Source organism: Eptesicus fuscus, chromosome 14 (assembly GCF_027574615.1).
Source record: "Eptesicus fuscus isolate TK198812 chromosome 14, DD_ASM_mEF_20220401, whole genome shotgun sequence".
In the NCBI taxonomy this organism is placed as follows: domain Eukaryota; kingdom Metazoa; phylum Chordata; class Mammalia; order Chiroptera; family Vespertilionidae; genus Eptesicus; species Eptesicus fuscus.
In genome coordinates this window covers 699315-836885 of record NC_072486.1, presented here as the reverse complement: position 1 = coordinate 836885, position 137571 = coordinate 699315, and the positions used below count along the sequence as shown (strand labels likewise).

Sequence of the window (137571 nt, the reverse complement as noted above, 5' to 3'; positions counted from 1 at the left end):
GCCCATCTGATCGGGGAGAGAAGGGGAGGCCCTGGTGGGAGTGCGCCTGCCCTTGGGCAGAGGCTGAAGGACAGCCATCTGTCTCCGCTTTAAACACCAGAGCAGTGATCAAAGGGCCGCAGGCCTGGCCTTCCTCACCCGCAGAGAGGTGAGTGGAAATAGGCTCAGGTTTATTCTCCGGCCTCCCTGCCAGGGTGGCTCAGGGAGACACACCTTGTTGCTGTTGGGGGTCAGAGGTCACAGGGCTGCTCCAGGCCACACAGTGAGAGGCTGTTTCCATGGGATTCCTTTCACCTGTGTCAGCACCCAAAGCCCCAGGACACGGCAAGTGGCCGAGGGGCCCCTGCGATCATCCTGCCTCTCAGGACAGAGGACAGGCAGGAGGCGGGCGCCTGTGCCCGGAGGACCCGCCCCTCTGTCCACACTCTGCCGGCCCAGGGCTGGGCCTTCAACATCAGGATTTTAGGGACACAGCTCAGCCCAGAATGATTGCAAATTGCTCTTTAGAGACAAAGGCAGTCAGCCCCTCGTAGCAGTGCACCGGGTCAGCGCCTGCCTCGCCCTGGCACTGCCTCGCGCGTGCCTCGCCCTGGCTGCTGTCTCTCTCTAAAACTCTCATTGGTGGGTCTCCCACGAGGACTCCCTCTTCAGTAACCCAGCGCGGGAGCGGGCTGTGGGCCTTTCGCAAACAGTTCTTCCCCTGTGGGCAGGACCCGACAGGGCGCCATCGAGGGGACCACTAGGTCCCTGCAAGCTGCGGGTCCCTCCCCACGGAAGCTCCTTCCAGAAGTGACGCCCAGCCTGGCGCTTTCTCATCGGCATCCCCAGCCTGAGGCCTCGTCTTCTCTGAGGAACAGCAGAGACAGTTGCCCTGGGAGGGTGCGGGGCGCGTGGGACAGCTCTCAGGTCTGCCTGAAGAGCGAGCTGGCCACATGTTCCTCAGAGCAGATGCCCAGCACCAGGCTGTTCCCGTGGATGCCGGTGTCTGCGTGGAAGGGCAGGCCTGTGCTGTCTCGTGGCTGGGTCTGTGGGTCAGAATTGAATCACAGCGAGCGTGCAAGGACCCAAATTCAATCACCGGTCATGTTCCTCATTCAACCGCTTCCTCCTGTCCTGGGCAAATTCAATTTCCCTCCTTCTGATGAAGCTCTGGGAAATGGAATCACAGCCTCATTTTCATCCCAGGGATTAAGCTGTGATGGACGAGCACAGAGGACCTGGTTTGTGGAAGGGGCCGAAGTGAGCGAACAGTGCGGGGCTGGCCTTTCCGACTGTCCCATGACGGGGGCCCCACTCCCCCTGACGTCACATCAGCTGTGACCCCGTGGACCAGACTTGAAAGAACACCAACCATCCTTCCATTTTCTCAGAAACACAGGACAACTGGAGCCCATTCACAGCCGCCCGTGGTCTGTCCCAGAGGGCAGGGGACTGTTTATAGACTCGGTCCCAGAGTGACTCTGTCCGCAGGGAATGGGATCTGACTTCCTGTGCAGAGGGCGTCTGAGTTCACCGGGCACTGCCCCGCTGCGTGTGTGGGTCCTGGCCACGGATGGCAGGGGGCAGGGCGGCCAGAATTGGAGCCCAGGAGCTGGGGTTTGTGTTTTTTTAATTCTCAACAGAATTAACCAGCTCTTACATTAGTTACTCTCTTTTAAATTTTTAAAAATATATTTATATCCCCCGCACTCATTTATTTTATCCTCCCACTCCTTCCTCTGCAACCATCAATCTGCTCTCTGTGTCTGTGCGCTTGGGTTGTGTTTGTTTGGTTGGTTTTTTAAAGATTCCACATATGAGAGAGAGCATATGCTGTTTGTCTTCTCTGTCTTTTCTCACTTAATATAATGCCCTTTAGGTCCATCCAAGTTGTCACAAATGGCAAGATTTCCTTCCTTCTTATGGCTGGATAGTATTCCTGTGTGTGTGTGTGTGTGTGTGTGTGTGTGTGTGTGTGTGTGTGTGTGTCGCAGTTTCAGTACCATTCCTCCATCCATGGACACTTAGGTTGCTTCCATATCTTGGCTATTGTAAGTAATGCTGCAGTGAACATGGGGTGCAGATATCTTTTCCAGTTAGTGATTTCATTTCCTTCAGATAAATATCCCACAGTGGAATTGCTGGGTCATATGCTAGTTCTCTTTTATTTTGTTGAAGAACCTCCGTGCTGTTTTCCCTGGTGCCTGTACCAATTCACACCCCACCACAGGTTCCCTCTTCTCCATGTCCTCACCCACACGCACTGTTTCTGCGGCAGCGGCCATCCTGACAGGTGTGAGGGGACAGCGATGGTTCTGATGTGCATTTCCCTGATGATTCCTGATGTTGAGCATCTTCTCATGCACCCGATGGCAATCTGCGTGTCTTCTCTGGAAAACGTCTATTCCTATCTTCTTCCCATTTTTAATGGAACACTTGGACTTTTGTTTGTTGGGAAGTTTTTGATTACTGATCCAATCTCCTTACTAGTCACCAGGCTATTCAGATTTCTGCTTAATACTGATTTAGTCTTGATAGGTTAATGTTTATAGGAATTTAATAATTTCTTCCAGGTTGTCCAGTTTGTTGACATATCATTCATTGTTCATTATAGTCTCTTATACTCCTTTGTATTTCTGTGATATTTTATAACATTGCCTCTTTCATTCCTGACTTTATTTGAGTCTAATATCTTTTTTCTTATTGAGTCTCACTATGGGTTTGTCCATTTTGTTTATCTTTTCAAAGAACCAGCTCTTAGCTCTTTTGTTCTTCTCTGTTGCCCTTTAAGCCTGTGTTTCATTGATTTCTTCTCTGATCTTTATTTATTATTTCCCTCCTTCTACTGATTTGGGGCGTTATTTGTTCTTCCTTTTCTAGCTCCTTGAGGTGCAACGCTGGGTTGTTTGAGTCGTTTCTGTGTCGACGTTGATCTCTATGATCTCACAGCTGCTGTGGGGCAGCCCCACATTTTGGCATGCCATGTTTCCATCTTTGCTTGTCTCAAGGTGCTTTTCCATTTCTCTTTTGAGTTCTTCTTTGACCTCAATAGCATGTTGGTTATTCAATAGCATGTTGTTTAATCTTCACATATTTGTGAAATTTCCAGTTTTCTTCTTGTAGTTAATTTTTGGTCTCATACTGTTAGATTCAAAAAGTTGGTTCATATGAGTTCAGTCTTCTTGAATTGATTAAGACTTGTTTTGTGTCCGAGCAAATGGTTTATCCTGGAAGAGGAGCTCTGTGCCCTTGAGAAGCCATGTGTGCTCTGTTGCTTTGGGATGGAATGTCCTGTATGTAAGTCCATGTGGTCTGAGGTCCTTCGAGGCTGACGGCTCCTTGTGGATTTTCTGCCTGATGATCTGTCCATTGATGTGAGTGGGGTGGGTATTAAAACCCCCACTATTATTGTATTGCTGTCTGTTTCTCCTTTCAGGTCTGTTAATATTTACTTCATATATTTAGGTGCTCCTATGTTGGGTGTGTACATATTTACAAACTAGAGGCCTATGCACGAAATTCGTGGGAGAGTAGACCTTCCTTCCCCTGGCACCCGGGACCTGGGCTTCCCTCGCAGCCCTGGCTTCGTCCGGAAGGTTGTCCAGAAGGACGTCCAGAAGGACATCTGGTCTAATTAGCATATTATGCTTTTATTATTTTAGATTATTTTAGATGTTAGGTCCTCTTGTTGGATTGACCCCTGTATCACTCTATAACTCCCGTCTTTGTCTCTCATTACAGTTTTGTTTTAAAATCTAATTTTTCTGATATGCATGCAGCTGCTCCAACTTCCTTTTGATTTCCATTCACATCCCTTCCCTTCAGGCTGTGTGTCCTCACACCTGAAATGAGTCGCCTGCAGGCAGCGTGTAGGTGGACATTGTTCTTCTACTCATCAGCCACTCTGTCTTTGATCGGAGAATTAGTCCATTTACATGTAAAGGGTTGACTGATGGGTGTGCACCTGCTCCAGTCAGGTCCCTCACTGTTCCTGCAGGCTTGACCTTCCTCTCTTGTCCTCCCTCCCGCTGTCCTCCTTGCTTCAGTGGTGCTTGTCGTTCCTCCTTTGGGTGCTTGTGCTTCAGTTGTGGGGCCTGTTAGTTCCCAGGTAACAGCCCAATTCTATTTTAAGTGGATAACAACTTGTTTCATCCCATTCCCAGGCCACAGCACGCCCCTGCCGGCCCGTAGCTTATGGGTTTGACATCACTGTCCTACTTCGGTCACTTTTCCTACTTGTGCCTTTAACCTTCTCACTACCTCTATCGGTGACTGATCTACCACTGCTGCTATACACTGAGTGGCCAGGTTATTATGATCTCTGAACGCATAGTAATCTGGCCACTCAGTGTATATCCTATATAATAAAAGGCTAATATGCAAATTGTCCCCTCGACCAGGAGTTCGACCAGCAGGCAGGCCGACCAACCACCCATGTCCCCTCACCCTGGCCTGGCTGGCCGGACCCCACCCATGCACAAATTCATGCACTGGGCCTCTAATATATATATATAATATATATATATGTATATATATATACACACACACACACACACACATACATACACATACACTGAGTGGCCAGATTATTATGTGTTCAGAGATCATCATCATCTGGCCACTCAGTGTATACTTACCTTTCCAGTGAGGTTATTCTCTCAAGTCTTCTCTTGTGACCAGCCAGTGCCCCTGCTGTCCAGCTCGGTGCAGTCCCTCCGCATCTCCTGGGGGTGGGTCGTGGGGGAGGGCTCCTTTGGCCTTTGCCTGTCTGGAATCTGAACACGGTCCTCCCACTGAGGCCCGGATGTGAACATGCCCTGAGCCCAGCGTCTCCAGGGGCTCCTCCACGGAGCCGCTGCTGGGCAAGCCTGCTGACCCTCCGCACTGGGACTCAGCACAGCCAGAGGGTAGGAGGATTCACCGCCACTCAGAATGGCATGCAATCTAAAATGTATGAGTTATTTATTTCTGGAATTTTCTATTTAATATTTTCAGACTGTGGTTGACCATGGGCAACTGAAACCACGGAAGGCAAAACCGCGGATGGGGGTGGGGCACTGTATACAAGACTGAGCGGGACTGAGCGATGACACTAGAGGTCAGCACAGCAGTGACCTTGGGAGAAGGAGAGGGGGGTGGGGACGAGTCACGCAAGGACTCGGGTGGGGGGATGCTGGGGACACGGGGCGTCCATAGTCGGTGAGCATGCCTCAGACGTGTGGTCACGATGCTGTGCTGACGAGAACTAGTCCCTAAACTGGAGTCTCCGTGCTCAGGGTGGGCAGTAGATAACGCAGGCCTGGCGCTGCGGCTAGGCCTGAACACAGCCGGAAGCTGCCGCGCCGCCTCCCCACGCCAGCCCCCTGTGAATGGGTGTCTGCCCGGGGAGTGGGAACCTTTCTAGTTCAAATGGTCGGATTCCCATCTGAGCTACACACATCGCACAGAAGACGATGAGTTATTTGGGCAGGAACATTTTTAGTCTTAACATTTTTTTAAACATGAGCCCGTCTGGGTCTTCTAACTGTAAACAATCCTCGTGAAAGGTCTTTGAAAGCCTCTCCCCGGTGGGCGGCACCGGCTCTCTGTGGACGCGGACATTTGGGGAGAAGATGTGGAGCTAAAGCTCTTAGCGTCTCTCCGGATGTGATTGTTTTTATAGCCTTGTAATTCTCTCTCCTGGTTCTTGGATCCTCTGAGCATTAGAAGAAAGTACACATGTGGCCCACATTACATGTCTCCTACGTAATCAGATGTATAAAAAGGAAATGGTAGAAATAACAACCAAAAAGTAATGGGAGCGGAGAGGGTGTCCCCAGATCAAGGGGCTGCCTGGCTGTGTCTGGTGTGTCGGTCATCGCCTCCGCCTGCGTGTCTCCGATTTCACGGCCTTCCCACTGCGCCCGGGAGATGCCGAGGGGCCGCGCCTACCTCGAGGCACCCTGTTCCGTCTGGCACGCAGAGGGGAAAGGGCAGCTTCCGCCTCAGGTCGCAGGGTCAGCACCCACATCGTCTTCCCCTTGGTTGTTCCTGGGAAAGCACCGAAAGCTCAGGAAACGGGCATTTCCAGGGACCCTCAGAATGAAGGAGAATCGGGTGACGCCCGGATGGTCTAAGCCAGTGGTCGGCAAACTCATTAGTCCACAGAGCCAAATACCAACAGGACAACGATTGACATTTCTTTGGAGAGCCACATTTTTTAAACTTAAACTTCTAACGCCACTTCTTCAAAATAGACTCGCCCAGGCCTGTGGTATTTTGTGGAAGAGCCACACTCAAGGGGCCAAAGAGCCACATGTGGCTCGCGAGCCGCAGTTTGCCGACCACTGGTCTAAGAGAACACACAGCGACCAGCACCCTAGCTCCGCAGGGGCACCTGACGCAGGTTCCCACCCAGGTCCCGCCTTTCCTCTCCGCTGTCCCCTCTCGCACCCCAGGACGGAGCCTGCAGTGCCTCCCGGGGATTGTCCCCCAGCCGTACCCAACCTCACGAAATTCCTCAGTGAAATAGCTCTACGACACGAGTGCTTTCCAGCGCCGGCACGTGCGGGGGGAGAGGCGGCAGCAGGAGGAGAGCGGGAAGAGACAGGGATCTCACCAGGACCCGTCGTTCTGGGGCATCTTTGTCACGTTCTAGTCAATGACAGAGCGAGTGGCCGCCGTCGCTGCCCGTGGAGCATGAGAGGAACCCGCACCCCTCGCTCTCTAACAAGATTTCCTGTTGCTCCCCTGAGACCAGAGCCGGAGCCCATTTCCCCCTGACGGACGTGATGGGTGGACCCTGCTGAGCTCTGACCTGGCCCGGCTGCCCATCGAGAACGCCGGGTGCAGATCCTGTTCCACGGCCTCTGCTAATGGGGACATTACATCTTCCCTAACCGGCATCGCCGTGCGGTAATCGGCTTAGCCCTTCGCCATCCGGCCAGACCGCCTCCACCTGGCTCCAAGCGAGCGCCTGGCTGATGTTCAAGTGGGCAGGGGGGGCTCGGCCTGGTTGAGCTCGGCGCTGGCTTCCTGGGAAAGCAGCAGGGTGTCCTGGTGAAACACAGAGCCGGGCAGCAGCTGGGTGCCAGCCGGTCTGGGGGGGAAGCCCTAGCACCCGGGGGTCATGCTTCCTGCTGCCCCAGTCCCCGCTGGGTCTGACGGACCTCCCGCCGACACCCTCAGAGGGGCCGGCATCCGTGGTCCCTGGCTCTGAGGGCCATTCCACCTCCCCACCTCCTCTGGTCATTTAGCATGCTAACCAGCACAAAGTAGGCAGGACTGTCTGGTCGCCGTGAGGAAACCGAGGCAGACCCACCAGGAAACGTGCCGAGGGGACGTCTGGTTTTGTCTGGCACCAAAATCCCCCCACTTTACCGGTGGGCAACTCTGTGCTGTAACGCTTCCTCTCTATTCGAGTCTTCATTTTATTGTTTTTTTTTTTAGAGAGAGAGAGAGAAACATCAACGATTGATCAGCTGCCTCCTGCACGCCCCACACTGGGGATCGTGCCCTCAAGCCGGGCATGTGCCCTGATGGGGAATCGAACTGTGACCTCTAGGTTCATAGGTCAATGCTCAACCAAATGAGCCATATCAGCCGGGCATCTTTATTTGATTCTGGATTACACATCCCTCAAAGCCCACTGTTGGCATAATGCCCACGTGTAACCCGGTAACAGAGAATGTTCCACGAGGGCCCAAGTCAGTGCACGCAATGCGGCTTCCTGCCTGCAGTGTAATCCATGCCTGAGGTGACGTCAGGAGAATGTTCGTGCCGCCTCCGGGAACGGGCACATGGGGGTGCGCAGCACAGCCTCTACGGGGTGCTCGGTGTGGGCCTGGGTCTCCTGTGCGGTGTGTTTCGTGGACTGAGGGCAGGTCCACAGCAGTTCCGCCGTCCAGGAGGGGCACGTCGGTGTCCTGCAGACACGGCCGTGGCCAGGGGAGGCCTGTCCTGTCTGCGCACTGATTTCTGAACAAAACGGTTCTGTGTCAGCTCACATGGTATGTATGAGCTGAGCTATCGGGTCCTCAGAGAAACGGAACCAGTGGGGCAGAGAGGGGAGAGAGGGATTACTCGGGGACTGGCTCACACAGGTGTGGAGTGTGAGCAGGCAGACACACAGCTGCAGGCTGGAGACCCAGGGCAGTCAGTGTCTGCAGGCTCTGAGCCGGCACCCTCCTGCTCAGGGGAGGCCAGCCTTTCCCGGAAGCCCTTGGACTGGTTAGGTGAGGCCCACACACTGTGGAGCATAATCTGCTTTATTTACTAAAAGTCCACTGACCTCATCTTAATCTCGCCTAAATCCAACCTCCAAGCAACAGCCAGGATCGTGTTTAAGGAATGCCTGGTACCCTGGCCCAGGAGATGAGCCATCATAACTTACTCACAGACAAACGTGTCCCCATAATGACATCGGGTGTCCAGCCCCAAAGGAGTCAGGCCTTTGGGCTCCTTCAAGGTCAACCCTATTCTGAAAGTTCCTCGATTGGGTCCTTCTTTGGGGCAGTTTGTGGCCAGTATTCAGAGCTGGACAGGAGGGTGTGCCAGCACACGGCCTCGCAGGGCTCATCTGCCTCGGAGGGGGTTACCCAGCGCCCGTGAGCATCGCAGGGGCTGTGCCCCCCGCCTGCCTGGAGAATGGCCCTCCGGTCTCTCCCAGCCATCCTCCCCCTTCTTCCCAGCTTGAATCTCAGAGCCAGAGGGTCTGGACAGGTCAGACTCGAGGGTCATGGTCAGGACTCCAGCCGCTCTGAGCTGACCAGGGCCGTCCATGGGGCCCTGACCACCTGCGTCGGTGCCAACCTCCCCCTCTGACGGGTACGCGGGATTCCTGTCGGCCTCACTCTGCAGCTGGGCACTGGAGTGGGCCCTCTGGCTGATCCTAGAGTCACCACGGGCACCTGGGTCCTATCTCCCATCCTGTCCACAGGCTGACTCAGCCCTTGGCCGCTAGATCAAAGAGGGGCAGGCAGGAAGGTTTGGGTTCTATCCATGGGCAGAGACTTGCTGTGTCCAAGTTCCAGGTTCCAGGAGGAGTCCTGATGACCTCACCCCCACCGCTGGCGGGGCCCTGGGGCAGGGCCTTGTGGGCTTGGCTTTCTGCTGGGCTTCCCAGCTGCACTGAGTTTGGGGTGCTGTGGGAAGTGGAAGGACCCAGGAACTGCCCGCAGACACACAGTGGCCCCCTCATCTCCAGGCCCCTGACGCAGACACACAGCGACCCTCTGTTCCCCAGGCCCCTGGCAGCTGGGGGGTGGGTCCTGAGTGCGCCCAGAAGAGCAGAGCCATCCTGGGCAGCTGCTGGAATGTGTGTGCATGGGTGGGGGTGGGGGGGTGTCCATGAACTTGTCTGCCCTGTGGGAAGGCACAGGCCACCTCCGTGGAGATGGCGAGCAGGATGCAGGAGCAGCCCAAGGGCTGGGAACACGCAGGCATGGCTGCCCTGCACAGCCACGGGCCACCCGGGACCCTGCCTGCATGGAAAACAATGTTTGCAGCAAACCCTGAGTTTCGGGGATGTTTGTTACAGCAGCAGAGCCCGGCCTGACTGACCCACATGCCTGTGGAGACCGGGATCGTGACTCACGCCCAGGCTCCCAGGTTCCTTCTCTGGCTGTGAGGATGGAGGTGACGCCGTGGGGAGCTCAGCTTGGCCCCGACCCAGGGTAACACTGTTGTGTTAGCCTCTACTTCCCAAAGCCTAGCTCTGGGCCTGCATCTCCAGGGGAGCCTTCCCCACAGCTGGCGTCCTGGCTGCCGTTCCCACCTGCATGCAGGGAGGACGGACAGGAATGCGTGGTTCAGGGGGGCCAGGCTGCGGGGGAGCGTGGGAAGGAGGCGCCGTGCTAAGTCGGGGCCGCCCTGAGCTCTGTGTGTGTGGCCAGGGTGGTCGGCCATCGTCCTGCTTCCCATAAACGCTGCGCGCTGACAAAGAATCCCACATCCTCGGAGCAGCATCCAATTATCCTGATTGATGAACTCTCTGTGCCCCGAGCAGCCTGGACCTGACGTCCTTCAGTCCCCAGTGAGTCTGGGGTCTGGCCGGCCTCCTGCCGCCGCCGCCACGGTTTTTTTCATTATGATCATTCTGAGTGTTTACAGTGGCCTGGCCACTGGGGAGAGGCCCTCACTGTGAGTTCACAGCAAGGTCAAAGGCGGGCCAGAGCCGTGGGCAGCGACGGAATGTCTGCGTGGAAGACGCCTGGGGCCTCGGGGCGGCGGCCACCCCGCCTTGCCGCCCCCGGCCCCCAGTGCTCACGTTGCCTCCAGGAGATAAGGAAGGAGGCGAGACCTACAGGTGAGAGGCCCTTCCTTAACGACCAGGTGAGCGTGCCCTTGGCTGTGGCAGGAGCCCACGTCGTCCTGTCAGGCGGCAAGTCTGTCGTTCCTCAGACCCTCCCCTCGGGGTGCTAAGCAGCCGTTTCCTGCGATGGGCAGGGCTTCTCCTCTCAGCTGGGCCCGCCGTGGCCCCTCACCGTCTGCTCCATCGGGGCCTCACTCGATGCCGAGTTGGGGTGGCGAGCTCGGCTGCAGCACAAACCTGACCCCGTTTCAGAGGCAGCTGGAGCCTCCGCCATTTCCTCCACCGTGCTTAGAGCCTTTAGGTGCGTGTGGCTCTGAGTACTTCCCACTCATAGCAAAGCCCAGGCTTGACACAGCAGTTCTCTTCCCTGGGTCAGTAATGTACATGCATGCATGCAGGCATGCGTACATGTACATGTGTAATTACACGCACATGTGTGCACACACTGTGTACGGGTGCATGTGTGCACTCACGTGTGTTCATGCATGCGGGCATTCATATGTGCACACGTAAGAACCCTCACTTGTCAGAGCTGACCCACCGTGTGAGTCTCAGGAAGATCGCACTGGGGGTGATTTGGGAGCTGGGTTGGCAGAAGAAAGTCGGGGTGCCAAGGAGACAAAAGGAAGGGTGACGTTCTCCCAGCCCGAGAGTATGAGGTCTGAACAAGATGGAAACAGCGGCATGGAGCAGGCACAACAGAGACTATGCTCCTTCTCTCATGGGAAGTGAAGTTGCAACTTGGTACTAACATGAGGGAGGACCAGGAGGTAACAGGATACAAAGCCGCGGCCCCTGCTGAGGGCTGAGGGAGCCCCAGCCCTCCTCGCACCCGAGGAGTCTCTGAGGTTGTTAGGGAACAAACAAGCCAGCTGTTGTCGGGGGTGCAGGGGGAACGCGCCCCGAGGAACAGGGGCCGTGGCCTCAGAGCAGAGCCGCCAGTTACGGTTCTCGCTGACGAATCTGGCCCCCGGTTCCTGCTCCTCAGCAGAGGAGACCCCACGTACGCAGACCTGAAGCTCTGACAACAAAAAGCAGGCGCCTCTGACGGTGGAGACCAAGCATTTCCTGGAACACAACCCGAGGGGGATTTATTGCTCCTTATGGTCGGCGAGCATTCCACACGGTTTTACAAGACTCACTGTGAACTTTTCAGTGCAGAACTCCAGATGGCAGGGATGTGCCTGCGACTCAACCCAGTGGTGTCTGCGAGAGAATTCTCACCAGAACCTTCTCTGGAATCCCAACCCCGAGGATAACCTTGGAGCCCAAGGCGCTGGGGTAATGTGTCCCCACAGAGCATCCGAGACCAGCTCCCCCCATGGGAAGGACCGAGCCCGTTCAGGGCGCTTCCTAAGAAATGTGGGCTAGCCTGGCTGGCATGGGTCAGTGGTTGAGTGTCAATGGTTCGATTCCCAGGTTGCGAGCTCGATCCCCAATATGGGGCGTGCAGGAGGCAGCCGATGGATGATTCTCTCATTGATGTTTCTCTCTCTCCCTTTCCTTTTTCATCTCTCTGAAATCAACTAAAATATATTTTAAAGATGCGGCTGGAGATAGCCGGACCAGCTGAACTAAGGCATGTGGCGGAACAGAGAAGATGGAGGGTTTAGAAAGAAATCTAGGACATGAAATCAACAGAACAAGACTCATGGCTAATGGAGGGGTCACAGACACCCAGAAGGCAAGCAGACAGATCGCTCTAGCCTAGCCCGCTGGGAAGACAGGGCCTGCGGGGACGCAGAGTGCGTGAGGAGCAGTGGGTCCGAGCCAGGGCACTGGGTGGGTCCCTGAGGATCTGGGTGAAGGTGCCTCGGGGACTGAAGTTCAGGAAGAGCCTGGGCTGGGGGTACCCTTTGGGGTACACATGGCCGATAGGTGACAGTTGAAGCCTCGAGAGTGGATGAGGTCATCTGGGGCGTGTGGGGCGGCGTTGGCAGCAGATGGCCAGCACAGGCACCTCTCAGGCGGCTGGCGTAGGGCGCCAAGCAGATCAGCGGCCCAGAGGGAGCAGACACATCCTGACGGTTCAGACGGAGGGGGCGGTGTGTCCTCACCAGTGCAGTGCCCAGTGGGTTCCCCATGTGCCCAGTGGGCCTTCAGGAATTCCACCAGGGCTCTCCCCTCCAGCCACGGCTTCCAGAACGTTCCAGCCCCTCCCAGCTGAGCTTTTCAACCTGCCACGCCTCACCGTTCCAGGTTCCCTCGCTCACTCTGCCACAGGCGGGGAGCAAATATCGAAGACGTAAATTTTTAATGATTTAATGGAGAACTAATATTATGCAATGTTAAAACCATCACAAATGAGAGAGAAAATCATAGTCTAAGACTCCAGGACAAGGTTCTGCTTTTCTACTTACAAGCTTTCTGTATCGAAACCGCCAAGAACAGCAACTCGGGAAGCACACGCCACCCCCACACCGCACCTGCTCTTTTTAAATAACGACCAGCGCTGTGGATTTTCTGAAAGTCATAAACTATTCTGATATTTTTGGCAATGCAAAAGCCACATGTTTAACACAAGTGAAAGATGATTTAAAAATTTATGGGTTGCTCTTGGAAAAAGTCAAATTTTCTACTTGTATATAATATAAACCAGTCTATCTTTTAAGGTAAGATCCAAAACAGCCCTAGGTAACTGTTCAAAACTCTGTATAAAAGATATAGGTAAATAATGACGCCATTTGTCTTAACAACAATTCGTGTTTTAATCGCTCTGTGTGCAGCGGGCCGGGTGCAGGCTGAGCCTCGGCCTCGGCATGTGAAGGCGGCGTGAGCGCCGAGTGCTTAGGCAGCCCACGCGGTCTGCGTCCGGGCTGAGCCCCGGGGTCCGGTCCATGAGGGCTCACATTTGAACACTCGGCCTCCCCGAACGTCAGTGTGAGGGAAGACCAACGAGGAATGGGTTGTTGACACGTAAGAAGAAAAACGGCTCTGAAGGGAGACCCACGGGGCCAGGCCAGTGGTGCCTTCTCCCATGAGAACGGGGTTTGGACTGGACTCTGTGACCCCCTGGGCTGTGACCCCCTGGAGCCGGGAACGCCCCCACCCAGCGTCTAAACAACCAGGAAACGGGGGCAGCCCTTCCAGCGGCGCCCACAGTCACTGTGGGAGGGAGGACGTGAACATTCCTCACACTTCACCGTGGGCCAGAGACTTGCAGGATGGAACGGCGCGCGGAGTTAAAGCCGGCACTCCGTCTGTGCTGGTTAAAACGCTTTACTCACCTACAGCAGCGCGTCATGGAGCCGGCGTGTGTAACGGACACTCGGTGAATCTAGCGAATCCCAAGTAGGCCGGTGTGGTTCAGTGTGTGGGCGGCTGGCGTGTGGCTGGCCTGTGAGTGACTGTGTAACCACATCACAGTGCGCAGAGGTCGGGACCTCGCAGGCCTCTGCCCCTTCTCCTCCCACAGTCCCCTCCAGTGTCGCTGACGTCCACCGCGTGCACTGCTGCCCGTGTCACTGCTGCTAACGTCACTGTGACTTTCCCTCTGTCCTGTGTCCGGGGCCTCCAAGTTCCCCCCAGGGAGCCGTGAGGCACAGGGACTGGAGAGGTGGTCCCTGGGCATGATGGGCCGGCCTGGTGGGGCTGGCTGGGCCCCGGGGGAGGGGCAGTGGCGTTGGGGGGAGGAGTTGATGGCTCTGCCCCCACGAATCAGCCTGCCGTAACTTGCTCCTGGCAGGACCACCCAGTGCTGGGAGCTGAGGGCTCCGGTCACAGCCGTCAGGCCTCACGGACTCAGGGTGGCTGCTGACTCCACCCTGAGCCGCTCGCACAGACCTTCTCCACGCGGTGTCTCTGCCCGGGGTGCGTCCATCACCCCCGCTCCTGCTCGGAGGGACCAGGAGGTGGTCCCTGCGTGGGCACTCCCTGCCCTTCACACCTTCCCAGTGACCTCCCTCCTGGGCCCTCCCCGGTGGGGACGGCCCCCCCGGCCCCCGCTCCCTGGCCTCTGTAACCGGCCCCTCTGACGTGCCAGTCGAGTTGTTTAAACAGCGGACGGAGCCTCGCAGCGGCAGCCCCAGGCCGGCGGGGTGGCCTCGCTCTTCACGCGGACGTGTTGAGAGCCCTGTCAAGCTCCGGACAGTGAGCTCCATGGCTTGTCACTCAGCACAGATGTGGCCCTGGGGACGGGGACGGGGGCGGGGGTGGCGGGGCGGCTGCTCCTGGTGGCTCTGCACTTCCCTGTGTCCCTCCTCACACCCTGGGTCTCCCCGCAATGATGCTGCGCCTCTGAGCGTTCTCCAGGGAGCGTAGGCCCTCCTGGCAGGTGTGACGCGGCTGCTGGAGGGCCAGCAGAGTCCCTGGGGGAGGAGGGGAAGCAGTAACTGGGTTTATAACCCTCTGCAGCCGCCGCTGACTGCTTTGTCACCTTTACCTGTCACGTGGGGACAGTGACCCGGACCAGGGCCCTGGGGAGCGGTGCAGGGCAAAGCCGCGTGTCACAGGCCTGGGAAGGCACAGGCAGGAGGCTCAGCGCTGGCCCTGCTGACCGGCCGGCTGTCCTGTGCCCGGCTGTGGCAGCCCTGCTTTGCATGTTGCTGACGGGAAGCGTCGGGGCCAGGCTAAGAATAGCAACACCGAGAAAGAGAGCGGGAACCGCTGCAGGTGGGCTGCGCCCGGCAGGTGGCCGCCTGCTGTGACCCGCCTCGGGCCTGCCGCTCCTACACGATCTGTTTTGGGGGAGAAACTTTGGGGTGCTGCTGGCTCAACACAATGGAGGCTGAAGCCCGTCCAGTAAGGAGGAGAGGGCTTCCAGCCAGCGTCCCGGCCCCTCCCTAAGGGCCGGGGAGTGAGCGCTCAGGGCTCTGCCCCGCGCTCGGCCCTGGTTCAGGAGGCCCAAGGCGGGGGTGGGAGTGGGGGCGGGGGAATGGGTGGCCCCACCTCCCACCCTGTGGATGTCAGCGGGATGCAATGCTGCTGCTGCGGCCGCTGTGCACACAGCGTGAGGTTCCTCAAAAATTAAAAATAGAACCACCACTCGACCCCGCGATTCCTTCTGGGTGTATATCGGAAGGAAAGAAAACACGGACTCAAACAATGCACGCGCCCCCACATCTGCACCCCCACTGTGGCGCTCCTCACAGTGGCCAAGACGTGGAAACGGCGCGGTATCCACCCACGGGTGATGGGCTCGTGTATGTCCAATGGAACGGGACTCGGCCGGAGAGCGAAACCTCGCCGTGTGCAGCCGCGTGGAGGGACCCGAGGGCGTCACGCTCAGGGAGCAGCCAGCAGAGAAAGACGCACTGCGTGGCCTCTCACGGAGACCTTAGGAAGCACACCCACACCCAGCACCAACCCACAGACCCGGGAGCAGGTCCGTGGCCGCAAGAGGAACGGGTGGGCGGGCCACATGGGGGGAGGGGCCGAGGGCACCACCGGACCCGAGATGAATGCGTCGGGGACGCAGTGGGCGGTGACCCTGGCGACCTTGGTGACACGCTCAGGTACAGAACGTGGCCGTAGAGGAAATGCTAAGTTCTCGCCACAAGAACAAAGAATATATATATTTTTTTTTTTCTTTTTCTTTTTCTCCCGCCAGCTGGGACGATGGGAGCTCTGAGCTTATGTGGTCACACCTCACGATGCACGTGAGTCGGGTCACCACGCCCTACACCTCACCCTGCGCGGATCCCGTAACCTGGTCGGTTACGTCTAATGAAACTGGGGGAAAACCCCCAAAATTGCTTATACATTTTTTTGAAAGTTTGTTTTTCCCCTGGCTTTCCACATAGTCAACGTTCGATGAAATTAGAGTCAGTGTCGTCACCGTTAACGGATTTCCCGCCTCTCTCCTCCCTCCCGGGTGCTTCCCGGGAACACTCAGCAAAGGGCTCCCACGCCCAGTGAATGTGGACGCACCCACGTAACTGCCTCCCAGGCCCCCTGTGGCCCTCCAGTGCCCACCGCTGCCCCCACAAACAGCCACTGTCCGACCACGACAGCCGCCTCCCAGAGCCGCCTCCCAGAGCCGCCTTGCTCTGCCATCCTGCTGCCAATCTCAAGGCCTGAGAGGCAGGCAAGGCTAGGAGTTCACAGCCCACCCCGCACCCCGCACCCCGCACCCTGCACCCCGCACCTCAGGCAGGGCCTGCTGGGCGCACAGCTTGGGTTTTCCCTGGGGCCCGGGACTGGGCACCCCCTGATCCTCCCGAACATGGGGGAGCAGGCCTGGCCGTGGGAACCTCGGCCTTCCTTGGGTCCCACAGGCGTCCTATAATTTCCAGTCTATTTTAGAGGCCTGGCTCCCGCGAGCGTCTGCAATGTTGCCATTTCATTCCTGGTGTCTCCCTGGCGGATGGGAGTGGGGGTGCGCACTGGGGTGAGGGTGTATTTTTGGTTTAAAATGATTAACAGCATGAATGCCCCTCGTACGCCTTCACATTGATTTTCATTCTCTTTCCACCAAAAGAAAATGTACTTGTTAACAGTTCGTTGGGGAGTGAGACGAAGGGAAAAATCGTTTCAATGGTCTGTGTAATGGGACGGCAGAGGTCATTTCAGGCAAGATTCGGGGGGCATGTCATCTCCTTGCAATGGCCTGGCCCCTCCCCCAAACTGGGAAGTTTTAATATTTTAATCTCCTTCTTAGTCATCCATTCAGCCCAGTGATTTGGTTCCAAACAGATCGATCTCCTTCATGCAGTGCTCTCTAACTGGCCTGTGAGGCGTGGGATTTAAATGCAGTTCCTGGGAGGGAACAGCCGTGTGATGGGCGCTGGGTCTGGTGGACCCAGGACGGAGGGAACAGCCGTGTGATGGGTGCCGGGTCTGGAGGGCCCAGGATGGAGGGAACAGCCGTGTGATGGGCGCCGGGTCTGGAGGGCCCAGGACGGAGGGAACAGCCGTGTGATGGGCGCCGGGTCTGGAGGGCCCAGGACGGAGGGAACAGCCGTGTGATGGGCCCCGGGTCTGGAGGGCCCAGGACGGAGGGAACAGCCGTGTGATGGGCCCCGGGTCTGGAGGGCCCAGGACGGGAGGACTGAGTGCTGCTCCCCCAAGGAGCCCGGCCTCTGGGCAGGCCACAGCTGGGAGCCCCGTTCCTGCTCTAGGTGCCAGCCCTCCCAGGGGAGTCGGTAGTGCAGGGGGACAGGCTCGGGGAGGGAAAGGCTGCCGGGCCCGGGTGTATAATGAAGGAGGAGGCAACCCTCAGACAGAGACCCAGACGCCTTCCAAAACGTCAGTGCGGTGTCCTCAGCAGAAAGCGGCATTTGGAGCGAAGCTGCTGTCTCCTGCCGTTTGGGCCGAAAGCCTCAGAGCTGTCAGCCCACACGGTGCTGGGCGAGGCCCCCAGGATGGGTACCGTCCCACCCCGGTCTCTGCGGGGCCTGGGGGACGACGGGCTGCAGCGCTCTGTGCTCGGTGTTCGGGATTTTGGCTGGATCACGGTCCACAGACACACGCCCGTCTCAGCAGTGTGGTGCCCGGAGGCGGTGCGGGCCTCTCACTCTGAGCCTCAGCGGGGTGCACGAGGCTTTAGGCTGAAGCAGGCCGGCCTGGGGGAGCCCCGGCCAGGAGTCCTGCCCTCCCAGGGCCAGAGCATCCTGGCCAGGCCTCCAGAGCAGCGCCTATCTGGGCGCCAGGAGAGGTCGCGGCCTTGGTGGGGTCACATAGGGTGGCAGGCGGAATCCAAGTCAGGGGTCGGCTTTGAACCAACGCTCTCTGGAAATGAGCCCGTTGGGGCCCAGGCGCGAGGTTCCCCCGGGTGGGAGTGGGCCCACTTGTCTATTTGTTTTGTATCTGCTTTGCTTCCCCCTGGGCTGTAAGCACCTGGCAGAGCAACACAGCTCTGAGCTCGGCCGGTGCCGAAGCAGTCAGCGCCCGAGGGAGTGGTGTGCGGGCCGGTCCCGGTTCCTTCCACGGACGAAGCTGGCCCTGGGCCCCATCCCACCGCGTGGCCTCGGGCAGCCACGGCCTCCCACTGGGCTGACTGTAGCAGAGGTGCCTCCACGCCGTGTTTCCAGTTCCTGCAGGCGGGGGGCTCTGCTCACACAGGCACTTCTGATCGGTGAGGGGGCACCGTCACCTAAGCACCCAAAGGCCGCCCGGTGCCGGCCCCAAGCAAGGCCGCCCCGCGGGAGGAGTGGGCAGACCAGGTCCGGCCCAGAGCAGCCTGGCTCCCCAGGGGCGGTCCTGGGCCAGGCAGGGGCGTCGGAATGACACTGCTCACCTCCCTGCCGTCCCTCACGCTGCCGCCATTGGGGGAGGGAACAGCCGTGTGATGGGCCCCAGGTCTGGAGGACCCAGGACGGAGGGAACAGCCGTGTGATGGGCCCCGGGACCTGGTTTGCCCACACCCATCACACGGCTGTTCCCTCCGTCCTGGGCCCTCCAGACCCGGGGCCCATCACACGGCTGTTCCCTCCTGCACATGCCCTGGGCGTGGCCCAGACCCGCAGCCCGGGCTGCCCTGGGTCTGTGAAAAGTTCCTGATCTCGGGTCCCGCTCCAGACCTGTGTGCCCCGCAAGTCCGGAGGCCCCGCCCTGGGGACAGAGGGAGACGGACACAGACACACGGCCCGCACCTCGGGCCCTGCACGGGTTGGTGTGAGTGCTGGACGCCCTCCCCTCTGCCTCTGAACTTGCCGGGCGGCACCACGAAGGTGTTCATCGGCTCTTTCGGTTGCAAGGACAGAAACAGACCTCCAAGAGGCACTTGTGGGTGACAGGCCACCAGGGCTCAGGCCAAGGCCCGTGGGGACAGGGGGGAAGCTAGACCGGCTGGGCCACTTTATCAGAGCTCGGGCCCTGAGAACCGTCAGGAAAACAGAGCGGCACGGCCACGTCCTGCCAGGGCTGCGGGGGGGGGGGCGGGGGGGGGGGGGGGGCGGGAAGCAGGGGGAGAGCGTGCGGCACGTGCTGGCTGTTCCCTCAGGTTTTCTACACGTTGGGAGTGAGTTTCTCATATAAAACGGGGAGGAGGAATGACTGGAGGGGGAGACGGTGGAAATGAAACAGACGCTGGCCTTGGCGCCTGGCCTTGGGCTCGGATCCGAAACCTGTTTGTTGCCAAGGTCCTTCCTGAGTCACAGTAGAAACTTGGTAGGAATGCGGCTGCAGTCGGGAAAGGGCCACGGCAGGGAGGTGGGTGGCGAGCTAGCTGAGTGGGAGGGGCCGGGCTGTCCTACCCCCGAGGCACAGGCAGGCTCCATGGCTTTCCTGCTGAGACTTTGGAACATGAAAGAGTTGGAAAGAGTTTTCTAAGTCTGCCCCAGGCTCCCACAAAGGGAGGCAGGCTGGAGGCCCTAGGCCACCAGCTCCTCCCCCGAGCTGTGGGAGCGGGAGGAGGGAGAAGGGCAGTGCCCGGGTCTCCCCGGAACGCGGGTCCCGTGACCACTCTGCCTTTGTCTACAGGTACATGACTTTGTTTCTGAATGCGCGCACGTGTGTGCACATGCACATGTATGTCCACACACATCGGACATGTGTTCTGCACACTCACACTTGCACATGCTCAGAAACCCTGGAGGTCCTGGTAGTTCTTGGGGTGCAACGCTGGGGATCCCACCGTTTCTCGGAGTATGACCTGTGGGGTCCCGGCGGTTTCTATGGATGTAATCCTGTGGGCCTGGGGGGTTTTGGGGTGAAGCCATGGGGAGCTGTGGTTTCTCAGGGTTCCACACTGGGGGTACCCCCTGAGGGCTGGGGTTTCTTGGGTGCTGTTTAGCAGCTGCTGAGCAAGCTGGCCCACTGGTCCCCTCTGGGGCTGAGTGAGGGAGTAATGAGTGAGTGTGGGGGCCTGGGCGTCAGAGGAGACTTCCTGGGGGGCTGAGTGAGGGACACATGGGACGCTTCTGCCCTTTACGGGGGAGCAGTGTTGAGTGCGGCTCCTTCCAAGCCTCCTTTCTGGACCCGTGTTCAGGTTGCTCTCAGACTGCACAACAGTCTGCAGCTGTGAGCCCCACTCCTTGTGCCCCCCACTTCCCGGTCAGGCAGCCGGTTCTGTAGGGGGGCAGTGAGCTGGGCCCAGGACCGGCAGCGGGCTTTCCCCCCAGGACCGCTGGGCATCAGATTCCTAATTCACTCAGATTCTTCCCTGCCCCCCCTCACACACAGGCTCTCCCCGACCCCACCCCCACCCCCACCCCCTCACACACAGGCTCTCCCCCGCACCACCCCCTCCTGCTCACACACAGGCTCCCCCCGCACCCCACCCCGGGTGAAGCAGGAAGAGGGCTCCTGAGGAAGCTCCAGGTGACAGAGCTCAGCTCTCGGCCCGGACAGAAACAGGCAGGCCCCTGGCAGCACATTCCTGGGCGGCTGGAATTCGGCCTGGAATGCGGAGCTCGGCCAGGAATCCTCCGCGGCCGCCCCTCCCCCAGCGCGGCTGTGCCGAGAGGAGGTCCCGTTCGGCTCCCAGGCCTCGGCTCTCGGCATCGGGAGGGGGCCCGGGCTTCCTTCCAGAAGGCGGAGGCCCTGTCCCAGGATCTCTGCTGCTCCTGGGCTCCCCCGAGTGTGGGTCACATTCTGGCCCCAGGAGAGTGGCGAGGGCCAACATCGCACCCAGGGCTGGGATTGGCCGGCAGCCCAGCACGGGGCACGTGCTGATTGGCTGGCCTGGTGCTGAGCCGTTGAACCAGCCGGGAAGAAGCAGGGCACAGAGCGGTCCATTAACTTGCCACGCCGCCCAGCAGCTCACTGGCCGCCTGGGTTCCACCTCCAGCGCCCTGCTGGCTCCAGGCTGTCCCCCAGGGAGCTCAGTTAGAGGAGACACAGGTGCCCGTGAACTTGAACATACACAGTGGCCAGTTAGGGGTGCAGGGCCCTCTCTCTGCAGAGAGACACCGGGCCAGAGGGAGAGCACCTGGCATTTACCTCTAAGCACGGGTCAGGCAGAGGGGCGCTCTCAAATTCAGAACCAGAACCAAAGCCATCACAGAGCGCAGGGCCTGAGGTCGGAGGTCGTGGGCCGTCCATGAGCAGGCCCTCGCACTGCCTCCCAGTTGCTGACCGGACGCGTCCTGGAGCCAGAGGTTGGGGGAGGGGGGGCGGGCGTCCAAGAGCAGCGATGCATTCCCCAGGGTGTGCATGTGCGCTTCTTAAAAGCCAGCCGCCTGTTCCGCAGGAAGGCGTGTCTAGGAGGAATCTCACGTGGTAAAGGAGTATGATTTTATATGTAATTCCCGGGACGTGTGTCTCTGTGTGTGTGCGGGGGGGGGGGGGGAGAGCAGTTCACGGATGCTCCTGGTCTTACCTTTCAGGGCCCTACTTTCCAGAGGCTCCCAGCAGGCCCGGCAGGGGCCCAACAGGCAGGGGGGCGGGTGCCCAGCTCAGAGGTGGCCGGCGCCTCCCCAGCGTCCTTCCCGACCGATCCTGGTGGCTGTCGGGCGGAATCTGCATAGAGCGGCGCTGAGTCTGACACACTGCGGGTGTTTATGAAGAAAACCCACTCAGGTACCGAATTGAGGGAGGTCCCAGTTCATGGTCACAGGGCTCAGCGCCGTGGGGACCTGGGCACATGTGGGTAGGTGGCTGCGGGCTCGCCCCGCCTCCCTCCGGACCCAGTCATCCGCAGAAAATGCTGTCATTGCCCAGAACTGTGGTCCGAGGGTTAGAAGCGGGTGCACCGTGCAAAGGGCACGGGGCATGGGAGGCAGGAAGGTGCCAGGGGAGGGCAAGTCCGCCCCGGAGCGGGGAGCTCTGAGCTGTGAGGACTGGGCCGGGGCAGCACAGGCCGATGGGACTGGGGGGGGGGGGGGGGCGGAGCCGGGGTCCCTAGGACCAGGATGTCTGAGGAGAGGCCGGGGAGGACAGGCCCTGCCGGGCAAGGGACAGGGCCCCAGCACATCACCCGTGCACAAGGTGTGGGTTCTCCGCGGAAAGCTGCTGGGTAACGTCTGAGCAATTCTCCCGGAGTCCTAATTGTTGGCGTGCAAAAGCACAGCAAACCCACAGCCTCGTCAGCGGCTGCTGCTCTGATGGTCATTTCTCTGCGCCGTCTAGTGTAGAAGCGGGAAGACTGGACAGCCCCCCAGCCCCCGTGCCTGCCCGGGGCCCAGGGCGGGTTATGGGATCAGGGCTCAGGGCTGAGTCACTGGGCCCCGGGCTGGGCTGGGCTCAGGGTCAGGGCAGCAGGCCGCCCCTCGTTCAGCCGCAGGGCAGAACCTGGCCTTAAGTTCATCACCTACAAACACCCCGTCTCTAAACCTGTCACGTTCTGAGGTTCTGGAGGTAGGACCCCAGTACGTGGATTTTGGGGGGCACAGTTCAGCCCCTAAATGCCTCTGATTCATGGCACAGGTGGGATGTGGCCAAAGATACCACGAGGCCCCCTGAGGCCCCTGTAACCCTCAGGGGAGAGGCGCTGGGTGGGAGCCCTCTTCCTTCCCGCCCCCTCGGGGCCTCTAGCTCTGAGCCCAAGCCCTCCTCCACGTCCATGCGCATGGCGTTGGTGGTGGCTGGGACTCTGTGCAGCCAGCGGGCACTGATCAGTTCCCGCTCCGTCCTTAGCACGGCGGCTGGCTCTGCACCCCGACTCCTCTGAGGTGTTCGCCTGGATTGCAAAGGGCTTTCCCAGCCTCCGGCCCCAAACACAGGCCCAGTGAGGGCAGGAGCCCCGCTGGCCCTTGCCGGTGCCTCCCGGCCCAGCCCGCGGTAGGTGGGGCCTGTAGGGGGGCTGGGAGCACAAGACGGACAGGGCTGAGGGTGGGGGGAGGGGCTCCGTGCCCACCACCCTGGGCCCCTGGCCTCCTGGCCTAGCTGCTTCCATCTTCTGTTCTCTGGTGGGGAAATACCGCATCCTGGGGGCCACGGGGACGCCGTGCGGGTTGTGAGGACTGTGTGCTCAGCAGGAGACCCAAGCGCAGCCTGGCCCTGGGTTTGTGCTGTGGTGGGGCCTCAGCTCGCCGCGGTCCTAGTCCTGTGGGGGCGGTGGCCAGCCCCACCCCCCGGTTTGGGGAACACAGGTTCACAGCCCGAGGCTGGGGCTGCTGCCTGAGCGCTCCCCTCCCGCAGGCTGTGCTGGGCGGCCCGGTCCCTGGGCTTGCGCTGGCACCGTGTGGGAATCCCGCCCTCCCCACGCACGCTCCTCCGCCGGGCTTCGGGTGAGGTGCTCTGTGAGAGCGGGAGCCCACGGGTCGGACCGCCCCTGACTCCACCAATCCAGTCGGTCTGCCAGTTAGTGGCTCCCACGGGACACGGCAGTCAGAAGGCCATGGATCTGTGGTTCAGTTGCTGTTGTTATAAAACACTGCGTAGAAACCGCTCGCTCTGATTGTATAGAACGTCGTGGATAAGATGATTGTGTCTTTCCTGTTTATCCTCGGGATAACAGTCAGGTGTTGTACAGGGCGGAGCAAAAGTCGGCCGACAGTTGTTCATATGGAAAATCATACAGGAACTGACCAGCAGCAGCAAGCATGAACTGTGTTCACGCACACGCTGTCACCCTCTGCCCGCCCTGCCCCCTAAATCCTCACGTCCCTGTTGCTTCAGCCGATGCCCATGTGTGAGCGGTCGGCGCCCCGAACAGCCGGGATGATCTGTTTCAGACACAGGCAGCCGCCTCCTGTGGGGATGGCCCCGGGGCGAAGGGGCCTGCTCTGAGGTCACCCCTTCGGGGGCTCCCATCCAGGACTGACCGCGGGGCCCCCGGGACAGCACGGTCGCTCGGAGTGACCCGTCGCCTCTAGGAGCCTCTTCCCAGGACCCGGTCGGCAGCCCAGCGGTCACTGCGTCCAGGCTGAGGGCCCCCCCGTTCTGCAGAGGCTGGTGCGTGGGCCGGGGGGGGGGGGGGGGACCGAGGCCCCACAGCTTCCTGCGGGGCCTGGGTCGGGAAGGCGAGGCCGTGTCTGGGGCGAGCAGGGCAGGGAGGAGTGGCCGGCCTGTCCGGCAGCGGAGGGACGCGGTGTGGAAGGGACCCCGCCGGCCGTGCCCGGGAGCCGGAAGCTGCATCTCCCATCGCGTTCCTGCTCCTCCTCAAGCGGCTCTTTGGGAGAGAATGTGCAGTGGCAGAAAAACACGGGAGAAAAGATCCACGTCAGGGCCCCGTACCTCCTTTGGTCTAGGGACACGAATCTGTGCGACACTGGCCATCGCTGAGACCACGTTATACAGTGACAGGCTTCCAGAAAGTGCTTCCAGACCTCCTGGCTGAGAGGAGCGGGAGGGGCTGGGTGGGGGGGGGACAGGGAGCTTCCTGCCCCTCCTCTGCCTGCAGCGGGCGGGCCGGGCTCGTGGCCAGGCTGCTCCCCTCGGCTCCCCCGGGTGACGTTTGTTCGGGTTTGAGGGATTTGGGACGGGTGAGGATGGAAACATGTGCCTTCCCTTTTCCAGATCATGGCCACGGGCCCTGCTTCTGTTTAAATTCTTGGAAACTCAGAGTTGTGGCCTGTGAAGTGGGGAGGCCTGGCCCCGAGAGCCTCCCACCAGGAGGATGTGGGCGTCTGCACTTTGGGGAGCCCGGGGGGCCGCCGCTCAGGTCAGCACGAGGACACCGGGCCCGTGTGCCTTCTCCCTGCTGGGGACACGCGGCGCGTGCAGGCCAGGCACTGTGTGAACGGCGCCAGACTCCGTGGTCCCGGAAACGGGGTGTCCCGGCCGGCGGGGGACGTCAGGGGGCGGCCGTGTGAGGGAGAGGGCTCGGAGAGGGGGCCTGAAGGGAGTGAAGAGCCTCAGCTTTCAAGCTGTGAGGTTGTGGGCAAACCTGTCCGTTCAATACCTGATGAAGTTCAAGTTCACTTAGTCATTCCACCCAAGACGACCTTGACCTTGTGACAGGTTCTGTGATGCCAGGTGGAGGTGCGGTATTGGCCCGAAGCCCCGTCCTATAGGGCTGTGGTCGGCAAACTGCGGCTCTCGAGCCACATGCGGCTCTTTGGCCCCTTGAGTGTGGCTCTTCCACAAAATACCACGGCCTGGGCAAGTCTATTTTGAAGAAGTGGCGTGAGAAGAAGTTTAAATTTAAAAAATTTGGCTCTCCAAAGAAATTTCAATCGTTGTACTGTTGGTATTTGGCTCTTTTGACTAATGAGTTTGCTGACCACTGACATAGGGGAAGGTGTTTCATCAAAGAGTAAGTTGGTCCAGTTGTGCAGAGCCGGCGGGCGGTGGAGCAGGCGGCTCGGGAGGTGTTCTGCTCTGATCAGCGGTGGGACTTCCGGCAAGCTGCTCAGATTGTTATTTTTAACTAGAGGCCCGATGCACAAAATTCATGCGCTCAGGGGAAGGGGGCCCCTCAGCCTGGCCTGCGCCCTCTCGCAGTCCAGGAGCCCGCGGGGAACGGGCCTAAGCCGTCAGTCGGACATCCTTAGCGCTGCCACAGAGGCAGGAGAGGCTCCCCGCACCGCCGCTGCACTCGCCAGCCGTGAGTCCGGCTTCTGGCTGAGCGGCGCTCCCCCTGTGGGAGTTCACTGACCACCGGGGGGGCAGCTCCTGCCTTGAGCGTCTGCCCCCTGGTGGGCAGTGCGCGTCATAGCGACCAGTCATTCTGCTGTTCGGTCGATTTGCATATTAGCCTTTTATTATATACGATATGTTTTTTATTGATTTTAGAGAGAGGAAGGGAAGGGAGAGGGAGAGGGAGACATTAATTGGCTGCCTCCTGCCTGCCTCCTACTGGGGATCGAGCCTGCAACCTGGTGCTCTGCCCTGACGGGGAATCGAACAGGTGACCTCTTGGTGCATGGGATGGTGCCCAACCAGCTGAGCCATGCTGCCAGTCGGGCAAGTGACCTAGGATTCTAACCTGGTCCCCTCTCAGGAAAGAGGGCACCAAAAAAGCACCAGCCTTAGCCCCACTCGGGGTCAGCTGGCTGTGCCCTCCGCACCCTGGGGGCTCCTTCCCCAGGACTTCCTGCCCCTCCGCCTCCTGGGCAGGGGTCTCCCCGCTGGAGGCGGGAAGCTTCTACCTCGGAGTGAATGACCAGCCCAGTCAGGGGGCCGAGTGCTTTTGACCGCTCTAGAAATAACGACCCCCCCCCACCCCAGGCAGCGGGCCTCCAGTCTCTAGGGGCGGTGCAGGGTCAGGGAGGAACCGGCCCCCTCTCGGTAGCTCCCTTTCTTCGCCTGCTCCCTGCAGGGGCAGCACCGCAGGGCCCCACCCCCGAGGGCGCACTGGGTTTGGGTGTGGCGTCCGGAATGGGGCCGTTCCTGATACAACACTCCCAGCCCAGCCTCCTGGGGCGCACAGTCTCCCCGGGTGCTGGAGGCAGGGCGGGTGCGTCCCTGCGGGCGCCTGCTGTGTCCTTGGGGCGTCCACAGTGCGGAGGGAGAGCTGCTCTCACTTTACTGGAGCGTCTCTGAGAGCCTGCTGCCCACCCCCCAGACTTCTGAGTGGGGAAACTGAGGCAGAGATGAGTGGGGGGCCCCTGGATCTTGGGGGTGCTGGCATCTACCTGCCTTGACTCCTCTGAGCATCCCTCTGCCTGGGCCCCTTGCCTCTCTGGATCCTGCACATTTGAAGGAGTCACATGACCTCTAAAGTCTCCCCCCCCCCCCGCCCCCCAGGGGCCGGACCTGGGCGGGTTCTCCTGTGGCTTTATGTTTGCAGGACCCCGGGGACTGGAAGCGGCAGGCGGGCAGGGCGGGTCCAGCCCTGAGCCCTGTCCTCGGCGGAGGGGAGGGGAGGGGAGGGGGGAGAGAAGTTGTGCAGGAGCCACACTCAGCCCGCCCACCGGGAGGCCGCCCACGAGCACTCAGAGCGGGCTGCTCCATGGGTCCCACAGTCCCCAGCCCACCCGGCCCCCACGGGGAGGCCCCTGGGGCGCCCGGGACCCCGGCCCGCCCGGCTTGGCCGCATTGTTAGGGCGGCGCGGCCAGGTGACCGGCCAGCGCGGCGCGGGCGGCGCGATTGCCCTTCGCGGCCTCGAGGGGGCCCTGCGGCGGCCGCGAGCCGGGAGCACCGCCCGCCCGCGCGCTCCTCTGTGCTCGGCGCCCGGGCTGCTGCGCCATCGCCAGGGACCGCCGCTCGCCAGGTACCGGAGGGGCCCGCCGCCCTCTTTGTTTCGGGTCCGGCGCCTGCATCTGCGCCCTGGGGAGGGGATCGGGGCGCGAGGGGACCGGGCTCGGCCGGGGTCCGGACGGGGTTGTGGAGACATGGTCTGGGGGCGCGGGGAGGGATCGGGGCGCGCGGGGACTTCCTCGGGCGGGATTGGGGGCTGGGGCCGGGGACGCGGGCGGCGGTGGGGGGACGGGTCTGGGTCTGGGTCTGGGACGGGCCGGAGCGGCGCTGTTGCAGCGCCCGAGTGGACTTCACTCTCCAGGACCGTCCGGGGACGGCGGGGCGGGGAGCCGGGCCGGGACCGCCACGGGGACGCGGGGCACCCCCTCCTGCCCGGGCCGCCGTCTCCGAGGCGCGTCCGTCTCCCTCCACGTTCCCTGCGGTGGGCAGAGGGGCCCGTCCTTCCCCTGTGGCCGCGGGCGGGAGGGCGGCCGCCACCTGTGGCATGTGCCGCCCGCGCCGCTGACAAGCGGGAGGAGGGGCGAGGGTCTCCGTGCGGGGTCCGCGCGCCCTGCGCTGCGTCTGGGCGGGGTCGTTGCTTGAAGTGACTTGGAAGTCGGTGGCGGGAAGGACCGAACCCCCTCCGTCCCGGGACGGCCAGTGGGCGACCCCACTCTCTAACTCGGCTGAAACATAAAGGCGCCGGGTGTGGGGAGCACCTGTGTGTGTGTGTGGTGGGGGGGGGGTGGTTCCTACGGATCAGCCGCCCCGGGCGCCCCAGCCCCTCACAGCTTTGATCTCCTGGCAGCTCCCCGTTCCTCTTTGGCTCCTGGTAACGATGTGAAGGCAGGAGCTGCGAGGACTCCCACCCTAAGTGAAAGGCGTGTGGAAGTCAGGGCGCATGCCTGGTGCGCGGCCCTCGGAACCGCTTCTGTGCCATTCGGCCCGGAGGCTCTGGTCTGTGGATGTTCCTGAGGTCCGGGCTTGGCGCCTTGGGAACTGGCTGTGCTTGTCCTTGAGGTTTTGTCTTCCACCTTTGGGCCCTGGGAGCTTATATTTGCAAATCAATCAACAAGTATTAAGAAAAGCAATGCTGGGCTGGAGGGGGAGGGCCTGCTGGGCCGGAGAATCTGGGCCTCCTTGGACAGTCCTGACCTCAGGACAGGGTGGAAGTGACCCTCCCGTGAAACAGAACCAGTCCGGCCTCAGACACAAAGTCACAGTCTGGTGGGGAGTGTTTGCTTGTGCTGAGGACTCTGCCTGCGTTCATTTCATCCGAATAACAACCCTGGGGGGTGGTTGGGGTTAAGATCCATTTTGCAGATGTGCAAACTGAGGCAAAGAACGTGGAGTGGGGTGGTGTGCCTGGGTTGTGGGTGCCAAGGACGGTGGGTGCCAAGGCCTGCCCTTGTGGGGCTGCACCTGTCTGGGTGAGTGGATCCTGCCCTCACAGCAGGCCCCCCTCAGCGGAGCCCTGGGATTCGGGGCTGCACCGGGATTCTTGGTTTGCAAATCCTCAGCTGAAGGAAAAGCTGGGCCTCGTCAGTGCTTCTGGTTGCAAATAGACTGACTTTTACTAAGTAGCTTTGGCACCTCCTGGTTTTAAATGGAGCCACTTGCAAATGTGACCCTGGGCGCTAAAGGTCACTGGGTCAAAGTCTGTGCCTGGATTGTGGTCTTGCTGGTGTTGGGGGTACAAATGGCCTGGGAGGGAGGCAAACTGGCACGAGGGGGGAGGGGAGGGGAGAGGCCGAGATGGGAGCATTTCTGACCCAGCACGGGTGGAGGCCCCTCTCACAGGCCAGGGGACCGAGGAGGAGGGGCTGGGCCAGCCGTCAGGCTGTCTGCCGTGGACCCTCCCACCATCCTGGCTGGACTGCCGTGAGGCAGGGAGCTTAGGTGGGAGCAGTGATGTCCCGCCACCGCCTTGCTCCCTACCAGCCCCGCCCAGTGTCCCCCGCCTGGAGTCCCAGACCTTGCTGGGGGCTGCCCTGCTGGACAGGAGGGAAGGGGCCCGGGGAGGCAGGTGGCCCCCGCCTGGGCCACTGTGAGGAGCCGTAAGTGTCAGTGAGGGATTGACGGTCAGCATGGTGACCCCTAGACCTTTAAAAAGAGTTATAGTAATTTTTTTAAAAAAGGAGGCAGTGATCCGAAATTAATATATCTTGTCCCAAATGGGCTAAATAATAAAAACAGGTATGTGTCTGGTGTCCCTGTCAGTGGCCAGGAAAAGGCCCTCTGGTGGAGCAGTCTTCAGAGCCACCACCTCCGGGAGATAGACCTTTGCTAATATGTCCCCTGGGTAAGCAGCAGGATCTCCTGCTCCCAGCTCAGTAACCTTGAAGAGCAGTGCCTTCCTCTGACTGTGGGGTCACTCAGGCGGACCCTGTGGCTCGCTGGGCATGACCCAACCTTCAAGACGTGGCTTTGTCTCCTTTTCTTGGAATTGGGCAGAGACTCCCTGAGCTTAAAAACTTGCCTGTCCCGAGGCTGGTGGCCCAGGTCGGGTTGGAACCCAGATGTGCCTGGGGACAGAGCCTGGGCCTGGCCATCGCCCACAGAAGGTGAGGACCCCCTAAATCCCTAGGCACCCGAGCCTGCGAGTGGGGGGGTGGTGGTGGTGGGTGGGGTCCCCGATTGGAACCCAGGTCCCTCTGCAGTGCTGGGACTTCTTCCTAAGACCAGGGGTCTCCAAGGTCCCCCCACCTGTCCCACCCCTTTCTGGGCAAAGTTTTGAGGAGCCTGGGGCCACCGTGGCCAGGGCTCCTGCCGCAGCTGCTTCCTAGGGGCGGGGGATGCGGGGGGCGGGGGGGCTGCGCCTCCCTGCACGGCCCCTTCCTTCCTCCGAAGCTCTAATTCGGGCTCCATTTCGCACGTGGTGGCTGCTGCCTTCCTCTTCCTCTGTGCTGGGAGAGGAGCTCCCCACGCAGCCCCTGCAGCGGCTGTTTTCACGTGTGTCAGACCCTGGGCCCCCTCTCCAGCCTTCCCGTGGCCCGCAGTGCCGACCCTCCGGCCCGGCCGCTCCCCTCCAGGCCAGGCTGCACCCTGCACAGGGGACCCTCCAGGTGGGCGCCAGGGGCGCCCCTCACTGTGCCGTAGCGCCCGGGAGTGGTGAACATGGTCCCGGCTCTCCAGGTCTGAGGTTTGGAAGACACAGAGAGGAGTGGCCGGGGCACAGCTGGGGGTGTCCTCTCTCACCACAGCCGGGATGGGGAGCAGCCCACATCTGGCTGCCTCGCCCTGGGGCAGGCTGGGCCATTGCCGGGCGCCTGCGGTTCTGCACACATTCTCCCGGAGCTGAACAAAAGGGCCCCATTGACTGGGTCCTGGCGCGCTGCTCCGCGGTAATCCATCACCTCCCTGAGCGCCCCCGCCCCACGGGTGATTCTGGACGCGGATCAAAGGTACAGTTCAGGCTTCAGGCGGTGCTGGGAGGGGACGGCCGGGCCCAGCCGCCTCAAACCTGGGTAAAGCCGCCCTTTGTCACGGTGACTGCCCGGTTCCCTCCCTGCAGCCTGGGGACATGGCCGGCTCGCGGGGCTCACCGCGCACTCCCACCGGGTGTGGTTCTGGGTGACTGGGCTGTTTGTGCAGCGTGTGGCTCTGGGCCCTCCCCACTGGGGTCCTGGATCTCCACAGCCCGGGCCCTGATGGAACATCGGGTCCCTCCTGTCTGATCTCACGGGCCGGCCTGTGAGACGGCGGGGGCGGCTGGAGGGCGGGGGCGGGGGGGGGGCATCGAGCCGGGGATGACCCAGGACAGGCCCGTTCCCGCATCATCTCCTCTGGAAGGTCGCAGGTGGGGATGCGGGGAGAGGCCTCGGCTGTGCTTGGCGGTCCTGGCGGGCTGGGGGCTGGGGGCTGGCTCCGTGTGGCTCAGGGCAGGAGGTTCTCAGATCGTGGGTGTGTCTTGCTCCTAAGTCGTCCTCTGACTTTGCCTACAAAGGGATTTGTCACTCAGAGCAGATGGAGAAAGGACGCAGGAAGGAGGTGCTGCCTTCGGCATGTCCCCCGCTTGCGCCGGGCAGGCTCTGTGCGTCGTTTACAAGCCGAGAGCAGGTGCACCGTCTGGTGCCTTTGGCATCGCCGTGGCTGGGACAGCATTTCCCACCGTGACAGCTGCGCTCACGCGTGTGGATGACAGCGCGGTGGGGCCTGTGCGTGGACGTGCGGCCCGGGCTTGGTGACATGGGGCCCGCAGTCAGCCCTTAGGGTCATCGTGGGGCAAGGGCCCGACTAGCCATGTCCTTGCAGGGACTGGAAGGCCGTTCAAGGTCAAAGAGCACACACTTCTTTTGACTGTGATAAAATACATGTAATATAAAATTTACGACTTTAATCACTTTTTTTTATTTTAAAAATATTTTTTATTGATTTCAGAGGGGAAGGGAGAGGGAGAGAGAGTTAGAAACATCAGTGATGAGAGAGAGTCATTGACCAGCTGCCTCCTGCACACCCCACATGGGATGGAGCCCATGACCCGGGCATGTGCCCTGACCGGGAATCGATCCGTGACCTCCCGGTTCATAGGTTGATGCTCAACCATTGAGCCGCACCGGCCGGGCCTAATCGTTTTTAATGCACAGCTCAGTGGCACTAAGTACTCTCACCTTTTGTGTGGCCGTTACCATGTCCATCCACAGCTCATCCTCCTGCAAAGCTGAGCCTCTGTCCCCATTACACACTCACTCCCCAGAGCCCCCGCCCCCCGCCCCTGCCCCTGGCACCACCGTCTCCTCTCTGTCCCGATGAATTGGCTACTGTCGGGCCTCCTGTGAGTGGGCTCCGCAGTGTCTGCCTGTGACCCTGTTTCCTCCGCATCATGTCCCCAGGGCCCGCCCGAGCCGCAGCAGGTGTCGGTGGCCTTCCCCGCCGGCCGCGCGCTCCCGCCGGCCACGCGCTCCCCGCCGGCCACAAGCTCTCCGCCGCGTGGTGGACGCGTCTGTGTGTCACGCAGGTGCTGACGGGCTGGGTGGCTCCCGCGCTTTGATTTTGCACCCGTGGGCTCACCCCTGGGCGTGAGCACAGACTCTCTGAAGCCCCTTCACATGTGTGGTCCAGCAGGGTCATGGGGTCCCGCCCGTGTCCACGCGTGTCTGCCCGTGTGCGCCCGTGTGTGCGCGCTGGGCAGGGAGCCTGCAGCAGCAGCCAGGCCCGCGAGAAGGGAAGAGGGCCCGGCGTCGTCCTGGTTCTGACAGATGGTGTAAACTCCGTGATGGATGCGACGAGAAAGCAGGGAGAACGGCTTTTGTCTAAACGGCTTTTGCTTGGTTTAATTCTCAATTAAAAGGCCCGATTCTCTTTCCGGAGACGGCTTTAATTTGGTGAATGGTCCCGTCTGAGAGCCGCTGCCAGCACCGGCGATCGGCCGTCCCCGCTTCTCCATTTCTCAGGGAGCAGACCGGCCTGCTCTGGCTTGGCCTGGGACGTGGTGATGGTGACACGGCCGGCAAGGCCTGTGCCAGGCGGAGGCCCAAGGGGCGGGGCCCAGGACCCGGCCATCTGGAGGCCGCTGGTTAATTTTTACCCGGAGAATACGTTCCGTCTCCGGCGGGAAGGCCGGCCCGTGGCCCTGCCCCGCCCGGAGCCACGGGGCCAGGATGCCAACTTCCTGGGTGTTTGCTGAGGTGCCAGGTGTGGAGGGGGGCGGGGCACCTCCCATCCGCCCTCGTCACAGGGCTCCCTGTCCAGGAGGCTCCAGGCCTGGCTTCCTCAGGGGTGCTGCAGGAGCTGAGGGAGAAGTCGGGGGGCTCTGTGGTCCCAGAGCACAGCTCGCAGAGGACAGGGGGTGCCCAGGTTGAGGAAGAACTGTGGGGCTTTGAGGGGTTTTAGTTCTGCCATTTGGGGTGAGAATGGGAAAACCCTGAGGCAGGGAACGAGGCCCACGCAGCCTGGGGTGGGCACGGGGCCGGGGGCCTGGCTGCGGGAAAAGCAGTGCCCCCCCCCCCCCCGCCCTGTTCCTGAGGAGGGTGGGGCTGAGCCCCCAGGCCTTTGGCACCCCGGGGCTGGGTCCTGCTGGCTTGAGGAGCTGGGTGTAGCCACAGTGGCGGGCCTCGCACTCGGGGTGCCCCCCTCCCCCGAGGAGAGTCCAGGACCCCCGCCCTAAGGAGGGGGCCCTGTGCTGGGGCTGTGTGGGGAAACCTCGTCGCACCTGAGCCTCGTTTTCTAAAAGCGGGGCAGCATGTGCTCCCCATTTCCACAGCAGCCGGCTGCCCGCGCCCCGCTTCGCCCTTGCTGCCTGTGAGGTGGTGAGGTTTGGGCGAGCTGAGTGGCAATGACCCTCCGCACCCCCGTTTGAATCAGACTAGTCCCCAACACAGGCCACGGGGCGAGTGGAGCCCTCTTACAGCGTCTGTGCCCGCTCACAGCCGAGTGATGGCTGTGCGTGTGTGAGGGTCTGGCGGCCGCCCTAACCGCGTTCCCTCTGCGTCCCCCAGAGAGACCCCCTGGGCAGGGACCCCAAGCACCCTGGCCCCTGCTGCCTCTCCGGCCACCCAGGGGGCCTGCCCTGTGTTGTCTGGGGTCGGGGGTGGGGGTGGGGAGGGGCAGGGGTGCCCTGCGTTCCTCTTGTCCTCACTGAGCGCTCAGCTCTTCCAAGGACAGGGAGGCCTGAGGCTCTGGTGTTCTCATGTGATAAGAGCTGGGAGGAGCTGGGAGACCTTGGACAGGCGTGACCTCACGCATGACCTTGGACGAGGGGTGACCTCACGCATGACCTTGGATGAGGGGTGACCTCACTCGGAGCCTCCCCCATCTCATGGGAGACCATGTCATACCCCCACCCCTGTGGGAACCTTTTGGAGGAAGAGAGCGAGGTGCCCCACCCCCATCCTCGGGGTGTCGTCAGCTTGTGGGCCCGCCCTCTGCCTCGTGGGAGGCTGGCTTTGCCGTCCCCTCTGTTCGTCCCCTCTGTTCACACAGCCTGGAGGAGGCAGCGCCTTGGCTTCCTGGAACAGCTGCGCTGAGTCGTCAGTTATTGGAAGTCGGTGGCGATGGCGGGGAAGGCGGGAGCGAGAGCCCCGGGGGGCCACAGAGCGAAGCCCGGCGTTCCTCCTCGTGGGGCGAGCAGTGCTCCCTGTGTGTTGGGCGGGGGGGCGTTCTTGAGTCCACCCTGCGGAAGGGGGTGCATTTCCCGTGTCTCCTGCTCGGAGCGGCGTCCGGCCTGGGCACAGACTCCGGGGCTGTGACCCCGCCTCCCGGGAACCAGGGCTCATCCTGTAAACGCTGCACCAGCAGGTTCATCACCTCGTCACCTCCCGCCCTCAGGCCCCCCTGCAGGAACGGGGTGCACACTGGCTGCCGATCGTGGTCACAGTTCTTGGTTCGGGGCAGCCCCAGTTCTGGGGGTGCTTCCATCTGCCGTGCAGGACGCTGGGTGCCCGCAGCTCCCCTTTCAGAGGACTGTGGCTTCATTCCAGCCCCGCCGGCCCGGCCCAGACCCCGCCCATGCTGGCCCGTGTCCCCCCCCTGCTGCCCCGTGTCCCCCACTGCTGGCCCGTGTCCCTCCTGCTGGCCCGTGTCCCCCCCCCTGCTGGCCCGTGTCCCCCCCCTGCTGGCCCGTGTCCCCCCACTGCTGGCCTGTGTCCCCCCACTGCTGGCCCGTGTCCCCCCACTGCTGGCCCGTGTCCCCCCACTGCTGCTCCGTGTCCCCCCACTGCTGGCCTGTGTCCCCCCCCTGCTGGCCTGTGTCCCCCCACTGCTGCCCCGTGTCCCCCCACTGCTGCTCCGTGTCCCCCCACTGCTGGCCTGTGTCCCCCCACTGCTGGCCTGTGTCCCCCCACTGCTGGCCTGTGTCCCCCCACTGCTGCCCCGTGCAGTGAACGTGGGGAGTCTGGCCGGGACCTTGGGGGACATGTCACTGCCTCGGCCTCCCGAGCACCCTGTGCTGAGCCTGCGGGGCATCCGTTCATGCACCTGGGCCTGTAGCTGGGGACCGCGGAGGCGGTGGGCCGGCCGCATTGATTATTGATGTGCGCCCTCCCCCCCCCCCCCCCCCCCCCCCCCCCCGCCCAGCGCTCCCTTTGTTTCTCCCTTTGTTCACACCTGTATCGGGGTGTCAGCCTCAGGCTCAGAGGAAGGGGACTCACCGGGTCGGGAGCAAGCCTCAGTGTCCCCAGCTGCTCGGTGGGCGGCTGGCACTGGCACTGCCCTTGCACAGGCTGGCGCCCCGTGAGCTGCAGGCGTGCCCTCTCTTTAAAAAAATATGTATTTTTATTGATTTCAGAGAGAAAGGGAAAGGGAGGGAGAGAAGCATCCATGACGAGAGAGAATCATGGGTCGGCTGCCTCCTGCACACCCCCCACTGGGGATGGAGCCCACAACCCAGGCCTGTGCCCTGACGGAGAATCGAACCCTGACCTCCTGGTTCCTAGGTTGACGCTCAGCCCCTGAGCCAGGCTGGCCGGGGGCGGTGCCCTCTGAGTGGCGCTCTGTGCACGCCTGAGCTGAGGGTCCCTGTGTTGGGTTGTTTCCTTCTTTTATCATTACTGCCCCTCAGCCTGGCCTGCGGGGACCGGGCTGAACCAGTCCCGTGCATGGATTCATCAGAGCGTGTCCCGCCCATCTCGCCCAGTCCCGACCACCCGGACCCCAGCAGCAAGCTAATCTACCGGTCCTAGCGACGGGTCAAAGGGTCGAATGAATGGTCGGACATGTAGCATATGAGGCTTTTATTATATAGGATTTTTTAATTTTTTAATTTTTCTTGTTAACCCTCACCCAAGGATCATTCTCCTGTTGATTTTTTTCGAGGGGCCGGGGGAGAGAGAAACATCGAGGTGAGAGAGACACCCCGACTGGTCGCCTCTCACCCGATGGGCTGGGGAGTGAACCTGCAGCCCAGGTACGAGCCCTTGTGTCCTTGACTGGGAATCGAACCCGAGACCCTCGTGTGTTTGGGTCGCCGCGCTCACCACGCTGGCCAGGGCGGGCTTGTTCCCGTCCCGAATGCCTTCTCTATGATAAGTTCCAAGCCGTCCCCAAGCGGAAGGAAGAGGTCCTGACACCAGCAGCCAGACTGGGCGTTTATCAAGCTTTGCTATCCTTGTCTCCCCGCCACCCCACCTTCTCCCTGAGGAATGGGACCAGCGTGGTCTCCGCCCCTCAGCCACCTGCACCCCCTGGGAGTCACGCACTCGGCTCCCACAGCTGCGGTGCCTCCCCTGACCCTGGCCAGGCAGTCCTGTACTCAGATGTCCCTGGTGGCCTCACCGTCCTTCCCAGCCGGCCCTCAGAGCCGCAGGCTAACGAGGCCCTGGCTGGTGGCCTCGCCTGGTTCCCGGCAGCAGATAGCAGCCGTCAGAGCCCTGGGATTGATGTCAGGGGGCCAGGGGTCATGCCCTTGACCTTGACCGAGGCCTGAGGTAAGGAGAGCAGGAAGTCCGTCGCCCTGGCTGGCGGGACGGTCCTCTGGCCCCGCCTCTGGCCCCCATTCTCCATGTGTGGCCCTGGGACCTGCACCGAAAGGTCACGACGCTCATGATGCCTCATCCTGACCCGCCTCTGGTCCCCGTGACCGTCAGCCGTGACCGTCAGCTGTGAGCAGGGGTGTGGGGCCCCGTGTCTGCGTGTTCACTAGATGCACCCACTGCTGTCTGTGTGAATGGAAGCTGGCACCTGCGCCTTCCTGGGGCTCCCTGGGGTGTCTGAGCTCCGGGGGGGCGGGGGGGGGGGCGGCGTCCGGCTGGTTTCCCACGCCCTGGCCCACGAACTGTTCCTGGGGTGGGGCCCCCTGAGGTGGTGCAGAGCCCCCCAGCCCTGGTTCTTGGACACAAACTCTGACCTATGGGGGGGCCCAGCTTTCCCTCCAGGTGCATAGAGACCCCACGAGGATGCCAGTGGGCGGGACAGAGGCGGGACGGGCATGAGGCCACCCCCACCCCATCCCTGTCCTTCCTCCTTGCACATGATGCCTGCTGCGGGGGTGGGGGTGATGGTCCCAGCTTTCAGCGAGGAAGAGTCTGACTTCACAAGCAGGTGAAGGCAGGTGGGCGTGCACCCCACTTCCTAGAAGGAAACCCTGGTGGCCTCTCTCTGCCCTCATCGGCCGGGCTGGAGGCACTGCTGGGGAAGGGGCACCCAGGATCGGGGTGCCTGGGGTGTGGGGTGGGACCCTCTGTGGAGAGTCATGTCGTCTTGAAAGGAGGGAGGTCGCAGGGGAAGGAGAGAGAGAATCTGCGAGGAAGCGTCCTGGCGGGGTTACCTGGGGGGGTTACCTGGTGGGGTTACCTGGGAGGGTCACCTGGCGGGGTCACCTGGGGGGGTTACCTGGGAGGGTTACCTGGGGGGGTTACCTGGTGGGGTTACCTGGGAGGGTCACCTGGCGTGGCCGCTTTGATGCCGGCCCGGGGCTTGCTGGGGCCTGCATCCCTTCATGGGGGAGCCCACAGGGGCCGGGAGACGGCAGCTGGCTTGCTCTTGCCTGAGGGAGCATGCGCCTCGGTGGGGGGAGGCCAGGAGAGGGTCCGGCTCAGCCCCACTGGCGTTCCTCGTGTTGGGTGGGAGGGTCCAGGCCGGCGGGGGTGCCCAGCGGACCGTTCACACCCTCCTTCACCCAGCCTTCTGAACTTGGGCACCCTTCCAGGGTTAGGCTTTCTCTGGAAAATTCCGCAGACACGCCAGAGCGGCTGTCAGTGCACACGTCGCAGCGTTTCGGGTGGAATCGCTCCTGGTTGGAGGCTTGGCCATCACTGTACAGTGTCCTCGCCTCCTCCCACTGGGAGTCGGGTGAGGATTAAAAACATTCCGGATATTTCCGAATGCCCTGGAGTGTCCTGTTTGGTGGCAGAGAAATCAGTCAGTGCTTACAAAATTGAGCTGCGATGAAAAAATTCCAGAGCATTCTACAGGTTGTCACTGTGTGTAAAAACACTCACAAACCTCAGTGACTGGAGAAGCACAGCCAGTGCGGTTTGTTCCATATAAGAGGGAACTGGGGTTCGGGAGAATCCAAGCACACCCTTTCACATGACCCTACTGCTTCCCCTTTATGGTGTGCACATGTGCATGTATGTGTACACGTCTCCATGCATCTGTACACATGCCTGTGCATGCACATGTGTGCTGTGTATAAGTGCATGCAAGTGTACCCATGCATGGCTGCAAGGTACATACATGTGCACATGTGTGTATGCATGTACACACGTGTCGCCAACTCCTGCGATGGAGGCAGAGCAGGGGTTTGGCTGTCGGCTGTGTTTTGTGCCGCCAGCTCCCTGGGTGCTGAACTCCAGACGGCTTCCTGGCCCGAGATTAACATGGCCGCTTCGTTAATAGTCCTTTTATGTGTCAAATCCCGGCTATTCTGCTCCAGTCTGCCTTGCAGCCAAAACAGCCTCGGGGAAAAGAAGGAGAAAAGCTCTGAGTTGGTTTTGTCAGGAAGCTGTGCCAGGAGAGGTGTCTGCACCCGGCAGCCCGTGCCCCCAGGCCGCCCTCGCACACGGCACAGGCTGTGCGTTCACCAGGGCCCCTCCCCTCCGGCCTGTCCTCTCTGTCCCCGCAGGGAGCTGGGGTCACGGGTGGGAGGGTGGAGGGTGTGAATCACAGACAATCAGCTAATCAGAAACTAAAGGGCAGCAGATAGGAAGCCGGAGTTCCAGGGCCCGCCCGGGCGTGGCTGCAGGGTGGGGCCGCCTGACCCGTGTCTGTCTGTTGACTATGGTCCTCATTCCCGACGTAACGTGCGTCCCCGTGGACACGCGGTGGACACGTGAGAGGAAGCCGAGGTCTGGCCCCGTGTGGGGTGCAGCCCGAGAGGGCCTGCCCGGGAGCGTCCCTCCGGCTGCCCTGACAGGAGCGCCTCCGCGGCCGCAGGAGGTGGAAATCCTGGGGAGGGTGGAGAGCCCTGTCCTTCGCTCGGAGACGCAGACACCTCACCTTTTACCCAAACCCAGAACGTCTGTCCGCTCTGCGTGTGACGCTTTACCGCTCCCTGCCTCCTGTGAGGTCACGGCTGGGGTGCACATGCAGCGCTAGTGAAACAGCTCCCTCCCCCGCCGGCCTCCCCCGCCCGGCCTCCCGCCACTCGGCCTCCCACCACCCGGCCTCCCCTGACCCGGCCTCCCATGACCCGGCCTCCCCCGACCCCGGCCTCCCCCGACCCGGCCTCCCCCGACCCGGCCTCCCCCGACCCGGCCTCCCCCGACCCGGCCTCCCCCGACCCGGCCTCCCCTGACCCGGCCTCCCCCGACCCGGCCTCCCCCGACCCGGCCTCCCGCCACCCGGCCTCCCCCGACCCGGCCTCCCGTGACCTGGTCTCCCCCGACCCGGCCTCCCGCCACTCGGCCTCCCACCACCCGGCCTCCCTCCGACCCGGCCTCCCGTGACCCGGCCTCCCGTGACCCGGCCTCCCCCGGACCTGGCCTCCCCCGACCCGGCCTCCCCCGATCCGACCTCCCCCGACCCGGCCTCCCCCGACCCGGCCTCCTGCCACCCGGCCTTCCCCGACCCGGCCTCCCCCGACCCGGCCTCCCGTGACCTGGTCTCCCCCGACCCGGCCTCCCCCGACCCGGCCTCCCCTGACCCGGCCTCCCCCGACCCGGCCTCCTGCCACCCGGCCTCCCCCGACCCGGCCTCCCGTGACCTGGTCTCCCCCGACCCGGCCTCCCCCGACCCGGCCTCCCCCGACCCGGCCTCCTGCCACCCGGCCTCCCCTGACCCGGCCTTCCCCGACCCGGCCTCCCCTGACCCGGCCTCCCATGACCTGGCCTCCCCCGACCTGGCCTCCCCCGACCCGGCCTCCCCCGACCCGGCCTCCCGTGACCCGGCCTCCCCCGACCCGGCCTCCCCTGACCCGGCCTTCCCCGACCCGGCCTCCCCCGACCCGGCCTCCTGCCACCCGGCCTCCCCCGACCCGGCCTCCCGTGACCTGGTCTCCCCCGACCCGGCCTCCCGCCACTCGGCCTCCCACCACCCGGCCTCCCCTGACCCGTGACCTGGTCTCCCCCGACCCGGCCTCCCCCGACCCCCGACCCCGGCCTCCCCCGACCCGGCCTCCCTCGACCCGGCCTCCCCCGCCCGGCCTCCCGCCACCCGTCCTCCCGTGACCTGGCCTCCCCCACCCGGCCTCCCGCCACCCGGCCTCCCGCCACCTGGCCTCCCCCGACCCGGCCTCCCCCGACCCGGCCTCCCATGACCTGGCCTCCCCCGACCCCGGCCTCCCCCGACCCGGCCTCCCGAGACCCGGCCTCCCCCGACCCGGCCTCCCATGACCTGGCCTCCCCCAACCGGCCTCCCGCCACCCAGCCTCCCCCGACCCGGCCTCCCATGACCTGGCCTCCCCCGACCCCGGCCTCCCATGACCTGGCCTCCCCCGACCCCGGCCTCCCCCGACCCGGCCTCCCCCGACCCGGCCTGAGACTCTGCTCACAGAAACCAGATGAACACGCTTCCCCGACCTTGACTGTGTGCCATTTTAACTGATTTAACTCGGGAACAACGGACACAGCACCGTGTCAGGGGTTCGCACGAGTCGCCATGTGACCACGCCGACACGACCACGCGGGTGGACCCGTCACGTCCTCCGTCCTCCCAGTCGGAACCTGCGGCAGGTTTTCTGCCGGACGGGGCCGTGGCGTCTTCCTCGCTCCCGAGCGTGGTGGCGTGCCGGGCATCCACCCGCGTGACCGTGTCCGTGTGGTCACATACTCGTGATGAAAAGGAGCGTAAGCATGGTGACTGACAAAGTGTCCATTTCATAAGCAAAACCACTAATGTTTTAAAGCTGTGAGTTAGGAAAGCTTCATTAACATGAGGGTTCTTTAAAAATGTGTTTGGTAATGTTCGCCCGAGGATATTTTTTCCACTGTTTTCTTAGAGAGAGCGGAAGGGTGGGAGGGAGGGGGAGAGGGAGAGAGAGAAACACCGATGTGAGAGACACGTAAATTGGTGGCTTCCGCACGTGCCCCAACCTGAGCCAGGGATAGCACCTGCAGCCAGGGGGGTGCCCTTGCCTGGGAATGGCGCCCGAGACCCTTTGGTCTGAGGCCGACACTCTAACCACTGAGCACACCGGCCAGGGCGACATGAGGGTTTTGAAATGATAAGCAAGCCATCACGCCCGCCCGAGAGTAAAAACAGACAGATGCACAGTGGCAACACGATAAACAGCGTTTGCTTTTTTAAAAGCTCCAGGAATAGGGAGTTAAAACTCGTTAATTGGTGAAAACACCCAACTTCCTCAGAATCTGCGCTGTTCTGTGAGGGGCTCCTGCCTCAGTCCCAGGGGCCTCCTGCGGGAATGTGGGCGGGGTCTCACCCGGGCCCTCCGTGCGCCCCCTGGAGGGCACGCCGGGACTCGCCGAGGCGGCGCTGACTTGTCATCCACTTTGGAAGTGACCGCAGACGCTCCGGGGGGCAGAGCATCCCGTGCCCTGGCCCACACCTCCTGGGGTGTGCGTGTCTGGTCCAGACCGGAACAGGGGGCCTCGTGTGTCTGGGGAACCAGGTCAATTCCAGGTCTCTGAGGTACTCTGTCCCCGTCCTCGTCCCATCCGAGCAGGCCTGGCAGGTGTGGGGCCTTGGGGCGGAGCCTCTAGTGGGTGGAGGGGGCTGTGTCCTCCTGCACCCCTCCCGGGACCCGCTCTGCTGGTCTCCCGGACACAGGACGTCCCCCTCGGGCTCTCGAGGCCTGTCCCCAGGCCTGACCACGCTGCAGACTTCCCTCCCAGTTCAGGGAAAGACACACCCACACGTTTCTCTCACTCTTTCCCTCTCCCCCTCCCTCCCTCCCTCCCACTCTCTAAAAAAAGAAAAAGATCAATGGAAAAATACCGTTGGTGAGGATTAACAAAAACAAATTTAAAAACCCTCATGTGAATACAGCTTTCCTAGTGTGTAGCTGTAAGCAGTTAGTGGCTTGCTATGAAATGATCGCTGTGAATGGCCGTGTCTGAAACCAGGGGGAGCGTGGAAAGGCGGAGGGAACCAGGAAGCGGACGCTCCTCTGTCCACGTGGGGCGGGCGCTCAGCGCGGCGGAATCCGTCCCGCGGGGAGGGTCTCGAGCCCCTCTGAGGAGCTGATGGTCCCTTTGGGGTGCGCTGGCCTCGGTGATGTGCAGAGGTGGCGTGGGCTCCGGCCCCTTCCCGCGGCCCAGCTCCGAGGTCAGGGCAGGACGGCATGGCTCGCTTGTCCACTCGCGGGCCAGAGCTCTGTGGGGAGCCGCGGACGAGTGGACGGGGGAGGGTGGGGGAGCTGTGGGGTCAGCTCTGGGACCTCTGAGTGTGAGATGCGAGGGAGGCGGAGGCCGGAGGGCCCTGCCCGGGCCCCCTGAGGAGAGAGTGGTTCCCCTCACCACCTGATGGTGTCTGCGCGGTCCCACCTCCACCCGCCACAGGCGCTTCCGGAGGGCGGCGAGTGTCAGTCCCTTCTCTGGGACCCGGAGCTCTGGCCTGCGAGGGGCAGAGGCAGGGACGGGGGCGGGGAGGGGGGCGGCGATGGGGTTTGCTCCTCTCTCTGAGGTGGGGCCTCAGTGTCCACGAGGCAGGAGCCCCGCGCCCCTCCTGCCTCACCCTCCTGGGCTGCCCGCCCCCCCCCCCCCCGGAGGCAGCCCATGTCCCCCAGCCCTTCTTCCTCCGGACTGAGGAGGCCGGAGGGTCAGGAAGGCCGAGGAGGGGGCAGACCCCTGGTCAGGACGGGGGGTGGGGTGCCCTAGTCACCAGGGGGTGCCCTTTAACTGAGTCCTTTCTGCTCTGTGCGTTCCTGAGGGACAGGGTCGCTGTTCTGAGCGGAGGGGAAGCTCCGTGGCGCGTTCTGTGCTGTTTGGAGGCAGCGGGAAGGAAGTGAAGGGGGCGAGGCGGGAATGAGGACCAGCACGAGGGTTCTGGGCACGTGCCAGACCGGAGGCCAAGGGTGTCGGGGGCACCATCTTGTTCCTTAAAAGAAGCCGCGTGACCCTGGGGGGAGGGGGAGGGGGGGACGGCTGGGTTGCCTGGGACTCGGTAGCCAAGGCCCAGAGATTTTGGTTAGCTGGCTGGACGGAGGGAGACCTGGGCGCAGGCCGCGATCTGCAGTGCGCAGAGGGATCTGCAGGGCTCAGAGCGGGCCGAGCCGAAGGTGTAAGCCGGGCTGGAGGGAGAGATGGTGCGGGGCAGGGCGGGGGGGGGGGGGGGGGGGGCTGGCAGAGCTGGGAGTCTGGCAGGGTTCCCTGATTTGAGTTTGGGGAAGCTCACTTTGCAGACTGAGTGGCTGGGCCTGGCCTGAGACCACGTCCTGACGGCTCTCACCTGCTGTGGGAGGTGAATCACAGACGTGACTTATTAGTAATCCGGGAGGGGGGGGGGGCAGTTCTGAATGTTGTGCCTTTTAAAGACGTGGGAGAGGGTCGAGGAGTCGCCCAGTCTGGCCGGGCTGGGCATCAGGGCTCGCACAGCCGGACCGTGTGGGTTCCTGCTGGCTGCGGGGCCAGCGTCCGCTGGATCTCGCCGACTCCTGGGAGGGCGTTGGCACCCGGCGTCCCAGATAGAACAGCGCGCTGCTGGCTCAGCGCGTCCCCACCCCTGCGCCTGTCTGCGCCAGATGCTGGGGAACCGGACAGAAGGCCACTCCGCTGTGTTCTGGGGGCCCTGCGGTCCCAGCGGTGGGGCCGTGTCTGCCAACCCAACGCCGAGTGGCCCTGAGAAAGGCGGGCAGTGCTCAGCGGTCTAGACAAGGAACGGACGGGGCTGAGTGAAGGCCTCCTGTGAGGGGGGAGCCAGGAGCCAGCGTCTCTGGGTGAGGAGCCAGCCGCACGGGTGCTCCCGGTCGTCGGTCGTCTGTGGTTGGAGGTTGTGGTAGCTGGGCTGTCTCTCCCCCTCCCCCCTCCTGCAGACACGGACAGGCGGTGCTCAGCCCGAGCCTGAGCGGTTAATGCCGCGAGCCGGGGCTGGAATGCGCACATGTGTTAGCCATAAAGGCCGCCCTGGCCACCCAGACTGCACTCCAGGGCCAGGCATCAGGAGTTGCAAGCAGAGTCGACAATCTGAATTTGAGGGGGAGGGGGAGACCCACACAGGCCTGCACCGTGGACGCGCCACTGGTCAACAGAGCCGCCCGCCCATGGGCACCGAGGCAGGCGGGGTCCGAGGGCCACTGCGCCCCACGGGAGGGTCGGGGGGGGGGGGGGTGGCCTCAGCCGATGTGTCCACCGTCTGGGCAGCCTTTTCTTCCTCCCGTCACCCCGAGGCCAGAGCGTCCCCTAGTGGAGAGCCCAGCTCCCTGCCGGTGGTGACACCCATCACGGTGACCCTGACTGCTCAGTCCTGCGGGCTCTGCCAGGCTCTCTGTGGACCATGCCCACCTCCCCTGGGGCTGTTCTTCAGGCAAAGGGACTTCCCAGGTGCGTGGGTCCCTGGTCATGTGACCCCCGCCCCCACCATGCTGGTCACCGTCACCTCCCAAAGGCCAGGCTTTACACTTCCTTCTGAAACCGCAGACCCAGCCCCGGCCAGTTTAGCTCTGTGGACAGAGCCTCGGCCTTCGGGCTGAAGGGTCCCTGATTGGATTCTGGGCAGGGCACACACCCGGGTTGTGGGCTCAATCCTCAGTAGGGGGCGTGCAGGAGGCAGCGATCCATGATTCTCTCATTGGTGTTTCTATCTCTGCCTCTCCCTTCCTCTTTGAAACCAATAATATACACACACATATATATATTTGTATATATATGTATATATAATAAAATAAAATTGCAGACCCAGAGAAGAAAACAGGACTGAAAGTGGAATGTGACTTTTCGGTGGCACTGGGGATGGGGAGGTCGGGGAGGGGCTGGGGGTCCGCACCCCCCAGCGTGGGAGGTACTTAACCCCTTGCTTTGAGCTTACTGGGGGTGACTGGATGGCTTCAGGATCTAAAATCCCCCAGTCCAAGACCTGAGGGTTTGGTTTTAAGCGCCTGGATGTGCGTTCTTGGAGAGGTCTGAATTCCCGCTCAGGCTGCACCCTCGCCGAAGGCGCGGGAGGTTGCAGCACCCCTGCCCAGGGCGGTGCGGTAGCGCACCGAGGCCCTGGATTTGGCTGAGCAGCCTGCGTTAGGCCCTGGAGCCGCGGGTCGGCGGGGGAGGGAGGGCTAATTCGTGTCAGATGGAGGTTCGTTCGCCCGGGGACCGTGCGCTCGCTGCTCGCTGGCTTTTGTTCCCGCCGCTGACTTCTGACTGCGGGGTGGGGTGGAGGTGGCGGCCGCCTCCCTCCAGCCTCCTGCGTCGAACTTTTCCTGGGACTCCCAGGCGCCGCGGCACTCCTGCTCGGCGGAGGGTCCTCTCCCGCCACCGGCTTGCCTGGCCAGGCCGGGCTCTCTGAGGGCGCCGGGAGAGGCCATGCGGCTGCGCGCCCTGACCCGGGGGCCGCCTGGAGGATGCATGCGCCGGACCCGGGAGCGCAGGCACCAGCGCCAAGTGAGTGGGTGTGGGGCGCTCCGAGCGGGGCAGGGGGGAGGCGGGGGCAGGGGCGAGGCGCGGGGTTGTCCCCAGCTCTTTCCGGCTGGCGCGCGCGCATCCCTTGCTCATACTCTGGTCTGTGCGCGTGCCCGTGCGCCCCTGTCTGCGCGCGCCTGTGCGCGCTCATATGCCCAGCGGTGCGCGCTTGTGTTCCCTGGTGTGTGCACGCAGGAGAGGACAAGAGCGGGAAGGGGGATCTTGCCTGGTGGGCGGGGGGCGCCCCGGGGAGCCCCACAGAGAGGGAGACAGCCTTAACTTTCTAACCCAGCTGCCTCTCGGTACACTTCCCGGGAACGGAAGCGGGGCATGGGCCGAGATGGACTCGCAGCAGCCCGTGTTTCTTGCAAAGGCGCTTAGCTGGGCTGTGCTGGCCTGTTGCAAGTTTACGGGCACGTTACACCCCCTCCCTCCTCCACAGGGTCTCCAGATGCGGGCGGGGCTCGGCGGCCCTTTCTTTGAGTCTAATCTTCAGGCCTTTATCCCGGCCAGTTGCCCAGAAACTTCCCTGAGGACTCTTCCCAGTGTCAGCACCTCCCATCACTCAGCTGTGCGCTGATGCTCAGGCAGCAGCCAGATGCGGGCTGGGAAGTTGGGGACACTAGGTGTGGGAAGGGCGTCCCCCTCTGGGTCCTGTGGCCACCAGTGCTGGACCCGTCTCCAGACAGGATACCCCAGAGGTTTGGGGTCTGCCCTGCTGAGGGGGAAGTTCCCGGTGGAGCTGAGTGGTGTTTTCGCTCCGCGGCTGCCTCCCTGGAACGTGCCGAGGTTTCCCAGATAGGAACGCGGCCTGAGTCCTCTTTCCTGAGAGGAGGGATCCAGGGCCGTGCCGCCCTAGCCTGTGCATGGCTGGGTGTCACCCCAGCGTTCCTGGGGAGCCCGGCACGGAGGCCGGAGGTCAGGGTGGTGCGGAGGGGGGCTCCGGCCCAGCACCCACGCCAGCGCGTCCTTGCTCAGATTTGCAGAGACTTTTCTTTCTAAAAACACCTCACCATCCAGAACGGCACTCATTGCCAGGCACCCCTTAGGGAGTCCTGTGGAACCAGCAGCTCCGCTCTCTCCTTCTCCGCCGCCTGCTCCCAGCAATTAAATGCCATTTGGATTCCTGAGCTGAGCCTGCTAACAGCTCCCACGTGCGGCCTCCCCTCCCCCACGCTCACAGCCCGCCTCTGGGAGAAATGAAAGTGTATCTCAGGTGAGAACAAAGGCGTCTAATCCCGGCCGCCGGCCGATTTCAGCAGAGAGGTTCTGTGCCAACGCCGGCAGCAGATGTGGCCGCACGGTCTGCGGCGAGTCCTCGGGCATCAGCAAGGCCGGGCGCTCAGCCCCACAGCAGCTCCGCCATCGCCCCGGTTCCTGCTGCAGCGGGACCTCAGGAACACAGGCCCCTCCCCCCGGGTGGGATCACATCTGTAAGGAATCAAAGGTCACAGTGACCTGCCTTGGCCCACAGACTGGCCAATTCATTCGGGCAGCACACACTCGTGGAGGTCCGCAGTCCACTGTCTTCAGCGCCGAGCAGAGCCTGGGAGGACAGGGACCAGGGCCCGTGTCCTGAGTCGGGGACATGGTGGTGCAGACGGAAGAGGAGCGTAGACGCAGCTGCGAGGTTCGGGGGAAACGTGTGCCAGCTGGGGATTGACTACAGCGGGGGGGGGGGGGGGGGGGTGTCAGCTGCCTGAATGCTTACCCCCCGTGTCTAAGCGTGAGCTGGACGGGACCCGGCAGAGCACATACCCCTCAGCCCCTGGCTGTGTGGTTTGTTTTGTGTTGATTTTAATATATTTTTACTGATTTCAGAGAGAAAGGGAGAGGGAGAGAGAGGGAAACATCCATGATGGGAGGGCATGTGCCCTGACGGGGAAGCGAACCGTCTGGTTCATAGGCTGATGCTCAAACGCTGAGCCATGCTGGCCGGGCTGGGACACATGTCTGCGGTGGTCTGTTCCCTCGTGGCGGCTCTCGGTCCAGGCTGCACGTGAGAGTCCCGGTGGCCGTGGGGGGCGGGGCGGCTTTGAAACATTCATTTCCGGCCCACCAGCAGGGGCTCTGCTTTACCTGGTCTGGGCTGCGGCTTAGGCGGAGCTGCTCTGAACCTCTGCCCAGGTGCCTCCCGCAGGCGGGTGCCCGTGCTCACACCGGCCAGCATTTGCTCACTTACCGCAGCGCCGCCCACGGGCAGGAGGCTGTGTCCTTCGTGACTTCCGGGGCCTGGAGCGTGTGACGGCTTCTGTGTGGTTCAGGACACCTGCCCTCGCTGGACAGGTTTGACGAGACCAACACGCCACCACGAGGGCCCTGGCCGGTCACTCGGAGGTCAGCGCGTCAGCCCTTGGACCGCAGGTCATGGGTGTGATTCCCGGTCAAGGGTATACGACTCAGCCCGGGTCAGGGTGAGTGCAGGAGGCACCCAATCGACGTGTCTCCCTCACATCAGTGTTTTGCTCCATCCTCCTCCCTCTCACTCTCTCTCTCAAAAAAAAAAAAAAAAAAATCCTCGGGTGAGAATTAAAAAAAAACACAGACAAAAAATCCACCCGGAGCTACGTGGGTAAGAGAGGACTGCTGTGGAGCTTGGGTCAGGAAGGCCCTGGGGTGGGTGGGTCGCGGGGGCGTATGGTCACGAGGGGAACTCTAGTCACCAGCAGAGAGCTTGACCAGCAGGGGACACGGGGATGGTCAGCACACATGGGAAGGTGGGAATGGCTGGAGCTTTTGTATGTCTTAAGAACTTTTGACTTCCCTTTCATTTTTAACAGGTGTTTTTGCTGGGTACAGAATTCTAGATTGGCAGTTTCCTCCGTGCTTTATGTTGATCCGCTGTCTTCTCACTGCTATTTTTTTTTTTTAATTTTTATTGATTTCTGAGAGGAAGGGAGAGGGGGAGAGAGAGATAGAAACACCAATGATGAGAGAAAAATCATGGATCGGCTGCCTCCTGCACGCCTCCTCCTAGGGATGGAGCTGCAACCGGGCAGGTGCCCTGACTGAGAATCGAATCGTGACCTCCTGGTTCATAGGTCAATGCTCAACCACTGAGCCTGCCGGCCGGGCCTGCTTTTTTTCAATTGAGAAACCTGCCGTTCTGCTAATGGTTGATTCGTGTGTGTAATGCACCTTTCCCCCTGGCTGGGCACTTTTAGGATTCTCTCTCTGTCACTGGGTTTGAGCAGCTGGATGATCAGGTGCCTTGGTGTGGTTTCCGTTGCATTTCTTGTATTTGGGATTTGATGAGTTTCTTCAGTCTGGGTTTATAGTTTGGAAAAGTTTGGGCCATTATTTCTTCAAATCCCGCCCCCTCCCCCACCTTTTCAGAAACTCCATCACATGCATGTCAGGCTGCTTAAAGGGGTCCCACAGCTCTGCCCTCTGGTGCTGTTTGTGTGTTTGTTCGTTACTTAGGTGGGTTCTTCTTCCCGAGCTTTATTTTGGGAAGCTGTTCTGTGAGGTCTTCAAGTTTGCCAATCTGTCTTCTGCAGTGTCTAATCTACCAGTAACCCCATCCAGTGTATTCTCACCTCTGATTTTTACATTTTTTTCTATAGATGTTTGATTTGAGTCTTTTTATTTATTTTTTTACTTATTATCATTTTTTAATATTTTTATTGATTTCAGAGAGGAAGGGAAGGGAGAGAGAGATAGAAACATCAATGATGAGAGAGAATCATTGACCGGCTGCCCGCCCCACACTGGGATCAGCCCACAACCAGGACATGTGCCCTGACTGGGAATTGAGCCCTGACCTCTTGGTTCATAGACTGATGCTCAACCACGGAGCCACACCGCTGGGCCGGATCTCTTTATACCTTTGAGGATCCTGTTTACCCTTGGAACATACAGAACACAATTACGATACCCCCCCGCCTCGTGGTAGCTCTCAGGCCAGCTGCGCGTTTCTCTGCTGATCCTGTCCGTTTGGGGTCACTGCCCAGTGACTGAGTCTCCTCGTGGGCTGCTGCTTTGCCTGCTGGTCATTTCGATGGGAGGCCAGGGGATTTTGACTGGATGCCGGCACTGCGCATTTTACCTCGTTGGCTGCTGGGTATTTGTTCATTCCTGCAGATATTCTGCTTTGTTATGGAATGCAGTTAAGTTCTTTGGAGATAGTTTGGTCCTTTGGGGTACTGCTTTTTTGCTGTTTTATGTCTTTAAATGTTGTTATTGATTTTAGAGAGAGAGAAAGGGAGAGGGAGGGAGAGAAACATCGATGCAAGAGATAAACATCAGCCCAGCCCGTGTTGCTCAGTGGTTGGGGCATATGCCCTGGTTTAGGGTTCCATTCCCTGTGGGGCGTGCAGGAGGTAGCCGATGGATGATCCTCTCTCATCATCGATGTTTCAATCACTCCCTCGCCCGTCCTCTCTCTGAAATCATTAAAAACATATGTATTTTTTAAATCTACAAAAGAAAAGAGATAGACGTCAATCCGTGACCTGTGGGGACTGAACTCACAACCTGGGCCTGGGCCCTGACGGGGAATCAAACCAGTGACCTCTCGCTGCTCAGGCCGATGCTCCGACCCCTGAGCTCACGGCCGGGGCTGGGCACTGCTCTTCAGATGTGGGTGCAGCGGGAGCGGTGCTGGCCGAGAGCTAACGCCCTCCGGCAGGCAGGCCTCTGCAGTCCCTCATCCTCCTCAGGCCTGGCCGGGGACAGGCACCGGGCCCGCTCTGTGTGGTGCTGAGCACGGCTCCTCCAATCCTTGATGCTGCTGCTTGCCTCAGCCTTGGGTGGCTCCCTCACACACATGTGTGCACACACATATACACGCATGTGCACACATGCATATGCCTGAAAGCCTCAGAGGGACTCTGGAAGGCGGTAGGTGCCCTGGGCAGCGCTCTGCCTCGGGTGCTGTCTAGTGAGTTCCTGGGTCTGCCGCCTGGACTCCAGCACCTCCTCACGCGGTGGCTGCCGGGCCCCTCTCTGCCTCCAGGAGCCGTCCTCGCGCAGGGATCCGGGGCAGCGCCACCGCGTCTTATTTCTGCCTCGGAAGAGCAGACAGATGTGTTTGCCTGCTTGTGAGCATCCTACACGTGGAACCACGCCCCGTATTTGACTTAGAGTCTGCCACTCAGCTGGGTCCCGCCTTCGACGCTGGCCGCGATGTGCCGTGTACGGGTGGTTTGCTGTGTGTGTCGGAACCGTGTTCCCTGCGCACAGGTACCGTGGGGTTCACCCAGGCACCTTCGGGCGGACGTTGGGCTGCGTCCCGTCAGGAGCACGTGGAACAGGCGGCGGGCCCACCCTCGCACCGTCTTCTGTGGACATTTGCATTTATTTTCTTTTAGCGTCTGGAGGAGTGGCTTTGTGGAGTCCTGTGATTGTTGTAGATTTAAAAATATTAAGAGATTGACTGGCTGGTGTGGCTCAGTGGCTGAGCATCAATAAAAATAAAAATATAAGAAATTGTCTGTTTTCCAAAGTAGTTGTACCATTTAACATTCTTTTTAAAAATATATATTTTTTATTGATTTCAGAGAGGAAGGGAGAAGGTGAGAGATAGAAACATCCATGATGAGAGAGGATCATGGATCGGCTGCCTCCTGCACGCCCCACACTGGGGATGGAGCCTGCAACCCGGGCACGTGCCCTGACCGGGAATTGAACTGTGACCTCCTGGGTCATAGATTGACGCTCAACCACTGAGCCACGCTCATCGGGCTGCCACATTCTTGAAAACAGCGCCTTGGAGGCAGTGAATTCTGTGAGTGACCCCCTCGGAGGATCCGCGTGGACAGGACTTACTGACGGAACACATGCCGCGTGTCGGAAACGGGGACAGGGCCTGGCACTGGTTTCCAAGGCGACTTGGATCTGTGCACGGTCATCCCTCCGCCGTGAGCCTCGAGCCACACACGTGAGCTGGGAGGGGCGAGGGCTCCTGTCCAGGTGCCGTGCGTGTGGGGCCTCGATGCCCGGCTTTCTGGGTGCCGCCTCCTGTCAGGAGGCTGTGACAGCCTCTGCTTAGCGTGCGCGACCCCAGAGGCTGTGTGAGCCTCACTTCTCCCAGGGGAGCGCGGGGAGGGGGAGGCGCGTGGCTACCCGGGGCGGGCGGAGGTGGTGTCAGCCTCTCATCTGAAGCGGACGGGCGTGAGCGGTGTTGAGGCGGGTGGCGCTCCCGCACGCTTCTCCCGGGGTTTGCGGGCGAGCGGGCGAGCTGGGACCCCCGTGTCGGGAATGCTGACAGGCGTCCAAGGCCCTGGGGACCCCGCTGGCAGGGCGCCTCCTGTCCGGTTCGCTGGGAAGCCCCCTTCCAGCGCCTCTCTCTCTGCGCCTCGCGGTGGCCCTGGAGAGGGAGGAAGTGCCAGCGCCGCGGGAGAGCGGACCGCGTCCTTTGCCTTTGCAGCCCGCAGAGCAGAACGAGGTCTGCACGGAGGCCGGCGGCTGCGGGGTGTGCGAGCAGGTCCCCGCCGGGCGGGGGTGCCCTGCCGAGGTGAGGCCCTGCTCAGCCTCTCGGTGACGAAACCAAGCAGATGGGGCACTCCGGGGGTTTCCGCGGGTTCAGGCCTGGAATTCCCCCGCAGCCTGTCCCCGCACTGGGCAGGGCCAGCTGTGTTTGCTCAGGGTCCCGCTCCAGGAATTCCCCAGAGAGCAGCGCTGGGGGGGGGGGGGGGGGAGGGAGGGGGATGGGCTGAGAGGACGCGTTTCCTGCCCCGCCCCCCCCGCCCCGGGGCCGCATGACTCAGGGGCTCCTTTCTACCTTCTGCTCTTTCACCCAAGTTCACACACGAAGAAATGTGCCCGTTCCCCGTCAGGCTCAGTGCGCGGCGGCCCTTCCGGCCTCCCGGGAGGTCTTGTGTCACGGAACAAAGCCCGCGGCTTCGCTAGACGCCACGTGATCCGTGGGACTTGCTGTTTTTGTAAAAATATATCTTTTTATTGATGTCAGAGAGGAAGGGAGAGGGAGAGCGAGAGAGAAACATCCATGGTGAGAGAGAATCATGGATCGGCTGCCTCCTGCACGCCTCACGCTGGGGGTCGAGCCTGCACCCCGGGCCTGTGCCCTGACTGGGACTCGAACCCTGACCTCCTGGTTCATAGGTCAGCCACTGAGCCACACCGGCCGGGCTGCTGTGTCACCCTTGATGACACCTGGTGACCTGGCGAGAGAAGCTCTGGGGTCACCTGTGTCCTGGGGACGCAGGAGAGGAGCAGCCCTGAGGGGCGGGCGGGGGTGGGGGGGCAGGGAGCGGAGGTGCCGGGACTCGGCTCCCTGGGAGCACAGGCCGAGGGGGGAATGAAGGCCCCGGCAAGCCCGGGAGCGGCCGGGTTCCCAAGGCTCCGGGAGAACACGAAGAATAGAGGTTCCAGGACAACCAGTAGAAATGTCAGCCGCGGCGCCAGTGCCCGGGGCACGGATCCCTCCGTGTGGGGGCCTCCGTGTGGGGCCTCCCTGTGCAGGGAGCTCCGTGTGGGGGGCCTCCGTGGGGGGGGGGCTCCGTGTGCAGGGAGCTCCGTGTGGGGGGGCCTCCGTGTGGGGCCTCCGTGTTCAGGAACCTTCCTTCCTTCCTTCCTTCCTTCCTTCCTTCCTTCCTTCCTTCCTTCCTTCCTTCCTTCCTTCCTTCCTGTTTGTTAATCCTTACCCAAGGACATTTTTCCCTTTGAGAGAGAGTGGGAGGAAGGGAGGGGAGGAGGAGAGGGAGAGAGAGAGAGAGAGAAACATCGACATGAGAGAGACATCCATGGGTTGCCGCTTGCACATGCCCCGGCCGGGGCCTGGGGGTGAACCGTAAGCCGGGGCACACGCCCTCGATGGGGAGTTGAACCAGCATCCCTCAGTGCGATGCCGCCGCTGTCACCACGGAGCCCTGCCAGGGCGCGCCCATCCTTTCTCACGTGAGCTGAGGGGTCTCCCTGTGCCGAGGCCTCCCGTGCGGTCAGCCCTTGTCTCTCCCGCGGATTTCGCGTGCGCCGCCCACAGCTGTCCGTTTCTCTCCTTGCCCGTTACAGTCATGCCACGTGTTCGCTTTAGGACCAGATCCTCCGTAGCCCGTACTTCCTCTGGGGATCGCTAGTCCTTTTCCCGTGGCCGACAGGAGCCATGAGCGTGGCTCTCGAGTCCTCGCACGCGGGGAGGGGTGTTGTGTGCGTTTTCTGGCTCCTGTTCCGTGTGCCCGGCAGGGGGCGGGCCCTGCGTCTGCGTTCGGTCGGCTCTCCAGGGAAGCGGAGCCACAGGACCCCCAGGGGAGGAGAGTCGCTCTGGGGGGTCCGCGCCGGGTGATGCAGGCGGAGACCAGGGAGCCCCGGTCCAGGTCCAGCCTCGGGGAGCCCGGTGTCCCGGCGCCAGCACAGTGAGGCTGCGAGGAGTCTCCCTCCGCCCGTGGTGCTGAGTGGGCCCAGGAGGCGCCAAGAGGCCAGCGTCCCCGGGAGGGCAGTCTGCTCGCCGCCCGCCCCCGCCGTGGACGTGAGCCTGCGGGTGAGCGGGCGGGCTGCCTCCGCTGTGGTGGAGACTTGACAGTGGACCAAACCGTCGCTCTACACTCTAAATACACACGGTTTCGTTTGCCAACTGCACCCCTAACGCTGGAGGCAGCAGGGGCAGGTGGGGGTCGGGGCTGGCAGTCAGAGTGACGTGCACGTTTGTCCTGGGCCTGTGCGGTTCAGGATGCAGGTTTCTGGGGAAAGTTCTGGTGCTTTTGTGGCCTCCTCCTTCCTGGGACCGGGCTGTGCGGCGTGGCGGCCAGGGAGGGAGGCCCCCTCCCGCTGTGTGCAGGCCGGCTGGACACCGGCTTCCGACAGTGACCCCAAGGGATGATGGTCACCTGCTCTCCATCTGCATCTTTTAAAAAAAGTTTTTAAATTGGTTTTTATTTATTATTATTTATAAAAAAATTATTGATTTCAGAGAGAAGGGAGAGGGAGAGAGAAATAGAAACATCAGTGATGAGAGAGAATAAGTGATTGGCTGCCTCCCGCCGCCCCACACTGGGGATCGAGCTCGCAGCCCGGGCACGTGCCCTGCCGGGGAATCAAACCCTGACCTCCTGGTTCACAGGATGACACTCAACCACTGAGCCATGCCGGCCGGGCTTTAAATTAATTGATTTTTAGAAAGAGAGGAAGCGAGAGAGAGAGAACATCAATCCTGCCTCCTGTGTGCGAGCCCACACACAGGGCAGGGCGTGTGCCCTGACAGGGATCGACCGGCGACCTTTTGGTGCCCGGGATCTGCCTAACCAACAGCCCCAGCGGCCGGGCCGCGTCTTTAATCGGCGGAAGCCCTCCCCTCAGTGGTGAGCGCGTCTCTGAGAGGCTCTCTCCTCACCTGGGGGAGGGGGCTGCCCGTTAGGTGCAGGATCAGTAACTTCACACACTCGGAGGCACAGACAGGCAGTTCAGAAACTAGACCCCACCGACTTAACAGCAGGCTGTTCACCCCCAGACCCGGGACCGCCAGCCGCCGGCCCCTACGCGGACCATGTGAGGCCAGCGTGGGGGTGCTGGCTCGCAGGGAGGAGGGAAGGTGGGCCTGAGACGCTTGGGCCTCTGCACGCCGACCTGGTTTGGGGCGTGTGTTCTGACCGCTGAGGCTTGTCATCCGGGACCCCGCAGGCTGCCTGCCATTTCAGAGCAGGTCCCCGAACCGTCCCCGGTGACATCGCTGTGACCCTGGGAGAGGAACAGGCCGGGAGGGAGCCTCCTGGGGAGACCCGGATGCCCCGGCTCACGCCCCCGGCCCAGGCCCCGCCCCTCATCCCACTGCTGCCCGGGGTTCACCTGGGCAGGAGGGGTGCCCCGGGGCCCACACGGAGCCTGCGTGTCCTGCTGTCCCTGCCCGGAACGTGGGGGAGGGGCATGTCCCCGCGCAGAGCAGGGTGGCGGCCCAGCTGCGCCCCTGGAGGGCAGGGCTGTGGAATCCATTGGTTCCTGGGAAACCCGCACCGTCAGGCCGTCTGACACCTGCCACTCGGGTCGGCGGTGGCCCCGGGAGGGTCCCGCAGGATTGAGACGTGGATTCCGTCCGACAGTCAGTCCAGAGTGCGACTCGGCGTGGACTTTCTCGCTGAGCTCGGGGCCGGTCCGAGTCCTCGGGTGTTCAGTCCTCTTCCCTCCGGAGGAGCTGGGATTTGCCGGTGGACCGCAGTGCTTCCTGCTGCTCAGGTTCCCCGAGGTGCATCCGGGTCTGGGAGCCCCTGGGATGTGCCCCCGTCCGCACGGCCCATCTGACCGTGGCGGCCGCGCAGGGGTGGCGGGTCCTTGCACACGTGGCCCCGACGCCGAGCCCAGCGCTGCCCCGTGGGCGGGAACCTCCCCCATCCGGCCTCTCCGAGGGCTGGGGGTTTGGAGATGTAGGAGGTGTTGCTGCCCAGACCACTGAGCACACGCTCTCGCTTCTCTTCCAGCCGGCAAGTCCTCCGCCCACAGGCGATGTGAAGCCCAGGTAAGCGCCCCCTCCCCCCCCCCCGCCCTGGGCCTTCCCCCTCGGCTACTGCAAACTACACGTCGGGGAGGGCCCGCTGGGCAGCAAAGGAGCCGGATCAGCGGCCGGTGCTCCCGAGACTTCTCGGGGCCACGGCGTCGTGGCTGAGTTATAGGACAAGACCTCCAGCATCTGGGTCCGAGGAGAGCGGGCTGACTCCTGACCACGTCACGCCCTGCGGCTAGCACACGCCGCCTCTCGGGGCAGAGGGTGGGCCGGGCTCGGGCCCGCCTGGCCTGAGGAGTTGCTGGGGGAGTTGTTCGTTCGTAGGTTGGTTGGGGTTTGCAGGCTGTTGTGGGAGTGGGGGCCCTGAGTTGGGGTGTGGCCCTGCCTCTGCGTGTTCCTTGGGGGGGTCAGTGCTGGACCCGCAGGAAGCGGGGAGGCGGGAGCTGGGTGGGTTCAGGGACCTGATTGGTGGGAAGCTGCTGGCTCCCTGGACGGGCTCGGTTTTCACCCCGTCACTGTGTCCGCGCGCCCACATTCTCTGCACACGTGACCCGCAGCGGGGCCACCTTTGTGAGCCCATCAGATGTCCGCGGGCGGCCGTTCTGCGGTCCAGGGAGCTGTGGACCCCGCGGGCCAGTGTCTTGAGATCCCACCTGGTCCTCCCGACTGGGAAGGACACGTGCGGAGGCGGCTTCGTGCCATGAGCTGGCTTCCCAGGGTGCATTGTGCATGGAGGACCTGGGACCTGGTTTCCTGCACCCTCCCACACACACACACACACACACACACACACACACACACACGGGTACATGTAGGCCAGTGATGGCGAACCTATGACACGCGTGTCAGCACTGAAACGCGTAGCCATTTCTGATGACACGCGGCCGCTGAGGTGTCCGCATGCCGAGGATGAAACATTTGCTGCTCCTGAGGATGAAACATTTGCGAAATGTTTTTTCCTTAAAGTGACACACTACCCGAGTTATGCTCAGTTTTTTGGCGAAGTTTGACACACCAAGCTCAAAAGGTTGCCCATCACTGATGTAGGCACATACAATTCACAACCACATGCACACTCGCACATGCACACAGTTGCAGACACGCGCACCCAGGTGTACCGACACACGCAACGTATACACATGCAGGCACTTGCACACACACAGATGAATACACGCAGACACACAGTTCACACTCATGCTCAGGCAAGCACAAACAATGCACACACACGTGTCAGGCGCACACTCACAGGCACGAAGGTGAAGCACTGCAGGCCCAGCCCTTATTCTTCTTTCAGGGAAGAGAGTGAGTGACTCTCTCTCTAAACGCTTCACTGGGGCGGACTTGGGACCTGAAGGCAGAGAAGAGCGCAAACCTCTGGTGCAAGGGCACCGGCCCGGCCACCGCCTTCCGTCCTCGCCACACCGTCCGGCCCCTCCCGAGGTGGCCCACGACTTGCGTGGGGAGCTGTGTGGTGCACGGGCGTCTGGGCGGGGCTTTGGGCGTTTCTGCGGTCACTTGCGGCCTCACTTCGGGTCTCGCCCTGGGAAGGCGGGCCTCTCCCGCTCACATACTCGTGGGCAGGACTGGGGTCCGACGGCCTGGTGTCATGGCCTGTGCCCTCACGACGCTCCTCTGACGTGTGCGCTGCACCTGTAACCTGAGCTGTGGGAGCAAAGGTCCCGTGAGCGGTGGGCGTGGGGTAAATGCCACCGTGGGAAATGGCTCGGATTTCAGAGAGGGTCCCTCAGTCCCTGTGAGGATTTACATGAGCCCCGACCCCTGAGGGTCCCCTTCAGAGGGAGCCTGTCCAGCACGGAGTGTGACTCATCACCATGGTGGTGGGGGCCGAGGGGAGCCACCCAGGGATGCTGTCTGTCCTGTGTCATTCCTGCATGTGTGTGGGTGTGCATGCATGAGTGTGCATGCCACTGCACGTGTGTGCATATATGTGAGTGTGCACGCATGGGAGTGTTCAGATAGGTGGGTGTGCATGCCCATGCACATGTGTAACATGCATGTGTGAATGTGGATGTGTGTGAGTGCACACGTGTGAGTGCATGTGTGGGTGTGGGTGTACATGCCTGTGATGGTATTGCTGCCCGGCACCTTGACCTGCGCTGCAGACCTGAGCCCACCGCTGTTGGCTCCGATTCTTAAAGGTGGCCCAGCCAACTACTTAGGGGATTGAATTCTTTGGTTCAAAGAATATTCCAGAAGTCTTAGCTATCACTGATTGTGCCATTTGTAGCCGCAGAAATTGGCAGTTGGCTGAGAGGCAGATAAGCTTTCGCTCTTATTAGATCGGAGGCGGTGGGGGGGGGGGGGACGTGCCGTATTCATTTCTCTGGGAATGCAGCTTCGATGCAGGAGAGAGCACCCGCAGCGACAAAGCCCCTCTCATTCCCAAGCCCCGACGTGTCCCGGGGAACAGAGGGCCACAGACTCCCAGCCGCCCCTGGAGCCAGCGGGTGCAGCTGGTCCCCCGGGAGCCGCGCCGAGGCTCCCGACAGCTGGGTCCTGGCACCGCCTGTGCAGGCCGGAGCGCAGGCACGTGGAGCTCTCGGGAGACGAGGGGCTTCGGGGAGAGCACAGGCCCCGCCTCCACGTCCGATGGGTCCGGCCCGAGCAGCGCCGGGACCCTGGGTCTCAGCTCCTCCCTCTGCTGAGCAGGGGTGAGGCACCCGTCCCCTGGGGTGTCCGCAGCGGTTCTTCCTGACGCCACCAGGGGGGGTGTCACAGGCGGTCCTCAGGCGCCCTCCCTCCGTCCTCTGCCAGGCGGGGGCAGGCCACTCCCCGCGGTGTGGGGCGCTCTGGCACTGCCATTCCCCCCACCGTCCCCAAGCCCCTGTGCAGGCGGAGGCCGTGCTGTGGCTGGGCCTCTGCAGCCCCGTCCTCAGGCGATGGCCTGGACCCGCGCCCGCCAACACCCAGACACCCTCTGCCTCCTGGCGCCGCCGGTCAGAGGGCCAGCACCCGAGGTCCGAGCCTGACCGCGCCTCCTGGGGACTGGGTGTGGCCGGGAGCGTCTCCCAGGCCGGTGGGTGGCCCGGTCTCTCCTCCTGACATGCTCTGTGGTCGCGGGCAGGTGGTGTCATTTCGGGGAGCCTGCTTCGAAGGCTGCGCTGCACGTCCCACACCCACCGCTCCCTCCGCTGCGTGGGGAGCCCAGTGGGCTGAGCGCCGCGTCCCACCTCGGGTCCGTGTGCGAGGGCGCTCCGCCTGGGCCGCGCTCTGCTCTCGGGCGCGGTTTCCTCTGCGCGGGCATTCAGGGCCCGCCCGCTGGCCTGCGTGGGCTTGGTCCCCACGGGCCCTGGCAGACCCGGGAGGGCGTTCCGACCCCAGGACTCTGACCAGAGATGGGCCTTGGAAGAGGCAGCACGAGGGCATGGGCGGGTCTAACGTGACGAGCGTCCTGAGGGCAGAGGAGGATGCAGGACCCCAGAGGGAAGCCGGGGAGGACGCAGCGGGCAGCGTCCACACACCCAGGGAGGCCTCGGAGAGCCGCCCTGGGACCCTGACCCGGCGCAGCCTGCGGGCTGGGGCGTGACCGTCCGCTGCTCAAGCCGCCGGGGGCCCGACAGGGCGGCCGCGCTGAGGAGGTCGGAGTGGAGCCGCCTGGCTGTCGCAGCCGCGTGTGGACGGTGCACAGGGTGAGGGCTCGGCCTCGGTCTCAGTGCACGTGTCCGTGGGGCCGTGGGGTTCCGGGGTGCTCGCCCACATGACCCACACGGTGGCGGGCGTGGCGGGAGCTGCACACGGGCTTTTAGAGGAACCGGCGCCCCAGGAGGGTTGACTGTGAAACGGCAGCCACGGAAGCTGGGTCTGTGGGGCAGGGTCCAGCCGGCCCCGTAACCCGGTTCACGCTGAGGCTGCAGTCGTCCACGGTCAGCCGCACACCCACACGCACTCATAACCCAGCCCCTGCAAACTCACACACTCGGTCACGTGGACACAGCCAGACACACAGACACTCCCTTTCCCGGGCACAGTGGCTCCAGCTCGAGGCCCCTCTGTCCTGTCCACCTGGCCGCCTGTCCACCTGGCCATCTGTCCGCCTGTCCACCTGGCCATCTGTCCGCCTGGCCACCTGGTCGCCTGCCGCCTGTCCACCTGTCCGCCTGTCCACCTGTCCGCCTGTCCACCTGGCCATCTGTCCGCCTGTCCACCTGGCCATCTGTCCGCCTGGCCACCTGGTCGCCTGCCGCTGTGGGACAGGCTGCTGATACCAGCGGCTGCAGGTGCCACGTCGGCAGGTGCGGCTGGGTGCAGCCTGTTTGTTTACGGTTGCCCTTGGTAACGGTGACGGGGCCCCACGTGGAGCCACGGGAAAGCCATAAAGTGACTTGGGCCAGGCCTCTGGGGCCTCAGGCCGCCCTGGTCCCTGCCTGCCCCATCGCCACCTCTCCTCCCCCTCCCGGGGGCTCCTGCTGCCCGGGGAGCCGCTCCTGTGGGGAGGTGCGTGGAGTTTGGACCCAGCGAGTCCCCTCTCCTTCCTGGATCTGCCTGGAGCGGCCGTGGGACGCGGTGCCCCAGGCGCAGGTGCCCCAGGCGCGGGACGAGGTGCGGGGTTGGGGTGACCGCAGACAGTGCCGGCGCGGCGGTGACCTGGGAATCTGTGAGTGTGCCCAGGGGGGGCGGGGCCTTGCCCGTGTCGGCGTGCGGGGAGGGGCAGCCGCGTGTGCTGGATGGTGGCAGACAGAGCACGTGGCGGTGGCTGCGTGGCGTCTTCAGCTCCGTCAGGAGGGGGATGGGTGCCTGCAGAACCCGCGAGCTGACGAAGTGCCCGTCAGTCCTCTCTGCCGGGAGGAAGGCCGAGCAGCCTAGACATGGCCCAGGGCACATCTTTCTCGTGTCCACTCGGCGAGCAGGAGGCCGAGGGCCTTCGGAGAGGGGAGGACGCGGGTGAGCACTCGGCCGTGCCTGAGCCCGCCTGAACCCTGACACCGCCTCGGGGAGTTACATGGTGTCTCCAGGCTATGAGGTGGCCCCCGAGGGGGGGGCCGCAGGCATGGGTAGGATCACGGCTGGCCGGGGGTCCTGGGCCTGTGTGGGTGCCAGCTTGGCATCCACGGAAGCTGGGTGCTCAGCCCCTGTGGTCAGCGGAGGGACGCTGAGTACCAGGACCTGCAGCCCATGGCCCGGTGACAACGTGCGTGTGTGTGCGTGTGTGTGTGTGTGTGTGTCCCGCCCCCTGCGTGGCTGTCACACTGGTTGGCTGCCTTCCTCCTTCGAGGGACGGAGTCGGGACACAGGAACCTGGCTGTTCTCACGTGGGCCCCATCCTGGGACCGGGGGAGCTGCGTGGAGGGAACGCCGGCCGAGTGTGCGCTTGCTGGCGGCCTGGCAGTGCGGCGTGTGCAGCTGCTGATGTCACTCTGGCTCTCCCTTGGCTGGCGCTGCCCCCCCCCCCCCCCCCGCCCCACGGCCCTTCTCCCGGGGGCTCGTGTGCATGCTCACGGGAAGGTGGTGCCAGGGAGGTCTCTCCCGGCGTAGTGTCTGCGTCTCCGCGCCTGTGCAGGCCGGCGGGCGGTGGCAATCGTCTCTCGCGGGCGGTGGTGACTGAGCCGGGGACCCGGCCCTCCCAGGCCCTCCCAGACCCCTGAGTTTGTGGTAGTGGGCGTCCCTCCACGAGTGCGTGTCGCTGTTTATCACTGCGAGGGGCCGGTGCCTCGCCAGGAGGAGATGCGTGGGCAGGTGAGGGGTGGGCCAGTCGGCGTGAGGGCTCTGCTCTGCGTGTGCGGGATGGGTGTGTGCCGGGTACCGAGCGATTCGGGGCCCCACAGAGCGCTCTCAGGGGCCACTCGGACCGGCTGGGTGGGCGGTGTCATTACACCCCATCTGGCCGCAGGGGGATGAGGGGGGCCCAGGACACTGCACCCCTAGTGGCCGTGGTTTGTATACTCACGTCTGATATTTCATAGCGCCTCCCACCTGTCCTCTCCACAAACCTTTCCCGACAACGAACTGAAAACATAACTGAGCGGCTTTACGTTCAGGGCACTTAGGTTTACAGGAGAACTGGGCAGATCGGGGGGCCCCGTGTCCACCCCCACAGTCAGCCTCATGAACGTGGGAGTGGGAGGCCGGTCCTGGTGTGCGTTCTCTTTTCTTTCCGCACAATCTTTTCATTGATTGGTTTCAGAGGGAGGGGGACAGGAACGCCATCTGCTGTTCCACTCACTCGTGCTTTCGTGGTTGACTCTTGTGCGCTGGACGGGGAGCCAGCCCAGCCCCACCTGGAGGCCCGGGAGGCCGCTCTGGCCCACTGAGCCCGGCCGGGCCCTGGTGTGGGCGCCATCGACATTGTCATCCAGAGCCCTGGCTGCAGGGCCGGCCCAGGGGCTGTGCCTTCTGTGCGTTTGGACAATGTGCGGTGACGTGTCCACCACGAGGATGTCACAGGACGCTCCCCGCCCTGAACCGTGCTCCCCGTCCCCCTCCCCTCCGACCCCGTCCCTGTCCCGGGCCTTTGGCTCTGCCTTCCTCAGGACGCCCGGAGCGGGAGCCACACAGCACGCAGCCCTGTCACATGGCCTCTGCGCTGAGTCACGGCCTCTGAGGTTCCGCATTTCTCTTCACACTCGACAGCTCGTTTCCTCCTGTGGCTGAACTAGACTGGTCCAGGCCAGCTTCCTCCAGGGCAGGCCCGGCTCCTTTTGTGGCCACAGGACACGTGTGGCCGAGGGGGTGCTGTCCGGGTGGAATTGACCTCAGGGCTCCGTGAACTGGTGTGTGTCCGCTGCCGGCTCCGCGTTCCCAAAGCCACTTGCTTTTCAGTGTGTTTTGTTCTCTGCGTCGCGGTCATTGGTCCGCTTACTCTCTCGCCTTAACGTCCCTGTGGGTCTGAGGGCTCGGGGGGAGCCGGGGTCCTGCCTGCCGGGCCTCCCAGTGGGAGGAGGGAGCGGAAGCCAGCGGTTCTGGAGAGTGGAGGGGCTGCTGCGTGTGTGCACGTGTATACATAGCTGTGCATGAGTGTGCGCACACGTGTGTGTGTGCACGTGTGCGCACGTGCATGTGTTGGTAGGTGAAACCAGCAGAGAAGGTGGTTCTGGAGAGGGGAGGGGCTGCTGCATGTGTGTATGTGCGCACACACATGTGTATGTGTGTGTATACACACTTGTGTGTGCATGCATGTGCATGTGTGGGAGGTCGGGGTGCCAGCAGAGTGCCCCTGCCCCAGGCGAGGGCATGAGTCAGATCCTGGCAGTAATAAGCGGTCCCAGAAGGAAGGACCGCCCGCCCTGCTCCTGGAGGAACGTGGTACCGAGGTTATAAATAGCCTCTGCGGCGGGGACCGCGGTCGACTGCCACCCCCGCAGCCACAGACGGTCGTCAGCCCTCCGATGGTCCGCGCTGTGCCCTGCAGCGAGCTCGGACAGGGCGGGGCGGGAGAGCGGGGCTGCGCCTGGGCACTGGGTTCTGCCGGCCCCTCACCGCCCTTCCTGCCCGGGAACAGCCTGCCGGCCGGCCGTCCTGCACGTGACGAGCCCGGCGCCAGCTGCCCTCAGAGCACTGCACGCTCCCGTCTCCTCCACACACTTCCATTCCCTCCACCTCCTTCCCCTCCTTCCCCTCCACGCGCTCCCGTCCCTCCACATGTTCCCATCCCCTCCACACACTCCCGTCCCTCCACCTCCTTCCCCTCCTTCCCCTCCACGCGCTCCATCCCCTCCACGCGCCCCCGTCCCCTCCACACGCCCCCGTCCCCTCCGCACACTCCCGTCCCCTCCACGCGCCCCCGTCCCCTCCACGCGCCCCGTCCCTCCACGCGCCCCCGTCCCTCCACACGCCCCCGTCCCTCCACGCGCCCCCGTCCCCTCCACGCGCCCCCCGTCCCCTCCACGCGCTCCCGTCCCCTCCACACACTCCCGTCCCTCCACGCGCTCCCGTCCCCTCCACGCGCTCCCGTCCCCTCCACACACTCCCGTCCCTCCACACCCTCCCGTCCCTTCCACACGCTCCTGTCTGTCCCTCTACCTCCTTCCCCTCCACGCGCCCCCGTCCACTCCACGCGCCCCCGTCCCCTCCACGCGCTCCCGTCCCCTCCACACGCTCCCGTCCCCTCCACACGCTCCCGTCCCCTCCACGCGCTCCCGTCCCCTCCACGCGCTCCCGTCCCTCCACATGCCCCGTCCCTCCACACACTCCCGTCCCTCCACGCGCCCCCGTCCCTCCACACGCCCCCGTCCCTCCACGCGCCCCCGTCCCTCCAGTTCTTAGACGAGGAAGCCGAGCCCCAGAGCGATCAAAGCCTGTAACCGTGTCTCCTGGGCCTGGGGGTAGCCGTGGCCTCACAGCGTTGGCGCGTCTTTCCTGGGGGAGGACCGCGGTGGCTGAGGGACTGCGTCCCCGTCCCCACACACAGCTCTGGCTGGGAGCAGGCGACTCCGCCTCAGGTCCCTGCGGGGAAGTAGCTCTGGGAGGAAGGAGGCCAGGGTGGCTGTGAGCCGTGGGAGCCTGGTGACCCCGCAGAGCCCCCTCCTCCTCCACACGGCGCCGTGGGAACCGTGTGCCCAGCTCCACGGGCAAACCTGGTCCTGGTTCTTGGAAATGGAAGAGGAAACGCTGTGTGTGAGTGGCAGGCGTCTTCCTCCAGGAGGGCCTCCACTGTTCATTGGATTAGAGACTCGGCCTGCTGAACCTCTGCGTGACAGCAGGACACGAGTGGCTGCTGTGGGGTCCGCTCTCGTCCAGGCTGTGACCTGGACCTTTGTCCTCGGGCCTCCCAGCGTGTGAGGACGGAACAAGGCCGCAGGTGCGCCCTCAGCTCGGTGCACAGAGAACATGGACGGCAAGTCTGCGCTGGTCACGTCGGAGGGCAGTGAAGGCCTCCAGCCCCGCAGCCTCCGCGGCCTTTTCTTCTCTTCCTGCCGTCTGCGGGGAGAGCCGTGGGGAGGAGCCGTCTGGGGGGAGAGCCGTGGTGGGAGGAGCCATCTCGGGGGAGAGCCTTGTGGGGGAGCCGTCTCGGGGGAGAGCCGTGGGGGGGGGGAGCTGTCTGGGGGGAGAGCCGTGGGGGGGGGGGAGGCCGTCTGGGGGGAGAGCCATGGGGTGGGGAGCTGTCTGGGGGAGAGTCATTGGGGGGAAAAGCCGTCTCGGGGGAGAGCCGTGGGGGAGGGGTTTTCTCGGGGGGGGGGAGAGCCGTCTGGGGGGAGTCTAGGGGGGAAGAGCCGCTGGGGAGAGAACAGTGGGGGGAGCCGTTTGGGGGGAGCCGTCTGCGGGGGAACCCTCTTGGCTAAGTCCTGTGTTTCCAGGTGGCCTGGTCCTTGGAGGAGGCCATGGCCCCAACATGTGGGGTGGGCGGGGCCGCGCCACCCAGCCTGGGCGCAGGTGCAGGCCTCACCTGGCGGCGCGGGCGTCTTCCGGGGCCTGTGGTTCCGCGCGGAGGGGAATCCCTCTGAAACCCGAGGCGGTGTTTCCTGAGCTGCGGCCGCCTCCTGTTGTCTCATTAAAGGGAGGACGGCGGCTTCTGTGAAAGGTGACACCGGGGCTCAGGTTACCCCCAGGGCGAGGGCCCCGAGCTCCGGCAGCTGCGCCTTTGTGTGCTCCCTGTGTGCACATGTACCTGCACGCACACGGTGTGCATGTGTACACATCCATGTGCGCGTGCAGGTACCCATGGCATGTACATGCACGAACCGTGGGGGGGGTGTGGTGTGCGTACACGTATGCACAGTGCTGTGCGTAGATACATGCATAAGCATGTGCGTGTGTGTGCCTACATGCCCAGGAGGCATGGAGGACACGGAGAGGCGGTGAGGATGGTGAGCCTGAGATTCAGGAGGCAGGGCCGCGGTGAGGGTCACACGTAGGAGGTGGGCAGGCGTGAGGCCGGAGTCGTGGTGCCGCCCCCACAGGGAGCCCGCCTCTGAGCCCACGGTGCTGGCGAGATGTCAGGGACCCTCCCGTTCCCGCCGGGAGGGAGCAGGACGGCGGGACCCCGCGGAGCCAGGCCTTTCCCCGAGATGGCTCCTGGTTCCCGGCTGCAGGACGGGCCTGACCTCGGCCCCAGCGGGGCCCGGGTTCCCAGGAAGCCGGCGCCCGCCGCCCTCCAGCCGCAGGCCACTCTCGGCGCAGGCTGCTTTTATCCACCGCCTCCCACGCCCGGAACAGCGCCCAGCGTGGGCTTTCGTCAGCGTTGGCTGGTAAGAGGCGCCGGGACTTGTGGGAAAGGCGGCGGTTGAAAGACGGGGCACATTTGGTTTCCCTTCACGGGAACTCCTGGCCGCTTCCTCGTGCCTGACCCACTGAGAGGGACACCCCGCAGATGCAGAGGAGCCGCCACCTTGCCGGCCCAGCCTCCCACGCCGCCGCCTCTTCACGGCCTGTGAGGGTGGGAGGGGGACTGGGCAGGCCACGCTGTCGGTGTCCGCTGGTGCCCGGGCAGCGCAGAGCCTGGCTAATGGTTAACCTCCGGCCGCAGGTGCTCGCGGCTGAATCGCCTGCTTGTTCCGTCCTTGAGTCAGAGGCAGCATTGCATTCAGGGTCAGGACAGGCCTCAGATCCGCGCAGCATTCAAGTTTGAGGGCCTGTTACCTGCCAGAGAGGCACTGATCAAAAATGACACAGCGGCATGTCCCCCGAGGGGACATGAAGTCTCTGCCCGTGAGCAACGGCCCTTCTGGAAACAGGACGCCCAGCAGCGGGGACAGCGGCTGTCCTCAGTCTCCCTGATCCCCCTCGCATTTACCACGGGGTCATCACAGCACGGACTCTCCCCGGAGGGTGCGCAAGCCGCTCTGTGCAAACACGAAGCCCGTCCGCATGAGAACGAGTCCCGTTCGGAGACTCCGCTGGGCACAAAGGTGGGGGTCCGGCCCCGTGCATTGCTGCCAGCGGGCGTCTCCCCCAGCCCCTCGGGGCACCCAGGCCCTGGGTGGGGTCGAGCCTCGGTGTTGACATGGCCCCAACCTGCCGCACCCCTCAGCTCTGTGACTTTGGGCGTCCTTTTCTGGTCTAAACAATAGACTTTCACAAGCACTTAAAAAACAGCCCGCCCTGGCCGGTGCGGCTCCGGGGAGAGAGCGTCGGTCTGCGGACTGAAGGGTCCCGGGTCCGATCCTGGTCAAGGGCACAGGCCCAGGGTGCGGGCTCAATCCCCAGTAGGGGGCGTGCAGGAGGCAGCCGATGGCTGACTCTCTCATCATGGATGTTTCTCTCTCTCTTCCTCTCCTTTCCTCTCTGAGATCAATAAAGATATATTTAAGACAGAAGATGAAAAAAGAAAAAAACAAACAGCAGCCCCCTCCCTCAGTCGCCGTGGGCGGTGCTGGCGGCTCGTCTGAGAGCTGGCGGGTAGGGAAGCAGTCGGGCGTTCAGCGTCCTTCCTGAGCCACACGTCCTCGGGTTAAACGGACGCGCAGGTTTTCCGTGACAAATGCTGAGGGGGCAGAGCGGGGCCACGCCAGGTTTCAGATCCCCTCGGCCGGGCCCTGCCGTCCCCTCCGTGGCCACAGAAGGAAGCGGGCAGGGTCACGGGCCTCTCGGGCAGGGGCTGCCCTCGGCCGAGCACGTGCCTGCAGCCCGTCGTCACCCAAGCCCAGGCCCCCCCACGGCTGACGGGAAACGCAGGCCGGGACCTGACCTGACCTGACCTGACCCTGGGGCTCCGCAGGCCCCGAGGGGAACCTGCTGGGCGAGGAGCCGTCGTTTCGAGACGTGGCAAGAGGAGGGGGAAGAAGGCCCGTGAGTGAACCGGAGGCTGTGACGGGGACACTGCGACTGTATCTGGGCCCCGAGGCGGATCACCAGACTGTAGGGAAGCAGCCCAAGCCGAGCGGGCCGGCCGAGGCCCACGCATTCCTGCTGCGCGGGCTCCAGGCCGGCGATTCCGGAAAGACCCCAAACCCGCTGGGTCCGTTCATCAGCACGAGACGCAGACGGACACGTTTTCTAACACGGCAGCGTTTGCTCCATAAACGGCCACAGAGCGAGTGTCACACCAGCCGGCGCGCCTGCTCACCGGGAACCCTCCCCTCCGGGGCGGCGAACTGCAACGTTCTGCTGCTCTGGGCCCAGGTGCCGCCGCGAGGGCAGGTGTTGATTCGTGTCACAGAGAACTCCACACTCAGGAGCGAAGAGCGGCTGGATGTGTGTGAGGTAGTGAGCTCCCCGTCCTGTGGTCAGACGGCTCCTCCGCGCGGAGGCAGTCGTGCTCAGCAGTGTGGCCCCGAGAGGGTGGGGGCGTTCTCCCGCGATGCTGTTGGGACAGACGTACGTGGGGACGTTAGAACTGCGACGTTTCCCAGGTGAACCCGGGATCGAGGGTCTGCAGATCCATGCCGGTCACGTTCCAGCCGATCCCTGTGAGTGTGGGTTTGTGCTGGCGTGGGCGCCGCCGGGCACCGGCCACGCCGAGCAGGCGGCGCTCTGCGGCCGATGCAGCCTCGGGCTGGTGGGGAGCAGGTCTCTGGGCTGCAGCTGGGCGTTCGTGTTGTGTTTGTGCTTCTCGTTGGTGCTGTCACCGGAAAACGGCCCGTCTGTAGCGCTGGGTGCTGCGTGCGCTCAGGAGCGTAAGATGCTGTCCTGGGTCCAGGGACTGGTCCGAACAGGACGACTGTAGTTGATTGGGTGTTGATTGGTTAGGGTTGGTTAGGTGCTGACTAGGGGTTGGTTAGGTGTTGATTAATTAGGAATTCACTGGGGTTGATTAGATGTTGATTGGGATTGATTAAGTATTGGTGTTCAGTAGGGATTAAGGATTGATTGATTGATTAGGGGTTCATTATGTGTTGGTTGGTTGTGGATTAATTAGGTGTTGATTAGGGATAGATTAGGGATTCATCAGGTGTTGATTAGGCATCGATTAGGTGTTGATTAGGGATTGATTATGTGTTGGTTAGGGATTGGTTAGGGATGGATTAGGTATTGATTGATTAGGGATTCATTAGGTGTTCATTAGGGGTTGATTAGGTATTGGTTAGGGATTGATTTATTAGGTGGTGGTTAGGGATTGATTAAGAATTGGTTAGGGATTCATTAGGTGTTGATTGATTAGGTGTTGATTAGGGGTCTTCAGACGGCCCCATTGTTCCCGCCTAAGATCTGTCCTTTCCCTGACGTGCCCGTCACAGAGGACAGGCCCAGCCCACTTTCCCACGGCCTCTCCCTGAGGGTGGGGGCAGGGAGGACAGGCCGAGTGGGAGGGTCGTGGCCGAGGCTGCCCGGTCCTGGCTCCTGGGCACAAGATGGGCCCCGCGTCCCAGCTCTGTGCTCGCCGGCTGCGTGGCTTTGGGTGCCTGGCCTCCCCTCGCCAGGCCTGGGCCTCAGCTCCCTTTGGGCCAAGTTGGGGAGGCGAGGCGTCCGGCTCTGGGCGCTGGGAGCCACGAGAGCGGGGGCAGGCGGCTCAGCGTTGCTGTGGGCAGAGTGGCTGTGCGTGCGGCTGTGACCGTTACGCTCCTCCTGTGGTGACGGCGATGAGGAGGGACCCCGCGGCACAGGAGCCCGACACGTAGGAAGGATCCGAACTTGTAGCTGGTTCTTGAACCGAAATAGCCGTCAACTCACAGTCTCCTAACCGTGTTTCCTTCTCTGTAAACTGTAACGTTTGCATCTGAAACGGACCAGTCACCTTCTGCCTCTGAGGCGCCCCGGTCCGTCTGGGAGCTCAGGTGGGGGCGGGGGTTCCCATCCTGGTTTGGACACCCCAAGTGAGCCCTTAGAATTCCCGCCTGGGCTCCCTGGAGCTGCTGGGAAAGCGCCAGGGGCTCACAGGTCATCTGAGCACGTCCACCCTCGGGTCCGCGCCGCCCCCCCATCTAGTCCAGGGCCCGGGGCGTGCACCCCAGGCTCCAGCGTCCGGTCTGTGCTCGCGGCCACAACGGCTCTTCCTTTCCCGGCCTCTTCGGGGCCTGCGCAGTGTTTCCTCGACCCCGGCAAGCCCGGCGCCCGCCCGGTGTGAGCAGCTGGGCAGACCCGGAAGGAGGAAGGGAGGCCCTGGGCCCGGGGCCCGGCGAGCAGGCTGGTGGCAGGCGTGGCTCCGGGGCCGATGGGCTGACCAGCAGGGAGGGCCTGGCGGGCGGTTGCGCTGAGACCTTGTTCCTTGGTAAGAACTGAGGCGAGAAGGAGTGAGCGCCCGGCGGCAGCGGTCGGGTGGGCGGGCTGCCAGGTGGCTCCCTGCTCGGTCAGCGGGCGTCCGGCTGCAGCTGGCTGCTCTCTCTCTGTCTCTCTGTCTCTCTCTCTGTCTGTCTCCTTCTGTCTGTCTCTGTCTCTCTATCTCTCTTTTCCTTTCTGTCTGTCTCTCTCTGTGAGTCTCTCTGTATCTCTGTCTCTCTCTCTGTCTGTCTCCTTCTGTCTGTCTCTGTCTCTCTATCTCTCTTTTCCTTTCTGTCTGTCTCTCTCTGTGAGTCTCTCTGTATCTCTGTCTCTCTCCGTGTCTCTCGTTGCAAGTTTCCCGAATGTGGGAAACGGGCTTCCCAGCCACGGTGGGGTCTGTACGCAGAGAACCCGCTGGGAAAACGCCGTCAGGGTTCCTTGTCCGGTGAGCCCGCTTCCCCCCGGAGGCCGGTCTGCAGACGGCACCGCCAGGTCTGTGCCGAGACGGCTGTCCCGTGTGGTTCAGAGTCGTCCTCGATGGCCTAGTGGAGCTGAAACTGACCTGACGCAGGAACCACGCGGAGGGCAGGTGTCCTGTCAGGAAGGACGGCCGACGCCTCACCTCCGGGGGGGGGGGCTGGGGGGGGGCGCCTGGCTGCCTCCTGGGGGCACAGCCACCCCACTTCCTGCAGGAGGGAGAGCTGGGCCCTGGGAGCACCCGAGGCCTCGGGGCGGGGTGGGAGCACGTGTGGGCTGGGGTGTTCCTTCTGTCTTGGAATTCACTCTCTGGGACACATTCTGTCTGTCTGTCTGTCTGTCTGTCATGGCGCCAGCACAGTCCGGGCGGGTGCAGAGGCGACGGGGGCGGCCCTCCCTGCCCGCCTTTGGGACTGGGTCACAGTTACACACCCCCAGTTCCTCTCTGCCTGCCTCTAAGTCACCGTTAATATGTGTTTTATTGGTTTGGGAGCGGAAGAGAGAGATGGGAACGTCACGGTGGGAGGAATCGCTGCCCGGCTGCCGCCTGCGCCTTCTGGGAAAGGGGCTCACGCTCTCCCTGGGAGAGGACGTGGGGGGGGGACTTGCGCTCGTCTGAGCTCGATGTGCGCAGCCCCCGAAGCGGCAGGCCCTTCTCCTGGGAGACGGGGGGGGGGGTAAGGGGGGGCAGGAGGGTCCCGTGAGGCGTCGGTGCTCATCCCCAGGCAGCCATGAGCATGCGGGACCAGTACGCCCAGGCCAGGGGCGTCCCTCCCGCAGGCGGGCACACGGGGCAGCCTGGGAGGGAGTGTGCGGACGGTCTGGAGGCCCCCCTCGTGGCTGAGGGGGAGGAGGGGTGTGGGCGGGTGTGGGCGGGCGAGTCCGGCCGTCTCCTCTGTGTGCGTCTCATCCTCCCGAGTTTTCTGCAGTGAAGCGACGCGCTGCTCTGCCCTCGGCCGGCCGCACCTGTGAGACGCAGGTCGGGGGGGGGGCCGCTGCGCCAGGCGGGCGGTGGAGGTGCAGCCATGGCACAGAGGCAGACAGCGCGGCTCGGGGAGCGACCGTCCTGTTCGGGCTGAGGGCGATGACCTCGCGCCCCTCAGAAGGGCCGGGGAGAGGGGTGGGGCGTCGAGGGGCGATCGGGGACAGGGCTGGTCGGGCGGCTCCTCCTGCTGCTGTCCTCTCAGCTTCACCTCCGAGGGTCAGTGACCGAGCCGCCATCCTGTGCAGCCCCTGTCATCCCCAGGAGCCTGGGAGCGGGGGTTGGGGTGAGCCGGGGTGGACGCCCCGCCCCCTCCTCCCCGTGCCGTTTCCTGGTTTCCTGTCGGGAGGAAGGACAGAGGGAGGCAGGCGGGGACACAGGTACCTCACGAGCTCCGGGTGGAGGCTGGCACCTGCCTCCCGGGAGCCACAGGAGGTCTCTGTCCTGGGGGCACCCCGTGCGCCCCCTTCTGCTTCTCGGGGAGGGTGGCTGGCCATTGGGAGGACCCAGCCGCGTAGCCCTCGCTCCCTGCAACCCTTCCTGTGTCCTGTGTTCTGTCCTGGCACCCGCCCCGCCCGGGACCGTCCCTGCCTGCTGCTCTGTGAGCCGGCGCATGGCCGCCTGCGACCTCCCTGCGGGCGGCTCCGACCTGCTGGCCGGCTGCGAGGCGTCAGGGCAGCCGGGGAAGGGGCGCTGGGCGCAGGCGGGACAGGAGGCGGCCAGAGGCGGCTGCTCCTGACAGAGGAGCCCGGGTCCTGCCCGGCGCAGTGAGTCCCGCCCGGCCGAGCTGCGGGCGCACGTGCACTTGGCTCTGGGTCTGCGGCCGCCCCGCCCCTGTCCTCGCTCTGCCGAGTGGCCCTGACCTGTGCCCGCATCTGTGACCTGTGGGAAGCTCTAGGGACCGTCCCTCTCTCTTGCGTGTCCAGCGTCACAGCCTCCTCCTCCCATAGGGCTCGGCGTCCCGGGTTTGGTGACAGATGGGCACAGATAGAACCTCGGCTCCTGGCCGAAACCGGTTTGGCTCAGTGGATAGAGCATCGGCCTGCGGACTCAAGGGACCCGGGTTCGATTCCGGTCAAGGGCATGTACCTTGGTTGCGGGCACATCCCCAGTAGGGGGTGTGCAAGAGGCAGCTGATCGATGTTTCTCTCTCATCGATGTTTCTAACTCTCTATCCCTCTCTCTTCCTCTCTGTAAAAAATCAAAAATATATATATATATATATAAAAAAAAAAAGAACCTCGGCTCCTGGGTGAGCTGGACAGGAGGGTGTTATCCAGGTTCTAACATCAGCCTCAGCCTCAGCCGCCGGCAGTTAGCTCTCCGGTCCCTGCTCCCGTGGGACGCTGATAGCGACGCTGTCCCGTGTCCTGTTCTGGGGGTGGGGTGGGGGGGGTGCGGCTGGCCTCGGCCTGTGGGAAGCTGCGCCCCATCTGTCTCCTCGCGCTGGCGGTGGGACGGCCCTCCCGGCTGCTCACCGTCCAGCGGGGACGCGGGGAGCCGGAGTGCAGGCCCGTCCCTGCCTCGCACCTGAGAACAAGCCTTCGATTCATGGCTGGTATTTACTTAGCGCTCAGGACTGGCCTGATGCCGCTCTCGGCCGCACACGGCTTCCTCATTTAACCCCGGCTCAGCCCACGTCCCAGGTGAGGACACTGAGTCACGGGGAGGCCAGGTGCCCGCCCCCCTTCTCCCCTCCCCCCCCTCCCCGGTCAGGCAGCTTCGAGAGGGGTGGGGTGGCCTCGCTCCCGGTGCTGGGATTGCAGTTTCCGCTGACACCCCCCACCCCAGCCCGCGGCGGGGCCCCAGGCAGTGTGCTTGCTGGGACGCCCGCCCGCCCGCCTGCCCACGGGGCGAGTGCAACAGTAATCGAGGAATGAAGGAACCCGCCCCCAGGTGTGTCGCTGATCGTGGCCTTTGAGAAAGTCTCACATCCGTTCCCCGGGGACACTGACCCCGTGCGGGGTTTCCGCTGACCGGCAGGAGCAGCCGGGCCCCAGGCAGCCTGCTTCCTCGTCAGCCCGGCTCCGGCTCCGGCTCCGGCTCCGTTACGCAACGTCCCCTTTGTTCCCTTTCACGGAGTGGTTCGCGCGGCGGCGTTCGGCCCGTGTGCGCGGAGAGGGGCACGCGGCTCGTGGCTCCGCAATGCGGGCGTTCTCGCCACGTCCCTGGGTCTCGCCCCGGTTCCCGGGGTGGCACCTGCCGAAGAGCTTTTGCTGCTTCTCATCCAAAAGCCAGAGAGGGCGTGGGCCGGCGGGGGACAGGGGCCGGCCGTGCGCCTCTCCGGCCCGGGGGCCGCATGCTGCCCTTCCCCAGGTGAGCAGCAGGGGCTGGCGGGAGAGGCTGAGGGTCAGGTGTTAGTCCCAGGGCTGCCCGGCCCCAGGGGCCTGTCTTGGGAGGCGGGGACTCCAGGAGACAGCATCAGTGGGAACGTGGGGAACCAGGACCCCAGCTGGCACAGCTGCTGAGCCCCCCAGTCAGTGAGCAAAGCCCAGGGGTCACTGCGGGGAGCCAGGCCGGGGCGGGGCGTGTTCCCCGATTTCTCTGTCACTGGTGCTCAGCACGAGGCTGTGCCAGGGACAGTTCTTCCTGCACACGCCCCGCCCAGCCCAGGCCGCAGACCCGGCTGCCGCAGCCTCGCCTTCCGTTCTGCTTCTTCGAGACGTCGCGTCAGCCACTCGGGACTTTCTGTCCCTGAAGGGAAGGCGAGCGAGGGTTTACCACTGAGATGTGTGGGCAGCACCCCGTGCCTCTCACATGACCAGACCCTCCCTCCACGCGGCATCGCGGGCATCGCGCCTCCCTCCTCCTGCCGAGCCGGGTCGGTGGGCCGCTGCTCCGCGGCCGGCTGCTGGGGGACGGGCAGGGGGTGGCTTCGTGGGGACGCAGAGCGTGGACAGGAGTCCACACCAGAGGCGTCCTGTGCAGGTGAGGGCTGTGTGTGAAGACCGTGGCGGCGGGACCTGTGAATGGGGACCAGGGCCCCGGTGCTGGGAAGAGGCCGTCTGAGCTGAGAGGCTGAGGGTCAGGCCTTAGTCAGCCAGGTGAGCTTGCCCAGAGGAGTGGGAGCATGCCGCCCCGCACAGCATGTGCAGAGGCCCTGGGCAGGAGGGAGTTGGCCGTGTTGGGGGCACTGAGGGGCAGGGACGGAGAGTGAGGGTGGCTGTGGGGCGGGGGCTGGCTCACCCGGGGCTCACGGGCCAGGCCAGGTCCCGCCCTCACCCATCGCAGTGGATGAGGGACATTGCCGTAGCATCGACCCCGCACAGGTGTCACTTGCTGCCTGTGAGTGTGCTCTCCAGGCCCTTCTGCCTGCAGGACGCACACCAAGGGCAGGCCTGCTGTGCATGTGTGTGTGCATGAATGTGTGTGTGTGCACATGCATGCATGTGTGTGTTTGTGCATATATGTGCACACGTGTGTCTTCAGGAAGCACCCTCCTGCCCCCTGACATGGGACACTGCCTCTGAGTGACCCTCATGTGGCACTTCCTCCTCCGTTCACAGTTCCTCTCCCATCTCTCGGTTCCCAGAGGTCTCGTGAGAGCAGGTCACGTGGCGGGAGGGGGCATTTGCTCCTGTGGGCCCTGCTCTGCAGAGACGGGGGTCTCAGGGTGCAGAGGGACCGAGTCTGGGGGAACCAGGACCAAGGAAAGGCGCCCGGCCCCGCCCGCCCCGTGGGCAGCGCCTGGGAAGCCCCTCTGGGCTCTGCCTCTGTGGAGGGAGTGGTTGTGTGGCTCAGACCTCCAGGGTCACTGTCCTCTGCTGAGAAATGGCCACGTGGGCTTAGATCCACGCTGCACACCCGCACGTACAGGAAGAATGCGATAGAGCGTTCCAGAAATGAACTGAGGCCCGACGCAGCCTGCCCAGATGTCATCCGGGCGTGCGTGTGAGTCACGGGCCCTTCCCCGTGCGGCAGGGAATGGCGCTGTGGCTGAGCATCACCTGCCCGCACACCCGCCCCTGGGTGACCCCGGCGTGACCCTGCATGTGGCTGACCGGGCCGCCGTGCTTGCTGTTACCAGCTCTCGCCGTGCAGGGAGCCCGCCAGTGCAGATGCCGCACTTCCGCGGACGCGTTCCTGAGCTGCGGAGCCACATGCGCCGGCCGGGCCTCTGGGTGCCGTCTCGCGGGCGGCTGACCTGAGCTGTTGGCTCAGTTACGGCTCACCGAGAGGCGAGAGCCTCTGTGCTCTGTGCTCCTGCACGCTCGCCGTGACCCTCCCTGCTCTCCTGGGCAAACCTCTCCCTGTTCGGAGTTGTCTAGCCTGAGCCGTTCAAGTGTGAGGGCGGGACCTCGGGCCAGTGTGCAGCCCCGGGCGACGGCACCGCCTGGGCGGGACCCTGTGGCCACAGGGCGGGTCTGTCATCCAGCCCCCAGGCCCGTCCGTCTGGCCCGCGGAGAACACGTCCTGTGTGGTCACCTCGGCCAGTGCCCAGTCCCCTCCTCGCAGGCCAGAGGACGAGGAGACGCGTCAGCTGGGAAAGACCCCTGGCCCGTGTGGACGAGCGGGGCCGGGGGGCGGGGAGGGCGCCGTCCGGTGCTGCCTCCGTGCGGGGCCAGGATCACTCCTCTGTGGTCTGGGGCTGGCTTAGGAGTTGCCTTGTCGAGATTTCAGGAAAGTGTGTGTCTGGTGGACCCTGAAGTGGCCTTGTTTTCACCCCGTCCCTCCTGTGGGAGCCAAGTGAGCAGGCGGCGGGGGACCTCAGGGGAGAGGGTGTCAGCCTGTCTGAGGGGGGCTCCGTCCACCCTGCTCGCAGGGCCCGCGTCACCCATCAGCTGTGCGCCCGCTGGGCTGGTCCACAGAGCAGGGTCCCGGGGACGCGGTGCCGAGGGTGGGGGCTCCCCCGGAGGCAGGAGAGAAAGGGGCCCAGGCCGGAGGGCTTTCGGGAGAACTGAGGGGGCATCCCCGTTTCTGCCGTCCTTGGCAGCACCGCTCCGCTCCGAGCCTTGGTTTCCCCGTGGGAATACTTCCTGCAATAGTTCAGTGTTCCCTGGGCATGTGACACACACGTGCACGCACGCATACACAGGGGCCTTGGCGTGTGACACACACGTGCACGCACACACGCACAGGGCCTTAGCGTATGACACACACGTGCACGCACGCATACACAGGGCCTTAGCGTATGACACACATGTGCACGCACACACGCACAGGGCCTTAGCGTATGACACACACGTGCACGCACACAGGGGCAGTCGCAGACCCGAAGCTTCCTTCCGGTGGACAGGCCTTAAGAAGGGAGTAGGTGTGGGTTCTCTCCAGTGCTTCGGCACAGCCGACCGGGGAATGGTAGTGGCTCTGTGCCGAGAGCGCCTCCTGTCTGCAGAGACGAGCTTTCACACGTGCCGGGGCCCTGCCCTCTGTGGACCCGCCCGCTGCCGGCCATGGGTTGTGACACTTGTCCCGGGGCCCAGATCACCAGATAGACCGGACATCCGCCCCGGTGACGAGATGAGCCGCAGCCCCGTGTGACTGTCCGTTTATGACCAGCGGAGGAGGAGCCGCCAGCTCCCTCCTGGGGTTTGCGACGTGGACGGCAGGCCCGGAGGCCGCGGGGTGACCGTGCTTTCTCCTCCGCAGGCTCCGGGGCCCGCCTCACTGTCCGCTTCTCCCCGCTGCCGCAGACTGTCCAGGTGAGTGTCCGCCGCCCTCGCCTGCGTCCCTGTCCCGGCCGGACCTCACAGCAGGCCGGGCCGGGGACCGTGCACTGTAGTCACCTGGGTCTCTCTTATTTTAAAGCAAATGCTCACAGGGGCACGTGTACCACGTTACGTCTGCATGTCTGATGCGGTCTCCTGGCTTTAGAGCCCAGATCCTGGGCACGTGACTGCCTTTCCGTAAATAATTAGACTCGAGGTTGTGAGAGTGGTTGGGGTCCCAGACCTGATTCTGGCGTGTGCCGCGAGCTCCATGCGCCTCCGTCAGAGCGGGTGCCTGGAGGGACGGCCACAGCCCGGCTCCACGCGTGGGGGCCCCTCGAGGCCACGGCGGCGGAGGGGCACGTCCTTTATGTAGCTCACGTGTTCACAGACGTCGGCCTTGGCCTCTATAAGCAGGCAGACTCCTCCCTGTGTCTGTGCGTGAGGCGGAGGGAAACCCGGGGTAAGGGTCCGTGGTCAGCGCCAGGAGCCGGCTGACGGTGCCGGGTGGTCGGTGCTGGCGCTGCTCTGAGGGGTGGCCGTGGCAGCAGGTATTTCTAAAAGGTGCCTTTATCCTCCCGAAATACAGACGAGCGTATTTGCACGTGGAACGCTACGCCACCTGGGATCCTGCAAGCCTCGGTGTAGGAGGCAGCAGGGGGGGGCTGGCGTGAGTTAACTTCTGAGCCACAGGATGGGTGCTTGCCGGGCTATGAAGCCATTTTGTGTGTGTTTGAATTTTTCCAAAACGAAGAGAGAAACTCAGGTAACCAGGGTAGTAAATAGACCAACAATCGCCACAAAGCCCACAGCTGGTGGCAGTGGCCTTGACCCCACAGCTGGAGGCAGCGGCCTTGACCCCATAGATGGAGGCAGTGGCCTTGACCCCATAGATGGAGGCAGCGGCCTTGACCCCACAGCTGGAGGCAGCGGCCTTGACCCCACAGCTGGAGGCAGCGGCCTTGGCCGAGCTGGACTCACCTGCCCCGACGCCCACATCCTCTGTGGCTTCACTGCGGCTGCCCCCCGCCCCCTCCCCCCCCCCCCCCCCCGTGCGGGTGACCTTGCCCCTCTCCCCTGGGCGTTCTCCCTCCATCCCACACACCCCTGCAGACCTGGGGTGCCCAGCTCAGTTCCCCCAGCAGAGGGAGGGGAGGTCTGGTCCAGTCCCCCCGCCCCCGCACAGCCAGCCCTCGCCTAGCCCTTGCTCAGCCCTCGCCCTAGCAGCGCCCCCTCTGCTGGCTCCTCCCGGCTCTCTCCCCCACGCCCTCCTCACACCTGGGACCTCATCTCAGGTGGCAGCTCCAGCCGCCCTCCCCCCAGGGCCAGAGCTCTTCCAGCCCCCCACTGCGCTGAGCTCCCTTCCCCTCCCTGGCCTGCCCCCCTCCCCCCGCCCCAGGGTGCCACCTGCGGACCAGGCTGCAGGCTCCCAGTCGGGCCTCTGCACCCACACCTGCCATTCACTGCTCAGCTGCCAAGTGCTGAGCTGCCAGCGGGGCATGGGACGGGACGGGACGGGATGGGGACGGGTGGGTCTCTCAGGCCAGGCTCTCTCCGACCCGCCTCCTGCGAGGCCCCCTGCAGGGTCCCCAGGCCCTGAGCACGGATAGGATTGCCGATACCGTCTGCATGTCTGTGACGAGCCCACACCCAGGAAGCAGACTCAGCAGGTCCCCGAGTCCCTGTCGTCGGTCCGCTGAGCCCGCGGCCGCGTCCTTCACACCGTCCCTCCGCTGCGGGGCCGGCGCCCACCAGCCTCTCCCCTAGGCCGGCGCTGAGCCCCGCCATGGAGGACGGGCGCGAGCTGGACCTCACCTACGTCACCGAGCGCATCATCGCAGTGTCCTTCCCCGCCGGCTGCTCCGAGGAGTCCTACCTGCACAGCCTGCAGGAGGTGACGCGCATGCTGAGGTCCAAGCACGGCGACAACTACCTGGTGAGCAGGGGCCGGGGACGCTGAGCGTGGGGACGGGAGACGCTGAGCGTGGGGACGGGAGACGCTGAGCGTGGGGACAGGGGATGCTGAGCGTGGGGACGGGACGCTGAGCGTGGGGACGGGAGACGCTGAGCGTGGGGACGGGAGACGCTGAGCGTGGGGACAGGGGATGCTGAGCGTGGGGACGGGACGCTGAGCGTGGGGACGGGGACGCTGAGCGTGGGGACGGGACGCTGAGCGTGGGGACGGGACGCTGAGCGTGGGGACGGGACGCTGAGCGTGGGGACGGGACGCTGAGCGTGAGGACGGGGACGCTGAGCGTGGGGACGGGACGCTGAGCGTGGGGACGGGGACGCTGAGCGTGGGGACGGGGGACGCTGAGCCGGGGACAGGGACGCTGAGCCGGGGACGGGGGATGCTGAGCGTGGGGACGGGGGACGCTGAGCGTGGGGACGGGAGACGCTGAGCGTGGGGACGGGGACGCTGAGCGTGGGGACGGGGGACGCTGAGCGTGGGGACGGGAGACGCTGAGCGTGGGGACGGGGGACGCTGAGCGTGGGGACGGGGGACGCTGAGCGTGGGGACAGGGATGCTGAGCGTGGGGACAGGGGATGCTGAGCGTGGGGACGGGGGACGCTGAGCGTGGGGACGGGGGACGCTGAGCGTGGGGACAGGGATGCTGAGCGTGGGGACAGGGGACGCTGAGCGTGGGGACGGGAGACGCTGAGCGTGGGGATGGGATGCTGAGCCGGGGACAGGGACGCTGAGCGTGGGGACGGGGGACGCTGAGCGTGGGGACGGGAGACGCTGAGCGTGGGGACGGGAGACGCTGAGCGTGGGGACGGGGGACGCTGAGCGTGGGGATGGGATGCTGAGCGTGGGGACAGGGACGCTGAGCGTGGGGACGGGGGACGCTGAGCGTGGGGCCGGGGGACGCTGAGCGTGGGGACGGGATGCTGAGCGTGGGGACAGGGGATGCTGAGCCGGGAACGGGGGACGCTGAGCGTGGGGACGGGATGCTGAGCGTGGGGACAGGGACGCTGAGCGTGGGGACGGGGGACGCTGAGCGTGGGGATGGGATGCTGAGCGTGGGGACAGGGACGCTGAGCGTGGGGACGGGGGACGCTGAGCGTGGGGCCGGGGGACGCTGAGCGTGGGGACGGGATGCTGAGCGTGGGGACAGGGACGCTGAGCGTGGGGACGGGGGACGCTGAGCCGGGGACGGGACGCTGCATAAGGGCGTGGCCAGAAGGCACTGCGCTGGCTGAGACGTGGGGACCGAGCGCCGTGATGAGGGGCAGGAGGCCGCAGGTCATGGGACCAAAGCGGGTTACAGGAGGCGCCGGGCGTATGGGCAGCGACGTCTGTCCTGCTGCCCCCTCGGAGGGTGGACACCGGAATGGGGGGCCTGCCTGTGGGGAGAGGTTCCGTCCCCCTGAAACACACCGTGAGGGTGAGGAGGGCGGCAGGGCAGGGCTGGGGCGGCGGAGGCTCCCTCTGTGTCCCACGCCCCGGGCGGCCTGCCCTCCAAGTTCACACGCCCCGGGCGGCCTGCCCTCCGTGTTCACACGCCCCGTGCGGCCTGCCCTCCAAGTTCACACGCCCCGGGCGGCCTGCCCTCCGTGTCACACGCCCCGGGCGGCCTGCCCTCCGTGTTCCCACGCCCCGGGCGGCCTGCCCTCCGTGTCCCACGCCCCGGGCGGCCTGCCCTCCGTGTTCCCACGCCCCGGGCGGCCTGCCCTCCGTGTCACACGCCCCGGGCGGCCTGCCCTCCGTGTTCCCACGCCCCGGGCGGCCTGCCCTCCGTGTCCCACGCCCCGGGCGGCCTGCCCTCCGTGTCCCACGCCCCGGGCGGCCTGCCCTCCATGTCCCACACGCCCCGTGTGGCCTGCCCTCCATGTTCACACGCCCTGTATGGCCTGCCCTCCGTGTCCCACACGCCCCGGGCGGCGTGGCCTGCTGCTCCCGTCCCATGTGGTCTCTGCTGAGTGAAGTCCCTCCTTGCCCCCAGGCTCCCTTATCGCAGCCGCCATCTCCGCCTGATGACACGGAGCGTTACTGTCTCGTGGTCCTTATCAGCCTCCGGGAGGGCTGAGCCCAGCGGGGAAGGCGCTGCCCCAGCCCGACCGCTGCTGTCCCTCGTCCCTCAGTGCCTCGCTCCCTCCTCTCCCAGCGCCAGGCTCCGAGTCCCCTCCGCACGGGAGGTCTGGGGTCTGGAGGGGTCACCTTCCCGCTGGGAGCAGCCTCGCGGGGTCCAGGCACCCTCCCGCAGAGTGGCTGGGCGGGTCCTGCCTCTGGGACAGGGCCTTTCTGACTCTGAGGAGACACGAGGGCGTCACGTACAGCCTGAGTGACACCCGTGCCCTCGCTCTCCCGGGGACACCTGGGTGCAGTCCTCTGGCTGGACAGGGGACAGACAGCCTCAGGACCCACAGACCACGCCTCGGCCGGCCCGCGGGGGGAGGGTGACGTCCAGGGCCTGAGGGGCAGCCCGTTGCAGTGTAGGCACCCCCAAGGCCCGCGCTCGGCCCCTGCTGCTCCGCTGCCCTCCTGAGGGGGGAGGGGGGTGGGGGGGGGGGGGGCGGGGGCAGCACAGCCCCTCCGCGGGGCCCCTCCCGAGGGCGCCCTGGGTCGCGGGCCCAGCCTTGTATGTTCGTTTTATTTTGTGACGACGACACGCCTGTACACTTCCTCCTCGGTGACCCGCCCGACCCCGCACACTGCGTGAGGGCCGTGGTGTCTGTCAGCCCCAGCTCAGCGCGTCCGACACCTGTCTCCCCTCCGCAGGTGCTGAACCTCTCCGAGAAGAGATACGACCTCGCCAGGCTCAACCGGAAGGTGCGCCCCCCGCCCCCGCCCTCCGTGTCGGTGACGTGTCTCAGGGATGCTCGTCCCGCGGGCGCCCGTCCGCTCACTCCCGACCTGACTCGATGGCGAGGTCCGGAGCGCGTGGCCCTGGCGGCCTCGTCCAGTTAAATGTTTCTGCGGGACACGATGGCAGATGCAGGAGTTCCAACGTGACGCAGGACGACCCCCTGCGGCCCGTCCCCACCAGGCGTGGCTGTGCTTTACTTTATTTTAATTTATTTCCGAGAGGAAGGGAGCGGGACAGAGAGAAGTACCCATGATGACAGAGCCGTTGACCGGCCGCCTCCTGCACGCCCCCCACTGGGGATTGAGTCTCCACCCCGGCATGTGCCCCGACCTCCTGGTTCATAGCTCGGCGCTCAGCCTTTGAGCCAGGCCGGCCGGCGAGGCCGTGGCTTCTCCCCACCGGCCGCGTCTCCACCGCTGGGGCCCGCCTCTGAGGAGCCCGTCCTTGCAGGTGCTGGACGTGGGCTGGCCCGAGCTGCACGCGCCGCCCCTGGACAAGGTGTGCGCCATCTGCAAGGCACAGGAGTCCTGGCTGCACAGCCACCCGCAGCACGTGGTCGTCATCCACTGCAGGGTGAGCCCGGGGCGGGGCGGGGCGGGCCCGGCGGGTGGGGCGCCCTCCCCTTCCAGAATCCCTCCCGGCCCCGGGGTGGGGGCACCTCCCCTCCCAGAATCCCTCCCGGCCCCGGGGTGAGGGCACCCTCCCCTCCCAGAATCCCTCCTGGGCCCCGGGGTGAGGGCGCCCTCCCCTCCCAGAATCCCTCCTGGGCCCCGGGGTGGGGGCGCCCTCCGCTCACAGAACCCCTCCCGGCCCCGGGCGGGCAGCAGGCCTGTGGACCAGGTCCCAGAGGGCAGCGGCCTCAGAGACTAAGGGCCTGGGCACGGTGAGCAGGTGACCGTTCTCCAGGGGGCGCCCCTTTTAAAGAAGAGAAGGGCGCTCCCGAGTACGCTGCTCGGACTTCCGGCCCCCTCCCCTGCCCCCCGAGTTCTGGTCATTGACTGGACCTTGTGGGCAGAACGCCCGCCCAATGGGACCTGACGTCCGCGTCCTCGCGGGGTGGCCGAGGCGGTTGTGGGAGGGCGGAACCCCGTCCCCAGATGCCCGGCAGCACCCGCCTCTGCCCTGGGCCCCCAGTGTGCGTGCCCCTGCTGCCCGGGGCTGCTGGCCCCTGTCATCGCCCTCCCAGCCGCGGGGCGAGGGCGCGGGAACACTGGCTCCTGTCTCCTCAGGGCGGGAAGGGGCGCATCGGCGTGGTGATCGCCTGCTACATGCACTTCACCAACGTCTCCGCCAGGTAGGAGGCCTGCGCGGCCCGGGGCGGGCGGGCGGCTGGGCGGGCCTGTCCCTCTGCGTCCCCAGAAGAAACCCAGCTCGGGCGGAGGCCGTGCCCTCGGTCGGGGCACAGACGTGTGCACGCGTGGGACACGCTGACACCGCCTGGAGCCTGGGAGACACTGTGAGCGCACTGCCACCCCCAGGCTGCAGGGGGCAGCGCCGTGTTCAAAGCAGAGGGAGCCGGCTCCCTGGAAACGGCCGCAGAGAGGTGTCCGCGCACTGAGTGTGCTCACCGGCCCCGGGGCAGTTGCATCCTGTCCCTCGAGTCCCCAGGAGGCGAGGTCAGGGCTCCCACCGACAGAGGAGGACACGGCTGGCGGAGTCAGGTGGCGGCTCTCGGGGCTGGAAGAGCCGTCCGGGGACGAGCCGCCGCCCCCCCCCCCCTCCCCCCGCCGCCCCCACTGGGAGCACAGCGAGCGAGGGGGCCGCAGGCCAGCCTCCCGCTGAGCCAGCAGGCAGGGCACCCCAAGTCCCGGTGAGAAGCTTGTCCCCACGGCCCCCTGCGCGGTCCTGGCGTCTCAATGGCCACTCTGTGCCGCTGCGTCCGTCCGTCCGAGGAAACAAGCCGGTTCGGGAGCCACCAGCCCCTCCTCCCAGCAGAGGCAGACCTGCTCCCATGTTCTCCCTGGAAACGGGGGAGAGCCGCCCGCCCCCCCGGGGGAGGCCCTGGATAATGAGCCCTGTGTGCCGGCTCCCGCTCCCCCAGCCCTCGGCCAGGCCAGAGGCACTTGGACGGGGACCAGGCTCCCTCCCGCGGCCCCTGCACAGAGCCCCCGTGTTCTGCCCCAACAACGCAGCTCTGTCTGGACCCCGACCGCCCGGGGTGGGGGGGGGGGTGGGGAGGGGCCCGGTGGGGTTGGAAATGAGGAGACCGAGAGCTTCCTCACTCGTCACCCACACGCGGGCTGAGAGCCGCCTTTCCGGGCCGTTGCGCACGCAGTTGAGCTGCACGGCCCCACGGTGGACACGCCTGCCCCGTGACGGGCTGGTGGCAGTTCCTTGTGCTGTTGCTCGGGGGGCACCTAGTGCAGCAATGGGGGGGCAGCCAGAGCAACAGGGCTGGGTACCCGTCAGGGGCGCCCAGGGACAGCTCAGAGCTTTGGTGACCGGCTCGCTCTCTCGTCTCCCGAGGCCCGTGGGGGGCGGGGGGGCGCTGTGCAGCTCACTCCGTCCCACGAGGAGCAGGTCACCATTTCAGCCTTTGCGGGGGCTGCCTGTCCACGGGCCCCAGCTTCTCTCAGGACAGTGGGGGGGGGGGCGGGGGGGTGACGTCCGGCTGCGGCTGGATCAGGCCCTCGGGGCATCTGGTCTGGCCCCGCCAGGACACGGGGTCAATGGCACGCTGACCAAGCGCAGCCGCTGACGTAAGCGGTGAGTGTGTGGCCGGGTGATGTTAGACGCACCCACAGGGTCCTCGGCAGAAGGTGGCTCCCCACCCGCCCCCCCTGCCCCAGCCCCTCCGCACCAACGCGCCCGGGGCCGCAGAGCCACAGCTGGGCCTGTCACGACCGTGCCCGTGTCACTCCCGAAGCCGTCCAGGGAGCGGTGCGCCTCGGGCCACAGCCTCCGCCCCGAGATCCAAACAGAAAGTCCGGGCGCGGAGCGGGAAGAGCATCCGGCACCAGCTCCTGGAGACACGCGTGGGAGGCAGGCCCTGCTCACAGCACAACACGGATAACCCGCCGGCCGAGCATGCGCACCAGCAGCGGTCACCAAAACGAGAGGCTTCCAGACGAGGGGCGCGGTGGCTTTTCCACGAAACCGTGTTCTCAGCACGTGAAAGCCGGTGCCCCGGGCACCACGGCGCCGGGACCCAGCCCAGCTGGATGCGCAGCTGCGGCCCATGTGGGCCCAGTGGGGTAGCCGCCATCCTCCCGTCCGCTCGGTACCTCCAGCCTGGCCCCCGCCCTGGCCCCCATTTCTGAGCACACTTCTCTAAGCAGAGGCCACACGCGGACCCGATTTTCCAGGAAGCTCTGGGCTGCCGTGAGCCTCGTGACGCCGTCTGACCCTCACATTCCACGGGCTGTGCTGAAGTGGGGGGGGGGGGCTGTGCCCGGGTGGGGGGGTTCCCGGAGGAGCCAGCGCGGAGTGAGTCACGTCACAAACCGCTGTGCCGCCCGAGGGCCTCGGCAGCTCCTCCCGGCGACGCGTGTTCTGACCTCTGAGCGTGTCAGGCTGTGACTCCCTGTGGGAGCACTTGGGCGCCCCTGTGGGTCCCAAACATGCCTTTGGGGCACAGTGGGGTGCCACGGACGGTGGCCTCGGGCACGTCCGCCCCCGTGATGCTGACGTGGTCCGCCCACCAGTCTGGCCCAGAGCCTCTGAAGCCCAGGCGTGCAGGGGCCAGGCCGCGCCCCTGGGGCCGTGTGGTGGTCAGCAGGGGCCCTGGGCGGGGCTGCTGTTTCCTACGGGGTTTGGGCCTGCAGCTGGGCCTGCTGTGGCCGCCGCGTGTCTGTGGGGACGGGTCCGGGAAGAGAGCTAAGGTGGATCGCGTGGTGCCGCAAAGTGCGGGGACCTTGTGGGCGCCGGCCCAGCGCAGCCCAGGACGTGTCTGTCACCAGCCTCGGTCGCGTCCCCGGCGTCCGTGCGCGGGTGTGACACGCTGTCTCCTCCCCAGCGCCGACCAGGCCCTCGACAGGTTTGCCATGAAGAAGTATTACGACGACAAGGTCTCGGCCCTGATGCAGCCCTCCCAGAAGCGGTACGTGTGTCCCTGACGGGTGGCAACGCGCAGGCAGACGGCCCCTGAGCGAGCGGCCAAGAGCAGGAGGGAGGGCTCGCTGATGCGGGAGGCAGGGCCGCCCTCCTGCTGTCCTGGCGGCCCTGACGGGAGCCCTGGATGAAAGGGGAGGCGTGTGGAGCCCCTGGTGGCCAGGCCCTGGCAGCAGCCAGCCCTCTGGTCTTGGGTTCCCCCCATCCTGCACCCCGCCCCCCCATGACCTCGGGCGCTCCTCCTGTTTGTTCTGGGAGGACAGAGGAGCTGCTTGCCACCGGGAGGGCGGGAGGGCGGGAGCACCAGGAAAGGGACTCAGCGGAGCCGAGGTCTCCTCACACCTTCCTCAGAGGAGCACTGGCAGCCGGGTGGCCGAACTTGGCTTTTAACGTCCACAGAAATGCCCTGCTGGGCGCTTCACGCACAAATCCAGCCGCTTATTTTGAACTAATGGAGCACAGTGCGTGCATTGCAGGCGTAACTTAGAGATTTTTTTAAAAACATAAGTGAGGCTGCGGCTGCTGGTGGTTCGGTCGGAGGGCGGCCGTCCTGGGCGGGGGGGGCACCTACGCCATGGTCAGATATTGGGGGTTTCCTTGTGCTTGGAGCCAGGCCCCCGGGAGGAGGGGGGGGCGTGGTCGGGCAGCATCAGGCATGGCGGCTGGGCCCCTGCTCGGTCCCTGCCACACCCCGAGCCCCAGGGCCCAGCGAGGGAAGATCCCGTTAATTGTTTTTATTTTATTTTATTTTAAATATATTTTTATTGACTTTAGAGAGAGAGGAAGGGAGAGGGAAAGAGATAGGAACATCAATGATGAGAGAGAATCCTGGATCGGCCGCCTCCTGCACGCCCCACACAGGATCGAGCCCAAAACCCGGGCATGTGCCCTGACCAGGAATGGAACCGTGGCCTCCTGGTTCACAGGTCGACGCTCAACCCCTGAGCCACCCGGCCGGGCAGAAACGTCCATGTAGAGCTGTCCCCTGACGGTCACGTGCACATGCGGGACGTGCAGGCTCCACCGGAGACACGGCTGCAGGGCCCAGGCCCCTTCCTCTGGTCCCCACGGGCCGGGCTGGGAGGTGCCACCTGAGCGCTCACTGCCTGTGCCTTGCAGGTACGTCCAGTTTCTCAGCGGGCTGCTGTCGGGGACGGTGAAGATGAACGCCTCACCCCTGTTCCTGCATTTCGTCATCCTGCACGGCACCCCCAACTTCGACACGGGCGGGGGTGAGTGTCCCCCACTGGGCGGGCGTCGGGACCCCCTGTCCCCACTGGGCGGGCGTCGGGACCCCCTGTCCCCACTGGGCGGGCGTCGGGATCCCCTGTCCCCACTGGGCGGGCACCCTCCATCCTGAGGCCCAGGTCCCGGCCAGGACTGGACAGGCCTGTGTGTGGTGGGTCACTCACCTCTCAGGAAGGACAAACAGCCCAGAGGACCCCGGGCCCCTCACGCTGCCGTCCGACCGGCGCTGAGTCCAACCCGGAGGCAGCTAGTGGGCGCGGCCTCGTGCACCTTTCTCTCGGTCCCCCTCCCGCGGTCCTGCGTGGCTCCTCGCACTCACGGAAGATTCACACCCTCTCTGTCTCCCTCCCCTCCCCGCAGCGTGCAGGCCCTTCCTGAAGCTGTACCAGGCCATGCAGCCCGTCTACACCTCGGGGGTCTAGTGAGTGCACCAGCCTCGGGGGCTTGTCGGGAGGGGCATCGCGCGGCCGGGCCAGCTCTGCAGCAGGCGGGGCGTGGGCAGAGGGTGCCATGGTCAGTCTCCTCGCTGGCTGGTGCTGCGTCCCCGCCGGCTTCACTGCCGCCTCACCGCCTGGCTGTCAGGCTCACCGTGGGGCGTGGACGGGGGCGGGCCCGCTGCTGTGGGGAAGGAAGCTCGGCCGCCTGTGGCAGCCTTTACGGGCGGCCTTTCCCTGCCCTTGGCGTTTAGAGAGGATCGACGCACACGCTCAGAACTTCCTTTTCTTTCCAGTATGTTCTTACTGACTTCAGAGAGGAAGGAGGAGAGAGAGAGAGACATCCACGATGAGAGAGTCATGGATCCGCTGCCTCCTGCACGCCCCCCACTGGGGATCGAGCCCGCACAACCCGGGCCTGTGCCCTGACTGGGAATTGAACTGTGACCTCCTGGTTTGTAGGCTGATGCTTAACCACTGAGCCACGCCAGCCGGACCATGCTCAGAATCTGTGCCCATTCTGGGCTGTTTGGTGTTGGCCTAGCGCAGTGGTCGGCAAACTGCGGCTCTGTTGACTCATGAGTTTGCCGACCACTGCGTAAGGCATTACCTTTACCCAGGAGTTTTGACTTCAGATTAAAGACATTAGTACATTATTAAAATGTTTTTTAAGTGTTTTTCCCTAAGGCAGTGGTCGGCAAACTCATTAGTCAACAGAGCGGCAAACCGCAGCTCATGAGCCGCATGTGGCTCGCAAGCCGCAGTTTGCCGAACACTGGCCTAGTGTGTTTTGAACATTCATGGAAATGAGTGAGGCAGAAAGTGTCCTCGCCTCATGTCGCCCTGAAAACCAGCTGCTTCTCGTTTCTGACTCCCTGGACCCAGGCCGGGGACCGCGCCCCCTCCGCTAACTCCAGAGGCCAAGGCGTGGGCACCGTGTCCTGCCGCGTGCCCCTGCACTCCGGGTGGCCTGCGGGCCCTGCCAAGGCCTCAGCACCTGCCCGCCGGCAGCTTCCGCTCCTGAGCCATGTCCCCGGCGGCTCCCAGGAGCTGGTCGGCCTCGGGATGTTGGTGCAACGCCTGAGTTTTCAGTTGTCGGGTGCTTTTCTCGAAACGCCTTCCTCCCTGAAATCCTGCGATGACGTGACCATCACTTCCTTGTTTTTCCAAAGCAACGTGGGCCCCGAAAACCCGAGTCGCATCTACATCGCCATCGAGCCGGCCCAGCTCCTGAAAGGGGACGTCATGGTGAGTGCGGGCCCGCCCTGCGCCGTGGCCACCGCTCGGGGAGTCACCCTGACAGTGACAGTGAACCTTGGCCCAGAAACCTGTGCGAAGGGGAGGAGTGCCCATTACCTCAGGCAGTTTAGTCTGAGGGAGCCACTGTACCCAAGGGGCAGAGCACATCCAGCCGCTCAGTGTGTCAGCCACTGCCCCCACGGCCACGTTCACAGCCACTCGACGCGTGTCAGCCACTGCCCTCCCCACGGCCACATTCACAGCCACTCGACCCATGTCAGCCACTGCCCTCCCCACGGCCACGTTCCCGACCATGAAGTGCAGCCTTTGTTGGTCAGAGTCCTTTCCGGAAGGATATAAACCGTGGATCTGCCATTAGCAGCCGTGTGAGAGACAGCCGGGTCATCACGGGGCGGCTAATGCTCACATGTGGATTCTCGAGCCAGTTCTGATTCCCAGGGCTGGTTCTCAGGGGAGACAGCTGTCCCATCGTTGCCTTTCATGCATCTTGACTATGGAAAACGTCATGCGTGTGAATAGAAAACGTTATGCGTGTGAAGAATTCTGGGAGGCGTGTGCATAGAGTAGCTTTTGTGGGGCCTGTGGGGCCCAGGGATAGCTTTTTGTTTTATTACAAACGACTCGTTCATCGTTTGAGGATTCTCATGAATTTCCTCTAAAAACCTGGGTTTAAGACCGTTTCTTAGTGGTCGGGAACTCCCATTTTGTCCCACCTGAATTCTCACAGTATCAAGTCAGTGGGGTCAGGAGGACACAGACCCCTGGGCACCCACACCCTGGGCACACTTACCAGGGGAGCAGCCTCCCCAGCCACTGAAAGGGAGGGGCTGTGGGAGGGGGGGGCCTGTGGGAGGGAGGGGCTGTGGGAGGGAGGGGTGCACGGGAGGGAGGGGCTGTGGGAGGGAGGGCCTGTGGAAGGGAGGGGTGCACGGGAGGGAGGGGCTGTGGAAGGGAGGGGTGCACGGGAGGGAGGGGCTGTGGGAGGGAGGGCCTGTGGGAGGGAGGGCCTGTGGGAGGGAGGGGTGCACGGGAGGGAGGGGCTGTGGGAGGGAGGGGTGCACGGGAGGGAGGGGCTGTGGGAGGGAGGGCCTGTGGGAGGGAGGGGTGCACGGGAGGGAGGGGCTGTGGGAGGGAGGGCCTGTGGGAGGGAGGGGTGCACGGGAGGGAGGGCCTGTGGAAGGGAGGGGTGCACGGGAGGGAGGGGCTGTGGGAGGGAGGGCCTGTGGGAGGGAGGGGTGCACGGGAGGGAGGGCCTGTGGAAGGGAGGGGTGCACGGGAGGGAGGGGCTGTGGGAGGGAGGGGGCTGTGGGAGGGAGGGCCTATGGGAGGGAGGGGGAGGGGCACGGGAGGAAGGGGCCGGCGGAAAGGGCCCTCAGGTCCCAGGGTGCTGAAGGGATGAGAAGCCGTGAGGACAGTTTCTCGTGGCTGGGCTTGCTTTTTGTTTTTTAAATATATTTTTATTGATTTCAGAGAGAGAGGAAACATCAATGATGAGGGAATCGTGGGCGGGCTGCCTCCTGCGCCCCCACTGTGCCCTCCTCGCCTCTCCTGTGAGGGCCCCTGGTGACCTCCCACCACCACCTCCTGGAGACACAGCCCTAAACACAGCCTCGGACGCGGGGCAGCACTCCAACGCCCGAATCTGGGGGCGCAGTTCCGCCTGCTTCCCCGTGTTCACCCAGTGAGCCCGCCTGGAAGGTCCTGGCGAGGCCGGGTTCCCTGGATTACCCGGCAGCGCCCGGGAATGGCCACCAGGCTCGCGGGGCACGCGCTCACCCCCAGCTGGACCCCAGGCAGACCCACTCCGAGCTCAGATTCCAGGGGCTGCAGAGGTGCAGGGGTCTGCGGGCCGGGGGCCTGGTGGTGGCCCAGGCGGAGGGTCGAGCTGCAGGTTCCCAGGTGGGGGCGGGGCTCCCGGGCACAGCCAAGGACCAGCGGCCCCTGAGGTCCAGCCTGTGCTGCTGTGCAAATCCCAGGGCTGGTCCCTCCTGAAAGTGACCTGAGGAATCAGCACCGGAAGGAAAAATGCTGGGACAGTCCCGGGAGCGGGGTGGGCGTGTCCCGGGAGCGAGGGGGCGTGTCCCGGGAGCGGGGTGGGCGTGTCCCGGGAGCGAGGGGGCGTGTCCCCGGAGCGGGTGGGTGTGTCCCGGGAGCGAGGGGGCGTGTCCCCGGAGCGGGTGGGTGTGTCCCGGGAGCGAGGGGGCGTGTCCCGGGAGCGGGGTGGGCGTGTCCCGGGAGCGGGTGGGCGTGTCCCGGGAGCGGGTGGGTGTGTCCCGGGAGCGAGGGGGCGTGTCCCGGGAGCGAGGTGGGCGTGTCCCGGGAGCGGGTGGGCGTGTCCCGGGAGCGGGTGGGTGTGTCCCGGGAGCGAGGGGGCGTGTCCCGGGAGCGGGGTGGGCGTGTCCCGGGAGCCGCAGGCCCTTTGGTCTCTGAGTCTCTGAGAGGCTAGACGGGGACCGGTGCCCCTCCGGTCACCTCCCTGGGTCCCCGTGACCCGCGGCCATACGTGCGCTCCGTGCGCCTGCCTGGCCCGCGTTCGGCCGGGCCGCAGCTCTGCAGGTGGCGGAAGTGGCCGAGTGGGATGCGCTCGGCCGTTCTGGGGGGTTCAGGTGTGCCGGCCGCCTTTGGTTTTCCATCCAGAGCGGCCGCCGAGGCCCTGGGAGAGGCCCCGAGCCGCGGGCAGGCTGCCCGCCCCCACCCGCGAGCGGCAGGCTCGGCCTGGCCCTGCGCCACGCTCGCTCGCTCGGGGAGGGTGGGAAAGTGACAGGGGAGCGGCGCTGTGCCTGTCCCTCCTTCCACCCCTGGGCCAGCGCAGGTGACGCCGCCCGCCCGCCGCGCCCGCACACCTGGCGCTGAAGGTCAGCCTCGCTCCCCGCGGGAGGGGCCGGGCTCGGTGCTGTAAACACGCCGGGCGTGGTGTAACCCGGTGAGGAATGCGTGGGGCAGGCCCGTGGGAGCCTGGCCAGCTCCAGAGCCCGCTCGCCGGTAAACACGTCCCGTCCTGCGTGTCTCGTCCTGTGCTGTGCGAGCCTGTGGCCGCTGCGGCTCGGCCCGGCTGCAGGCTCCGTGACGGGACGCTCCAGGGCCTCCCGGAGCAGAGACCGTTTTGCGCTGCTTCCTGCGAGCGCGGGGAAGGGAGGGCTTCCCTCTCCCTGCACTTGGCTCCACGCGGCTGTCGGGCCTCCCTGTCCCCCCACCTCCCCGCTTCCTGCCTGTGCGTCTTTCTCCCTGACGGCCCCTGAGTCCCCTGGGCCTGCTGCGCTGAGTCTCGTCCGCCCGTGGTCTCAGCGCGGGGCCTCAGGTGTGCTCCAGGGGCAGCAGCACCTGCTGACTCCCCTGCGGGAAGGAAGGGCGAGCGGAGCCTGAGTCATCGGCTCGGAGGAACCGGGGTGCGTGCTGCGGGAGGACCAGCCAGCCCGCTGCGGTGGGCGCTTGCTCGGGAGACATTCCTGAGGCCGGTCTAGACAGCCACCCGCACGATGGTGGAACGCTGACTCTCCCAGTCAGGGTGCACTGGGGGCCCCCCAGTTTTTGCGGTCTGTGTTGCCAGCAGAACACAGACCGCAAAAGATGATTCGGGGGGTTGGGGGGGACGGTGCATCTGGGGAGGCTGGCCTAGGGCGTGGGGAGCAGGACTGGCCGACCCTGACCACGCGGGTGCTCCAGGCGGCCCTAGAGATGGAACGCTGACTTTCCCAGTCAGGGTGCACTGGGGGCCCCCTGGGCCCCCATGCTTGGCTGCTGTGGGTGGAGATGAGAAGTGGAGCTGCCCCGATGCGGCCCAGGGATTGGGCCCAGGGTTAGGCCCAGGGGTTAGGCCCAGGGGTTAGGCGGGGCTGTGAGATACCAGCATCTGCAAACAGCAGCTCAGGGTCCGGAGGGTCAGAACCCTCACGTAGGGACCCGCCCCCATGCGTGCCCATCACCGCTCAGAGTTCACCCTGGGCACAGGCAGGTCGGATGTGGCTGTTAGCGAGCAAGTCTGGAGGGTGTGTGTGCCGCCCCCACAGCCGCCGCGTTCTAGCAGTTCATCACCCTCAGACACTCGCGAACCTCACAGACCATCTCTGCCTTCCTCTCTCTCTCTGTCCCTTCCCCCATCTCCTGCCTTCCTCTCTCTCTGTGTCTCTGTGTCTCTGTGTCCCTCCCAAATCTCCTGCCTTCCTCTCTCTGTGTCTCCTCCCATCTCCTGCCTTCCTCTCTGTCTCTGTGTCTCTCCCCCCATCTCCTGCCTTCCTCTCTCTCTCTGTCTCTCCCCCCATCTCCTGCCTTCCTCTCTCTCTCCCTGTGCACTTCCCCCGTCTCTCTCTCACCGCAGCCCATGCACACGCATGCTACACATTACACGCGCTAATGACCACCTGCTTCTTTTGTGGGAACACGGAGCGGTCCGACGACAGAAAAGCCTCCTCGCCAGCGTTTGTTGACGTTGAGGAGAAAGGCCATGGGTTCCACACGGCACCTGTCTCCCCCCGAGACTGCCCTCCGGGGCGTCTGCATGGCCGGGTGGCCCTCTGAGGGCTGAGGATGGGCATTGTGCACCGGGGTTCCCGGGGCCGGCCCGCATAACCTGTGCCCCAGCCCACCTGGCTCTGCTCCCAGCACAGCCCTCCTCGTGCTGTGGCGGCGGCGGGGAGAGGGGCTGTCCCTGCAGCTCCGCTCTCTCCCCAGGTGAAGTGCTACCACAAGAAGTACCGCTCGGCCACCCGTGACGTCATCTTCCGCCTGCAGTTCCACACGGGCGCCGTGCAGGGCTGCGGCCTGGTGTTCGGGAAGCAGGACCTGGACAGCGCCTGCCAAGGTGAGGCCCCGCGGACAGACGGCGTGGGGGCTCCCGCCCGCGGGTGCCTGTGGGATTCTCTCTTCTCCCTGCCCCTCCGCCTGACGACCCAATGGGCCAAACTGTGACCACTGCCAGGAAAGGCGGACAGCTGCCCAGCACGGAAGGCGTTCGAGAGAAACCGAGCCCCGACGTTCCCGTGCCGGGCGCTGGGGCGGCTCTCGGGCCGCGTGTCCTGGTCGGCGGTGGGGACGCCGGCCTCCGTGCCCCCGTCCCTCGCCCCCCGCGTGCACGCTGAAGTCGCTCTCTGTTGCAGATGACCGCTTTCCTGCCAGCGGGAAGATCGAGCTGGTGTTCTCGGCCTCCCCCGAGAGGATTCAAGGTGGGTGCTGGGCGGGGCCTGGCCTGCGGGGGCTGGCATGGGGTCTCGGGACTGTCTCCCACCTTTGCCCGTGTTTGGAAATTTTCATGATACAGGTTTTTTTATTTGTTTTGTGTGTTTTTTCATCCTGACCCGAGGATATTTTTTCCATTGGTTTTTAGAGAGAGTGAAGGGAGGGGAGACAGAGAGAGAGAGACATCGATGTGAGAGACACATCGAACGGTTGCCTCAGATCGGCCCGGGAACCAGCCTGCAACCCGGGTACATGCCCTTGATCGGAATCGAACCTGTGACCCTTAAGTCCCCGGCTGGCGCTGTACCCACTGAGCCACACTGTCCAGGCTCCTGATACAGGTCTTAACCGTAGGCTATTCGACGGTGGCGAGGATGGGCCACGTCTGTCCCCTAAGCTCTGTCCCTGCTCCCGGGGCGGTTACACCAGATGTTTACTCTCCTCCTGAACGAACAACCGATGTTTCTGAAGAAGATCCGCGCTCTGGCGTCGGCACACGTTGGTGTTTAAAGGCGATTCTCCTGGAAACGCACTGGGAGAGCCCCAGCCCTTCTCCCTCAGCTTAGGTTCCTTTCCTCCTGAGATCCATGCATGTGAGCCGTTCAACCCGCGTTCACGCGTGTGTGATGGTCGCCCTCCTGGCTCGGCCCCGACAGGCGGGAGCTTGTGAGCCCGGCCGCACGCCGTGGACTGAGGGCCAGCGCCGCCTTTCCTTCCTGCAGCATCCTTGCAATCCGGACGGTGGGTGCTCGCATGGTGATGCCAGGCCTGGAGGGCAGGGCTGACCAGGAGCGCAGCCCCATCGTCGGCACGAGCTTGAGCCACCGGCTCGGCTGACTGGTCCCCATCCCCGCCCCCCTCAGGCTGTGAGCATTTCCGCAGCGACCATGGCGTGAGCGTAGACTTCAACACGGCCGACCCCCTGATCCGCTGGGACTCCTACGAGAACCTGGGAGCTGACGGCGAAGGTGCGTCTGGGGGTCTGGCATCGTCATCACGTTGGGTCAGAACGGTCCCCGAGGAACCGGGAGGCTGGGAACCCCACCCTCTGTGTGGAGGGCAGCACCCACGCCCTTGGGGGTTCGGGGTGCTCGCGAGATCAGGCTTGGTGACTTGGGTCAGGCTCTTGGTGGGGCTGCGATGGGCGGTGGCCGGTCAGTAAGACGACCAGCTAGAAGCTTCCCTGCCGGACGGTGTACAGCCTGTCGCCAGGGACCGGCTCCCCTCCCCGCCTTCCCGTTGCACACGAGGCGTCAGGGTCGGGTGGGGGGGCGGTTTGTTTCTGTGTCGCCCCTTCCCCACACCTGCTCTCCGTTCACCTCGGAATGTGCCCTCTGGTTGGGGCTGCCGTAAAGCAGGGAAGGGCTGTGCGTGCGGGTTTACGGGGAGAGGCCACAGGAGGTGATGGATGTCAGTGGGCACAGGTGTCTCCTAGGCTCCTGAGAACTCAGTGGTTCATCTCTTTCAACCAGAGACTGAGAACAGACCCTGGTGACGGGCAGACCCAGGCCTCTCCCCGCAGGTGCACTTCCTCCTGAGGGGCGGGCCCAGGCCTCTCTCTGCAGGTGCACTTCCTCCCGAGGGCGGGCCCAGGCCTCTCTCTGCAGGTGCACTTCCTCCTGAGGGCGGGCCCAGGCCTCTCCCCGCAGGTGCACTTCCTCCTGAGGGCGGGCCCAGGCCTCTCCCCGCAGGTGCACTTCCTCCCGAGGGCGGGCCCAGGCCTCTCCCCGCAGGTGCACTTCCTCCTGAGGGCGGGCCCAGGCCTCTCTCTGCAGGTGCACTTCCTCCTGAGGGGCGGGCCCAGGCCTCTCCCCGCAGGTGCACTTCCTCCTTGTGGGGCTCAGACATCCTGGCAGGAAAAACCGCCGCCTTTAAATACGTGATCATGGAACCAGGAGCGGCGAGAGAAGGGCCAGGGTGCAGTGCTGTGTGCCCCCACGCAGGCCCTCCCCCTGCCGTGGTCTCAGCAGAGGCCTGGGCCTTCCTCGGAAGGTGTGCAGAGCGAGCAGACCAGGGCCCTGGGGAGGGTACGCGGCGCGTTGTGGGGGGAAGGGGGAGGGAATTGTGCCATCCGCAGCCACAGGACCTCGCAGGGCCCAGGGGAGGGAGGCGGAGGCGGAGGCGGAGGCGCCTGGCTGGGTTCGGAGGAGGCAGTGGAGGAGGCAGTGAACTTGGCACTGGCTGGCAGGGTGAGGGGAGGCCTGGAGCCGGGCCCTGCCTAGAGGAGCTTTTCTCCGCCTCCTGGGCCTCCAGGGTTCAAATTTCACCAAACCTGATTGCACTAAGCCCCACCTCGTGTTTACATTGCCCGCCTTTTGGGGAGTCAAAGTCCCCTGCTCAGCCAACAGGCTCCACCTTCTGTGCTCCTGCTCACGGGGCGGGAGGCCGCGGGGTGGGGAGAGGGAGGCCGGCCCTCGGGAGGCACGCCCCCCGGGATTCGGTTCCTCTGGGCTGGAGCTTTCTTCCCGGAAAAGGAAAAGCGGGTCCCACATAGACTGAGGGCCGCTGGGCGGTGTGGAAGGTAGGCAGGCATGTGCCCGTATATGCATGTGTGCGTGGCTGTGTGCATGCATGTATGTGTGTGGGGTGGGTGGGTGGCTTCTGCAAAGCCACCAGCACCGGGACAGCCGTTCTGCCTGGGGCTGCGCAGCAGACAGCGCGTCTGAGGCGGGAGATGGTGCTGCTGGGGGCACAGAGGAGGCTGGGAGTGAGCGACAGGCCCGCCTCGGGGAGGGAGACTTGGTTCTTGGTGAGCGGTGTTACCGCTGCCCCTCGGGATGGAAGGGTGGAGGCGGGCGTGTCTGAAAGGCCGGCTGCGCTGCAGAGGCTGCCAGGCCGGTGCCCCGGGCCTGCCAGCGGGTTGGGGCACGGGAGAGGGGCCGTGCTGCCCCCGCAGTCGCCTCGTCCAGTCGCCACGTCCAGGACATGCCAGCCACAGCCGCTCCGTGTCCCCACCGCTGCATCACGCTGTAGCGGCTGCATTCCGGAGCCGCGCCCGGGTCACCAGGAGCCGGAGCCTCCCCGAGGTTGGGTCCCACAGGGCACGCCCCTTCCCGGGAGGCGTCTGCTTCTGCTGGAACGCCCCCCTCCTCCGCCTGCTCTTCTCTCCAATCTGTCTCTCCAGGGAGTTAAGGCTGCTCGCTTCCGAAGACATTGGCACAGCCCCTGGCGGGCATGGTGGCCGGTGGCACTGCCAGAGCCTCCCGCCTGGCAGCTCAGGCCGCTCTGAGTTTGGGGCTCGGCTGTGAGTTTGGGCCTTGGTTCTGAGTTTGGGGCTCGGCTGTCAGTTCGGGGCTCAACTCTGAATTTGGGGCTCAGCTCTGAGTTTGCAGATCAGCTCTGAGTTTGGGGTTTGGCACTGAGTTTGGGGTTCGGCTCTGAGTTTGGGGCTTGGCTCTGAATTTGGGGTTCAGCTCTGAATTTGGAGGTTCTGCTCTGTGTTTGGGATCTTGGCTTTGAGTTTGGTGCTCAGCTCTGAGTTTGGGGCTCGGATCTGAATTTGGGGGCTTGTTCTGAATTTGGGGGTTCGGCTCTGAGTTTGGGGCTCAGCTCTGAGTTTGGGGGTTCAGCTCTGTGTTTCGGGTCTTGGCTCTGAATTTGGGGGCTCAGCTCTGAGTTTGGGGCTCAGCTCTGTTTGGTGCTCAGCTCTGAGTTTGGGGGTTCAGCTCTGTGTTTGGGGTCTTGGCTCTGAGTTTGGGGCTCAGCTCTGTGTTTGGGGCTCGGCTCTAAGTTTGGGGCTCAGCTCTGAATTTGGGGCTCGGCTCTGAGTTTGGGCTTGCCAGGCAGGCATCCTCAGGAAGAGAAGCGAGGTGCTGTGGGGGGCACTTCTGGAAGCCCGCCTGGGGGAGCAGAGGCGTTTATCTGTCAGAGGGGCAGGCCGCACGTCACGCCCTGGGGTCTTAGTGGTCTGTCACCATCCTTGGCTGTTCCTATTTTTATTAAAAGAGGCAAAGGACGCGCTGCAGCTGACCGTCAGCCGCCCGGGGTTTGCCAGCTGAAGGGATGTTCTCAGAAGCCCAGGGCGGGCGGGCGGGCGGGCGGGCGGCTCTGGGCCCTGGTTCTCTCCATGGCGGGAAGCAGTGTCATCCAAAGGCAGGTGCGTGGGTACCTAGCGGGAGGCGGGCTCTGTTGCAGGGAGGTGAAAGCAGATCTGGCAGCAGTTAGAGCGCGGCTGCAGCGTCCCAGGACGGACGGACAGACTGCACGTGGCCTGGGCCTGGGCCAAGTCATGGCAGTGACTTACGGGACCTGGATAAGTTTTTAAATTCGTTCTCCAGCGTAGCTCTCTGAGCATGGGTGGAGCTGGGTCATGCACGCCCATTGGTCAGACACGAGGGGACTCTCCCGTCCCCCAGCCTCTGCGCCCCGTGATGCCCAGCGAGGCACCAAGAGGCCCAGTAACTCACCCGAGGCCACACGGCTGGGGCCGGCCCGGGTGCCAGCCCAGATGGACGATGCCAGAAAGTCCGGAAGGGGAGGGAGACAGGCAGCTGCGCCACGGACGGAGAAGGCCACAGCTGATGCGCAGGGAGGCCAGGGCCAGGCCGCCTCCCAGGGAAGAGCCATGTTGCTGCCGGGGGTCCGGGAGGTCCTGGAGGGGGAGCGGGGAGCGCGGGGGCAAGAGCAAGGAGGAGGGAGCCCCGGCGGGTGGGCTCATTCTGCCGGGCGCCTCAGTGCTGTCTTGATTTCATGAACATTTTTATTTTATTTTTTGAAAGACTTTTTTATTGATCTCAGAGAGGAAGGGAGAGGGAGAGAAACATCAATGATGAGGGAGAATCACTGATTGGCTGCCTCCTGCACGCCCCCTACTGGGGATCGAGTCCACAACCCAGGCATGTGTCCTGACCAGGAATCAAACCCTGACCTCCTGGTTCATAGGTTGACGCTCAACCACCGAGCCACGCCGGCCGTGCTCACGATCGTTTTTACATTGAGGTGTGATTTGCATGCGGAGAAGTTCACTCTGTTTAGTGCACAGTCGTAGGAGTTTGGCCTGTCCTGAACCCACCCTTCCTTCTCACGTCATTCCCTGCAGGTTCCTGCCTCCCCCCTCGTCCCCCCCTCATCCCCCCTCCCCCCACCCCGTGCCGGGCAGGGCAGAGTCGAGCCTGTGGAGCTGTGTTCGTGCAGAGCGTTGGGCGCAGAGGCAGATGGTGGAGCTGTCTCTCCTCTGGACACTCCTCCTGGGGGGCCAAGGCCGTGGCGCCCTCTGTGGCCACAGGGAGCTGTGGAGACGGTTCCACCAGCGCCTCCACCGTGGGGACATCTGGACGTGCTGGATGGTGTGGCTGGTGGCCAGGGGAGTGAGTCGCCTGGAAGGCCGCTGGAGGGCGCCCGCGGGGGCTGCGGGGGCCGTGTCTAGAGGAGGCCCATCCCGCAGTGGCTCAGGCGGGCGGGTGGGGCCGTCCTTCATGGGCTGTGCCTGGGGGGCGAGCTGAGCAGCCATGGGAACCGGCCGGGGCAAAAGTGCACGTCCACCCAGCAGCTGCCAAGCCCAGGACCGGGGCGGGGGGGGGGGGGGGGGCAGAATGGAGACAGGGTGCTTGAGTCGTTGCTAAGGAATGGCGTGTGTGCGTGTGGAGTGGCGTGTGTGCGTGTGGAATGGCGTGTGTGCGTGTGGAACGGCAGAGAAAACATTCAGGCGAATTCCTTTCTGACGTTAAATTGCTGATTGCACAGAAAGTGGTGGGTTGGGTTTGGGATTCCTACGTTTTAAGGGGCAGGAAGCAGGGCGAGGCGGGTTGGAATTCCTGGGGGGTGTCCAGCGGGTTCCATCGCAGCGCCCCCCCAGCCCCCCAGCCTCTGATTCTCACCTGTGCGGCTGCCAGCCCCTGCGGCTCCGCATTGCGGGGGAGTCGGTGGGACCCTCCGGCGGCCGCTGCCCTGGCTCCCGGGGGTGCTGGGATGAGCTGTGGGCTTCACACCCAGTTTCGGGCTCTCTCTTCCTCTGACATGGAAATAACCCGCCTAGAGCGGCCTTCCCGGCCACACCCCTTCTCTCATCCGCTCCCTCTTCCCGCCTCTGCCCATTGACCGCCTGGGAGGAGCGGTGCACCTGCCTCCCCTCCCCTCTGCTCCCGCCCCGCCCCAGGCCGCCCGCCTGTGAGGACCCCCCAGGCGCCCCTTGTCCCTGGCTGTCAGCACCCGCAGCCCGGCCTGTGCTGGGTGAGCCCTGTGCCGTCTGAGAGCACGTTCCCACAGGAGGGAGAGGTTCTCGGACAGCATTGCCAAAGAATCTCAGAAAACGGGGGGGAGGGGGGTGTAGATGCAAATACCCCACCCCCTCCTGCCCGGAGACCGCCCGCTTCTCCGCGGAAGACTTGCGGGGGGAGGGGGCACTCCAGCTCTTTCACAGTGAAAAGGTGCTTTTCTTAAAAATGGATGTATTTTAATGATTTTTTTTTTTTTTAGCGAGAGAGAGGAAGGGAGAGGGATAGAGATGGAAACCGATGAGAGAGATCATAGATCGGCTGCCTCCTGCACCACCACCACCCCCCCCCCCCCGGGGATGGAGCCCGCAACGCGGGCATGTGCCCTGACTGGGAATCGAACCGGTGGCCTGTTGGTTCCTGGCTCGACGCTCAACCGCTGAGCTACACCGGCCGGGCAGAAGGTTGGTGTTTTAAGTAAACCTGTCACCAAGGAGGCAGGTTCACAGAGGCAGTGCTGGGAGAGCCCAGGGGGCTGGCTTTTTGCTGGAAGCTGGGCTGGGGTATTACTTTCAGTTCTGCACCTTCGGGGTTGCTCAGTGGTTAGCATTTGGAAGGAGTGCCTTTATCTGGCTGATCCTTAACACATCTATGAGCGTACACCTGGGCACACGCCTGTGAGCCCACACCTGGGCACACGCCTGTGAGCCCACACCTGGGCACACGCCTGTGAGCCCACACCTGGGCACACGCCTGTGAGCCCACACCTGGGCACACGCCTGTGAGCCCACACCTGGGCACACGCCTGTGAGCACACACCTGGGCACACGCCTGTGAGCACACACCTGGGCACACGCCTGTGAGCACACACCTGGGCACACGCCTGTGAGCCCACACCTGGGCACACGCCTGAGTGCACAGGTGGACACTGGTTAATTTGTGCTCAGCCGTGATGGGAAGGAACGTTTTCCTCTTTCTGGGGCGGCCTCGTTTTCTTCAGTTACTTTGGAAGTATTTTCTGAGAAGCTCTCCCTCCTGTGAGAAAGTGCCTGTCAGAAGCAGGGGCTCAGGGCGGGGGGAGGAGGAGCGGTGACGCAGCCGCCGCCCTGTAATGAGGCACGCTCGTCCTCCGGCCCTCCATGCTGCGCCTCCGTGCGTCCCTGGGCAGGGACGGGCCGTGTCTGTGAAGGCCCCAGGGAGGTCCGCTGGGAGGGGCCTGGGTGCTGGTCGCTGGAGGGGCCCTCCCGCACATCCAGGGCCGCATTTCTCCTTCCTGGCCGTTGTATGGAGATGGGGGCACGGAGTCGGCGTCCGTGTCTGAGTCCTGCCCCTCGTGCTTCGGGCCCCTCCCTGGCCCAGAGACGCCGCGCTAGCAGGAAGACCGAGGCCGGTCCTGCCCTGTCTCTCCATCAAGGACACACGCAGACGTGAGCAGGTCCCAGCGCCGTCTGTCCAGCAGGAGTGCGCCCGCTCAGTGGGTGCTCATGGCTGGGAGGGGAGCCTGCCGATCCCCGGGGCTTTGTTCCTGCTTGATGTTCGGGGATTAGCAGGCAGAGCTGAGCTCAGCATCCCACCTGCTGGTGAAGCTAACGGGCCCTCCGGCAGGGGACCCTGAGCGACCGTCTCTGCATAAAAAGACGGAAGTGGCCCTGGCTGGATGGAGTGTCAGCCTGCAGACTCAAGGGTTCCGGGTTCGATTCCCGGTCAGGGCTCCATCCCCAGTGTGGGGTGTGCAGGAGGCAGCAGATCGATGATTCTCTCTCATCATTGATGTTTCTATCTCTCTCTCCCTCTTCCTTCCTCTCTGAATCAATAAAAATATATTTTAAGGAAGAAAAAAGAAAAATTCCTTTAAAAAAAAAAAAGGAAAAAGGCAGAACTGTCCGGGGCCTGGCACAGTTCACTGAGCTGCTTTCCGCGGGCTTTTGGGTGCAGAGCTGGGGGCCTGGTCCTGTGCGCTGTCCATTAGGAGCGGAGTTGTCTGGACGATGCCACACCATTCCCGGGCCCCGCCCGCTGACTGACCCCTCCCGTCCCCTCCCTCCAGTGCTGCACACGCAGGGCCCCGTGGACGGCAGCTTGTACGCCAAGGTGAGGAAGAAGAGCGCCCCGGACCCCGGCGTCCTGGGGGGGGCCCCAGCCGTCCCCGCCGCCAGCAGCCCGGACCACAGCGACCACACCCTCTCAGTGAGCAGCGACTCGGGCCACTCCACGGCCTCGGCGCGGACCGACCGGACCGAGGAGCCCCCGGCCCCGGGACCCCAGCGGGGTCTGAGCCCCCGGGAGAAGGCCGAGCTGGATCAGCTGCTCAGTGGCTTTGGCCTAGAAGATTCCAGAAGCCCCCTCAAGGACATGACCGATGCCTGCAGCAAGATCAGCGGGACGCGTCACGTCGTGCCGGCCCAGGTCCACGTGAACGGGGACGCCACGCCGAAGGACCGGGAGACGGACATCCTGGACGACGAGGTGCCCGGCCACGACCTGCGCAGCGTGGGCAGCGTGGGGACCCTCTCCTCCTCGGAGGGACACCCGTCGGCCGCCCTGGGCCCCTTCGCCGGCCACCAGAGCAGCCACAACTCGCTCCTGTCGGACGGATTTGGCGGCAGCGCCGGAGAAGACCAGCACGGCGCCCACGTCCCGGACCTGGGCCTCGGCGGGGAGCCCTTGTACGCTCGGGAGGCGTTCGGGGGCTGTGAGCCCAAGCAGCCGCAGCCCGCGCTCCGGGCGCCCTGCGCGCTGGCCCAGACGCAGGCCTACGAGCCGAGCGGCTACTCCACGCAGACCTGGGTGCGCCAGCAGCAGATGGTGGCCACCCACCAGTACAGCTTCGCCCCCCACGGGGAGGCCCGGCTCGTCGCCCGAGGCACGGCGGACAGCCCCCGCGTGGCGCAGGCCCAGCCGGGGCTCCCGGTCATCCCCACCCGGGGGGCCAGCAGCGGACCACACCCCCCTGAAGCCCAGCGGCCCTCCCCCGGCAAAGCCAGGCTCCCAGGCGTCAGCGTTGTCAACGGGACTGGCCCGGAGCCCGGCCCGGCCCCCTCCCCGGGCTCCCCGACCCTGGACATCGACCAGTCCATCGAGCAGCTCAACAGGCTGATCCTGGAGCTGGACCCCACCTTCGAGCCCCTCCCCACCCACATGAACAAGCTGGGCAGCCTGGCCGGCGGCCGCCTGCAGGACCGAGGAGAGGACCCCGGCAGGGCCCCCGGGCAGCAAGGTGAGCTGCGCTTCCTGGGCGCACATTCGCGCGTCGTGCTTCGCGGCGCAGCCTTGGGGGCGGGGTGGAGGCGGCAGCTGGCCCTGGGCATAGGCTGGGGCAGGGAAGCCCCTGTGCCATCCTGGCGGTGAGAGGCCCCTGAGCTGCCCCAGGAGCGGGTGGCTGAGCGCCGGTCAGGTCCTGCCAGTGGGTGGGGGGGCGTGTGGAGGGACGATGGGGAGAGCAGGTTCCGGAGAGCAGGGCTGAGGTGGCGGAACCCAGGACGCGAGCTCCAGGGCCCAGCACAGGCAGTGCAGCCTGGTGGGGACCCTCGTGCACCCTGCAGCCGAGGGGTCCGTGCCCAAGGAGCCGGGCCTGCAGGGCCCAATCCCCGAGATGCGGCGGGAGGACCGGTGCGGGCCGTCCTGCCCAGCTAGTCCTGGGAAGGCCAGGTGACCGCAGTGGGCAGGCAGTGACCTACAGTGTGGACGGGACGGGGGTCAGGGCTTAGGACCACCCACTGGCTTTAGCTTCATAGGTTTTCCCGTGGATGGAACGCGTCCCTAGTGACTCCTGATTCTTGTGGTGAGGAAGGACCGAGCGCGAGGGGCTGGGAATGCCCGCTCCTCGGAGGGTCGTGCTGAAATGGTTTGGGAAACGCACCACTTCAGTTCCTGGAATTGTTCTTTTAAAGATTTTTAATATCACTACTGACTTTTAGAGGAAGGGAGAGAGAAACGTGACCCGCTGCCTCCTGCTTGTGCCCCAACCAGAGATGGAAGCCCAGCCCAGGCCCGTGTCCAGGAATCGAACCTGCAGCCGTGGGCGCAGGGGGTGACGTTCCCACTCAGGGAGCCCCCGCAGGGCAGTGACTTTAGCTTTGCTTTGAGAGCGTCTCCAGCTCCTTTTGTTACAAAGTGACTCAGTGGCACGACGGGGGGAGGACCTGAAGGCCAGCCCAGACCCGCAGAGTCCTCCACGCGGCCGTCACTCGTCCTGCAGTTCAGCCGCAGGACGCTCAGCCCTGTGGCCGCCTCTGGCAGGAAGCACGGCCGTTGGGGGGTGTCCTGCTCTCGGACCAGTCACGTCAGCAGGTTCCTATCAGCAAACAGACACTAACCGTCAGACCTCTGTGACACTTGGAAATGACCTTGACCTTCTGGCAGGAAGGCTGTGCACAGCTGACCCCGAGCCACAAATGGCCCAAACACAGGCCTGGCTCTTGGCCTCAGGCAGGCAAAGTGGGCAGTGGGCAGGCAGAGTGGGCAGAGCGGGCAGTGGGCAGGCAGAGCGGGCAAAGTGGACAGACAGCAGGCAAAGTGGGCAGGCAGAGCGGGCAGGCAGAGCGGGCAGTGGGCAGGCAGAGTGGGCAGTGGGCAGGCAGAGCGGGCAGAGCGGGCAGTGGGCAGGCAGAGCCCCGCAGCCATGTGTCTCTCCTCACAGGCTCCCCGGGGGACGAGCTGCTGCGCAGAAGGCTCCGGAAGCCGAGCCTCGGGCAGTACGACAACGACACGGGAGGGCCGGCCTTCTCCCAGGGCGGGTGGGGCACACCCCTGGGCGCGGAGCGGGCTCCGGGCCGGGCGCCTTTCCTGTCGCCAGCAGATGCCAAGGAGGTACGGCCACCACCCCCACCGCAGCCCCTCCCCCACCGCGGCCCCTCCCCCACCGCGGCCCCTCCCCCACCGCGGCCCCTCCCCCACCGCGGCCCCTCCCCCACCGCGGCCCCTCCCCCACCGCGGCCCCTCCCCGCCCACCCGTCCCCCAGGGCTCCTCCTGAGCGCCAGGGGTGCGGTGGGGGGCTTAGGGGGGCGGCTGCCGACTCCCGGTCACTCTGCCCCTGACCCCCGGGAGGGGCTGTGGACGGGGAACCAGCCCCGTCCCCCGTCCCCCGTCCCCACCCTCAGCCCGCTGACGGAGGGCGGCCTCCCGGGGCCGTGTCACTTCCAGACGGTGACCCCTGCGCATCCTCCAAACCTCGATGAGGGTGGGGTTGACGGCAGGGCCTTCTCTCCGAGCAAGACCGGCAGCGGCTCTGCGTCGCCCACCCCGGCGTTTCCCGTGTCTCCGCTGACACCGTACGGTGAGCACGGAGGGAAGGCGCCCCTGTCCCCGCCCTGCCTCTGGGGTCACGGGCTGCTCACCCCGCGTCTCTTCCAGTGACCACGCCCCCGCACCACCCCGCGTTCAGCCCGCCCGGGCCCCAGACGGGCAGCGCCAGCGGCCTGTACAGAGCGGCTCACGGTAAGGCCCGCCTCCCTCTCCTGGGCTGTGCCACGCTCAGCGGGGAGCGAGGGTGGCCCTGACGGGGAGGTGAGGGACGCACCCTGCCGCCCGCGGGGGTGGCATCGGCGACGCGTCTCCGTCCGCCGCCCAGTGCGGCTGAGTGTCTGTGAGGAGGGTTATTGGGAAGGTCACAGTGACCTTGGCAGCCGAGCAGCAGGGCGTGACGCGGAGAAGAAACGACCCCTTTAGAGGAAGGGGCCCCCGGCGCTCGTGCGGCGAGGCAGCCCTCGCCACGGCCTCGTGCCCCCGACCGTCCTGGCCCTTGTGTCCCCGACGCTGGGCACTGCCCTCGAGCTTCCAGGCATGGCCGCTGCTGGGGTGGGGCAGCTTCTGGAGCGTTCCGTGCCCGGCCGCGTCAGATGCCCGGGCAGGGCGGGCGGGAGTGGCAGCTGCGCGGCGATGCAGGTGCTCGCCACCCCCCTCCTCCCGCTGCGCCTTCCCCAGGAAGCAAGGAGACCCGGTGCCCGTCCGTCCAGGGAGAGTCACTCCCGGGCGAGGCCTGGTCAGCCTCACAGCCCGACACTAGAACCTTCTCCGGCTGCACCCTTCCCGGGCCGGGCTCGCTCTTCTGTGGCGCTTTCGTGAACTGGACTGAGAATGTTTGCAAGGGGCCTGGGAGCGGGTGTGGGTGGTGGCGTGTGTGACGTGTGCAGGCGTGTGTGACGCGTGTGGGGCCCTCGGTGGCTTTGCCTGTGCGGAGCTGAGGGGCAGGCCCCGTGCATCGCGTCACGTCACGGCGTGCGTGTGCTCAGTCCTCGTGTCTGGTGTGCACGGGTGTCTGTCTGCAGGCCTCGTCCCTGAGTGGGACCCACACAGCAGGTGTGGAGCAGGAGAGAGGGAAGGTGGCCGCTGGAAACTACGTGAAAATGAGCCGCGGAGGCGGGCGGGCGGGCGGGGCCAGCGCCGACCGGGTCTGTGCGCGGCGGTCCGCGGGCCGGGTCAGCGGGTGCAGCTGCGGGACGAGGGGCGGCTCGCTGTCGGACATGGTCCCCGTTGCCGCCCCTCCGCGGCCAGGCCCCTGCTGCCTCTTTTGGCCGAGGAGCCTGTCCCCTGAGCTGGTGCCCAGCGCCTCGCCCTCTGGGCCGTCCTGGCGTCTGGGCGCCTGGCCGTCATTCGAGGGGCCCGCGGGTATCCCCTCAGCACCTGCTGTCCTGGTTCTGAGCCCGCAGGCGGGAGGGGGGCGGGGGACCAGGACAGGGTGGCCGGCGTGGGCGCCCCGAGCTCGCGGTCCTGCCCCTGTGCGGGCGCTGCTGGGGCGTCTGTGAACGAGAGAAACGACGCTGTGCTCGCCGCTGGGCCAGCCTTGGCCGTGCACGTGGAGTGAGATGGAGCTGTGATTCCAGACCCTCCAGGGCAGCCCGGGCCGACTCGTTGAGCCCTGGGTCGGAGGAGCGGGCGGTCTGCGCCCCGAAGGCCGGGTGTGGGCATTGGGGTCCGGGACCCACAGCAGGCGCCCTGGTCTGTAGGGTGGTTGGGGGTCAGGCCGCTGAGAACAGGTGATCTGAGGGTGTGCAGGCGGCCCTGGCCCGTGAAACCTGGGTGTTTCCCTTCCGGAGTGCCCGCCCGCGCCCCTGCGGGCTTCCCTTCCCTTCCCAGGCCTCTGAGCCGGGCCTGTGCGGACGGCACGCTCGCAGCCTGGAGTGGGGAGGGAGGTGCCCATCCTCACGGCCCCACGCTCTGCGGGACTCGCTGGGGAAGAGCTGGGGTGAGAGCTGAGGAGGGTCAGCCCCCCTGAGTGGCTGAGGGACGTGGGGGCGTAGACGGGTCGCCAGGCCTCAGCCTTTGTGACTGGCTGTGACCAGCCTGTCGGAGCATGGGGGGTGTTCACCCTGGAACCTGGTGGCCCCAAACTAGGGTGCCCCCCTGCCGAGCATCCTGTTTGGGTTAGATCCTGCCACGTTTCAGTTCGTTCTCATAGACTTATCACGACACATGTGTGTACCGTGTGTGTGTGTGTGTGTGTGTGTGTGGTCACGGCTGTGCCTGGCCGAGGTCTTCGTGGCTTTCTGAGCACTTACACATGTGCACATGCAGAGGAAGAGGAAGCTTGTGGAAACCCCAAAGCCAGGAGAGTTCCGTCCTTTGGACAAAAGGCAGGGCCTTGCGGAGGGCGTGCCGGGGGCGGGTGGGTCAGAGGTCAGATGCAGGGGCCGCTGCCGGTGCTTCCAGGGGAGCGTGCGGTGGGCCACGTGACGCGGGCGCAGTGAGGTCTGCCTGTCTGCGGTCCCTTCTCTGCGGACGTGGAGCTGGATTAGCAGGGCCTCCCTGGTGCTGGACAGGCGGCTCCCGGACAGCGGGGTGGGGGCGTCAGAGTGGCCAGGCTCTGACGGCGGCCTGGTCACTGGGGCTTTCTGAGATTCCCCTTCGTTTGTCATACGTGCGGGTCACGGAGGCGCCCTCTCTGTCCCAGGCTGCCCTCCTGCGACACGCCGGTAGTGGGGGAACCTGGGTCCCCCTTCACAGAGTGGCACCAGACAGGCAGAGCCCCGGGGGGTGACGCACAGAGGCCCCCGGACCCATGGGCCTGCGGGCACGCCAGGGGCTGGCGGGCGTGGAAGGCTGTCCCGCTGATCCTTAGGACGGCTGGGCCCGGAGGGGGCACCCAGGGGCACGCCCCGTCCCCGCCCGCTCCGGGCACCTTAGGCAAGAAGTCTGCCTCCTTGATCCCCCACGGCTCCCACCTTCTCGCACCCAGACAGCAGGCCCTCCCCAGGCTCTGCCTGCCCCGCGATGTGCTTCTCTCCCCCTCCCCCACCCCACCGTCCTCCTCCCCCCTCCTCCTCCCCCCTCTCCTCCTCCGTCCTCCTCCCCCTCCTCCCCCTCCTCCCCCCTCTCCTCCTCCGTCCTCCTCCCCCTCCCCCTCCTCCCCCCTCTCCCCCACCATCCTCCTCCCCCCTCCCCTCCTCATCCCTCTCATCCCCCCTCTCCCCCCTCCCCCTCCTCCCCCCTCTCCCCCTCCTCCCCCCCTCTTCCCCTCCGTCCTCCTCCCCCCTCCCCCTTCGTCCTCCCCCCCTCCCCTCCTCATCCCTCTCATCCCCCCCTCTCCCCCCTCCCCCTCCTCCCCCCTCTCCCCCTCCTCCCCCCCTCTCCCCCTCCGTCCTCCTCCCCCCTCCGTCCTCCTCCTCTCTCCCCCTCCTCCCCCCTCTCCCCCACCGTCCTCCTCCCCCTCCCCCTCCTCCCCCCATCTCCTCCTCCGTCCTCCTCCCCCCTCCCCCTTGCTCCCCTCATGGCTGTGCAGCCCAGGCCTCACCCCGGGCCCCAGGTTGCCTGTCCATCAGTGGGAGGGTCCCAGGCTGCCCCCTGGTGGGCAGGTGGGGACCTGCGGGAGGCAGGGCTGGGCCAGGGCCCGCGTCTCCCAATGGCCTACGCGCTGTTGTCCGTCACGTTTCACTCTTGGTAACGTCCGGCGTCTCGTGGGGAAAAGGCCGCGGGAAAAGTTTGCTTCGTTTTCCGATAGGTCAGTCGGTGGGTGAGAGATGGAGAGGGACGCCTGACCCTCAGAGGGAGGCCGTGCGTGGTCCCGGCCCGAGGCCGGTGTGGAGAGGGCCGGCCTGGCCGGGCACAGCGTGTGCGCTTGTCCGTGGTGACCCGCCAGGGCGTGCAGCGTGGGCACGTGCCCCGTGGGCCGCAGTCTCGGCGCGTTCTCTGTGTGACTTGCCCCAGAGCACACCCACCCCTCACCCCCGTGGCTGCTGCCCAGCCTGGGGAGCCGGGTCGCCTGAGGAGCGCCGTCTGCCTGTCTGTCCCAGCCCTTCCTGGGCCTGGTGCTCGGCTCGCCTTCCTCCCTGTCAGGAGCGAGGGCGTGGGAAAGCTGGGCCGCCCCGCTGAGCCTGCATTTCCGACGGCCTCCGCCCGAGACACAGGAAACAAACAAGCAGAGGAAGTGCGCCGGCCGGAGGGTCCGGGATCTTCCTGCCGTGCCCTGGAGGTGGCCCGGGGTTGCGCGGGGGGAGGGGGGGCGGTGCTGCGTGTGCACCTGCCTGGGCCCATTCCGCATGCGTGGGAGGCGGTGCCGGCCGTGTCCCAGGGAGGACGTGAGCCGCTGGTGTCAGCACTGGGAGGTGGTGGTTGGTGGGGCTGTGCCCGGCCCGTGAGGCAGGCGAGGCGAGGGGCGAGTGCCCGCTCCGTGCTGGGCTTGGGGGGTAAACCTAGGAATGCTTCCATCCCGAAGGCCACACACACGGCAGAGCCCCTCCCCTGCTCCAGGGACTTGTTCCTGCAGGTTCCAGGCCACAGGAATGGAGCACATGCCGACTGAGGGGACTGTCCCAAGTCCTGTAACAAGGGGGGTCGTTTGAAATGGGTTTTGACGAATGTGTAGGAGTTCTTCACCAGCTGGTGTGTGGGGGTTGACCTTTCAGATAGAGGGCAGAATATGAGCAGAGAAGAGGGGAGAAAGGGCCAGAGTGTGAGCAGCCTGCTGGCGGGAGGGGGCCCAGCAGGTGAGAGTCTGCAGATGGCTCTGGGCCGGGAGTCCGCCTGGGCCAGGCAGCGCCTGCGGGCTGGGCAGGGCAGGGGCAGGTGAAGGTCCCCAGCACTCAGGCAGGCGGGCGGTTGGGGTGGGCCCCGGGGCGATGCCCCACCTAGGGGCAGGAGCAGGGGCAGGGGCGGGGCTGCCGGAGGGTTCTCTGCTGTGAGCATGGGACCAGGGAACCAGGTTCCACTTGGGGGGAGGGGGCTCCCGAGGGGCAGGTCCTGGGGGGAGACCTCCCCGGCCGGTCTGGGTGTCCTGCCGGGGGCCCCTCCTCTGCGCCGGCTGCTGGTCCCTGGGGTGGCGCTGGCGGGACGAAGTGAAGAGGCGGAGGGTTTTGCTGGCTGGGAGTTTATGAGATGAAAGGGAGGGGAAGGAAAAGGGGGAAGACTCAAGAGGAAGCGACCACAGAGCTGAGGGGGCGGAGCCACTGCGGGGACTGGGGACTGACCGCCAGGCCCGCCCATACCGCCCCAGGGCTCCCCCCCCCCATCACCACACACACACACACACACACACACACACACACACACACACCGCCCAGGCCAGCACTCTCCTCGGGCCAGGGCTCAGGGCTCTGAATGGGCCTCCCGGGAGGTGGCCCCAGCTCCCCCCGGACGCAGAATCAGAGCGGCCCTGCCCCAGTGGGTGTGGGACGCCGCTGGCCACACAGGGCCTTGGGGGACGAGCACCTCCACCCACGCCGAGGCCCCAGGCCCTTCCCTGGACAGACTGCGCCCGGGCGCCCAGGTGAGCGCTCAGCCCAACCAGCAGCCTCCTGCCACACGGGTCCGTCCTCCCCGCCCCCCCCCCCCCCCCCCCCCCGTGCTGAAACCTGATCTGGGGGTGGGGGAGGGGCCGGGTGGGACCAGGTGGGCTGTGGGGTCTGCAGCCAAGGGGAGGGGGCGGGACAGGATGGGGAGGAGGCGGGCTCTGCCCAGTGTCTGTCCCTCGGAGGCAGCCTGGGGTCCCTGAGGCTCGGGGTCTGTCGCCGGCCGAGCTGGGGCAGTTTCGGAAGAAGCTGCTTTGTCTGAGCCGGGCTCCTGGCCGCCGAGAGCCTGGCTCACAGATGTGGGCTCACCGCCCTGCTTCCCAGCGCAGCACATTCTTTTGCTGAAACCGAGAAACGCAGAAAAATGAAAAAAATGTGCCTGCCGCGTCCGTCCCAGGGCCCGCTGGCCACCCCGGGGCTGCCCACGGACAGGGCCAGGCCGTCCCGCTCCCTCCCTTCCGCCTCGCAGGAGTGGTCTGCTCCTTCCCGAGCCTCCCCTCCGACTCCCCCCTCCCGCTCCGGGTGAGCTGCGGTCGGCACAGGCTCTGAGGGTGCCGGGCGGGCGGCAAGCGCTCCGACAGGGTGGCCGAGCCGGGGCCTGCGTCCTGGGTTCCGCTGACCCGGCCGACGGGATGGGTTTTGCTGGAAGGAAGGGGACAAGTAACGAGGAAAGGGAGGGAACCCCGAAACACTGCCTGGGAGAAGCAAGTCGGTGGCCGGAAGAGACGCCCGGTCAGGGGTCACCCTCTTGTTACTTCCCGCCAGAGTCGGGGTCCCCTCTGGCCCAGGGGTCCCTCTGGCTCCAGTGGATCCGTCTGTTCGGTTTCCTGTGGTTTGGGCTCCGTTGCCCGTCACCCCTCGTGTGGTTTCCCCGAATCCCACGCAGCGAGCCGGGTGCAGTGGGAGTTGTCTGCTCAGGATGGAGACGGCTCTCACCACAGGTAGCACAGGGCTGGGCTGGTGTGTCTGCGGAGGGAGGGGACTCTCTGCCCGGTGGGCATGTGGTGAGGTTGGCCTCGGGGTTCTGGGCTGAGTTTGGGGCGTCCTGCTGAGGGTCTGGGCGTTCTGAGGGCGATGAGGCCCACGGCTCCCTCCCCGTCCTGTCCCTGAAGGCAGCATGGAGGTGGGTGCAATTGTGAAGTTAGGCGCCGGCTGTCAGATGTCCCTATGGAGGCAGGGGTGGCCTAGGCAGGGGCAGAGACAGGGAGGGAGGAGGGAGGAGGAAGGAGGGAGGAAGGCAGGGAGGAGGGAGGAAGAAGGGAGGGAGGAGGAAGGAGGGAGGAGGGAGAGGGAGGAGGGAGGGAGGAGGGAGGAAGGAGGAAGAAGGGAGGGAGGAGGGAGGAGGAAGGGAGGGAGGAGGAAGGAGGGAGGCAGGCGTGGAGGAGGGATCTCGCGTGGGAAGAGTGTAGCTACAGCAGGACGGTCGGCCTCCCTGGAGCAGGGAGCCTCTCAGAGCGGGGTCACCATCGGCACACGGGCGGGCGCCGTGGGATGAGGGTCAGTCCTGGGGGGGCTGCGGCTCAGCTGAGCCCAGCATGTCCTGGGCACGCAGCCTGCAGCAGCCCTTTCTTGGACGCCCAGCGTCATTCTCTTCATTAAGTAAGCTGAGGCGTGATGGAGCCGGCGCGGACCCACGTTGGAGCCTCCTGTGACCACAGCCGTGACGGTGAGCTCCGCGCCGGCTGCCGCAGAGCCGCGCCCAGGGCAGAGCGTGAGCCCGGCGTGCGGAGTGAGGGTGCGACGCTCGGGACGTCTGGGTCCGCGCTCCCACGTGAAGGCCGTGAGGGGGCCGTGCCTCCCCTCCCTGTGGGAGGAGGAAGCAGCAGGCACAGGCGGGGAGCTGCTCACAGTGGCATTGGCGGGGGGGGGGGGGGCGGGGGTAGTGGCCGAGGGTGTCGATGGCAGTGCCGTGGGGAGGCCCGCGTGGCCGGCTGTGGGACACATGGACTTGACCCCAAGGCCCAGGACTGCCGAGCGCTCCTCCACTCGCCCCTCCCGGCCCAGCTGACCCACCCATGACCTCAGGGGCCTGTTTCCGCGGCCGCGGCCTCGGCCAGGAGCGACGTGGACGGGCGTGAGGACCAGGGCCGCGCCTGGTGTGGCGCCTGTTAGCCGGGGTGGGGGGGCGGGGAGCCAGGTGACGGAGGGACCCAGGGCTCGCAGGCAGGCGAGGGGCGGGGGGGGGGCGTGTGACGAGGATGCAGCGGGCAGAGGACAGGGAACCACGGGGCAGCCAGCTCTCCTGGGCGACCGAGTGAAGATAAAGAAGCTTCTGGAATGCTCTGGAGGAGGGGGACTCGGGACCCTGCCACGTGCATGGCGGGCAGGGCAGACCCCACGTCACGCGGCCCATGGCCCGCCTGGAGCAGATGCAGAGCCGGTCCAGGCGTCCGTCCTCAGCCAGGGCCCGGTCCCCTCGCAGCTCAGCTGCCCTCGCTGGGGAAGTTGAGTCCGGAACCCTCGGGCGATGCGGGAAGCAGAGGAGGGGGAGGGGGAGGGGCTGCAGGCTGCTCAGTGGCATCTGTGTTGTGGGCGGAACCTTCTGGAGTTCATTCAGTCCCATAAACAGAGATAAAAATAAGCGGAGGGCAGGGCGCGCTCATGGGTGGGGAGCCAGTGTCCCCAAGGGTCGGGCCTCCCGCGTCGTCCGGGATCAACGGGCTTTCTCGTGGAGCATGACGATGGCGGGGTCTGTGTGGTGAGGACCCGAGCCGCCGGGACGGCTGCCCTGTGGGAGGCGGGCGCCCTGAAGCCGGTGGGCAGGCGTGGGGCGGGGACACCTGCGGCGTGGACTCTGGTGGAGGCCAGGGGAGGGGCAGCGGAAGGGGCGGCTGCCCACGCCACCCCGTGCCCCGTCCGACAGGCCCAGGTGGGTCAGGGCTGACGGAGACGGGCCGGGACCGAGTGGACGGCGGCGCGCCTCCCGACGTTGTCTCCGCCTCGCCCTGCGTGTCTCCGGTCTGGCTTTACTCACCCGGTCACGCAAGCGTCTGGGCAGCGTCCCTGGTGCTGGAGTGGAGCGGGCGGCCCACGTGAGCGTGGAGCGTGTGGCACAGTGAGCCGTGTCCACCGGAGGGGAAGCTGGGCTGGACACAGAGCAGACCAGAGGAGGGACTGTGGTGGGTCCCGTGTTCCAGGGGGACGCAGGGGACCCGGGGGGTCAGGGAGGGGTTCCGGGGGGTCAGGGAGGGGACCTGGGGGGTCAGGGAGGGGACCCGGGGGTTCAGGGGTCCCGGGGGGTCAGGGAGGGGACCCGGGGGGTTCAGGGAGGGGACCCGGGGGGTCAGGGAGGGGACCCGGGGGGTTCAGGGAGGGGACCCGGGGGGTTCAGGGAGGGGACCCGGGGGTTCAGGGAGGGGACCCGGGGGGTCAGGGAGGGGACCCGGGGGTTCAGGGGTCCCGGGGGGTCAGGGAGGGGACCCGGGGGGTCAGGGAGGGGACCCGGGGGGTCAGGGAGGGGACCCGGGGGTTCAGGGGGCCCGGGGGTTCAGGGGGCCCGGGGGGTCAGGGAGGGGACCCGGGGGTTCAGGGGTCCCGGGGGGACAGGGAGGGGACCCGGGGGTTCAGGGGTCCCGGGGGGTCAGGGAGGGGACCCGGGGGTTCAGGGGTCCCGGGGGGTCAGGGAGGGGACCCGGGGGGTCAGGGAGGGGACCTGGGGGGTCAGGGAGGGGTTCCGGGGGGTCAGGGAGGGGACCCGGGGGCTCAGGGGTCCCGGGGGGTCAGGGAGGGGACCCGGGGGTTCAGGGGTCCCGGGGGGACGCTGCCACTGTCAGGTCGGGGCCTTAGAACAGCAGCCTCTGGGTCTGACGTTGGGGCGCAGCCTCCCTTAGCTGCTGGGGCCCGTTTCTGTGGGCGCAGGCCGGGGGAGGGGGGCCCGTAGGCGGGTCTTCCTCAGGACACGGGGCCTCTCCTCGGCGTCTGCTTTTCTTTTTTTTTTTTTTTTTTTTTTTTATGTATTTTATTGATTTTTTACAGAGAGGAAGGGAGAGGGAGAGAGAGTCAGAAACATCGATGAGAGAGAAACATCGACCAGCTGCCTCCTGCACACCCCCTACTGGGGATGTGGCCGCAACCAAGGTACATGCCCTTGACCGGAATCGAACCCGGGACCCTTCAGTCCGCAGGCCGACGCTCTATCCACTGAGCCACACCGGTTAGGGCTGCTTTTCTTTTGAAAAGGTTTTGTCTTGATTATTGTTTTAGGGAGAGAGGAAGGGAGAGGGAGAAACATCACTGATGAGAGAGAATCATGGATCGGCTGCCACTAGGGATCAGCCTGCAACCCGGGCAGGTGCCCTGACCGGGAATTGAACGAGCAACCTCCCGGTTCATAGGTCGATGTTCACCAGAGCCGCCGGCCAGGGCTGCGGCGCGGGCCCTCCCGGGGTAAACACCGCTGCCTGTCACCGTCCCGGCTCCTGTGGGGGAGGACGGGCCGCAGGTGGTCACGGGACGGCAGCTGCGGGTGGAGGCACCAGGTGTCCCTCCCCCCAGGGCCGTCACACCATAGGAGGGAAGCTCTGACACGTGCCACACCGGGGCCCTGGCGGGCAGGCCGTCTCCGCAGGGCAGCCTGCGCGTCCGCTTCCGGGGGGAGGGGTCGGATTTGCAGAGACCGAAGGCAGTCGGTGGCGCCAGGGGCGGGCGGGGGTGGGAGGGGCGCTCGTGGGCACAGCTGCCGCTCGCGGGTGAGGCCGCCCCACGTGAGTGCTGAGGGCGCGGAGCCTGCAGCCGGGGCAGGCGGTCGAGCTCCTGGGTGTGCTCCCAGTGGAAGGAAAGGGCACGCAGGAGGCGGAGGGTCTGGGCCAGGTTTGCTGTGTGAGGCCTCTCCCCACCCCAGCGCCCCAGCCCCAGGTGCGCCCCACCCCTCGGCATCTCCAGATCCAGCTCTGGGTGCACCCCATTCTTGGCCCGGGTGCTCTGGGCCCCCTCGGCACCCCGGCCCCAGCGGCTCCGGAGCCAGCAGGGAAGAGCGTGTCCCGGGAGCTCCCCGAGCTGCAGGCGCCAGCCCGGCTCCCAGGTTGCCAGGGGGCTTGTCAGCCACTCGGAGACTCGCTGGGCGGGCGTCCTCCTGCGTGTGGACGTTGCCGGGAGACAGTCTGAGGGAAGGGAATTCCCTCCCGCCTGTGGTCAGACCTGAGCCGAGGAAGGACGTCCTCGCGAGGTCCGGGGCGGGAGCCGTTTTCTGGTTCTCCTGTGACTGGGGGAGCGGGGGGGCCGGGGGGGGGCGCGTAGGTTCTGAAGGGTCGCTCCCCGTTTGCATGGGGACCTCACAGACAGGGACCCTGAGTCCTGTGGGCCGGCACCCCCAGCCCGTCGGGGGAGTGGGACCTCGGATGCTTCTAGAAGAAAGCTTTCCGGGGACTCACAGAAAACGGCGGCCTCGCCGTGGAGCACACGTGTATGTGGTCCTGGCGGGGGCTTTGGAAGAGGAAACGAAGACCAGGAAGGTGTGTGCGTGTTGACCGCGGCCGCGCGGCAGCCTGTGTGGCCGGAGACGCGGGACGTGGCTTTTCACCAGAAAAGCACCCGAGATGGCGCTTGCCTCCTCCTCAGCCTTCCCTGGCTCAGCCCGTCTGGCCGCCGCCCGCCCGCCCCCGGCCAGAGGCTGGTAAAGGGCTCGTTGTTCACAGACAATTAACAGAAGAATCGCAGAACGAGGCCTGGAGGCCTGGTTAGAAGCACTGCCAGGACTTCCCGCACAAAGGCTGCCTTTAAAACGGCCCTTCCCGCGGCGCTGGCTGCACCCGCGGGGGGGCGGGGGCGAACGGGAGAAGGAGGGGAGGAGAGCTCCGAGCTAAGCAGACCCACTCCACGGGTCTGTCCAAGGCGACCCAAAGGTCCCAGAGGTCAAGGTCGTGTCCTGGGGTCTGGGACTGTGGTGGGGAGTCCAGACCAGGACCCAAGGTCAGAGCTCTTCCTCCCGGAGCCCCGGGTCCCCCTAAAGTACAGCGGAAGGGGAGACAGGGGCTGCTCGGGCTCCTCCGCAGGGAGCTCCCCTACTGACCACAGGGCCTGGTGCGCCAGGAGGGCGGGTGCAGGATGCAGACAACAGATGGTGGACGGAGAGGTGCTCGTAGATGGGGGAGGGGAGGAGGGAGGGAGGAACGAGGAGGGAGGGAGGGAGGGAGGGAGGGGAGGGAGGGAGGGAGGGGAGGGGGAGAAAGATGCTCTCACTCAGTTTATCGTGAATGTGCCTGTTTATTGTGGGTCACAGGCGGAGGCAGGGCAAGTGCCATCTTGACCTCCGTTAACGTGACCCTATTCTCATCAAAGGTCACGTAGGAGTTTGACAGCCATTTGTAGTTCACAGTGATTGGCAGTGAGCGACGTTTATACCTTTGTAAGCTTTTTGACCGGGAACACGGGACACAGAAACGTTGATGTTATCTTTTATAAGCGTCACATGCCCGCCTTTTCCTGAGCTGTGGCTCCTGTGCCCAGCTCCAGTCCTGGGATAAACCTGATGTCGGGGTCCTCCCCCGTCTTCACCACAGGGCTGCTCCCTCCACGTGTCCTGGCTCCGGCTCTGGCGGGCTCCGGACAGCGGGCCCTCTTCCTGTGACTTGCACGCGATGTAAACAGTGGACAGCGGAGCCGCATCATCCGGCCCAGCCCGCCGGCCGGAGCCTAAAATAGCCTCCCGGAGCCCTGACCCCACGCCGCGCCCTCGGCCTCACCCCCACATCCCGGGTGAGGGAGAGGGCGCCCGGTCCCCCGCCAGGCCACCCATTGGCACCGGGAACCAGGAAGTGGCAGGTCAGAGTCCCAAACTCCGAGGACCCTGAGGCCCGGGCGCCCTGGGTGTGGCGAGGACGGAGGGTGTGGCCAGGACCAGGCCGCGTGCGGGGAGATGCTGGGACCTAAGGAAGCCTCTTGGGCCCCGATGGGGTCAGCGCTGATGTGCGGGGGTCCCCGCGGGTGTCCCCCACACTGCAACGCTCGTCCCAGGGGGCCGCACCCAGGAAGCTGCGGCACCGCCCAGGGCCCCTCGCGGACCTGGGGAAGGGCCCGCGCGCCCACAGTGGCGTCCGGAGCGGAGACGGCGGGCCTGGCACAGGCCCCCGCAGAAGGCAGCCCCCACGAGCGTCACCCTAAGTTCCCGTGAAGGCTGGAGCCCTCCCTGTTCTGCTGGTGCCCAGGCCCCTGAGCTGAGCCCAGAGCCGGGCCAGGCGGGCGGCGGGCAGTCTTCTAGAGACTCGCCCCCAGACCTGGGTGTCTGTCCGTCCGCCTCCGGCCTGTGGGTCCTCGAGTCCCGGCCCTGAGAGCACCCGCCCAAGCTCCGCGTCTGGCTCCTCGGCAGCGCCTCCTCCTGGTCGCCTCCTCCTGGGTGCCCTCCTGGGTGCCGTGTTTGGCTCTGTCTCTGGGCCTGCGAGTCAGGGTGCCTGGCCGGGAGACAGTGCTTCGAGGGCCCCTCACCTCTGCAGCCCCTTGGCTCCGAGCTCTGAGCCCCAGTTTTTACCTCCCCAGAACCGTGGACTGCCACAGCCCGGCCATGGCCTCTGCTTGGCCTCCATTCCACACGCTCCCAAGCGGAAAGTCTAGGCTGGAGACAGGCTGTGGTGGTTCCGTGGCTTCTCTCATGTCCCCGATCCTCACAGGCCCTCGTTCTAGCGCAGAAAGCAATGACCTGCGGTCTCAGTAGCATCGTGTGGACCATGGTGGTTTGTCCCATTCGGAAAGCTTCCGACAGGCCAGGTCTTAAACCTCCCCAGACCCGTGGCCTGGAGGCCTGTCCTGGCCCTCACACAGCCCCTGGAGGATGAGCTTCTCATCAGTGGAATGTGGGGGGTTCTGTGGGATCCGTGGGATGTGTACGAGGTTCCGTGACGTGTGGGATCCTGTGGGATGTACGTGAGGTTCCATGAGATGTGTGGGATGTGTGGGATCCGTGGGACGTGTGGGATCCGTGGGACGTGTGGGATCCCGTGGGACGTGTGGGATCCTGTGGGATGTACGTGAGGTTCCATGAGATGTGTGGGATGTATGGGATCGGTGGGATGTGTGGGATCCGTGGGATGTGTGGGATCCGTGGGACGTGTGGGATCCGTGGGATGTGTGGGATCCGTGGGACGTGTGGGATCCGTGGGATCCCGTGGGACGTGTGGGATCCGTGGGATGTGTGGGCTGGGTGTCCCACAGGCGGCTGTTGAAGGCTCGCGGCCTCTCCCCTGCATGACGGGGGCTGACTGGGCGGCTGCACCCTCGGGTGAGGACACATGGGCGACCCCGTGCTCAGGCGGGAAGTGACCTGATGACCAGCACGTGGCTCTGTTGGGGTGGCCTTGCCTTTCCAAAGTGAGAAGGTCCCAACGTCAGTGCCGCGCGTCAGTCACTCGGCGAGCTGCCCTCGCTGGTCGCCGGGCCCCACGTGCATGGCGAGGACGGCAGCTCATGCTTCCGTGCCGAGCGCTGCGTGGGGCCGACTCCAGGTGACCCTCGTGTGGCCGGGTTTCGCGGGGACCCTGTTCCCTGCAGACACGACAGTCACCACCCTGCCCTGTCCTCTGCAGAGCCGCACAGCGGCCCCGAGGCCCTCGCTCGCTCCGTGGGGATGTCCGAGAGCCCCGTGGGGCCCAGACCCTCAGCGCCGCCCTTCCCACGGGCCTTCACCGCCTCCTGCACCACCGCCAGCGGCAGCCCCGGCTCTGGGAGGGACAGGTCAGCAGGGCAGCCGTGGCCGGGCCGAGGGAGGAGGGCGCCGGTGGCCCACGCCGTCTGACCCGTGTTCTTCCTGCGTCTGCTCTGACGCTTTGCCTCCTGAACAGCCCCCTGTCTGCCGAGCACCCGTGGGTGGACACCAGCCCCAAACTGACGCCGGCCCTGCCTGGGAGCAGCCGGCCCCCCAGAAGCCTCCTGGGCCCCAGCGAGTTCCCGGGTCCCGGCCAGGACAGGCCCGGCCCCGGGCGGCCTCACCTCCCGCCCGCCGAGCTCCCGCCCGCCTTCCGCGGCCACGCGCTGTCGCTGGCGGAGCCTCCCGAGGCGCTGGACCCTGCGAGCAGCCCGGCCTTCCTGGGCTTCGGCGCAGCCCCCGGGGGAGGCGGCCTGCCCCCTGCGGAGGCCCCGGGGGCCCTGCGGGCAGCTGCAGCGACTTCGGACAATGGCTTCCTGCCCCCCTTCCTCCCGGTGGGGCCCGGCCACGGCCACGGCCACGGCCCCCTGACCGGGCAGCCGCCGCTCCCCGAGAAGAAGCGGGCCTCGGAGGGCGACCACTCCCTCGGTTCCGTCTCCCCGACCTCCAGCGGCTTCTCCAGCCCCCACAGCGGAAGCACCATGAGCATCCCCTTCCCCAGCGTGCTCCCCGACTTTTCCAAGCCCCCCGAGGCGGCGGCTCCTTCTCCGGGTACGTGGGTCCCTCTGGGGGGCGGCCCCTCTGTTCACTCGGGCCCTCGGGAAGCTGGGAGGCTCGATGCTGGGCTGGGGCTCAGACACGCCAGCACGTTAGGGCGCTTCCCGCCGTCCTCCCTCGGCGCCTGCGTGTCCCGGGAGCCGCCCCGCAGCCGAGAGGCAGCGTCTGCCGTGGGCGCGATCCCTTCCCTCGGAACCAGGGGCCTTGAGAAATGACTTTGGTTTCAAATCAAATGAATTCATTTCAAGTTCATCATTTTATGTTCTAAGGCAGGGGTCCTCAAACTTTTTAAACAGGGGCCAGTTCACTGTCCCTCAGACCGTTGGAGGGCCGGACTATAGTTAAAAAAAACTATGAACAAATTCCTATGCACACTGCACATATCTTATCTTGAAGTAAAAAACAAAACGGCAAAAACACCCGCATGTGGCCCGCGGGCCGTAGTGTGAGGACGCCTGGTCTAAGGTCTTGGTCCCGGGAAGCACAACTGGCCTTGCTTTGTACCCGTCTGTCTGTCTTTTTAAATGAAGGGAGAACTCCATTCTTTTTAAAATACGTACATATAGGGTTTTTATTGATTTCAGAGAGGAAAGGAGGGGGAGAGAGAGAGAAACATCAATGATGAGAGAATCATGGATCGGCTGCCTCCCGCACGCCCCACACTGGGGAGCAACCCGGGCCTGTGCCCTGACGGGGAATCGAACCCTGACCTCCAGGTTCATAGGTCAACGCTCAGCCACTGAGCCACATGGGCTGGGTGAGCCCCTATCTTTCTAAGGACGTGTTGTTGGATGTTCCCAGAGCCCGACCTCCGTGTCTCACCCCCAGTACTAAACAGCCCGTCCTCGACACCCCGTCAGCCTGGGGGGGGAGGGGGGACTTGTGACACACCGTGCTCCCCGAGCCACCATTTCAATCCGTTTTGCAGAAAACCCCGGTGAGAAGCAGGTGACGGTGAGCTTTGTGCAGGACACCTCCAGGTTCTGGTACAAGGCGGACATCTCCAGGGAGCAAGGTGCGTGCCCGCTCGGCGTCGGCGTGAGGGGGGCCGGGGAGAGGGCGCGGGGCGCCTCGGGGCCAGGCGGGATGGAGGCCTCGGCGACCTCCAGGGTTGATGGGAGAAGCTGGGTCCCGGGAGGGAGCTGCCAGGAGCAGCTCGCCAGGCGCCTCCCAGCGTGGGGGCGTAACCGCCAGGGGCTCCCATCACCCCGGGCGACGGCAGCGGTGACGGACGAGGGTCGGGCGGGAGGACGGTGTCCCTGCAGGGCACACCGCGTTTGTCCACGGTGGAGGCGAGCGCTGAGTGACCACGCCCCGTGTCCAGCGGCCTCAGGCAGCTCAGGAGTCCAGGGCACGGTAGTTGATTTTTGTTTTTAAATGTTTTTATTGATGTCAGGGAGGAAGGGAGAGGGAGAGAGAGAGAAACATCCACGATGAGAGAGAATCACGGATCGGCTGCCTCCTGCACGGCCCCCACTGGGGATGGAGGCCGCACCCGGGCCTGTGCCCTGACCGGAGTCAAACTCTGACCTCCTGGTTCCTAGGTCGACGCTCAACCCCTGAGCCACTCTGGCCGGGCTGCAGCCGTAGTTCCGAGCAGCTCAGTCGGTCACTTTTAGGGGAACGAGCAGACGAGCTGCCGCGTGGGAGCCGAGCGGGGCCCTCGGGGGAGGGGGGCATCCCAGCGGGACTCGTGGTCCCAGGGCGCTGCCTCCGCCCAAGGGGCCTGCTGTCCCTGGAGAAGCTGAGTCACGGCCACTGGGGGTCACTCCAGGGCGCCCCCCAGAGAGGAGGGCGTGTGACCGGCCCAGACACCGGGAAGGACGTTCCCTCGCGGCTTCCTGGTGGCGGCTGAGAGGGGGTTGGGCGTGGCTCGGCGAGGGGAGGTCCCCGGGCGGCCTGGCCGCGGTGCTGGGGCCTCGGCCTCTGGGTTTCCGGAGGCCCCGGGACCAAGGAGCTGCGTGTCAGACAGCCCTGCCGGCTTCCTGGCAAAGCCTCCCGCGGCGGACAGCAGCGGAGAAGCGGGCTTTCTTCCCGGAGTCAGTGGCGCTGTTGTCCTCCTCCTCGCGCCCTGCGTGGCCTTCGTGGCCCAGCGGACACCGCCACGTCAGGCTCCTTCCCGACCCGCCACCCGCTCTGGTCACAAGAATCCCCACGTTGTGGCCGTCAGCCCCGGCGCCTCGGCCCTCGGCTGCTGGACAGACTGTGACAACAAGTGCTGTCGGGCACCGTGTTCTAGAATGTTCCATGAGGGCCCGTCTCCACCAGAGCAGCCTTCTAGACCAGGGGCTGGGCTGGCGGGCTGCCCCTCCTCTGATGGGAAACCAGGGCTCCCCAGGAGCAGACGGGCGTGGCCGCGGGCAGGTGACTCCCTGGGGGACGCTGGGGGGACGGGGCAGGATGCGGGGGGTGGGGGGTACGGGGCGGGACGTGGGGGTGGGAGAGGGGACGGAGCGGGACGCGGGGGGGGGGGGGGGGACGGGGCGGGACGTGGGGGTGGGAGAGGGGACGGAGCGGGATGCAGGGATGGGAGGGGGGACGGGGAGGGACATGGGGGGCGGGGGGGAATGGGGCGGGACGTGGGGGTGGGAGGGGGGACGGGGCGGGACATGGGGGGTGGGAGGGGGGACGGGGCGGGACACGGGGGGGGTGGACAGGGCGGGACGGGGGGGGGTGGACGGGGCGGGACATGGGGGTGGGAGGGGGGACGGGGCGGGACATGGGGGGTGGGGGGGACGGGGCGGGACGTGGGGGTGGGAGAGGGGACAGGACGGCACTGCCTGTCCTCTAGTCGCCGCCGCACAGCACAGGCCCTTTGGGGGGAGCTCGCCGCAGAAGAGCTGCGTGTGCCCGGGCGGCGATGCTAGAGCTGAGCTCACAGCGTCCCTTTCTAGACGTCGTATAAGGAGGCCGCGTCCGGGCAGAGCGTGTGGGCGCTGCTATCTTCAGGGTCGGGTCACGCCTTTCCTGGCAGAGCGACAGGGAACTTCAGGAAGGGGCGGGAGGAAGCCGCAGCCCGCGGAGCCCAGTGGGCCGTGTGACGGGTCTGCGCCCTGGGGTGCTTCCGAGGTGAACGGGAGCTCGGGAGGGAGCGGCTGCAGGAACGGGATGGGACACCGCTGCCCCGGCTGCTCGGGCCTCGCCGCCCGCTGCCCGAAGGCCTGGGGGGCGGCCTCACGGACACTGACGTCACTCACGTCCCTTCCTGCCCCTCACTGGTCTGGCCTTTGCCCGAGAGGCCCCCTTCGGGGCTGGAATTTGTGTTACTTTGTGCTTGAAATCCCTGGTTTTTCCCTCTCTCTCTCTCTAAACACTAAACCCTGTAGAAGTTCTAGTTGTTACTCGCGAGACTTCCGGCTGGGTCTGGGCAGCATCACCCTGAGGTTGCTGTCCCCCCAGCACGCCCCTCTTCCTCCATCGTGAGCAGAGGACCTGGAGCCAGGCCCCCGCAGGGAGGGGTGATTTTGGGGAACAGTGATGAGCGAAATGCCCCACGTCGCCGAGGAAAGACGGAGCCCAGGCATGCCAGCTCCTCTGTCGGCCCGCGGGGGCGGGGGCCCCTCAGCCCAGCCTGCACCCTCTCTAATCTGGGACTCCTCGGGGATGTCTGACTGCCAGGGTCAGGCCTAAACCAGCAGTCGGACATCCCTCTCACAATCCTGGACCGCTGGCTCCTAACCACTCACCTCCTGCCTGCCTGGTCACCACTGCCCCCCTTGCCAGCCTGATCGCCCCTGACTGCCCCCTCTGCCAGCCAGGTCGCCCCCAACTGCCCCCTCCCTGCTGGCCTGGTTGCTCCTAACTGTCCCCCCAACAGCCTGGTCACCCCTAACTGCCCCCCCCGCCACCTGGTTGCCTCCAACTCCCCCCCACCGGCCTAGTCGCCCCTCACTGCCCCCCTGCCAGTCTAATTGCCCCTAACTGCCCCCCTGCTGGCCTGGTCACCTCTTACTGCCTCCATTGCCGGCCTGGACGTCCCCAACTGCCCCCCCTGCTGGCCTGGTCACCCCACGCAGCCTGCTGTTCAGTCGTTTGGTCGTCCCTCACTAACCCCCCTGCCAGCCTGGTTGTAGGCAGCCATCTTGTGAGGGTGTGAGGGTCAGTTTGCATATTACCTCTTTATTGTAGAGGATTGAACACTGAGTAGCACTTCAGGGCAGGCCCCTGTGTGGGTGGAAACCTTTCCTTCTGTGGGACGCTGCCCCTGCCGTCGCACCCCAGGATGGGGCCCTGGGCCCTGGCTGCCAGGTGGGGCTGCGTTGGGGCCTCACGGGTGCTGGTGGCTCTGGGGTCTGTGACCCAGAGGGAGGGGCCGCCTCCCGAGTCTGCGTCCTCACGGGCCTCTGAGAAAACCGCGTGTCGTCCGGAGACCTCCCGAGCAGGGGCCTGGCCCCGCCCACGGGCCCCGTTGGCACGAGGAGAAGAGGGCCTTCGCGGGGCGTCACGCGGGAGCACGTGCCCTCAGACCCTCGTGCCCCTCCCGCCCGCAGCCATCGCCATGCTGAGGGACAAGGAGCCCGGCTCCTTCGTGGTGCGGGACAGCCACTCCTTCCGGGGCGCCTACGGCCTGGCCATGAAGGTGGCCACGCCCCCACCCTCCGTCCTGCAGCTGCCCAAGAAAGGTGGGTGCCGGCCCCCCCCCCACCCCCCTCTGTGCCTGCCCCTTCCTGTCTGTCTTTTCAGGCATTTTATTAAGCACGTCCTTGTTCGAAAGGAGCTTAATTATTTGTATGTTTTGTTTCTTGTTGTTTGAATGGGCGACCCTCCCCACTGTCCAGGGATCCATGTGTCCGAGGTCCCCGCCAGGGGCTCCCCTCCGTCCCGGCGGGGACGTCTCCCCAAGCAGGCGGCCCGCGCCCCCGTTTCCTTATGTAAAAGGCACACTGTGTGCACAGTGCTGCCCTGACCGGGACTCACGGGGCCTGGCGGCTGCAGGCAACCTTGTCCTTCCCAGGCGAGGACGGCACCCGCCTCCTGCTCAGGGGATCGAGATGGCTGCGTCCGCCTGGTGTGTGGATGTGCCCCAGAGCGGCCACTCCAGCAGCTCCTCCTTCTGACCACCGCCTCCTCCTTCTGACCACCGCCTCCTCCCTCTGACCACCGCCTCCTCCCTCTGACCACCGCCTCCTCCTTCTGGCCACCGCCTCCTCCCTCTGACCACCGCCTCCTCCTTCTGACCACCGCCTCCTCCCTCTGACCACCGCCTCCTCCTTCTGGCCACCGCCTCCTCCCTCTGACCACCGCCTCCTCCTTCTGACCACCGCCTCCTCCCTCTGACCGCCTCCTCCTTCTGACCACCGCCTCCTCCCTCTGACCGCCGCCTCCTCCCTCTGACCGCCGCCTCCATCTGACCGCCTCCTCCTTCTGACCACCGCCTCCATCTGACCACCACCTCCTCCTTCTAACCGCCTCCTCCTTCTGACCACCGCCGCCTCCCTCTGACCACCGCCTCCTCCCTCTGACCACCGCCTCCTCCTTCTGACCGCCGCCTCCTCCATCTGACCGCCTCCTCCTTCTGACCACCACCTCCTCCTTCTGACTGCCGCCTCCTCGCTCTGACCGCCGCCTCCTCCATCTGACCGCCTCCTCCTTCTGACCACCGCCTCCTCCTTCTGACCACCGCCTCCTCCCTCTGACCGCCGCCTCCTCCCTCTGACCGCCGCCTCCTCCCTCTGACCACCGCCTCCATCTGACCGCTGTTCTCCCTCTGACCACCGCCTCCTCCCTCTGACCACCGCCTCCCCCCTCTGACCGCTGTCCTCCCTCTGACCGCCGCCTCCTCCCTCTGACCACCGCCTCCCCCCTCTGACCACTGTCCTCCCTCTGACCGCCGCCTCCTCCCTCTGACCGCCGCCTCCTCCCTCTGACCACCGCCTCCTCCCTCTGACCACTGTCCTCCCTCTGACCACCGCCTCCTCCCTCTGACCACTGTCCTCCCTCTGACCACTGTCCTCCCTCTCACCACCCCCTCCTCCCTCTGACCACTGCCTCCTCCCTCTGACCACCGCCTCCATCTGACCGCCTCCTCCTCCCTCTGACCACTGTCCTCCATCTGACCACCCCCTCCATCTGACCACTGTTCTCGCTCTGACCGCTGCCTCCTCCCTCTGACCTCCATCTCCCCTCTCTGACCACTGTCCTTGCTCTGACCATCGCCTCCTCCCTCTGACCACTGTCCTCCCTCTGACCACCGCCTCCCCCTCTGACCACCGCCTCCCCCCTCTGACCGCCACCTCCTCCCTCTGACCGCTGCCCTCTCCCGCCCTCCCGCTCGCTCTCTAAACTCTCTTCCTTTCTGTTAACCCTCCTCCGCAGCCGGTGACTTGGCCAACGAGCTGGTCCGGCACTTCCTGGTCGAGTGCACCCCGAAGGGCGTGCGGCTGAAGGGCTGCTCCAACGAGCCCTACTTCGGTGAGTGGCGGGCGCGGCCTTCCCTCCTGTGAGCGTCTCTCTGCGTCTCCTTTAGTCCCTGAGGCTCCCCTGCCCCGCCCCCGCCCCTGAGTAAACCGATGGGAGATGGCCCTGGAAAGCCTTCTCCACGCCCAGCAGATGCGGCCGGTCCCGCATTTGGGGGCCGGAGAGACGCGCCGTCCTCCGTGCAGGCGGCCCCGGCCCCGCAGGCGGGTGAGGTGGCCCCGAGCGCTGGGCGAGGCCTGGGTGCTCTCCCGCGGCCTCGGACGGTGGTTTCCTCTTACAAAGCGGTGAGGGCGCGTGTCTGCCGGGAATCCTCGCCACTCCACACCTAGCCCCTCCGTTTGCGGACGTTTTGCACCGAGTCCCTCCACGAGGCAGGCGTTGGCGGCAGGCGCTCCCGAGTCCCTCCACGGGCAGGTGGGCTGGGCGGTGCCTCTCGGGGCCTCGCTGACCTTGACCTTGTCCGGCCCCTCCCGCAGGGAGCCTGACGGCCCTGGTGTGCCAGCACTCCATCACGCCCCTGGCGCTGCCCTGCAAGCTGCTCATCCCCGACAGAGGTACGTGGGGGCGGGGCAGCTGGCACGGGGGGGGGGGGGGGGGGGCCGGCTGCGCCGTCAGCCCCGTGGGGTCAGGATCCGCAAAGGCTCGGGGAGAGCCGGACGGGAGGCTTTTCCCACCTGTCCTCCTGGCTGAGCCCGGAGAAGGCTGAGTGGCTGGCCAGGTCAAGGACGGAGAGGTGGCCCCGCTGTGCCCACACCGGCCGGCCGTGACTCCAGGCCTCGCCAGGGGCTCCTGCAGCCAAGACGGTGGCTCAGACCTGCAAACGCTGGGCCGTGCCCTTCGCGCCCCTGACGCTCACCTCACGATCCCACAGAATCGGCGGAGGTGGGACTGCCGGGCGCAGGGTGCTGGGCGGGGGCGCGCTCTCCCTTCGTGGGTGTGAGAGCAGCTACAGGAAACAGGCGGCAGTGCACACGCCCATGCGTGTCCAACCCCACGTCCCAGCTCCGCCTCACGTTACTTTATTCTCTTCCGCGAAGACGAGGAATTCACAGCCCAGGTCCATGTCGTTTACCCTTTATAACTCACTAGCAGCCAGGCCCGGAGTCGTGCTCAGGTGGGTCCCTCGGCCTGGCCTGTGGGGATCGGGCCGAAACTGGCCCTCCAACATCCCCCGAGGGGTCCCAGATTGCGAGAGGGAGGTTCCGGGGTGATGCACCCCGGAATCGGGCTCCCTCCTCTCTGGTTCCTGGTACATCACCTGAGAACCACAGCTGTCAAGTCACTGCAACTCGGCAGCTCCTGTGTTGAGCGTCTGCCCCCTGGTGGTCAGTCGCATCATAGCTACAGGTTGGACAGTGTGACGGTCGGACGGTCACTCAGGCTTTTATATAGATAGGTTTAGGCCCTTGGTGTCCCACCGGTGCCGCGAGGTTACGGCACACGCAGCCCCTGCCTGTGGTCCGGCCGGCCTCTCCTCCCCAACGGCTGGCACAGCCACCCAGCAACAGCACCATGTGAGGGAATGAGCTCGTGCCCATCGCTTTTGTCAGGTCGGCAAAATACAGTCTTCGCTGTGACACAGAACCTGAGTCCTTACTTTATGTGCCGTGAGAGTCACTGCTGTGAATAAATTCTGAGACCCAGAGTCAGGAAGCCCCATGCTGCCGGGTCCCCCGCTTTTCTCAGATGGGGTGGGCGGGCCTCGGCTGGACGGCGTTGCCTGGAGAAACTCCTGAGCGCCAAGCAGGCCGCGCCCGGGCGCTCGGTCAGGGTCTCGGGTTGTCGGAAGGTCCCTCCTCGTGAGCCGCTCAGCATCTCAGCGTCATGGTCTCTCCCTCCTTCCCGCAGACCCACTGGAGGAAGTGACCGACAGCCCTCCCCAGACGGCGGCCAACTCCGCGGCCGAGCTGCTGAAGCAGGGCGCAGGTGGGTCTCGCTCCTCCCCTGGTCGGGCAGCAGCCGGATTTGGGGTCCCCTCTGGTGTCTGGGTCTCCTCTCCTCTGCATGCCCAACGGTTCCTTCCACATGGCTCCGTGGCTGGAAATATTATGCCTGGGACTCTGGCGTGGCCCAGTTCGGTGGGATGCGTGCCACGTCCCATATCCAGTTCGGTGGGATACATGCCACATTCCATGCCAGTTCGGTGGGATATGTGTCACGTCCCGTGCCATTTCCGTGGGATACGTGCCACATTCCATGCCAGTTCGGTGGGATATGTGTCACGTCCCGTGCCAGTTCCGTGGGATACGTGCCACATTCCATGCCAGTTCGGTGGGATACGTGTCACGTCCCGTGTCCAGTTTGGTGGGATACGTGCCACGTCCCATGCCCAGTTCCATGGGATACGTGTCACGTCCCATGCCCAGTTCTGTGGGATACGTGCCACGTCTGTGCTGAGTTTAGAGGAAACATCATGAGACAGGATGGGGGGACCTGCCCTTCTGGATGCCACTGAATAAGCCAAAGATACCCCCACCCACCCGCACCCCAGAGTGACACGCCCCCCACCCACAGCCTCCCCAGAGCCCTTTTTTCCTATTCACAGACTCTATTTCTTTTAAACATTTATCTTCTATTAATTCTTTACAGAGAGGAAGGGAGAGGGAGAGAGAGTTAGAGACATCGATGAGAGAGAAACATCGATCAGCTGCCTCCTGCACACCCCCTTCTGGTGATGTGCCCGCAGCCAAGGTTACATGCCCTTGACCGGAATCGAACCTGGGACCCTTCAGTCCCCAGGCCGATGGTCTATCCACTGAGCCAAACCGGTCAGGGCCATACACTTTATTTTTATAGAGCAGTTTTAGGTTTACAACAAAATGGAGCAGAAACCACTGAATTCCCATAGAGCCCTCCCCCTGCACAGCCCCCCACCCCGCACAGTCCACTCGGCTATAGAACCCCCACCAGGTGGTCCAGGCCTCGGGGCTGAGGAGCCTGCACTGCCGCGTCGTCACCACCGGGCCCACGGCGTCTGGGAGGGCCCCCTCGGTGGCGTCGGGGGTGGGCCTCGGACCGTCCTCCCAGCCCCTGGAGACCCCCCTTCGTCACTGCCCCCCAGCTCTGCCTGCTCCAGGGTCACACGGGTGGAATCACGCAGTGTTTGGGTTTTTTATGTTTTTATTGATTTCAGAGAGGAAGGGGGGGAGAAAGGTAAAAACATCCACGATGGGAGAGTCGGCGTGTGGACGTGCCCGGTCCCAGCACCGCTGGATGAAAGACGTCTTTTCTCTGCTGACGGGCCTCAGCCCCTTTGTCACGGGTCGGGTGGCTGGGGTGGGGTCCAGGTCCGGCTCTGTCCTGCCGTGGGTCTGTCTGTCCTGCCGTGGGTCTGTCGGTTCTGCCGTGGGTCTGTCTGTCCTGCCGTGGGTCTGTCTGTCCTGCCGTGGGTCTTTCGGTTCTGCCGTGGGTCTGTCTGTCCTGCCGTGGGTCTGTCTGTCCTGCCGTGGGTCTGTCTGTTCTGCCGTGGGTCTGTCGGTTCTGCCGTGGGTCTGTCGGTTCTGCCGTGGGTCTGTCTGTCCTGCCGTGGGTCTGTCTGTCCTGCCGTGGGTCTGTCTGTCCTGCCGTGGGTCTGTCTGTCCTGCCGTGGGTCTGTCGGTTCTGCCGTGGGTCTGTCTGTCCTGCCGTGGGTCTGTCGGTTCTGCCGTGGGTCTGTCGGTTCTGCCGTGGGTCTGTCTGTCCTGCCGTGGGTCTGTCTGTCCTGCCGTGGGTCTGTCGGTTCTGCCGTGGGTCTGTCTGTCCTGCCGTGGGTCTGTCGGTCCTGCCGTGGGTCTGTCGGTTCTGCCGTGGGTCTGTTGGTTCTGCCGTGGGTCTGTCGGTCTGCCGTGGGTCTGTCGGTTCTGCCGTGGGTCTGTCTGTCCTGCTGTGGGTCTGTTGGTTCTGCCGTGGGTCCTGCCGTGGGTCTGTCGGTTCTGCCGTGGGTCTGTCGGTCCTGCCGTGGGTCTGTCGGTCTGCCGTGGGTCTGTCGGTCTGTCTGTCTGCCGTGGGTCTGTCGGTTCTGCCGTGGGTCTGTCTGTCCTGCCTGTGGGTGTCTGTCGGTTCTGCCGTGGGTCTGTCGGTTCTGCCGTGGGTCTGTCTGTCCTGCCGTGGGTCTGTCGGTTCTGCCGTGGGTCTGTCTGTTCTGCCGTGGGTCTGTCGGTTCTGCCGTGGGTCTGTCTGTCCTGCCGTGGGTCTGTCGGTTCTGCCGTGGGTGTGTCTGTCGGTTCTGCCGTGGGTCTGTCTGTCTGGGGTCTGTCGGTTCTGCCGTGGGTCTGTCTGTGGGTCTGTCTGTCCTGCTGTGGTCTGTCGGTTCTGCCGTGGGTCTGTCGGTTCTGCCGTGGGTCTGTCGGTTCTGCCGTGGGTCTGTCTGTCCTGCCGTGGGTCTGTCGGTTCTGCCGTGGGTCTGTCTGTCCTGCCGTGGGTCTGTCGGTTCTGCCGTGGGTCTGTCGGTTCTGCCGTGGGTCTGTCTGTCCTGCCGTGGGTCTGTCGGTTCTGCCGTGGGTCTGTCGGTTCTGCCGTGGGTCTGTCTGTCCTGCTGTGGGTCTGTCGGTTCTGCCGTGGGTCTGTCTGTCCTGCCGTGGGTCTGTCGGTTCTGCCGTGGGTCTGTCGGTTCTGCCGTGGGTCTGTCTGTCCTGCCGTGGGTCTGTCGGTTCTGCCGTGGGTCTGTCTGTTCTGCCGTGGGTCTGTCTGTCCTGCCGTGGGTCTGTCGGTTCTGCCGTGGGTCTGTCGGTTCTGCCGTGGGTCTGTCGGTTCTGCCGTGGGTCTGTCGGTTCTGCTGTGGGTCGGTCTGTTCTGCATCGACACCACGGGACCGAGACTGCAGCTCTGCGGTTGCCGCAGCAGTGCTAGGTCTCCAGTTCCTCCTTCCATGCAGCGTTGCCTCCATGTGAGCTTAGGAGTCGGTGCCTCGGTGCCTACAAAGCACTTGCTGGGGTTGGTTTTAAATATTTTTATTGATTCCAGAGGAAGAGAGAGGGAGAGAGAAAGAAACACCAATGATGAGAGAGAATCATGGATGGTCTGCCTCCTGCACGCCCCCTGCTGGGGATCGAGCCCACAACCTGGGTATGTGCCCTTGAACGGGAATCGAACCTGGGACCCTTCAGTCCACAGGCCCATACTCTGTCCACGGAGCCAAACCAGCCAGGGCAAGGGATTTTTTTTTAAACCCTCACCTAAGGAGTGAGGACATTTTCCCATTGACTTTTAGAGAGAATAGAAGAGGGGGGGCGGAGAGAGAAACATGGATGAGAGAGAGACGGCGATTGGTCCAAATCACACCAAGAGGCATGAGTTTCTGTCCAGGTGCCTTCATGGATGACAAGACGGAGAAATGTGGCGGGAACATGGGCTGCTCAGCTGTGTCCTGGGGGTGGGGCTGTGGGACGGGCGCAGAGCGGCCGGTCGGGGCGCGGGGGTGGGGGGTCGCACCTCTGATCACAGCAGGAGGCTAAGTGTGGCTTTTCCTTAAACTGAGTTTCACGTGTCGTCCTGATTCGCTCAGAATCCTCACTCCCCGACTGGCAGCGGCCCTGGGGTTCTCCTGTCACCTCCTCCCCGTGAGGGCTGTGAGGCGACCAGCAGGCGGGTGGGTCCCCGTGGGCTCTTGCTTTCAGATCGCTCCCGGCGAATCCCTCGCTGGCCCGGCAGTGACCTCGCTCTGACCTCCGCGCAGTCCTGCCTGTGTTCGCAGCCGGCTCCTCGCCGGCTCTTGCTGAAGCCGTGGACGTGGTGGGCCTGCGAAGGCCCTCGCCAGGCCCGGCCGCTGCCCTGCGTCTCCGGCCGTGGTTTTGCGCCCGTCTCATACAGGAGGCTTTCCGTGTGAGCTGTGTGTTCTGTGAGCTGTGAGGAGGATGCGGGAAGGAAAGCGAGGGGTCACGCCTGGGCCGTCACCCACATGCAGACCCTGAGTGGCTCCCTCTCGTGGCACGACGCGTCCCCGTGGCCTTGCCAGCGCGTTGCCGGTCCCCTCGGAGCGGCCGAGTGAGTCCGCTGTGGGCCGGCTCCGCGGCCGTGCGTTTGCTGTGTCCAGCGTCTCAGAGCCTCGGGCGCTGCGTGAAGGCCACGGCCACGGCCCTCCTCTTGTCTGCGCTGCTGCCTCGGGCCCCACGTTCCCGCCTCGGGCTGCGCCAGCTTCGTGGGCTCGCTGTCCTCAGAGCAGACTGCCTTTCTCTGCGGGCGCGGCCCGGGGCCCTGGTGAAACCGAAGCCGGAGCAGCCGCCGGCCCCGTCCAGCCGCCGGCCCACCTGCTTCTCATTCCTCCTCCTCCACTCAGGCTCTCCTCCCGCTCCTCCCGCTACCGCCGTTTCCACGCGGCCACGTCTCCATGGTGACCGCGTGCTGGTTGCTGGGTGTCCACTGGGGGGATCGAAGCATCCCCTCGTTTCCAATGTGTCCCCCTAAAAGCCGTGAGGCCAACGTCTCCACCGCCGGTCGGCTGCCTCGCGGGGCACGGTGTCCTCGGTCCCCTCAGAGGCGAGACCTCTCGGGACCTCCCCGATGCGGGGGCTCTTCTGACCCCATAAATGTGGCCCACTCGGCGCCGCCGGCTGACACCCGGCTTTGTAAAAGCGCCTGCGTGGTCACGGGCTGCTCCCCAATAACCGCCGTCCGTGCGTCTGCCCACACGGCTGCCCCCGGGCGCCGCCTCACTCGGAGCTCCAGCAGGGCCGTGATTGGTGCCTGCCGCATGCTCCCCCCCACACCCCGGCGTTTCCTTCTCTCTGGTGGTCGGCTCCTGTCCAGCCCGCCCGGACCACAGTGACGCCGAGGAGGTGCCAGCCCCGGGGACGCCAGGCACACACAGCGCGGCGTTTCTTCTCCGTTGGCCGGGGACACGTGTGTCTGCGTCACTCTCTGCGCCCCGGGCAAGGGCGTCAGCCTTCGGGGCACCGGGCACGGCCACAGGTCGAGTCGTCCCTGAGCCCAGGGCACCGGCGACGGCCATGTCCGCGCACTGACCCCGGCCCCGTCCACAGCCTGCAACGTGTGGTACCTGAGCTCCATGGAGATGGAGTCGCTCACGGGCCCCCAGGCCGTGCAGAAGGCCCTGAGCGCCACCCTGGCCCAGCAGCCGCCGCCCCTGTCGACGGTCGTGCACTTCAAGGTGTCAGCCCAGGGCATCACCCTGACGGACAACCAGAGGAAGTGAGTGCCGGGCGGGGCGGGCGGGCTCTGCTCACACTTGGCCTTGGCCGCGTCCCTCAGGCCTCCCCCGGGCGTCCCGGCTCCTCCCGGGGAGAGCTTCCCATCCCCGAACAGCCAGCGGCCCAACCCGTCCGCGCTCCGTCCGAGCTCCCTGTTGTCCCTGGACGAGGGGCTGGGGCCCCGGGACCTGGAGGTTGTGCAGGTGCAGGAGGGCTGGCGAGCGAAACCAAGGCCAGGACGCGACCCCAGACCGGGGCAGAGGGGTCGTCCGTGGTTCTGCCAGAGCCCTGCAGGCACGGGGCTCCCGGGGTCCAGCGTGCCAGCCCTTTAGTTTACCACGTGCATCTGCCGACGGGGGACGGCCCTTGTCGGGGCGCCGTGGGACGTTTCCTGTCTGTGCCCCGCCCCCCCCCCCCCAGCCCCTGCCGGCCCCACAGCCCCGGGACCCGTGGACTGGGCTCAGCCATGTCCCCCGGGCCCGCCCGGCGCTCACCCTCCCTCACCCGCCTCCTCACCCCAGGCTCTTCTTCCGGAGGCACTACCCCGTGAGCAGCGTCATCTTCTGTGCGCTGGACCCGCAGGACAGGAAGTAAGAGCGGGGTGCCCTGTGTGCGTGCGCCCGCACCCCAGCCCGCACAGACGCTGACCTAACTGTTCTCTCTAACCTGGCAGGTGGGTCGCGGACAGCCAGGAGTGCAGGTGAGCGCCCCGACTTCCCTCCGGGCGGGTCCCTGGGAGGAAATGGCTGCACGGGGCCAGGGCTCGGGCTTGCGCTCAGGGGCAGGTGCTGGCTGGCATCGAGGTGGCGTGCGCAGGCGGAGCCGGCGTGACGGAGACGCGGCGCCCTGTGTCCACAGGTTCCGAGGGGCCGAGTTCATGCCTCACTGGGCGGGCGACGTGGGGCCCTGCATGCCCACAGGGGCTGTCCCCCCAGCCCTGAAGCTAGTTTCGGGGAGACCCAGCCCCGGGGATGCCCTAGGATTCCTGCTTCGCGGTCCCCCCTTGTTTCAGGGTTTGACCAAGTTCCCAGAGGCCTGCGGGGTCCCCGGGTCTGGGTGGGGCCGAGCCCCAGGCTCCGGCCGGGGAATGTGCAGCCATCGGGTGACCTGTGTGCCGCTCCCTGCCGGTGGGGACGGCTGGACGCACAAAACCCCTTCGTTCCTCTAAGGAGGAGGAGGGCCGGGCCGGACAGAGCGCCGTGCTGGGCCGGCCGAGGCTGCGGATCTGAGGAGCCTCCCCAGGCCCGTGCCCCTGGGGCGTGCAGTGTGGCGCAGGAGTGGGAACCCGGAGGGACCGGCGTGGGTCAGCGTGTAGGTAGCGAGAACCGTCACCGTGGTGCTGGCCCCGCGTGGCCCGTGCTCCCGGCGGTGTGACGCCCGAGGGGGTCGGGCTCAGGGCTCAGGACAGCGGCCGGGCGCAGAGCAGCTGCTGTGACTCGGGTCCCGGCCCGGGCGGGCGGCCCTGACCCGCTCCCACCCGCGGGGCCCTCACTGCAGAGGCAGCGCAGCCTCCTGCTGGGGGCTCGCGAAGGCGCGGCCCTGGCGGGACGGGAGATGGACGCCCTGACCCCGCCTCTCTACATAGAGTCTTTGGGTTTGTGGCCCGGAAGCAAGGCAGCGCCACGGACAATGTGTGCCACCTGTTTGCGGAGCACGACCCTGAGCAGCCCGCCAGCGCCATCGTCAACTTCGTGTCCAAGGTCATGATCGGCTCCCCGAGGAGGATCTGAGGCCCTCACGGCCGGGCCACCGGCTGGGCCCCTGCTGGGCCCCTGTGGTGACCCCAACATCTGGCTCCTCCAACTTCCCGAGACCAGCACCACCCAACCCCTTCCCGAGACGGACACGCCCATGCGTCCGCAGCCGAGCTTTCTGGGCAGAATGGGCACCAGGGCACCACCCAGCCCGGCACCCGGGACGCGTGAGGAGATGCAGGGTCTGTGGGAGGGGCCGCCTACCCTTCCGCGGGGAGTGTCCCCCACTGTGGCCGAGGGCTCCTGTGCCCCCGACGCCCGGCGGCTCCTGGAGGGGCGGGCGAGGACCTGTCTCCCCCCTCGGGCATGTGCCACGACGTGGCGGGGCCGGGCCCGTCGCCCGATCTGCACGTGGTCTCGGGTTCAGGAGAAGCTGGTGGCCCTGCAGGTGCCGTCCCTGCGACGTCCCCGCCTCCTTCCTCCAAGCCCCGCTCCGGGAACCAGCCGGCAGCTCGGGCGCGGGGCGGTGGGCCCCGTGCAGCCCCCACCAAAGCACCGAACGAAAGTGCCTCATTCCTGTGCCAAACCCCGCCGGGGCCCGGGCGGCCTTCCTCCTCGGCCTGTGGCCCAGGGACTGCTGGCTCTCCCGGCCCGAGGGCCTGGGCCCTGGGAGCCGTCCAGCGGTCCCCGCGGGAATCGGGGAGCAGACGGGCTGGTGCTGCCCCTGGAGGCGCCTCACACCCAGGTCTGACCCAGGACTGCGGGCCGGCCCTTCCCTTCCGGACGAAGATGGACAGGCCTGCAGGGAAGCCAGAGCCGGACGGGGTGAGACGGGGGCCACGGGCCTGAGCCGCGCTCGCAGTCCCGTCCCGGACGCCCGGGAAGCCGGGCGCCTCTGATCTCACACAGACGGTCCGGCAGCAACGTGCCCTCCCCGTGGCCGCAGGCGCCCAGGCTCCCAGGAGCCGGCCCCGGTCGGTACGACAGGCCTCCTCGCGTGTTACACCTCGGCGTCAGGCCCTAGGGGAGCCCCGCCGCCCGCCCGGCTCAGCCTGGGGGGGACCGTTCCCCCGGCTCCTGGCCCCGGGCACCAGCGGGCACAGGGCACTGTCCTGAATGCTCCCGGAAGCGTGCCCTCAAGTGTCCCGGCCGGGGTCCCCTTAACCCCTCATTAACCAGTCACTGCGTCCCTCAGTGTTAACCTGTAACCCCTCAGGCCCGAGATGGCTGTGGCCTCGGCCTCGAGCCCTCGCGTGTCTCCTCTGCCTTAACGCCGTGGGGGTCCGTGCCCCCCTCGTGTTGTAAAGAGTACCCAGCGTGTAAATGAACGGTCCATGCGCCGTGTACAGCAGAGTTCTCTGCTCCCTGCGTATCTACCCAGAGTATAATAAATATTAACTTTGTAACCGGGCGGCGTCTGCTTCCTGTGCCCGGAGGGCCGAGGGTGTGCGGTGTGCGTGACATGCCGGGAGGGGCTGTGTGGGGGATTCTTTGGGAGCGGAGTGTAGGGTGGCTGATGGACGCGGGTATAAACTCATGGACCTTTTGCCCTCAGGAATATATTGTTAAGATTTCTTCCCAGAGACTTGAACACGTGCATACAGCGTTTTAAACGGCAGGAATTAAAGTGGTTGAGCATCAGCTTATGAGCCAGGAGGTCACGGTTCAATTCCTGGTCAGGCACAGCCCGGGGTGCGGGCTGGATCCCCAGTGTGGGGTGTGCGGGAGGCAGCCGATCGCTGACTCATCGCTGACGGTGCTGTCCCTGTCCCTTCGGCTCTGACCCGTGTGTGTGTGTGTGTGTGTGTGTGTGTGTGTGTGTGTGATGTGGCCGTGGATGAACTTGGTCCCAGTGGCGCTGTGGGGCGGTGGCAGGTGTGGCCAGTTGGACGCTAAGGAAAGTCCGGTGCACCCTGTGCTTCCAACAGGTGGGACTGGCCGTGGCCCAGGCCCCTCCCGAGTTGTGTGGGGACCAGGCCCCTGCGCTGGGTCCTGGAGCTGCGGGTGGGTCACGGGTGAGAGGTCTGCGGAGCCGGCGTGGCGCGCCCTCCCGGAGGGACACGGGGACAGCG

At 64.9% G+C, this 137571-nt stretch overlaps 1 protein-coding gene across 1 annotated transcript; it reads left to right on the top strand.

Moving 5' to 3' along the window:
- Positions 1-27152: 27152 nt before the first annotated feature.
- Positions 27153-136337, top strand: TNS3 (tensin 3). The gene is made up of 29 exons (XM_028154125.2): positions 27153-27189; positions 55906-55943; positions 77008-77060; positions 78834-79002; positions 81790-81840; positions 82328-82450; positions 83107-83171; positions 85833-85916; positions 87047-87159; positions 87536-87596; positions 88782-88857; positions 93538-93667; positions 93963-94028; positions 94905-95009; positions 102241-103410; positions 104833-105002; positions 105337-105469; positions 105547-105630; positions 119429-119576; positions 119684-120258; positions 121193-121279; positions 124755-124886; positions 126580-126675; positions 127158-127235; positions 128530-128607; positions 133638-133806; positions 134327-134395; positions 134479-134505; positions 135391-136337. The coding sequence occupies exons 4-29, from the start codon at positions 78853-78855 to the stop codon at positions 135533-135535; spliced, it is 4185 nt and encodes a 1394-aa protein (XP_028009926.2). The 5' UTR covers positions 27153-27189; positions 55906-55943; positions 77008-77060; positions 78834-78852; the 3' UTR covers positions 135536-136337.
- Positions 136338-137571: the final 1234 nt, after the last annotated feature.

Excerpts from the sequence above, each read along its gene's own strand:
- TNS3 (XM_028154125.2), top strand. The coding sequence starts at position 78,853 with ATGGAGGACGGGCGCGAGCTGGACCTCACCTACGTCACCGAGCGCATC. Across the intron at positions 81,841-82,327 it reads TCGCCAGGCTCAACCGGAAG|GTGCTGGACGTGGGCTGGCC; the intron begins GTGCGCCCCCCG and ends CCGTCCTTGCAG. Across the intron at positions 94,029-94,904 it reads CTCCCCCGAGAGGATTCAAG|GCTGTGAGCATTTCCGCAGC; the intron begins GTGGGTGCTGGG and ends CGCCCCCCTCAG.